At 32.6% G+C, this 144,179-nt stretch overlaps 1 protein-coding gene and 2 pseudogenes across 1 annotated transcript; all 3 read right to left on the bottom strand.

Annotated features, from left to right (window-relative positions):
• Positions 1-62,417: 62,417 nt before the first annotated feature.
• Positions 62,418-142,764, bottom strand: LOC107501320 (A disintegrin and metallopeptidase domain 3). The gene is made up of 21 exons (XM_036228315.1): positions 142,688-142,764; positions 142,055-142,137; positions 131,768-131,823; positions 129,515-129,593; positions 124,912-124,988; positions 124,263-124,440; positions 113,842-113,904; positions 112,311-112,382; positions 111,914-112,080; positions 110,868-110,949; positions 102,371-102,507; positions 99,218-99,404; positions 90,832-90,930; positions 87,904-88,099; positions 87,293-87,383; positions 86,830-87,022; positions 84,988-85,074; positions 82,678-82,795; positions 74,596-74,758; positions 72,138-72,192; positions 62,418-62,585 (listed from the first exon to the last, which is right to left on the bottom strand). Exons 1-21 carry the CDS (start codon positions 142,743-142,745, stop codon positions 62,418-62,420), a joined length of 2,409 nt encoding a protein of 802 aa, XP_036084208.1. The 5' UTR covers positions 142,746-142,764.
• LOC118609878 lies at positions 115,198-115,319 on the bottom strand (annotated as a pseudogene).
• Positions 137,917-140,935, bottom strand: LOC118609407 (annotated as a pseudogene).
• Positions 142,765-144,179: the final 1,415 nt, after the last annotated feature.

Genomic DNA, 144,179 nt, shown 5'->3' with positions numbered 1-144,179 from the left:
TCAGGTGGTTGTTATTTTTAATCAATAAAAAAATTTAAATTTTTTTGACGTTGTGTACTCAGATATACAGAGAGAGAAAGAGAGAAAGAGAGAGAGAGAATTTTGGAAATAACTTTTGAATAGAAATAATTTTAGGTCTACCAAAGTAATAATAAAGTTGAACTAAATATCAATTTTAATAATTACATAACATATAATATAAATTATTTTAGTACCTCCCCACTCCACATTATTCTAGTTTAAGAAATAATTCATATTATCACCATTGTTATAAGACTAGTAAGTGTTGAATAAGAGTTAAGAATATTTTCTTTTCTACAAAATTACACATAAGCATGTAGTCAGGCAGACAGACAGACAGCAGTGTGCATATAGAATGCAGGTATACTTTATTTTCCTATGGAAATATAAGCAAACATTTCAACATAAGCTCTACCCATAAACATAAGCTTGACCCAGTTTGTTTTCTTATTTGTATATGTTAACCTAGTGTATTTTATGACAGATCCAGTCTTCATACCCTCATTACTCTTATATTTAGTGATCAATATACTTAGATCAAGGAAGAAATTTTGGTTTCTTTGAAATTCTTATATATAAAATAGCATTTTAATGTATTAAAAATATAGCTCATATAAAAATTATTATTAAAGTGGTAAATGATGATGTAATATTGATGATTTATAGCTGAATGCTGGCATAATCAAGAATTATTATATCATATCAGATGGAACTCATGACATATGCCCTAGAGCTACAGAACTATTTTTGCCGTTTTGCATTTTGTTTGTTCCTATGGTTAATACTACAAGTCATACTGTTCATCTCAATTTCTATGTAGACTGTGAGTTCTCAAACATTTCCTATATTTTTTTCTGTTGAATGAATAAAAGATTTCCATTGTGGCACAGCTGGTGTTGCCATAGTCTTTAGGAGGACCATTTATGATGAATATTCAAGTATTTTCTAGTAATATAGATTTGTCATGAGAAGAAAACAATGGAACATGTGTATTTATATTCATTTTTTTTTCTATTTGGTATTAATATAGAATAGCAAGACTCCTACATTACTCTAGCAGACTCACTGGAATTCTTTTAAACCTGGAATATGTTTTCAAGTGAAATTTTTGATTTGAAATTAGTTTATTTTCTTTTATTTCATTCATTTCAAGTATATAGTACATTGGTTAGACATTTATACAGTTTACATACTGATCTCCTTAATTGCTCTTTCTCTCCTCTGGCTCTCCACCTAGCCATTATATTAATGCTAACTGTGCTGTGCTACCCATCCCATGGCCATCTATCAACTACTAATTTGTACTTCTTTAACACTTCACCCTATTCTCCCAGTCCCCAATCCCCCTCCTCTCTGACTGTCACCAGATTGTCCTCTATATTTGTGAGTCTGTTTTTGATTAGCTTGCTCTTTTTGTTCCTTAGAGTCTGCATATAAGTGAAATCATATGATATTTATATTTCTCTGTCTGACTTATTTCATTCAGCAAAATATCCTCTAGGTCTATCCATGTCATTGCAAATGGTATGATTTCATTTTTTTTTATGGCTGACTAATATTCCATTGTATATATAACTTCTTTATCTGTCGATGGCATTTAGGTTGCTGCCATATGTTGGCTGTTGTAAATTGTGCTGCCATGAATGTAAGGGTGCATAAATCTTTAAGAATTTCTGTTTTGGTTTGCAATTAATTTTTATATTTAAGTCTCATGAAGGTTTTGTATGCATTCTTTTACCTTCTTTAAATGTCACTTTTTGTGCTTAACAAATTTAATAAATGTTAACATTTTATTATCCCTTTTTCCCCAGGAAAACACTCTTTCAAAACTATTTCCCCAGTATCTAGAAATGCACATTATAGTGGAAAATGCTTTGGTAAGTCCAACTTTCCCCTCTTTCTTGTCTCCCTCCTTACATTCCTCCCTCCCTCCATCCTTTCTCTCTCTCTCTCTCTCTCTCTCTCTCTCTCTCTCTCTCTCTCTCTCTCTCTCTGCCTCTCTCTCTCTTTCTCTGTATCTGTATCTCTTGTTCTTTCTTTCTGTAAACTTAATGAACTTTTCTTAATTTGAAACCGCAATGGAATTTTTATTTTTCCCAAATAAAGATACTTTATTTTAGGTGTTAATTATGATTAAAAGCCCAACTATCCTAGAATGTCTTACTCCACCAGATCTACCCCACTTCTCATCCCCAGCTCAGCCCAGTATCTCTGTGACTGCATTTTTTAACTGCCTCACCTTGCCCTTTCCTTAACCTACTCTATCTTCTCTGGCCTCATTTTCTTTGAACATACCTAGTATTTACCATCTTAAAAATTCACTTAATAGTTTTTCCAACTTTATTGAAGAATAACCGTCAAATGTAATTTTATATGTTTAAAGTGTAAAACATGATGATTTGATATACATGTACATTATGGATTGATTACCAAGATCAAGTTAATAAACATACTCATCATTTCACATAATTAACTCTCTTTTCCTTTTTTTTTTTAGTATAATTATATGGGATCAGAAATGATAGCTGTAACACAAAAAATTATCCAAATTGTTGGCCTTGTCAACAGTGTAAGTTTTAACTTACTTATGTTTGTAATTTCGTGAAAAATCATTGAAAATATTTTTCATTCTACATAACAAATTAATGACTTAAAAGTCTTTAATTAATTTAACATCCAGAGTAATCAACTAAATTTTTTCTTTGTTCATGTTATTGTTTTAATATAATTTTGTTACTTGAATAAATATAACATAAATCTTATTTTTAGATGTTTAGTCAGTTCAAATTGACTGTGATACTGTCCTCTTTGGAATTGTGGTCAGATAAAAACCAAATTTCTACCAACGGAGATGCTGACGTTTTATTACAAAGATTTTTGGCATGGAAAAGAAGCTATCTCATTCTACGGCCCCATGACATAACATTCTTACTTATGTAAGCATAATGTTCTACTTAATAAAGATATGTACATAAATAATTCTATTAAGTTGATAATTTAACATATTTATTGTGATTTTTTCCAACTCTCTACGCCCTTTGAAAATGTTAAATAAAACACAGCTGTTGCCTTGGAGGTGATAGTGTAGTCAGAAAATGATTTAAAAATTTTAATAAATCAGTTATGTAATAAATATTTTGGAGTATATTTTATGTGAAAATATTTTCCTTTCCTAAACATTTTATGATATCAACTATACTGCAGAATACATGTGAGCCTTAGCTTGTTAATGATGAAAAAATTGACACTGTCTAGTTAACATTACCTATAATATGCTAATACAATTTGTGTGTAATGTTTGACTAAGATTTTTTTTATATTTGATATTTTTTAAAAAGTTATCTTTAATTTGTGAAAGCTTTCTTCTACCACAAATTAAAAATCCCTTTTGTTTTGATGATCAAAGTAGTGAGTGAAGAATAAGGGAAACCGAAGAGAATTTGAGATAATAAAATTATATCAAGTCTAGGATTTAAATGAGGAAAGAAAATTGGTATTAAAGTGTTTTGTAGTTGACAGTAATGTGAGTATTTTTTGTAATAGATATTATTCAGATCAAAATGTTGCATGTTTGAAAATCATTTTAAATTTTATGGAAGATTTAATTTAATATATAACTGGTAAATTATTCTGAATAACAATACTAATTTAAAAAGTAATGCTATAATAATGTAGTTACAGAAAACAGCCTAAATATATGGGAACAACATTACCTGGCACGATATGCAATAAAAGTTATGATGCAGATATTGCCATGGTATGTAATTTTGTCCTTCATATTACTATTTTTCTAAACTTTATATTTTATAAGTATTATTATATTTAGTTAAGTAGTGTGTAATAATGATTTCTCTATATATGTTTTTATTATTTTAATATCAGAAAGTTTATTTAATTATAAATTTCAAACATAAGAAAAATAATATTAAGAAATATTAATATATGCATTGACCAAATAAGCATAATGGAATACTAATATTTGCATCAGATTTCCTAAGGATATAATACATTAGAGCAAAATTAAAGCCTCTTTGTCTCCTTCAAATTCAAGAAATAGCAAAAATAATGAATTTGTGCTTGCCATTTTATGCATATTTTATACTAATACATACATATATATTCATTAGCTAGATATTATTATTCTGTATTGTTCTTATTTTATGTATTATTTCAGAACTATTTTAAATAGGTTTAAAAAGATGTATACATGTTGAAATATATAAATACAACAATTATTTATTCCTTTCAAATTTTTATTTTATCAAGTAATGCACATATACTTGTTATAAGTACAAAATGTTTTACAACATTAAAATTGAAAAAAATTAAATCAGTTTCTTTCATAATCTATACCCCTTGAATTCTCCTTCTCATTTTGTTTAACTTTAATCTTTTTTTTTTTAACTTCCACCTGGCACATACATTGGGTTCATTTTTTTTTAAGTTTTATTTTATGGTACATTATAGAGAGAACATTGCACAAATCATAAGTGTGTAGCACAATTAATTTTGGCCAAGTCAATACACAGCTATATAAATCACAGAGATCAAGAAACAGAATATTATCAACACTTCAGAAGGCTCCTATAAATCATGCCTTCTTTCACTTACAAACTACACCAAAGAAAACCACTACACTGACACCTTCTCAGCATTGATTACTTTGACCACTTTTGAGAGCTTTGTGTAAATAAAATAATACAGTATGTAGTCTTGTATCTGCCATTCATTTGTTCTAAATTTTGTTTATGAAAGTTGTCCATGTTTATATGTGTAGGAATAGTTTATTCACTCTTTTATTTTATATTTTTAAATAGTATGCCCATGCAATTTTTCCAGTTTTCAAATTTAGAGATTATCTATTTACTTCCTATTATTGAAGTCAGAATTTTACATCCTAATAGCTCATCATCGCTACATTCTGCTTCTTCCATTCTTCCTCTATAATTATATAGCTTATTAAAATTGTGTTTTATTTTCTGATGAGCCAAATAATAAACTAAGATTAAATTATTTTATTGCATATTTATTTTTTACAAAATTAGTAATTGCATCATATGGCTTTTGTCCAAACTTTTAATAAAATCATAACTTATCTATACTTTTCTACAAGTTTTGGAAATTCCTTTTTTTAACCCTTGAGACATATCTTTTTTATCAACCTATATTAGAATTTTTCATAGCTCTTGTTTAAGAATTTTCTATCTGGTGTCCTTTGGAATATATATATTCTTTTACAACTTTCTTACTCATTCTGGTAGAATACATGCTCCTATGATTTACTGAAAAAGTAGATAGGCAGTAAATTGGGTGTTGCATAATTAAAAATGAATTTAAGTCTTTAAAAAGATTGGTTAATTTAATTTAATTTTTAAATTATTTTTTACTTTTTAATTGCAGTTGGTATACAATATTATATTAGTTTCATATGTACAATCCCTATGTTGTAGAAGGATTAGACATTTATATAATTTATGAAGTGATCACCCCAATATATCTAGTACCCATCTGCCACCATACAATATTATTAATTATATTCCTTATGCTATCCTTTCCATACCCATAGCTATTGTGTAACTACCAATTTATACTTCTTAATCCCTTCCCCTTTTCAACCACCATCTATATTGTAACCATTCCCTCCCATATTGCAATCATCAAAATAGTCTTTTATAGTCATTATATGTAAGGGTCTTGTTTTCTTATCCATTCAGCCATCCTATCTTTTGACTGAAGCTTTTAATTTATTTCTATTTAAAGTAATTGTTAATAGATAAGTAGTTATTGACATTTTATTATTTATATTTTATCTTTTTTTTCTTTTTCTACTTAAAAAGGTGTCTTAAACATTTCTTGTAATACTGATTTTATGTTGATGAACTCCTTTAACTTATTCTTATCTTGGAAGTGCTTTATCTACCCTTTGATTCTAAGAGATAGCTGTGCTGGGTAGAGTAATCTTGGTTGGATGTCCCTGCTTTTTCACCACTTTGAATATTTTATGCCAATCCCTTCTGGTCTGTAAAGTTTCTGCTGAGAAATCAGCTGCCAGTCTTATTGGAACCCTCTTATAGGTAACCAATTGATTTTCTCTTTCTGCTTTTAATCTTCTTTCATTGTCTTTAACCTTTGGCATTTCAATTATGTTGTGTTTTGGTGCATGCCTGTTTGGGTTCTTTTTTTTTTTTTTTTTTTTGAGACTGTGTTTCTTGGGTTTGTATGTCTATTTTCTTCTCCAAGTTAAGGAAGTTTTCCATTATTTCTTCAAATAGGTTTTTAATACTTTGCTCTCTTTCTTTCTTTCTTTCTTTTTTTTTTTTTTTTTTTTTTTTTGGTAGTTTATGATGTGAATGTTGGTATGCTTGATGTTGTCCCAGAGGCCCCTTAAACTATTCTCTTTTGGGGGATTTTTTTTTGTTTCTGAGTGTTTTCTGGCTACTTTATCTTCTAAATTACTGATTTGATCTTTTGCTTCATCTAATCTACTGTTAATTCCTTTAATGTATTCTTCATTTTTGACTGGTTCTTTTTTCTTTTCTATCTCCATTTTTATGCTTTCTACATCTTTGTTAAAGTTTTTACTGAGTTCATTTACTCTTCCCCTGAGTTTGTTGAGCATCCTTATAACTGATGTTTCGAACTCTGCATGTGGTAGATTTCTTGTCTTCATTTTGTTTAGTTCTTTTTCTGAAGTTTTGTTCTATACTTTAATTAGAGATATTTTTCTTTGCCTCCTCATTTTGACTGTCTCACTGTTTTTGTTACTATGTATTAGGTATTGCTGCTACGTCTCCCAATCCTAGTAGAGTGGCCTTATATAGTAGGTGTCCTGTGAGTCCCAGTGGCACAATCTCTGTGGTCACTTAAGCTGGGAGCTTCAGATGTGTCCATATATGAGTTTTGTGTGCACTGCTGTTTTAGTCGAGACTTGGAGGTGCTTTGAGTGGGCTCTCAGGGACTCACCAGGGTGGAGCAAATGTTGTTAGGCAGGTTGATGGAGACTTAGATTTGGTGGCTGCCTGCCTCTACACACTGAGAGAGAGGAGGGCTCAACAACAACAAAAAATGGCTTCTGCCAGCACTTCTGTCTGGGAGAAAGCTGTCCCTCCAGTTCTGGCTCTGAAGTCAGACAAATCGGTTCCTAAGGGAAAAAAAAAGAAGACAGGAAAGTGCTTCAGGAGGGCATACAGTCACTGCTGCAGCCCTAAGTTTATTTAGTACAGCCTTTGTATAGGTTTTTTGGATACAATAACAAAGCATAACGTATATCAGTCGAATGCTGACATTTACACAAGATCATAAAACATCCAGCTCTCAGAGTACAAACATCCCTGCTTTCAGGGTTGTAAAAACATTCCATTACCTTAAAAAAGTTTCTTAATGGGGTGAATCTCCTCACCAGGGTCAGTAATGTTTAACTTAATGTCTTGCTTCCTTGAATCATTGATAGCATAGTCTCAGCAGCTGCTTTATGGCTCCAAGCAGTGTCAGCAACTGCTTTGTGTCTCCAAGCTACGTGACACCTTCAGTGCCTTGTAATGGTTCCCGACACTGCTTATACCCTGCTCTGATTTATCCTGGTTTTATGGTATAATTTGAAGTTAAGAGTATGATATTTCCAGCTTTGTTTTTCTTTCTCAAGTTTGCTTTGACCATTTGGGATATTTCGTGGTTACATAGAAATTTTAGAATTATTGTTCTAGTTTTGTGAAAAATGTCAACAGAATTTTGATAGAGATTACATTAAATCTATATATTTCTTCGGATTGTATGGACATTTTAAAAATAAGTCTTTCAATCTACATCATGGAATATCTTTCCATTTATTTGTGTCATCTTTAGTTTTTTCATCAGCATCTTACAGATTTCGGAGTACAGCTCTTTCACCTCCTTTGTTAAATTTAATCCTATTTATTTTGTTCTTTTTGATGCAGTTGTAAATGGGATCATTTTCTTAACTTCTCGTTTGGATAGTTTATTATTAGTATATAGACAAACCACAGATATCTAAATATTGACTTTGTATCTTATTTAATTGAATTCATTTATTAGTTCTAACAGTTGTTTTTTTTTTTTTTTTGGAGTCTAGGATTTTCTATATATAATATCATGTCATCTGCAAATAGTAACAGTTTTACTTCTTCCTTTTTGATTTGGGTGCCCTTTATTTCTTTTTCTTGTCTAATTGCTATGGCTGGAACTTCTAATGCTATGTTGCATAAAAGTAATGAGAATGGGCATCTTTGTCTTGTTCTTGATCTTAGAGAAAAAGCTTTTAGATTTTTACCATTGCATATGGTTATCTGTGAGTTTGTCCTTTATGGCCTTTATGATGTACATTTCCTCATTGAAAGTTTTTATCATGAAGAGATATTGAATTTTATCAAATGTTTTATCTGCACCTGTTTAGATGATAGTATGATTTTTATTCTTCATGTGTATTACATTAACTGATTTGTAGATGTTGAACCATCCTTGCATCCCTAGAATAAATCACATTTGATCATCGCATATGATCTTTCTTAATGTATTGTTAATTTCAATTTACTAATATCTTGTTGAAAAATTTTGTGTGTGCATTAATCAAGGATATTGGCCTATAATTTTCTTTCTTTTCTTTTTTCTTTCTTTCTTTCTTTCTTTCTTTCTTTCTTTCTTTCTTTCTTTCTTTCTTTCTTATTTCTATTTCTTTCTTTCTTCTTCCTTCCTTCCTTCCTTCATTACTTCCTTCCTTCCTTCCTTCCTTCCTTCCTTCCTTCCTTCTTTCTTTCTTTCTTTCTTTCTTTCTTTCTTTCTTTCTTTCTTTTGTGGTGCCTTATCTGGTTTTGACATCTGAATAATACTGGCCTGGCCTCATACAACATGTTTGAAGCATTTCTTCATATTCAATGTTTTTCTTATTTAGGTATTCTTTTTATTTTAACAACTTAGCAGGTTGGTAATTAGAGGTTTTCTTTTTATTTCCAAGTAGATGAAGATATAGTGCGTTTTTGTCCTCTTTTACCTGTGCTGCTTGTACCTCCCAGGTTGCTGGGTCCTTGCTCCTGCCACTGTCACTGGGGTGGGGGTGCCACTGTTGTTGTGGTCGTTGCTGACAGCATGATTGGGATGATGGGTATCTTCCTGTCTGGTTGCCTGGGTCTATGGTGGGGGAAGTCAGGGCCGAGGATGGAGGACCTAGGTGCACAAATCCACAACCTCTGCTACCTGGTTTGCTATGACTGCTGGTACCTCTGTTGCCAAACAACCAGACACATTTGTGCATCTCTTCTGCTGTTACAGGGCTCTCTGTTGGTGTGGACACAGCTGCAGCTGGAGGAGGGAGCCAGAGTATTGGGCACCAGTCTGCTACTGCGCTTCTTTCCATTTTCTGGGGCCGAGGTCTGAGGGTTGAGTTTGTGGTCTCTGTCTCCTCATGTGTGGTGGGGCTGTGGACTCAGCCAGAGTAGCCAAGGAATTGGGATTGTGGACATTATCCATGTTTTCCCCCCTGTTCCAACTCCCATATGCACTTCAATTCACACACCTTCAGATGCATTGATATGTTGATCTTTCAGGCATCCTAGTGTGTTGAGCAGAGGAACTTTTGTCAGGTTATAGATATCTCACTAGTTATAGATTAAAGGGGAGAAAAAAAGGGATCATTTCACTCTGAGATGATGCTTATGTCACTTATGCCACATTTTCTTTATCAGTTCATTCATCGATGAATACATAGATTGTTTTCATACCCTTGCTATTGTGAACATTGCTGCAATTAACACGGGAATGCAGATTGTTATTTCATTTCCTTTGTGTGTGTGTGTGTGTGTGTGTGTGTGTGTGTGTGTGTGTGTGTGTGATTGATAGATCATCCGATGGTTTTATTTTTAATTTTTTGAGGAACTTCCATAATGACTGTACCAATTCCTATCAACAGTATACCAGAGTTTACATTTTCTTTACATCCTCACCAACAGTTTTGATCTTTTGTCTTTTTTATAATAGCCATCCTACCTGGTGTAATATCTCATTGTAATTTTGATTTTCATTTCCCTAATAATCAGTGATGTTGAGCATCTTTTTATTTACCTCTATCCATTTGTATGTATTCAGGTCCTTTGCTCACATTTTAATAAAGTTATTTGCTTCTTGACTTTTGTTTTTATTGACATTGAGATCTAAGAGTTTCTTATATATTTTGAATATAAACTCTTATCAGATATATGCTTTTGCAAATATTTTCTCTCATTCCATTGGTTGCCTTGTTCTTTTCTGTGCAGAAATATTTCAGTTTGATGTGGTCTCACTTGTTTGTTTTGCTTTTGTTGCCTGTGTTTTGGTGCATAATAAAAAATTATCATAGCCAAGACCAATGTCAAGGAGCTTTTCCCCTGTTTTCTTTTAAAAATTTTACAGTTTAAGTCTTTAATCCATTTCAAGTTATTTTTCTGTGAGTAACATAAGGTAAGCATCCAGTTTCATTCTTCTGAACATAATAGCTCTTTTTAATCTGCAGGATCTGTAGTGATGTCTTCTTTTTTTATCGCTGTCATTAATTTTTTGGGTAATCTGTGTACCATTTCTATACAGTATAACTAGAATTTTTTTTCTGTTGCAAGACTTTATACAGGTTATTTACTTTTAACTGTATAATTATGGAAGTAAAAGACAGTCTAGCTTCTGGTTTTTACATCTTGCCCTGATACCTGATGGTCAACCAGATGTTGTCTCTAATATTCTGCTCTGGCTTTAACCTCCCTTTAAATTCTAATATTGAGATTTTCTTTGTTTCAAGCTTAGTTTAATAGAATAAGAGGAGATGATATCTATTAACTCATTTTTCCATGTTTCTAAATGATATTCCAAGTTTTCATTCACACACACGCATACACATATACACGATCTTTTATCTTTTAGGTGTGAATTTTACTCACTATAAATTTCAATTGACATAGAAAGATGAGAGGAGTTCTAAGAATTTTGTTTATAATGATTAAAGGGATCAGAAATGTATCACAGTTTATTTACCAAGGTAAAATAATATGAAATGTCACTCTGCACTGCTACCAACCTTTTTAAAATAACTTCTCATTTCTAATTTCATTACCAGGGTTTTCCTATATCTCTAACCTCTTTCTTGTCATTTTATCACTTTACTCATTAAACTACAACCTTTGAGCAGGTTCCCATATAAGCACCTTACTCCTATTCATATTTCTTGGTCATTTCCCAAATATTGTATCTCAGCCTAAATGTCAATTTTGCAAACTTTTTTTTCTAACTAACCTAAATAATAATACCTGTCCTCAAAATTCTCTATTGGAATACTTCAATTTCTTCAGAGTACTTTTCATGATTTCTTTATATTTTGGAAGTTTGTTGTGAATTTCCTGTATATTTTCCTGTTTATTTGGGAATGCCAAATTTAAAATGAGGGAATATTGGTAGTTGGATTATTTTTTACATAATTTTATGCATTTTAATCAATTAACTTGTTTGGATATTTATATCAATGACATATCAAAATAAGTATTGTAAAATATGCTGAAGAAAAAATATTAAAATATGAATTTTTAGAGAAACAAAAATGTTTTAATTTATTACTTGCTTTTGTATTCTTATATAATAGTTTTCTTTTAAATATTCTTTATTTTAGTATACAGATGCAATAACTTTGGAGGGATTTTCCGTTATTATAGCTCAACTACTTGGCCTTAAAATAGGACTAACATATGATGACATCAATAAGTGTTCTTGTTCAGGAGCTACGTGCATAATGAGTCATGAAGCAGTGTAAGGATTTTTTTCTTCTTAATTAATTTCATATGTATATGAAGCTGTTTACAAGATGTGATAATTCTTTTATTCTTTATATTCAACTCTGCATTAAAAATTGGAGAGGTATGTTGTACATGATGAGATACCACACTAACAAATTTATTTAAGTGATTCAAATTTCCAGAAAGTGGTAAATTCATGATTAAAAACTACCCACTCAAGGAAATTAGAGGAAATTTTTTAAGTTTTGTGAAGACTGTGAAGCATTATGTAAGCATGTGAAACTGTTGTTGTTTTGGTTGTTGTAGTATTTATTGCTCAATACAAAGATGTCTAAAATTACCCTTAACAAAATAACACCATATTGGTAGCTTTGGCTCGTATTTTGAGGAGCAGTAAAAGGTGGAAGCTATTTAAAGAGGAAAAAAATTATCTTATTTACAGATATTATGATTAAGTACATAATCAGTATATAGTTAGAACAATGTCATCAAAAATTTCATCAGGATGATTAATCTGAAAAAACATTAGTATGTATATGCCAACACAAAGAAAATAGATGACTTATTATAAAATTGCTAATTTTTTTGCAGAAAGGTTTTATAAATTCAGGACAAGTCCAATTAATACTTGAGATTATTTTTAAGGAACTTGATAAATTCTATGGGTGGTGATAAAGTAGAGATGGTAATTATAGACAATCTGTTTAAGAGTATGAGTTAAAATTTATGATCAAAGAGGGATTTTATTGATGAGACACACTACATATTATCTATAGGCTGATAAAAAGATAAGAGGGGCAAAGGATGATGATGTTGTCTACAGTGATGACTTAAAGTGAAATCGCTGAGTAAATTCTAGAGGACATGATCTAGTAAATAAGTAGAGAGAAAGCTGGCTCTTGTTAGAGCTGGGTATTTGCAATTATTAAGATAGAATGTTAGGAGAGTAAGTAGAGAAAGATGTAAGTAGTTTTGTTAATGGAGGTGGTAAAGATAAGGACAATTTCTTCTTATAGGAACCTGAGAGCAAGGAGCATAAGAGCTTTAATACAAGATGTGAAACACCTTGGAGATTGAATATTACAAATGATTTAGGAAATGTGATAGGATTGTTGGTCTTTTTGAAGATATATTTAGAATTTGTAATTGTGAATTTAATATGAATTAAAATATCATGTTTATTTTGATCCATTTAATTTCAGCTACCAGAATGCATATGTAAAGAAAATAGAGAGATAAGGTTTTGACAAGTTAATGTCCATGAATCCAGAATTAAGCTTGTAGGGGAAGCTGTATTCCCTTGAAACAATTATTTTCATTTTTTTCTGCCCCACATTTGGAGCTTTGGATAAGAAATTAAAATGCTTTGAGACAGTTACCTTAGTTCACTTTATAGTTGTCTTTAGGCCTGGATGGTAATCTTCCTCACCAAAAGACAATCCTTTAATATTTATTTTGAAATGTCTTGTGTCTATTAAAATTACGGGTATATAAAATAACATTCATTTACTCTTTACCATGACCATCTTTTAAGTAGAGATTTTAAAATATAAATTGCTTTATATCTGCCTTAAACAAAAGCTCCCAGTTCTAATTAATACTTTTAATTTTCACTTTAAAAAGCATGTGATCCAAATAGAAAATAATCTGAGTCTGTCTATTTTTAAAATAATTTTGTGTAAAAAGATATTAATGCTCAAAGTTTGTAGCTTTTTGCATGAACTTGTCTGCAAAATCATACTGACACTGATGCTTATTAAAACAAAGTACATAAAATAAAGAAATTTGCTTAAGTAATATTATTTCTTGTGATAGTCCTCCTACTTTCCTTTACTTATCCCATTACAAATGGCTAAGTCAGTAAAATAAAATTTCTCTTTTATCTCACATTCTCCCAAGTCTGAAACCTTAGCAGTTATATATTTCTTTCTTTGGAGGCTCGGCAGACAGCCCAGGACCTCTGTCATTTCAAATATAACTGTTTAGGTAATACTGTTTGAAACATGATTACTTACAGTGGCGCTGTGCAATAGAAATAAAATGTGAGCTACATATGTAATTTTAAATTTTCTATAACTGCATTAAAAAATTAAAAGAATCAGATGAAATTAATTTCAGTGATATATTATAAAATATATTTTATTTAACCCAATATATTCAAAATATAATTATTTTAACAAGCAGGCAACACAAAATTTGTTAATTTAATGTATTGTGTGTGTGTGTGTGTGTGTGTGTGTGTTGTGTGTATTTGTAAAGGGTATGAGAGATAAAAAAAAAACGTCAGGATCTCACCAATGTTATCAGTCCAAGCAAACATAGAATGGACTTGCCAGAAACTGAAGACAGTGGATGAGAAGGATTGATTGAGAAGATCAGTTGTTCAATATTGTAGATAGTATATTTGAAATGTCTATTGGACATCTATTAGTCATATCTATTAGATATTACACTGGAAATATAGCTTTGAACATGAAAATAAAGACCTCTCTAAAGCTTATATTTTAGTGCAAAATTTAGGTCAAATAAAATAAATTTTAAAATACTAATAAAAAATTCTGATGTTGAATAATAAATATTAAAAGTTGAAGTAGAATGCAGGAGGAGATACAATTTCAGATAATGTTATAAAGAAAGACTGTAGAAGGTGACATTTGAGCAGACATCCGACTGAAATGAAGGAAGAAAACTTCAGATATGTAAGAAAAGAGTATATCAGGAAGAAAGAAAGAAAAGAGAAAGAAAAAAGGAAGGAAGGAAGGAAGGAAGGAAGGAAGGAAGGAAGGAAGGAAGGAAGGGAGGGAGGGAGGGAGGGAGGGAGGGAGGGAGAAAAGTGGTGGTTGGGGGGAGGGAGGGAGAGGGGAAAGGGAGGAAGCGGGGAGAGAAGAAAGAAAAAAAGAAGAGAGAAATAAATTTAACCATTACAACTTCTGAAAAGATACACCTTCAGTGTCATTTTTTAAATATTAAAGATAAGCGATGATAAATTAAAATTTAATCTTGGTTTACTTTATCTCTGCTAAGATGCAAGTTTTTCATGTGAATTATCTTGCAATTTCTATCATTATATATGGAGCATTGTTTTATCTGGAGAATTTTATTTCATTTTAGGGGTTCCAGTGGTGTAAAGATTTTTAGCAACTGTAGCATACATGACTATAGATATTTTGTTTCAAAATTTGATGCTAAATGTCTTCAGAACTTTCCAAAACTACAACCATTATATCGAAAACAATCAGTGTGTGGTAATGGAATTTTGGAACTTAATGAAGAATGTGACTGTGGCAGTGAAAAGGTGAGTAATAAAAGGTGAAATTTGAGCACAATTTCTCATGTTTCAATTAAGGGGTTGTCATGGAATATATGGGATAATGTATGTAACTACATCTTCGGTATAGAATTAAGATATAAAAATGAGGATAAGATATACAAATCTCTTTCCCACACCTCTTCAATTGGGAAGACAAATAAGTCATAAAAACAGTTTGCACATACCATTCTCAATTATTCTAGCAGAGAGATTTTGAATATATAGGCTAAATGATTCCTTTTTATAGACAATGTATTTCCTAACTCATATAATCTTAGTCTCTATTTTCTTACCAACTTCTAAATATGGTTAATATTTTTCCTGTCTCTTGTTGCAAGACTGTTGAAATATTACAATTTTTTTATTAATTAAATTTATTGGGAGTAACATTAGTTAATAAAATTATATAGGTTTTAAGTGTATAATTCAATAACAAACAATTCAACAACAAAAACAGCAATCCAATCAAAAATGGGTGGAGGACCTGAACAGACACCTCTTCCAAGAAGACATACAAAGGCCAACAGACATATAAAAAGATGTTCAACTTCACTAGCTATTAGGGAAATGCAAATCAAAACCACAATAAGATACCACCTCATGCCTGTAAAAATGTCTATTATCAACAAGTAATAAGTGTTGGAGAGGTTGTGGGAAAAAAAGGAACCCTCATACATTGCTGGTGGGAATGTAAATTGGTACAACCACTATGGAATACAGTATGGGGGTTCCTCAAAAAATTAAGAATAGAGCTATATGACCTAGCAATCCCTCTTCTGAGTATCTACCCCCCAAATTTGAAAACATTTATTCGTAAAGGTATATAAACCCCAATGTTCATTGCAGTATTATTTGCAGTGCCCTTCAATAGATGATTGGATAAAAAAGATGTGGTACAAATATACAGTAGAATATTACTCAGCCATAAGAAGAGATGAGATACTGCCATTTGCAACAACATGGATGGATCTTGAGATAATCATGCTAAGTGAAATAAGCTAGACAGAAAGGGTTGAGCACCATGTGATTTGACTGTCAATTTTACCTTATAAAAAACATATGTAGACATATATTTTTTGTTTATTTTCATTATAGTAAAATATGACATGATCACTAAATATATTTTTTATTATATATTTTGTCTATTTCTAGTAAATTTATTCACAAAGGGAAACTTTAATAAACAAATCCCTAAAAAGACAATTAGGAAGTATTCTCTTGGAAACTCACACTCTTTTTTCCCAAGGATATTTTTTCATGTTGGTAATTTATGAGTTAACTAAATTAGTTACCCACTTAATTACAAATAATTATTTATAAATTTATTAATTGCCAAATATTATAGGTAAAAAGTGTTACTGATCAACTCCTATTTTAAATGTTACTCATTTAATTCTTATAGTTGGATGTGCCTTTGGATGTTCTAGAAATAGTAAAATAGTAAATTTTCATTAAATATAACTGTAGTGTATAAATGAACAGTTGAACACAAGAAAGTATGACAATGAAGTTGAGATTAAGAAACAGGAGCTGTTAAGTGGTTGAACTAGAATATTTCTCCTTATGAAATTTTAGGAATGTCAATTTAAGAAGTGCTGTGATTATAATACATGTAAACTGAAAGGCTCAGTAAAATGTGGTTCTGGACCATGCTGTACATCAGAATGTGAGGTAAGTTTCCAATATATAGGAAAAGGAAATTAAACAGTGATAATATAAAGCTATGTTGATTGAATTAAGATAGAATTGGTGAAAGGAATATAGAAATATTTTAATGAAACAAAATAGACGGTATGTAAACAACCATGAGCATGTAAAGATAATTACTAGGAAATAAAGAAGACATCTCAGATTGGTACTGATTATTCTATTGAAAACACAATTTATCGTCTTCTAAATTACTGGATAAATAATACAATAATCATATTCATTGCTATATCAAAAAATCAACTATGGAGGAAATTATAAAGTCAAAAAAATTGTGAATTACTAATTTTGAAAAATTGTGACATAAATCTCAGACAAATGTGTAGCAGACAAAATGTATAGGATGCAGACTATGATATTTAAAAGACAAATTAAACACATACACATACACACAGAGGCAAAAGGAGTGTACAAGTAATTTACAACAATAAAAGTAGACTTGTTCAATGTGTACACAACTCTAAAAATAATAATGCAGTATTATAGAGCAGTAATCCAAATAGCAATCTTAAAAACAAGAATGGAGATAGAGATATTTTTGGATATTGTTTGCGAAATTTTAAATTGTGATAATTCTTTTGGTGAGCAATATTTGCATATCTATGGATAGAGTATAAATTATCAAATTGATTGATTATCATTAGTATCCTTTTTATGTATATACCCTATAAACTTGCACATATGTAGAAAACTCAGGAAAGAATATTACAGAATTGTTTGCAATAGCAAATCACAAAGGCTAACAATAGTTATTGGCATTGGAATGGTTGTATAAATTATTGTATGTTATACAAGAATTAATAAATGAGGCTAAATGTATATGCTATAATATGATATTATCTTCAAGACATATGTTTGGATAAGAAAGCAAGTTCCATAATACAAAATATTTTATAATTCCAATTCTGATAAATTACATACACATAAATATTCTGTGTATTCTTTTTACCAAATTTTTAAATTTAGACAATGTTTTATAGTAAAATTCTTTTAGCAATTATTTCTGAGTATTATGACAAGCAGATTCAGTCTTGTAACTAGTGTCACAATCAAGGCATGGGTGATTTCATCACCACTCCCCAGAAATCTCCCTTTCCCCCTTTGTCATCAGTTCATACCTACACCCACAGGCTCTGATAACTGCAAATCTGTTTTCTGTATATCTAATTTTGATTTTCCAAAAATATAACATGAATTGAACCATACAATATGCAAACATTGTTATTAGGCATCTTAGTATACTGCATTTGAGATTCAATCAGGTTGTGATAAACAGTGGTTCATTTCGTTTTTGTTGCTTAATAGTATTGCAAGTACCTCCAAATGAGAGACATATGGGTTGTTTTCAGTTTGGGGTGATGAAATACAGTTGCTATAAGTAATATTCATAAGCATATTTCACGTGAACATAGAGCATTATTTCACTAAGTTATCTGCAAGTGAAATTGCTAGGTTATGCAGTAAATGCATACAGAACTTTATAGAAAACCAAAAACTGGGTTTTCAAAGTGGCTATACTGTTTTGAATTCCCACTAACCATTTATGAGACTTACAGTCGTTCTGCAAACTAACTGTAAACTCAAACTATATGATATATTGTTTTTTTTATCTTTGCTATTGGTTCATTATTTAAACTTTAAAAATCATTTTATTGTTGTCCTAGAGTTTACAAATCTTTGATTAATTAGTCTGATTTCATATAATATGCCACTTCATATGCAGTGAATGGATCTTATATAACATTCCCACATAGTATAAACACAAAATATATTGTTATTTTTGCTCTGCATGGTCATATCTTTTAAAACAAGTAAGGAAAAGAAGGATTTATAATTAACATCATTTATTCTCTTTCCAATTCTCTTTACTTCCTTTTGTAGATTTCTAGCTGGTATTCTATGCATTGTGTGTTAAGACCTACCTTTACTAGTTCTAATTTAGGTCTGCTGAAAATGAATTCTCTCAATTATTATTTGCTGAGGAAAGTCTTTATTTTTCATTCATGTTAGAAATTTATATTCCCCAGGTATGGAATTCTAGATTGAAAGTGTTCTTAATCACTTTTAAGATGCCCTTGCATTCATTATTCATCTTTGTCTCAATCTATTCAATATTAATAAATCAAACTGGATTGTAGTGTGTGTGTGTGTGTGTGTGTGTGTGTGTGTGTGTGTGTGTGTGTGTGTGTCTTACTTCAACATATGTAGAGAGTCAGCTCATGGTGAACTTCACTAGGGTAGGCAATAAATGAATGATTTAGTCAGCAATTGATAAAAATTTGACAATAACCGCACTATTTACCTGAGATATGCAATGAGGACTTTCTGCTCTCAGGTAATAATAAATAGTGATGATGATAATGATGATGATGATGATGATAGCTATTCTGTATAGTATGTATTGCTCTAAGCACATTTTACATTAATTCAGTTTAATACTAAAAGTTTGAGCAAGAGTTTTAAATCAGGTGATTTGGCTCCTGTGTCTCTTCAAGAACAAAAAGGTAAAGGAAATGTTCCTCCATTTTTAAGGAACAGGTATGTTTAAAATAGCATGTTTAGTCTCTCCAAATTCTGGTTGAGTCAGATTGCCTCTCAATGTAGAACACAAAATAGTTTGCAAAACCTGTGTCAGAAAGACTCCTTTTAAGACAATTACTTTTCTTCAAGCTTCATAGTGAATACCGTACCTGATTTTTTCCTTCAGAGATGTCACTGCCTTGGTAACTCTGGGACTCCCTTAAACATCAGTGATCAGGCATATTTAATTTGATAAAACTCTTCAGTAAGTAATTGAAGATATTCATTCACAGAACATGATTTTCTTTCTTTTTCCTTCTAGATATCAGTAGCAGGCACTCCATGTAGAAAGAGTATTGATCAAGAGTGTGATTTTACAGAGTATTGCAATGGAACTTCTAGTACTTGTGTTCCTGACACTTATGCATTGAATGGTCATTCGTGTAGGTTGGGAACTGCATATTGTTATAATGGACAATGCCAAACTACTGATAATCAGTGTGCCAACATATTTGGAAAAGGTATTGCTCTTTCTTATGTACTTTTACCTTAAATTTAGATCATTCTGTAGGATATAATATATATCATACATCTCAAGATGTGGCAAAACCTGAATCACAATCTTAATAAAGATTAAATTTGAATTAAAGAAGGTTAGTTTTTATAAAAGTGTTTGAGATTTTCCAGAATAGTACTGTACATTCTTTTTCTCATTGTTTGATTTTTGTTTTTGGTAACTAGCTGCCTGGGTAAAAACTATCTACACAGCTCATAATTTATATAGAGCTCAGAATGGCAAGTCAGTAAATTCTGAAACTTTGCTTAATCTCCTTTTAGCTCACCTATTCATAACTTAGTTTTAAAAACATAAAACTTTAGAAGTTTAGAAACTTGAATTTCATCCAAGTATAAAAATATTTCTTCACTGAAGAACGGCTAGGATAACAGTAGTCATAAGTTACTAATGAAATTTCACTTTTATATTTTGATTTTTAAGCAGTTTTTGAGAGTAATTCAGCTTGATTTTTAGGCAGTAATTATTTCTAATACTTCACTATGACTGTGTATTTTTAGAAGAATTAAGTTATATTTAATAGATTAAAATTACTCAATGAAATGCATTCAAATATAACTACTTGCTAATTGATTAAAGGTAGTATAACACCAAATGTCAGTTATTTGCCCAGTGGCAATGTGAGGAGTATAATTTGTTCCAAATGACATGCTATGTGGTTCAAATTGCCTTTCCAATTATTTGAAACTTTGAAATAACAAGTTTCAGATTAGGTGACTTAACCAAAAGTCAACCAGAGCTAGAAAACTATGATATCCTAAATCACAGATAAGTACTATTTTCTTTATGCTATGTTTTCAAGATGTTATTTTTTGTTTCTTTGTTTTTATTTTTAATGCTTATTTGTATTTGAAAATATTATTTGTCATTGTCACAGAAACTTTAGATCAGGGTTTAATATAGCAATTAAAAATAAAATGAAATAATATTCTTTAAGATCCATTAAAGAGAGTCTAGAACATACTTCTTATTTTATGATTTATCAAATTTATTTGAGTGACATTGATTGATAAAATTATATAGGTTTCAAGTATATAATTAAATAATATGTCATATGTATATTGCATTGTGTGTTCACCACCCAAAGCCAAATCTCCTTCCATTACCATATATTTGACCTTCATTACCCTTTTCTATCTTCCCTCTCCCCCTTTTGTCTTTGGTACCTGCTGAACAATGTCTGTGTCTGAGTTTTGTTCATCTTGTTCATTCGTTGCCTTCAGTTTTTCATCTTGCATATATGTGAAATCATGTGGTTCTCAACTTTTTCTGTCTAACTAATTTTGCTTAGCATGATAATTTCAAGATCCATCCATGTTGTCACAAATAGCAATATTTCATCTTTCCTTATGGCCGAGTAATATTGCATTATATATATGTACAACATCTTTAGCTAATCATCTATCGAAGGAACCTTCAGGTCTTCCATGTCCTGGCCACTGTGAATAATGCTACAATGAACATCGAGATGCATATATCTTTATGGATAAATGTTTTCAAGCTTTTTGGGTAGATACCAGAAAAGGGATTACTGGCTCACACGATATTTGTATTCTTAATTTTTTGAGAAACCTCCATGCTGTTTTTTATAGGGACTGTACCAATTTACACTCCTATTACCTTAGCAGTGTTTGAGGGTTATTTTTCATCCACAACCTCTGCAACATTTGTTATCACTTGTCTTCTTGATGATAACCATTTTTACAGGTGTGAGGTGGTATCTCATTGTGGTTTTGATTTGCATTTCCCTAATACCTAGTGAAATTGAGCATCTTTTTATATGTCTGTTGGCCATGCATATGTCTTCTTGAGAGAAGTGTCCATTTAGGTTCTCTGCCCATTTTTAGTCGGACTGGTGTTTGTTGTTGTTGTTGAGTTGTATTAGTTCTTTATATATTTGGATATTAGCTCCTTATCAGATGCGTTGTTTGCAACAGTTATTGATTTGGCAAATATATTCTTTTCTATTCCTATTTGAAAAGAGAATTATAAATTTGCTTAGAATAAATAATGGTATTAATTTTGGGTTTTACTCCAGGGCTATGTATAGTCTCCTGCCCTCAATCATAATGTAGCTGAAGAGATTTGGATATCCTAGAAAATATCACATTGATCTACTCCATCATTCGTTTTGTACTAACGTGGCTAAATAAGCAAAGTATAGCTAGTATGCTAGAGAGCTAAATAAAACACATGTGCTACAAAGGACAGGAAATAGACCTTGGAAATATTCAGGAACATGCCACATCAGTAAAATTTTTAGGAGTCCAGTGGTCAGAGGCATAACTTGACATCTCCTACAAAGTAAAAGAAAAACTGCATCTTGTTTATCCTATGACAAAGAATAAGTACAAGTTATAGTCCTACTTGCATTCTGGAGTCAGTATATTCCAAATAGGAATGTACTGCTCGATTCCTTTACTGGGTGACATGACATGTTTCTAATATTGAATAAAGGGAAAAGCAGGTTTTGCAGCATGTTCAGACTGCAATGCAAGCAGCCTTGAATTTTGAATCATAAAACACAGCAGACTCAGTAATATAAGAGGTATAGGTTGTGAGAAAAAAATGTCATGTGGGGCATATACCAAGCCTCTTTGGTAAAATCACAGTGCACTTCTCTGGATTCCTACAGCAAGGCTGTGCCATCAAAACTGGAGAATTATATCACTTTTACAAAACAACTCTGGGCAAACTGCTTGCCCTTATAGAAATTGATAATCTGACTTTCAGATATGTTCAGAGTGGTGTATCATAAGCTCAGGAATGTCAGAACCACTAAGTTAGACAGTTAAAATAGATGGAAGTCATTCATTCATCTGGTTCAAGCACATGCAAAAAGAGAAAGCAGAAGAAAAATCCATGAGCAGGAAATTCATTACAGTATTTCTTTACCTTACACCTTTGCTTCTCCCTCAGATCACATTTATGGCTACGTGGGATTTCATTACAACCTTGACATACAAGGAACAAGCCTATACCTGTTTCATAATTGTGTTAGCTCAATAACTGGTTAGAAACTGAAAAAGGACATTAGCCATACTGTGATATCACTTGGGAGTATGCCTTGAAAGATGACCACCTTGTCATCCATTTTCTAGAGAAGGAGAAATGGCCAGAGGTTAGATTATAGATGTACCCATGAACATTAACAAAGGGCTGAGCTGGTGGGGATCCTGGTTATGGTAAGAATAGAAAATTAGAGACAAGAGTTCTGGGATAGACATATGGATAGACACATAGAAATGAACAAGAAATGTGTGAATTTACCAGATTAACACCCACCCAAGGACACCCACCATGGAAGAGTCACCAAAAAAATAAATAAATAAACATAATGATGTAGCCAGTTTACATAAGCCAACATCTGTCTTCACCTCAGTGTTTGTAGGGTGGACACATTTCTGACTTTTTCTATTTTTTTAATTATTGCTTCTGAAATAACCAATTCTTTCCTGAGTTTAGGTTACACCTTTCCTGAGTATTTGTACCATCTAGTCAAATGCAACTGAGTAACCAAGACACATTCTTTATCCATACCTCTTTGCCTAAGGCAACAAATTTAAGGCCATCATCTCCCATTAAGTTATTGAGAAGATAATTTTTCTAAATATTTCACCATTACATATCATGCATTACTCTCTTTTTAGCCTCTGATAATTTTTTTTTTTTGGTTTGTTTGTTTGTTTGTTTACCATCTACTGGCTGGCTCTGAATACAATGCCACACATTTTAGGCAAATTTCATAATAAAACTCCACTTCTAGGTACCAATCCCTGTGTTTAATGAAATGAAAATAACCTTCAAATCTCTGTGATTTACATATCTAATACAGCTATTCTGCTACTCCACATTGTCTTCACAATGGCACCCAGACTGATAGATGAACCTCTTCTTAAAGCATTGTTTATCTTCCATCAGGGAAAAAAAGAATATGGCTCTCTATGTACTAGCTTCACAGGTTTTCGCCTATAAGCAACATGTTTCAAATCTCATTTTATTAAGCAGAGCAATTCATGGGATCAAGCCTAATACCCATTGGACTAGGAAGTATGCATTACTACAGGTAGCGGAAGCAAATTGTTTTTAACAGTACTATAATTTACTAAAATAGATATAATCCATTTCTGTTTTCTATTAGGTAAAACAATTATTTCAATTTGCATTGATAAGGTACAGGTAGGGGAAAAAAGTATGATCAAGATGATTTTTTCAATGATGCAATAGGCATTTTACTACCTTTTAATTGATAATAGTTTTAATTCAGATTAAAAATAATAATTTAATAGATCTGTTTGCATTTTAAGGTGCTCAAGGTGCTCCATTTGCCTGTTTTGAAGAAATTAATTCTGTTCGTGATAGATTTGGAAACTGTGGTTTTAAAAATTTACAACCATTACCCTGTGAACCAAAGTATGTATATAAAAATAATTGTTTCATTGAATTATATGTTTCTTGTCAAGAGATACTAAAAAGTAATGGATAGCAAATCATATGTCAGGAGAATATTTTGAAATGACATTATATATATTTTCTTTCTATACAATTCAATTGCCTTTTCCCTTATTTTTCCCTGATATTGATCTAATAATGAAACTAGACTAAAAGAAGCCTGATGCTTACTATCAGAGGTAGGAAGTGCACACAAACTGCCAAAAAGTCAGAAATTGGTGCTCTATATTGAGAATTAAAATTGAATTTTTAATTAAATCAACAGATAATAATTATCCTAAAGCAGGTGCTTTGATTTAAGACATATGATTGTTTTGAAGAATAGTTTTTTGTTTCTTTTTGTTGTTTGTCTCCAAAACACTGATATGTAAAATATAGCAGTTCTGAAATATAGTGTTCTTATAAGCCATAGAATAAAGGAATTCATGAAACCCAATAAAGAAAGTGCCTGTTCCATAATAAATACTCCCTGAATTTCATAAGAACACTGAAAATAAAAAAATCACAAAAATAGTAATAGATAAGAGGTTGACCAAGATGGTGATATAGGAAGCTCCTGAATTCTCTTTCCACAGACACTGAATGTTCAGGTAAACATGGAGGGATTACCTCTGAAAGAAATACTGAAACTAGCTGTATGACTTCTATGTATTGGCCAAATGAGAAAATAGCCACATAGAAACAGGTAGAGACATATTCTTACCATAAGCTCAGCCCCTGCTGCAGTACCATACAATTGAAAGGGAACATCCAACTCCCAGATTTTCCAAGGAGCAAAGTATTTGGACCTTGCATTTAGTGTGCCAACATTTAAGACTCTCACCTGAGGACAAGATCATAAAATATGTAGTTATGAGAGTCAAAGAGGTTTGTATTCAGGGGATCCGCAGGACTATAGTAAACAAATGAGTGGTTGTTAACAGGTCTATAAGCACTTGCCATAGATTTACTCCCCGGACACAATGCAGAAGGAGCAGACAAAATCACTCATCTCCCAGTCTTTTTCTGAAAAGGTCCATCTGCATACTTAGAAAGCTGTCATCTAAGAGTCAGTTTTATAGTTTAACATACTACTAGCGACTCAGGAGCTGATGAACACTTCCCCTGCCATCTCCTTATAGTCTGTTTCCAAGTTATCAGATTCTTCCTGCAAGAAGCTTGTACACATGCCTGCACCCCAGTTTTTGTTCTACTGACCAAGGAACAAGTCCTCAGATCACCTGGCTCTCACAGTCAAAGCGGCTTTCATTCACAAGTCCTACAGGACTATAGCAGGAAGAATAATGGACTGAAAGCAGAGGTCTGGAATCACCCAAGTGAATGATGACAAGGGGAGATCTCATGAAGAGACCTTATATAATCTCTAATAGACAAGGTATAATCGGTCACACCTTTTTAAATATCAATACAGAGCACTAGTGATCAAGCAGACTGTGCTACACCATAGTAGATGCCAATAAAGACAGGAGATGGTGGTAGACCATCCACACTTAATCTTTCTTCCCGATGGCCAGAAGTATATCTGCTGCTCTTGATCTAAGATAGATTCGTGAAAGGAAGGAGAAAAAAGGTGGAAGGTACCATGAAATTTAGTAATAATTCAGATGGACTTCATTTGAGCTGATGAGTACATATATTTTTCTGAAATAAAATCACTAGATAAGACTTGAATTTAATAATATAATTCATCTGCTCTACGTAGATTATGATTCCTTTGCAGAAAAAAAAAAATCCAGTACCAAGAATTCAACCATAAATGCAAAATTTGAGAGAATAGACTTTGGAGGAAGTTTGTACTCCAGAATAGAAAGATACCTACCATCCAAAGCTGGTTTAAGATATATTCCATAGAAACAGTAGAGCCAGAATCAAAATAAATATCTAGATCTGAGAAAATAAAAAAGTATGCTGTAGGAGAGAAAAGCTTGGAAAGAGATTTAGGTTTTGGCTCCAAACCTCATTTCAGTCTTTACTTAATGATGCCATTAAGCTAATCTCTGTGATATTAAAGAGCCGCATGGTCTTTTAGGACAAATGGACAAAATAGTAAGGACTTGCTCCACAGATTCACATCAGTAGCTACGAATGATTCCATTGAGGATGAGAGTTAGTGGAGAGATTTGAGTGATTCCCAGAGCAAGAAATGACATAGATTATTTTCCAGAACATAGACTAGCAATTCTGTAAGCCCCTTAAAGAAGCCAATATATTATAAATGGCTAAAGAAACTGTGGGATAACCTTTGGTATACTCATGGCATAAAGGGGATCTAAACATTTCTCAATTCTCAAGAAAGAAGTGCAGAACTATTGGAAGTATCAGCATGTTGGAAGAATCTTGGGATAAAAATGAAGAGTCTGTATACTACAGTAATGTACTGACTAAAGAGTGTGGCAGGGACCATGGGCACAATTAGAAGGGGCCCAAATGATACAAAAAGAGTAAATAAATGCAGTCACTCTCAGCAAATGTTGGGTAAAGGAATGACCAGACTGGCCAAGCTGTATCAAAGTTAGGAGAGGTGATGAATTTTCCCTAAAAATGTAATAAAATATGATCAGTGCTCTAATACAACTCAAGGCTAGGTGACAAGGTTGAACTCTGAAATAAAAAATTAAATATATTTGCACATTCGAGTTGTGTATAATTTTCAATTCTGCTACAGTGCTAGTTAATTGGATTGCGTTTGATTGTTGTATACCATAAGATAATGTTATTTTGGCATTTTTTCTGGTTTTATATCATCAGTTAAACAACATTTATGTTACTACCCATGTAACATTTATTTGGAACTTGGTATCATTAAAGAACAAAATGATAAGAAATTTTCTGCTTTCCATTTTCAGGGATGTTCTCTGTGGAAAATTAGCTTGTGTTTGGCCACATAAGAATACTTATCAAATTAATGCTCAATCTACAATTTATTCATATACTCAAGGGCATGTATGCCTATCCATAACTACTGGGTCATCAGTGAAATCAAATGGAAGAGATTATGCTTATGTAGCTGATGGTACTGTGTGTGGTGCACAAATGGTAACAAAATGTTCATTTATACTTAGCTGTGTTAAATTATGCAATCATCAGATACTATATTCCATATATTACATGGTGACTATCACAATTATACTGAGTATATTTCAACCTAGTGCTATCACTTATTTTCCATATGATATTAAAAAGATAATTAAACTAAGCCTCAGTTATCCAAAAACACTCTTTCAATTAACCTGTCATCAGTCCTTATGTAAGAAGATATGTGTAAGCATAGGATTCCACTAATAGGTGATTTTTTTTTTAGATTTAAAAATTCTAATAGCTTTAAATCATAAAATTCTAATTTTTAATTTTCCCTACTGCACAAAGAAACATAATTGAGCTTTCAAGACAAGAAATAACAAGTATTGGAGAGGTTGTGGGGGAAAAGAATCTCCATATACTGCTAGAGAAAATGTAAATTGGTACAGCCACTGTGGAAAACAGTATGGAGTTTCCTCAGTTAAAAATAGAATTACCATAGGAGCCAGCAATCCCTCTTCTGTGTGTCCACTCAAAAAATTTGAAAATATTTGTCTGTAAAGATATATGCACCTCAACATTCATGGCAGCATTATTCAATGTGCCAAGACATAGAAACAACCAGTGTCCCTCAATAGATGATTAGATAAAGATGTTGTACATATATACAATGGAATATTACTGAGCCATAAGAAAAGATGATTTCACTCATGTGGGATATGAAACTGAGGGCAACAAGCAAACAAGACAAACAAACATACAAAAACTCAAAGACACAGACAGCAGTTTAGTGGTTACCAGAAGAAAAGGGGGAAGGGAGGAGCTGGCTAAGGGTAAAGGGGGTCAAATATATGGTGACAAAAGAAAATCTGACATTCGGTGGTGAACACACAATGCAATATACATATTATTGAATTTTGTACTTAAAACCTATATAATTTTATTAACCAATATCACCCCAATAAATTTAATTAAAAATGCAAAAATATTAAATCATATGCTTATGTGTATGACTGAAATATAAATGTGTGAAGCTTCGAAGAAACAAACAAGAAGTCTGTTCTAGGAAACTATTGTTACAGTGATGTACATACTTATGTACATACATATGAACATTTATACTCAGTAGTCATAAAGAGAGAACAAAAATGGCTCAGAGGCTTAGCTAATCTGAAACTATGAGGGCTCACATTTCAGAAAATATAAGGCATCTGAGATTTAAAGCATTTCTAAATCATTGTGTTGCATAAAAAATGGCATTCATCACTTACTTGCTGAATTAAAAATAAAACAAAATCTTGACATGGTGAATCAATTAGCCAATTCTTATATCTGGTTTTGGCAATCCTATTCCATTGGGAAACTCGCTATCTGTGGTAGGTAGCTTCTAAAACAACTCCTCCACTAATCCCACTTCTGGGGATTCATTCTAAGGTTATTTCTAGGGAAGTCAAAACAAAACAAAACACAAAAAACCCATAAACTAGGAAGGCAATTAACAAAATAGGAAAAGATAAATGAAGCAAAGAGTCATATACCCAGATGATTAATTTTCACTGGGTTACTCACTTTTACATAACAAAGGTTTACTATGGATACAAATTAAGTTAAAATGTTTATCTTGCCAGATTATTCTGATCACTATTATAACAAACATATGTGATATTTTATAATCCAAAATATTATTTATATTTGAAGTCCAAACAAAGTGAATTATCTTCCCATTTTTGAGGGGCAAATCATTAACACTAATCTAACCAATTATTTATAATAGGACATTAACATAATATAGAAAATTCCTCTAATAGAGATTCTCAATTCAATTTCCAATTATTAAGTATCAAAATCAAAATTATATGACATTATTACATAAACTATGTTAAAGCAAATGCTTTCAGATATTTCTTCTTAAATTTATTATTATTTAGATTTTTGTATTGGTATGCCAGTGTCTTTGTACCAGAATGAGAGTAATATGGAATTAAATGTCTCTCCTTGAGCATCTGTTATGCACATATAACAAATGATTTTTTCTCATATTATAACAAATTTGTGAATGATTACAAAATACAATGCTTTCTTTTTTTTTTTAGTATTGTGAAAATAAAACCTGCAACAAAGTTCATTTAATGGGATATAACTGCAATGCCACTACAAAATGTAAAGGAAATGGGGTAAGTAACCTCTATTTTTGTGTTCTAAATTCTATGTTACTTTTGTGGCTAATTCAAAGTAAAAAATGTATCCCGTTTGGGAGACTTGATAATCTAGGTTGCCTTTAAACTGACCATGCCTGAACATAAAGAAAATCAGCTGAGCTAATCCAAACATTATTAAACAAATTGAACTATATGTGTATTGAATTTAGTGTGAGTACCCTCAATTTATGAATTAATAATATGTCTAAATAAAAAACATTTATTCTTATGCAAATAAATACATATTTTACTTATATTAATAACATATTTTGTTCTCCATTATACTCAAGAATTAAAATTTATACCTGTATAATACTTTACAGAGAGTATACTTAAAAAATGTGTTACCACATTATAGAATTTGGTTTGTTTTTATGAAGAGGTTTCTAATAGGAAATATATTCTCATGTAAAAAACTTTTTAGTTCTTCTCAATTGCTTATCTATTTTAATCTAATAATATAAATTTGTCATTATTCTTACATTTAATTTTCATTTCTTAATGTTTATAAATTTGGTCCTTCATAATTTTTCTAAAACAAAATCAATGTATGCAATCAACATTATATAAATGATCCCCAATTCACAAAATTCATCAGTACTCAACTTTATAATTTTAAAATGGATTAGTTTAGAAGATATAAAAGGCCACTACATTATCTTTAATTTTTTGTGGGCTATTAACAAAAAGGATGGCTACATTTTTATATTTTGTTTTTTATTTTCTATAGTTACAATTGTTGCTCTTTTGCTTTCCTTTGTTTAATTTTTTGTTTTAAACCTTCAACATTAATATTTTTTATAAAACCTCAAAGCAAAGTTAAAGATTGTAGATTATTGATATTTTGTTTTATTGGATACAAACTTTTCTTAATCAATTACTATTTAGATTCCATTTTTATATTACTTAGACTTTTTGGATGTGTTTTTCTTTTGATTAAACTTTTTACTGTGAAATATGACAAATAAAAGAATATTTCACAATAAAAATGTTTTTAAAATAAAACAATTTGAAAGTAATTAAAATGTCACATGAATCTAGGAGAAGCTGTGTTTACTTCCCAATGATATCTCAACAAATAAGTAACTCTATTATTTAAAATAGATGGAGTTGATTGGCAACTCTATCATTTACAATCCCAATTCAATTTTATGAGCGTGTAGTTGTTTAGAAATGTCATTAATTGCAAAATATTGACAGTTAATATATTGTTGTTCTTTTTTACTTCATGGCATACTTTTATCAGCTAGACTTTATTTTTCAGATCAGTTTTTAGGTTCACAGCAAAATCGAGAGGAAAGTAACAGAAATATTTTATATATTTCCTGCCCCCACACATGTATAGCCTCCCCTATTATTAACATTCTATATTTGTTGTAGTTAATGAACCTACACGGACACATAATCACCTAAAGTCCATAGTTTACATTAGAGTTCACTCTTGGTGTTGTACATTCTATGACTTTCAACTAATGTATAATGCCATGTATCCATCATTATGGTATCATAAGAGTATTTTCACTGAAACTAAAAATCCTCTGTGCTCTCCCTATTTATCCCTCCCCCTACCTCAATCTATGGCAATCACTAATCTTTTTACTGTCTCTATAATTTTGCCTTTTTTAGAATGTCATACAGTTGAAAACACAGTATGTAGCCTTCTATAGCGGTTTCTTTCACTTAGTAATACGAATTTCTGGTTTCTTCATATCTTTCCATGGCTTAATAACTTACTTCTTTTTAACACTAAATAATACTTCATTGTTTAGATTTACCACAGTTTATTCATTTACTTACTGAACAACATCTTGATTACTTTCAAGTTTTTTTTTTTTACAGAAATTATTTCATTTTATTTTAAATTTTATTAAATTTATCAGGGTGATGTTGGTTAATTAATTATATAAATTTCAAGTATACAATTCAATAATACATCATGTGCATATAGCATTATGTGTTCACCACCGAAAGTTAAAATTCCTTCCATAACCATATATTTTTTTGCACTTGTAAATAAAGCTGCTTAAATAAATTTTCAATGCCTTTGAGTATATACTTTTCTCTTGATCAATCTCCCTAGCAATTTATAATTTTATTACTCTGAAAATTAGTGATCTAAGTATTGATATCAAGAAGTTGAAAAAAAACAGCAGATTATATTGAAAATTTTAGTCCATGATTGACTGTTAAGTAGCGGAAATTACTGTCTGGTCCCCACTGTTTTAGACAAAGGCTTTACCACTTCACATTTTACTATAAAATTTGCAGAAGTTAATTTGATAAGGTGCTTCTGATTTGATTAAAGAAAATAATTTACAAGCCTAATTTGCTAAATGTTTTTAAAATAATGAATAAATGTTAAATTTTATCAGACTTCTCTGTTTAATCTGTTAATGTACAAATACATTTATTGATCTTAAAATTAAACTAATCATTAGCTCCCAGAATAAAATCAACCACAGCTTTTTTAAATTTAATTTTTAATACATCATTTATGTCATCATTTTTATTTTGAGATTGATCATATGTTTTATATCTTATACTTAATGTAAAATGATTTGGGGTAATGTTCTTATATTATATATTTTCCATAATAACTTTTTAAAGCAATTAATATACATTCTTAAAAGTAGTTTCAGGTTGCAGAAAAACAAGTGAAAAGTATAAAGAGCTACTACTATATGTTTCCTCACTCCCTCACTCCCTGCTTCAGTTTTCCCTATTATTAATGTCTTGCATTAGTGTGGTACATTGGTTATAATTTATAAATCAATATTTATACATTTTTATTAACTAGAATCCATAGTTTACATTGGAGTTAACTGTTTCATAAATTCTATGTGTTTTGAAAAATATGTAATGACACGGCTCTATAATTACTGTATCACACTGTTTTTACTGTTTTGTTATCCTAAAAATCCTCACATACTCAACCCTTTCTCCCTCCCCACAAGCCCCTAGCTACCAATAATCTTTTCACTATCTCCATTTTTTTGCCTTTCCAGATGTCATAGTGTTGGAATCATACTGTGTGTGTGTGTGTGTGTGTGTGTGTGTGCGTTTATTTTTAAGATTGGCTTCTTTCACTTAGCAATATTTATTTACATTTTCTCCATGTCTTCTCATGGCTTCATAGCTCATCTTTTTTCACCACTGTATAATATTCCATTGCATGATGTACCACAGTTTGTTTATTCACTTCTCTGTTAAAAAACTATTTATTTTCTTCCAAATTTTTGCAGTCATGAATAAAACTACTATAAAAATTTATGTGAAGTTTTTTGTGTGCACATAAGTTTTCAGCTTATTTGGGTAAATATGAAGGAGCACAATCACTAAGTCATATGGTAAGAATATACTTAGTTTTATAAGAAATTACCAAACTGTCTTCCAAAGTAGGTATACCATTTTTTGCCTTCTCAAACCACCTTAAATGAGAGCTTTTGGTGTTTTCAGTGTTTTGGATTTAAGCCACTCCAATTATTGTGTAGTGTAACTCATCATCATTTTAATTTGCAATTCCCTAATGACATATGATGTTGATTATCTTTTCTTATGCTTATTTGCCACCCATACATCTTTTTTGGTGAGGAGTTTCTTCATATCTTTTGTTCATTTAAAAAATTGGGTTGTTTTCTTATTGAGTTTTGAGACTTCTTTGTATATTTTAGACCAATTCTTTATTAGATTCGTCTTTTTAAAATATTTTCTCCAAGTCTGTGCCTGTTGCTGAACAGTGTCTTTAATAAAGCAAATGTATTTAATTTTAGGGAATTCCATGTCTTTTCTTCATTAAACATGCTTTTTTCTATTGTATCTGAAAAGTTTTTTCTAAACCTAACATCACCAACATTTCTTCCTATTTTATATTCTACGAATTTTACAGTTTTGCATTTTCTGTCTAGGTCTATGATACATTTTGAGCTAACTTTTATGAAAAGCATAAGTATTAATTTTTTTGCTTGTGGTTCTCCAGTACCATTTGGTAAAAACCTCCATTAACAAAGATCAGTTGACTAATTTTATGTGGGTCTTATTCTGGTCTCTCTATTCTATTCATTTGCCAATACCACATTGTTTTGATTGCTGTAGCTTTATAGTAAGAATTAATGTTAAGTAGTCCAATTGATCCTACTTTGTTCTTCAGTATTGAGTTGGCTATTCTAAGTCTATTGCCCTTCCATATAAACACCAGTTTGCCAAATCATTGTCAATATCCACAAAATAACTAACTTCGATTTTGCTTGAGGTAGTGTTGAATCTAAATATAATAATATTGAGTCTTAATATCCATGTATATGGAATAACTCTCCATTGATATAGATCTTTACATTTGTTTCATCAGCCTTTTACTGTTTGCTTAATATAGATCTCATACATATTTTGATTAATTTATAACTCGGTAGTTCCTTTTTTGGTGCTAATGTAAATGATACTGTGTTTTCAATTTTGAATTTCAATTATTTATTGTTCTAATCAGGTAATCATTTTATTTTTTATATTAAACTTTTATCATGCAACTTTGGATAATTATTCATCAGTAGTAGTAGCTTTTTGTTGATTCTTTGGGATTATTTATATAGACAATCATATCATTTGAGAACAAAGACAATTTTATTTTTTACCCATTTTTATATATTTTATGTCCTGTTCTAATCTTATTGCATTAGCTAGGTTTTCTAGTATTCTGTTAAAAAGGAATAGTAACAGGAAATACCCTTGCCTTGTTCCTGATCTTACCAGGGAAACTCCTAGCTACAAATTTTAATATTTGTATCTTTATATCATCCAGTACAAAATATATTTTAATTTGGGGGTGAATTTCTTTTTTGAATTATGCCATGTATTATCTGAAGGCGTGCTGCTTAGTTTCTGGAATGTATGGCTTTTCCAGTTTTATTTTATAATAAAATACCAATTCAATTGTGATCACAGAAAATACTCTAAATTATGTTATCCTGTGAGATATATTGAGACATATATATATATTTTTTACTTTAAATCTTTGTTTTTATCATATCAAAAGAATTATATTAGCTTACTTGTGGTAGTGTTTGCCTGGAATACACATTTTTTTCATTGCATTGCTTCGAACTTTTCTCTGTTCTTACAATAACTGTCTCTTACAAGTAACATATAATTGTTTGTTAAACTGTACTGGTGATCTTAGCATCTTTATTGGTTTAGTTAATTTATCTACATATAATGCATTCACTCAAATACTTTGTCTTATACACATGAAAATATTTTATTCTACATTCCTTCTTCTTTATATCGAAGGTTGACTCTTTAAGAGTATATAAAAATTGTAATATACATGCATCCAAATTGGAACGCTTAAATATATAAAGCAAATACTAACAGAACTAAAAGAAATAAACAATACAGTAATTTGTAGGAGACTTTAATACCTACTTTCAACAATGAATATATCATCTAAACAGGAAATAAATAAGGAAACAATGGACTTCAAAAACACTATACTTCAAATGGACCTAACAGACTTATACAGACTATTTCATCTAATAGCAACAGAGTACATGTTCTTTTCATGTGTGCTTGGAACATTCTCACAAAACAAGTCTTCAAAGTTTTAAGAAGATTGAAATCATACCATATATCCTTCTGTGCCGGGTCCGGCAAGTAATAAATACTGCCATGTCCAGTGTGGCCCTGGAAAATAATCCTGAATGGGAACAGTGAGAGTTGAGAAAACAAAGAAGACAGAAAGCTGGATCGGGAGGCCCTGTATCCACTGATGATGGAGTAGAGAGCAATTTTATTTTTGCAAGTTGCTTTTATACAAGAACATACATTTGCTGGCTAAAATGAGATTATCCCCACTCAGCCTCCACATCCTACTATAATCATTTGCATTTCCATAGAGTAACCCTCGCCCTACACAGCCTGCTAAAACCATTTGCATTTCAACACCCGCATCCGTCAGTTCCTACTTTCCATTCTTCGGAGGATTTGTGGAGATAGGCAACCCTTGGTTGACCTCAAAGATTTTCAGCTTGCACCCTGCTCTTCACACTTCTAATCATAATAATATGAAACTATAAATCAATAACAGGAGGAAAATTAGAAAATTTACCAATATGTGGAAATTAAAGAACATATTTATTAATAATCAAGTAAAGAAATCAAAGTATATTAGAGACAAATAAAAAATAGAAACACGAAATATTAAAACTTTTGAGATACATTGAAAGAGGAAAGTTTGTAGCAATAAATGCCAACATTAAGGAAAAAATGAATCAAACAAGCAACTTCACAAAACAAACTAGGAGAAAGAAGAAACTAAATTTAAAGCTAAAGGAAGGAAAGAAGTAATAAAGAGCAGAGCAGAAAGAAATGAAATAGAAACTAGAAGAACAGTAAAAAAATAAATGAAAGATAGAGTTGATTTTTTGAAAAGATAAAATTGACAAATCTTTCAGTAGACAAAAGAAAATAGGAGAATTAAATAAACAAGTTATAAATGATAGAGAAAACATTACAACTTATACCACAGAAATACAAAAGATCATAAGAGATTACTGTGAACATTTGTATGCCCAAAATTGAACAACCTAGAAGAAACAGATATATTCCTATAAAACCATGTAACCTACCAAGACTGAATCATAACGGTTGAAGGGGTCAAATATATGGTGACGAAAGATTTGACTTTGGGTGGTGAACATACAATGCAATATATTGATGATGTATTATTGAATTGTACACTTGAAACATACAATTTTACTAACCAATGTCACCTCAAATAAAAAATAATAATCTAAACAAATCAGTAACAAGCAATAGTGAGTAAAAGAATTAAAGCAGTACTCAAAAACTTATCAATGAAGAAAAACCCAGGACCTGATGGATTCACTGGTGATTTTTAGCAAACATGTAAACAAAAATTAATGACAGTTTTTTTCAAACTCTTCCAAAAAATTGAAGAGGAAGGAACACTTCTAAACTCATTTTGAGGTCAGCATTACCATCATACCAAAGGCAGACGAGGACACTAAAAAAAAAGAAAATTACAGGCCACTATTTTAAATGAACATAGTCTAATAAACTGAATTCAACAAGACATTAAAAGGATTATACATCATGATCAAGTGGGGTTTATTTCAGGCATGTAAGGGTAGTTCAAAGTACGTAAATCAATAAATGTCATACACCACATTAACTGAATGAAGAATAAAACTCATATAATCCTCTCAATAGATGCAAACAAGCATGTGACAAAATTCAACATACTTTCATGATAAAATCTCTCAACAAGCCAGGTATAGATGGAACAAGCTCAATATACTAAAGACTATATGTGACAAACCCACAGTTAACATCATACTCAATGGCAAAAGCTAAAAGTTTTTTTCTAATTTCTCTAAAAGCAACAGGGGAAAGGTGACTTCTCCTGAAATTTCCATTCACCCTAGTACTGGAAGTCCTGGCCAGAACAATTACCAAAGAAAAAGAAATAAAAGCATCTAAATTGGAAAGGAATAAGTAAAATTATCTTTGTTGAAGATAATATGATCTTTTATGTAGAAAACCCTAAAGACTCCCAAAAATCTGTTAAACAAATTTAGTAAATTTATAGGATACAGAATCAATGTAAAAATCAGTTATGTTTTTATACACTAACAGCAAAGTATCTGAAAAAGAAATTAAGAAAACTGTCCTGTATATAGTGACATCAGAAATATTAATAAATTTAGCCAAGGAGATGAAAAAGATCAAACATTGAATGAAAGAATTTGAAGACATATGGGAATATATCCCTTGTTCGTGGATTGGAAGAATTAATATTGTTAAAATGTTCGTATGACGCAAAATGATTTCATGCTATCCCCACTGAAAGCTAATGGCATTTTTCAAAGAAATAGGAAAGAAATCCTAAAATTCACTTAGAACCACAAAGGACTCTGAATAGCCAAAGCAATCTTGAGGAAGAATAACAAAGCTGAACAACAACAAAAACTCAGACACAGACAGTAGTGTGGAGATACCCCAAAAATAAATATAGAACTGCCATATGATCCATCAATCCCACTTTTGGTTATATTCCCAAAGGAAATAAAATCAAGATCTTGAAGAGATATCTGCACTCTGACATTCACTGTTACGTTATGTACGATAGCCAAATTTTGGAAACAACCTAAGTGTTCACCGATGAATGAATGGAAAAAGATGTGTTCTATATATATGCAGTAGAATAGTATTCAGCAATGAAGAAGATCTTGCCATTGGGGACAACATAGATGAACCTGTAAGATACTCTAAGTGAAATAAACCAGACAAGGATAAATAAATACTATGATCTCATTTTTATGTGGAATCTAAAAAAAAAAGTCAAACTCATAGAAAGAGAGGGTAGAATGATAGTTATCAGGGACTGAGGTTGTGGGTGAAATGAGGAGATGCTAGTCAAAAGGGTACAAAGTTGAGTTTATAGGAGGAATAAATCTAGAGATCTAATGTACAGGTATAATCACTATATTAATGATATTGTATTAAACCCTGAAAATATGCTAACAGATTTCAAGTATACTCATCCTGTGCAGAAGAAAAATAATTATGTGAGGTGATGATATGTTTATTAGCTTGACTGTGATAATCATTTCACTATGAAAATGTATATCAAATAATAATGTTGTACACATTCAATACAATTTTTGTTAAAAATATAAAAATAAAAAGAATACCGGTTAAACTTTAAAATATAATTCCAATTATATTTGAATTTTAATTTGCAAATTTTAAATGGATATACGGTAATTCCATTTTTAATTGCTTACTTATATAACCAAAGATTCTTCTCTAAATACATTAAAAATTTTCCAGAGATTATTGTTAATATTTTTGGATCAAGAGATGTATATGTAAATTAAGCACAAAATCTTATATAACAATATTATGTTCACAAAACCTCTCACTGAAAAATTTTGAAAATTATATTTAGTTTTTTAATAAATGTGATATTTAATATACTCCCTAATATTTTGCATTTAAAAATTTTCACACAATTATGTAATCTAAAAGAAAAGTTAAATAGAATTAAATTCTCCTGCTCTATCCCATTTAACAAATGGAGAGTCTAATGTGACATGGAAAAATCTGAGAATACTAGAGTATGTAATATGATATAAATATAGTTTCAGGTTGTTATAAAATAATTTGGGCAAAAAGGTTTAAAAATTTTAATGAACTTTTAAACACAAACAATTTAGCACTATCGCTGTCAATGAATAGGATGCAATATCTGTAGAATTATTGGAAATATCCACACAATTAAATATTATGAGTCTATTTTCTAAAATGTATCAGCCCTATATTTATTCATACAGATATAAAAGTAAGTTCATGGTATAACATTAGTGATACTAGTTTGACAAAAACCCACGGACGTCTGTTTATGTGTGTTTGTGAATGTGAGTGTATATTTTTATATATGCATATATATATATATATGAATGAAATACAGGACATGCTTAGCAGTGGAAAGTAGAATTTAATTAGTAAGTAAGAACTATTTTAGTTGTGTGTATTTTAATGTTTGAACTTCACAAAATTTTAGTTTTATTTAAAATGAAAATTAATACTAAACTATTGAAATGTAAAAGCACAAATAACATGTAAACTGCATAGAATGCTAGTGATACAAGCTTATCATAAAGTTTTATTTTATTGTCCATTTAAAAAATATTTTTGCATGTTATTTTATTTTGAAAAATATAGTCACTAAAAATTAAATATAAATGGTTGATCAATAAGGTCAAATATTTTTTTATTAACTCTATTCCAGTGACATTGGTTAATAAAATTATATAGATTTCAAACATACAATTAAATAATACATCATATGTATATCGTATTGTGTGTTCACCACACAATGTCAGATTTCCTTCTGTCACCATATATTTGACCTTCTATACCCTTATCTACCTCTCCTAACCCCCAGCTCCTCTGGTAATGACCACGCTGTTGTTTGTATCTGAATTTGCTTGTTTGTTTTATTTGTTCATTTGTTGCTTTCTGTTTTATATCCCATACGAGTGAAATTGTGGTTTTTGTCCTTTTCTGTCTGACTTATTTCTCTTAGCATCATAATCTCGAAATCTATCCACGTTGTCACAAAAGGCAGTATTTCATCTTTCCCTATGACTGAATAATATTCCATTTGACATATGTACCACATCTTCCACATCTTCTTTATCTAATCATACATTGAAGGACACAGGTGGTTTTCATGTCTTGGCCACTGTGAATAATGATACAATGAACATCAAGGTGCATATTATCTTTATGAATAAATTTTTTCAAATTTCTTGAGTACATACCCAGAAGAGGGATCATTGGGTCATATAGTAATTCTATTCTTAATTTTTTGAGGAACCTCCATACTGTTTTCTTTAGTGGCTGTATCAATTTTCATTCACTCCAGCAGTGTATGAGGGTTCTTTTTTCCCCCACAAACTCTCCAACACTTGTTATTACTTGTTTTGTTGATAATAGCCATTCTAACAGGTGTGAGGTGGTTTTATCTCACTGTGGTTTTGATTTGCATTTCCCTAATAGCTAGTGAAATTGAGCATCTTTTCATATGTCTGATGGCTATTTATATGTCTTTGGGGAGAAGGGTCTGTTCAGGTCCTCTGTCTATTTTTAGTTGGATTGTTTTGTTGTTGTTGAGTTGTATGAGTTCTTTATATATTTTGGATATCAGCCCCTTATCAGAGGCGTTGCTTGCAACTAACTTCTTCCATTCAGTTGGCTGCCACTTTGTTTGCTTTTTAGTTTGATATAGTCTCATTCATTTATTTCACTTTTACTTCCCTTGACTTTGAAGTCAAATTTGTAAAATCTTCTCTAAATCTAAGGTCCATGAGTTTGGTACTTATGTTTTCTTCTATTCAATTTATCATTTCAAGTTTTATATTTAGGTCTTTGATCCATTTTGAGTTAATTTCAGTTTAGGTGATAGCAGTCTATTTCATTCTTTTGCATTTGACTTTCCAATTTTCCTACCACCATTTGTTGAAGAGGCTTTCTTTTCTTCATTGTATGTTTTTGGTTCCTTTGTCAAAAATTATTTGCTCATATATACATGGGTCAAATTTCTAAAACGGGACTTGAAGAATTAAAATGGCTAGGTCAACTGAGGGTAACATTGTCACAATATTTTGTATAGAAATTAGAATGCATGAATAGAAACAGAAAAAATGCTAACAGCAAATGTTTTGAAAATAAATAAATGATACAATATTTGCGGAAAATTCTAAATTCACCTAATGATGTGCTCTTATTTGTGAATACAATAGCCATAATTTTATTAAAATATCATTGGGGATGACAAAGTGCTTATTAAAAGCAGCCAATCAAATATACTATCATATAGGTAGTAATTTTGCCATTGACTATTAAGTTGTCAAAATTTTCACTACTTTTTTTAACCTATTCTCCATATTAAAGTCAAGCACCACATAATGATGTTTCAGTCAATGACTGCATATGAGATGGTGGTTCATAGGATTACAATAAAACTGAAAAATTTCTGACACCGCATGATGTTGTAGCTATCTCAGCTATTGCAACTTCATAACACAATGCATTACTTTCTTGTTGTGATGCTGGCCTAAACAAACTTATTGTGCTATAAAAATGTAGTACATATAGTTATGCATAGTATGTAATACTTGATAATGACAACTATGTTATTGGTTTATGCATTGATTGTATTACACTTTCATCAGTTTTTTAGAGTGTACTCGTTTTACTTATAAAAAAAGTTTGCTATAAAAAAATGTGTTGTGTTATACTGGCAGCAGCCTCATATATCTCGAGTTTACCGCGTCTCTTGATTGCATCATTTTCTCTTGTACTTGATTTAATCTTTGTGTTTTTTGGTACAGTAACATGCTGTATAGGCTTGTAGCCTAGGAGCAGTAGGCTGTACCATATAGCCTAGGTGTGTAGTTAACTATACTATGTGGAATTGAGTAGGCGCACTCTATGATGTCCACACAATGACAAAATCGTCTAACCAGCAGATCTCAGAAAGTGTCCTTGTTGTTAAATGACACATGACTATTTATAGTCTTGATAAACTTTGAAAAATCATTTTTTTATATTTCTAAATTTAGGTATTTATATATAGTGAATGACGACTAACATTATTTATAGTGATTATAAGTTTCTATTTCAGATATGTAATAATTTGGGCAATTGTCACTGCTTTCCTGGCTATCGCCCTCCAGACTGCAAATTCCAGATCGGTTCACCAGGGGGAAGTATTGATGATGGAAATGTTAAAAAGTCTGGTGAGTAGAAATCAAACTTTTAAAACAAAACAGAATGTTATTTTATGAAATACTTCAAGAAATGTACTGCTGAGTCGAATCTTTCTTTATCTCCTAAGGAAGAGTTATCATGAAGTGGCTTTGATTAAAAGAATTAAATAAAATTTGTAATGAGAATTTTTTTAGAGACACTCAGTTTTAAGCAATTTGGTTAAGTTTCAATAAATGTCATAGTATGAATTCGAAACAAATATGAAAGAATAAATACCACACAAATGATTTGCATTCCATGTTATGAAAAACTTCATAAATTATTAAAAAACAATCATAGATAAGGTGTTCATTATGAATGAAATTTGGAAAAACCATATGGCAAAATATAAATATATATATTTATTAGAAAATAATAAATCACATTTTGAATGATGAAGTACATGTTTATACTAGCTCTTGTTTCTGTGAATGAAGGCAAGTGTCATAGGCTATTTATTGATGCAACCATTCATTCATTCAGTAGTACATTTCTTTCACAAACATGTTATTAAGTGTCTGATAAGGCATTAAAATTGAGAATCACATTTTAGAAAGTTTATACACACAGTAATGTGGAGAATGGGTTTGATTTCATAAGTCTGAATGAAGGTAAATTACTTGGGAAGCAATTGCCTGAATTATAAAGGTCCGAAGTAAACAATGAAACAGAAGATAAATAAGTTGCTATATAATATCAAATATTTGTGATTAACAATGAATAAGGCATGATGATCAGTTGTATTTGGCACATAGAGAAGAATTTGTAATGATGATATGTCCAAGTGTGCATATAAAAATCAGAGGATGGACTAAGTATAAGATAATGAATTTAATTGTGAATAGCTACACTTTGGGTTACTTATGGAAGAATTCATGTGAAGATATCTAGGAATCTGAGTGAATTTGATAATAATGTTTTCAACTCAATAGGGATATCAGGGATTGATATTCCTTAGTTAATTTGTAAAGTAATTCGTGGGATGGTAAAAATATGTACATTTTTATGCGAGATGAGATAAGAGATTTGGACATAACTAAAGGAAGTAACAATATTTCAGAGACATAATGTCTGAGATTATTGAAAATTCTTAAAAGAAAGATAATAAAAAGGCGTAGATTTATAGTGATTATAAGTCTTTTTGCCATGATACAATAAATTACATGAGGTTTTTTTCACAAGATAATAGAAGGTTATGATTCTTGAGATAAGAAAAACACATGATACTCATTATTGCATGTTTGTGAGACAATATCAATCATTCTTGCATATGTGTAACAGAAGTTTCAGATGAAAAGGAAAAAGAGAGAAATAACGTGTACAGAAAAGGCATTTGAAAAAATAGTACCCCAAGTTTCCTAAACAAGATTAAAAAATTCAAAAGCCAACTCAAAGACACAAGAAACTAAGTGAACCTCAAGCAAGATAAATATTTTAAAAAATTATACCTAAGAAAATCATAATCAATTTCTGAAAGCCAATGGTAAAGAAAAAATTTTAAAGCTGTTGGAGCTAGACTTCTGATATCCTGCAATATGGAGAAAGAAAGTAAACAAAACGACTTCCCCAAAAGCAACTAAAAGATGGACTAAGATTATCAAAACCAATTATTTCAGTACCTTGTAAATCAATAGAAGGCAACCTAAAAAGTATTCAACAGAAGTGTGAATTTCCATCCCTAAGGTCGCTCCTGTCTCTTCTGCTCCAGCTTTGTCCATAGGGTAGTTCAGTCAGGCCACAGCAAAATGTGAAAACCATTAGCTTTGTTGCCACAGTTTCAGGGTGGATTGGGGGGAAAGGGGTTACTTAATTTGTTGGAGTATTGTTCATTACAGTGGCAATCTTTGGGCAGGAGAACATGGAGAACTAACTTCTTTACTGTACTGAGATAGCAGGCCTTTTATGAAAAACATACCAGGAAATAACTATGAACTTAACAGGAAGTGTCAGGAGATGACATCCAGGGCCGATATATTGCATTGTGTGTTCGCTACCGAAAGTTGAATTTCTTTCTGTCACCATATATTTGACCTTGTTTACTCTTATCTTTCCCCCTCCCTCCTTTCCCTCTGGTAACCACTAAACTGTTGTCTATGTCTACGAGTTTTTGTTTGTTTGTCTTGTTCATTTGTTGTTTTCAGTTTTATATCCCACATGTAAGTGAATATTACTCAGCTATAAGAAAAGGTGAAATACTGCCATTTGTGACAACGTGGATGGATCTTGAGATTATCATGCTAGGCAAAATGTCAGACAGAAAAAGTTGAGAACCATATGATTTCACTTATATGTGGGATCTTTCACTTCCTTGTTTAAATTTATTCCTAGGCATTTAATATTTTGATGCTATTGTGAATGTGATGATTGTTTATTTTTTCAGATATTTCATTGTTAGGGTATAGAAATGCAACTAATATATCTGTATGGTGACTTTATATCCTGCTATTTTACTGAATTTGTTGATTAATTCCAACAATTTTTTGGTGGCATTCTGGGGTTTTCTGTATTTAAGCCTGTGTTGTCTGCAATAATGACAATTATACTTCATTTATGGTTTGTATGCCTCTTGTTTCTTTGTCTTGTCTAATTTTGCTAATTAGGACTCCCAGTACATATAAATAAGTGGTAGTGGACATACTTCTCTTCTTTGTGATCTTTAGAGGAAAAGTTTTCAGTATATCACCATTGAGTATAATGTTAGCTGTGTATTTGTCATATATGGCCTTTATTATGTTTAGCTACATTGCTTCAATACCCAATCTGTTGAGAGTTTTTTATTATAAAAGGATATATTTTGTCAAATGCTTTTTCTGCATCTGTTGAGAAAATCATGTGATTTTTATATTTTATTATATTAATGTGGTATATTACGTTTATGGATTTACATATTACATTTGCATTTCAGGGATAAATTCTACTTGGTCATGGTGTATAATTCTTTTATGTGTTTTTGAATTTAGTTTGCTGAAATTTTGTTGATAATTTTTGCATCTATATTTATTAGTGATATTGGCCTTTACTACCCTTTTCTTGTATTTTCTTTGTCTTTGGTATTTGGATAATTTTGATGTCATGGAATGAGTTGGGGAGCGTTCCCTACTCTTTGAATTTTTTGAAGAGTTTAAAATTTATTGGCTTAAATTCTTTAAATGTTTGATAGAACTCAGCAGTGAAACTATCTGATCCTCAGCTTTTCTATTTGGGAGTTTTTGATTACTGGTTCAATCTCTTTACTCATTATTTGTCTTGGATTTTCTATTTCTTCATGATTCAGTCTTCTTATGTTATATTTCTAGGAATTTACCAATTTCTCCTAGGTTATCTTATTTGTTGACATATAAATGTTCATAGTACTCTCTTATGATCTTATGTATTTTTTAGTAATGATTGTAATATTTCCTCTTTTATTTCTGTTTTTACTTATTTGAGTCTTCTCTCTTTTTTTCTTAGTCCAGTTAAAGATTTGTCAATTCTGTTCATCTTTTTAGAAAACCAGCTCTTAGTTTTATTGATCTTTTCTATTGTTTTACTAGTCTGTATATCATTTACTTCCACTCTCATCTTGTCTATATTATTTCCTTTCTTCTGATAGCTTTGGGCTTAATTTTTCTTTTTCTAGTTCCATGAGGCATTAAATTAGTCTATTTGAGATCTTTCTGATTTCTTAATGTATACATTTATTGATGTAAACTTACCTCTTAGAACTGTTTTTGTGGCATCTCATTATTTATGGAATGTTGTGTTCCCATTTTCTTTTGATTTCTTTTTGATTTCTTCTTTGACCCACTGATTTTTGGAAGTGTGTCATTTAGTTTCCACATATTAGAAGATTTTCTAGCTTTCTCCTTTTGTTGTTAATTTCTAGTTTTATGCCATCATAGTCAGAAATGGTTGTTGATATGATTTTAATCTTAAATTTGTGAAGACTTGTTTTGTGTCCTACCCCAGAAAATGTTCTGTGTTCACATGAGAATGTGTATTCTGCTGCTGTTAATGAAAAGTTCTATAAAGGTCTGTTAGGCTCACTTGGTCTTCTTTGGTTTTTCTTTCTAAATGATCTATCCATTGCTGAAAACAGGGTATTGAGTTTTCCTACTGTTACTGTATATTGTCTATTTCTTCTTTCATATTTCAAGTAGTTGCTTAATGTATTTAGGTGCTCTGATGCTGAGTACATATTTAATTACAATTGTTATATCTTCTTGATTAATTGACCCCTTTCACATTATATAATGACCTTCTTTATCTCTTGTTACAAACTTTGGCTTAAAGTTTATTTTGTTTGATATTAGATTAGTATAGCTACTCTCGCTTTCTTTTGGTTTCTGCTTGCATGGAATATCTCTTTCCATCCCTTTATTTTGAGCCTATATGCATCCTTAAAGCTGAAGTGAGCCGCTTGTAGGCAGTATAGGTGGATCTTGTTTTTGATCCATCCAGCTGCTCTGTGCCATTTGATTGGTGAATTCAATTTGGATTTAGAGTAATACCATTTTATTGACTGATTTCTTGTTTTGTATTTCCGTTGTTTTTTTTCCTCCATCTACTTCTGCCTACATCGGTAAATTGGTGATTTCTCATAATAATATTTGTTTCCCTTCTTCAATCTTTTGTGACTCTACTTTAGATTTTATATTTTGTGGTTACCATGAGGATTACATAAAACATCTCATATAAAACAGTCTATTTTTATGCTGATATTTATTTTCAATTGTCTACACAGACTCTTCCCCTTTACTTATTAGGTTTGATATTTTCGATGCCATAATTTACCTCTTCTTATGTTATGTATTTGTGAACAAAATGTAGTAGCTGTAGTATTTTCAATACTTTTTTTCTTTAACCTTTATACTATAATTAATTAACACAAGACCCTATATATTAAATTAGAATTTTCTAAATCTGACTATATATTTTTTATCATTAACAACGTATTGTTAATGTTTTCATGTCACTAATTATTGTCTTTTCATTATAGCTCGAACAACTTTTTTCAATATTTCTTGTAAGGCAGGTCTACTGGTAATGAATTCTTTCAGCTTGTTTGTCTGGAAAATCTTTATTTCTCCTTTATATCTGAAGGATAACTGTGCCAGATAGAGTATTCTTAGCTGGAAACTTTGTTTTTCAACACATTGAATATATCATTCCTGGTCTATAAGAGGTTTCAGCTGAAAAATCCACTGATGGACTAATGTGAGTTTCTTTATAGGTTATATTTTTCTTGTTCCCAATTGTCTTTAGGGTTCTTTCTATATGTTTGATTTTTTTGACAGTTTCATTTTGTGTCTCAGAGAAAGTGTTTTGGCATTGAGATAAGAGGGTAACTCTTTTAGCTTCATAAACTTGGATGTCTAATCTTTCAACAGACTTGGGAAGTTTAGTTATTTCTTTAAGTAAATGTTATGCCTCTATCCTTCTCCTTCTGCAATTCTAATTATTCCAATATTTGGTTTTTTGATAGTATTCCACAGATCATAAATTTTTTTTGTTTTTTTAATTCTTTTTTCTCTTCTATATTATTTCAAATTTTCTATTCTTCTAACTCATTCCTCTCACTCATTCTGTCTTTCTGTCTTCCAACTTATCTACTCTACTATAGATGTTCTCTATTGCATTCTTCATCTCATTATTGAATTCTTCAGCTCCCTTATCTGAGAGAATTTTTTTCTCTTGCTGTTTTTAAAATTCTTTTTGCCTTTGTTTTTAAACAGTTTTGCTACTATTTGTCTTAGAGAATAACACTTTGGATTGAAATTTTGAGGTGACATATCCAAGTTCTCAGCCATTATTTCTTTAAATAAACTTTGTATTCCTTTCTCTCTCTCTTCTTCTGGGAGTCCATTAATGCATACATCATATTTTTTCATCTGGTTCCATAATCCCATAGGCTTTCTTCATTATTTTTTTCTTTTTTTAACTTTTTGCATTTATGATTGTGTAATTGTAATTAATACATCTTCTAGATCATTGATGTTCTCTTTTGCTGGTCAAGTCTGTTGTAGATGCTCTCTATTGAATTTTTCATTTCGGTCATTATGTACTTCAGCTCCAACATTTGTTTTGTTTGTTTGTTTGTTTGTTTGTTTGTTTTGTTGTTTTCTCTCTCTCGCCACTGAGCTTCTCACTTTGTTCTTATATTTTTTCTGATATCATTAAATTGTTTATCTATATCCTCTTCTAGCTGTCTGAGCATCTGTAGAGCAATTACTTTTAATTCTTTGTTGGGCAATTCCTAGACCACCATTTTTGTATCCAATTACTGGAAGTTTACTGTCTCTCTTTGGTGTTTTTTTTTTTTTTTTTTTTATTCTTCATGATTCCTTTATCTTATAAAAGTGTTTGTACATTTGAAGATGCAGTCACTTCTTTTGGATTTTATGGAATGATTTCCTAAGGGTAGTCTTTCACCTGTGGATGGTGGTACACTTGATCATTCTGTGACCCTGGGTCTAGTAGTGCAGGGATCTAAGTGCAGGAGCGCATGGTGGCACCAGGTTCAAGGGGATGTATGTCTCTTCATTTCATCCATTGGAGTTCATATTGTCAATAAATGTGTGGCCCTTGTGAGTAGTTTGTTGGTCCATAGTGGCTGCAAGGACACTTGGAGTCCTAAGTGGCACCTCCAGAACCAGTAAATAGGGACAAGGTCAGGCAGCAGTAGTGGCCGCAAACAGTGGTATGCCCACACTTGGCTGAGGGGTCCAACTGCAGATGCCAGACCTCTTTAGTGTCAGAGGTTGCAGACACAGTCATAGTAATCAGGGTCGGGATAGGTAACAAGTGCCTGGGCCAACTTTAGGCTCACTGGCAGTTCCAGTGTTTCAGTGTGTCAGCATGCTTTCCTACGGTTTCACATTCTACCTTTATGTATGCATACATAATGCAATGGAGGTGGAGGTCAGGCTATGGAGCATACAGGTACACACCTATAGGGGCTATCTGTGGGTGAACCCTGTGATATGAACTGGTGCCAAAAGGCAGAGCATGATCTGACCTGACAAGTAGCAACATCGGCCCTGGATGTCATTGTGCTCTCCTGTGGCTGTACTGAGCTACGAAAAATAAGCAGATCAAAAAAGAATAAATACATTACTGTCTGACTTTATTTATATTAAATTGTAGAACACTCAAACTAATTTATAATGAGAGAATGTAGATCAAATCAGTGGTTGCTTGTGAGAGGGAGTGGCAGGATGCCAGGATCATAAAGTAGCAAGAGAAAACTTTGGATAGTGGACATATTTATTATTTTGATTGATATAATGGTTTTGTGGATGTATACATGTAATAAAACCTATCAAATTGTATATTTTAAATAGGTAAATTTGTTATGTGTCAAAATACCTCAATAAAGGTGCTAAAACAACAAAACAACATGCAAGAGGATATTCACACTATTTTGTTGTCAAATCTGAGGCACTAGTTAAACCCATTGAATTTATTTATCAAAAAAAAATTGTAAGAATTTTATAGTAAATGGAGAAAACCCAAAGATGTCAAAACAAACAAAAAAATCTTTTAGTTTGCCTCATTGAGGTATACATTTGTGAAATCTTATTCATCAGTGCAGTTAAAATGTTTGTATTTTCTTATGTATAGACAATAACATTAATAAAAGAAGAGAAATATAAAAAAATGCAACAGCCAAGACTTTGATGTACTAATGAAAATATAATTGTTACAACCATTAAGAAAATCAATGGACAATGTACTGATGTTGAATATAGGCATATGCTATGAGTTAGCATTGCCACTCTCAAGGGCATATATCTGAGAGATATATGTACATATGTCAATTAATGGACATGTAGTAGAATATTCATAGCAGCACAATTTATAATACATTAGGATGGAATACATTAATGGCCATTATAATTGTGCAATAATATAGTATGTAGAGCTGAGAAAACATTTTGCAACTGTAAGTAACAATATAGATAAATCGCAAAATTAGGTAATAGTCAGTAAAAAAAAAAAAAACAAGCAGAAAAAAGACATACAATATAATTCTATTTATATGAAGTTTAATATCTGTCAAAAGTGATTTATGCTCCAAGAGACCAAAGTAGTGATTATATTTGGAAAGAATAAGTGGAAGAAAGCAGACAGTTTTCTGAAGTGCTGGTGACATGTATCTTGGATTTGGTGCCAGTTCAATTTAAAAAATTCTTTGAGCTGTATAATGATGGCATGCACAGATTTCTGTTAGCATGTTATACTTCAGTAAAAATTTACTATATGAAAATAATGAAAAGAATCAAGATACTCAGAAACTTTGAAGAAGAAAGATGATTAGAATTGTCCATTCCAATATACATATGACATATTATCGAATTGTACACTTGAAACTTATATAATTTTATTAACCAATGTCACCCCAATACATTTCATTTAAAAAAAAGAAAATGATATGAGGATGTTTTTGAGATTCTAGCAGGTTATATTTTGAGGTCTGAGTAGTTTTGCTAATTCATTCTTAATATATTTATATATGGTGTACTTTTCTGAATTATGTAATACTTAAATTTTTTAGTGTAAGAAATAAAGAAGTCTAATATGTTATAGAATAAGGGGAACTATACACACTTTACATGTAGGTATATAGATACAGATACAAGTATAGGTACAAGTAAGGATTTTATTTATGTGCAAAAAATATAAATACTAGATGGAGAAACATGAGTCATTTAAAAATGGTTTTCTCCAAGGAGAGAACCTTCAAGGAGTTTGGGGTTTTTTACAGTATATTTCTTTCCAAATTTTTAACTGAAGCCCTACTAATATATAACTTTTTAAAATGTTGATGTTACAAATAAGATAGTAAGCAGAACTTAAAACATGTATATAGTACCATAATAATTACACAAATATGCCTAAAATACAAATAGGAAGTTTATGAAAAAAGTACTGTTGTTGTTTTGGGTAATAACTTAATTCTTCTTTTACTTTCCCTATAAGAGTTTGAAATGTATTAAAATTTCAACAATCTTTTATATATATGTGTGTATATATATGTACATATATGATTAAAGTCAAAGTATAAATTTATTTAAATATTCAGTGAATATCCACTGATCTCTATGTTTCATTTCTAGATAATATAGTTTTTATTAAAAAAGGCTACAATATACAACAGAACAACTGGCTTATTCTGAGTTTCTACATTGCTTTGCCCTTTTTCATAATTTTCATCATTATGATTATAAAACGAAATGAAATGAGAAAATCATGCAACAGAGAGAACACAGAATATGAGGGGTAAATATGGTTATACAAATAATTTACCATAAATTGTACTGGTCATTGAACAGTGTCATAAATTTATATTATAATACAGAATATTTATTATATTTATTCTTAAATATGTTATTTTTAATCTTATATAAATGGCATTTTACAACTTCGTTTTCCAATAGTTTATTGTTAACATACATATATTTTTTCAAATAAAGAATAAGGAATATCTTTCAAATAAAGAATATCTTGAACCCAAATGAGGGTCTAACAGAACATTTTATGTACAAAGCAAATTAATTGTATTTCTCAGAAATTTGTTTCAATAATAATGTATTTATATATTTATATATTTACGTATATCTTCCTACCTTTTTATTTGTTAGCAACATTTTCTCAGTCTTGAGTCCTTGATAATGACATAGCCTTTAATTTTAAATGACACTGGGCATAGAATAATTTACTATGTTAAAATAACTGTGTAAGAAAGCAATTGTAAATTTACAATCTTTTAATCTGAAATCATTAAAACCATCTCACACACATCTACATGCTTTAAGATAAAACCATAAACAGTCTCAGTTATTCACCTAGATTACTAATTTTGGATATTTCAAAGAACTCACAAGATTCCATACAGCATACCCACATAAGGATTCTATTCAAATACAATACGATATTGGTGAAACAAGTTTCAGATGTGTAGTTCACTTCACATATAAAACATTCAGTTGGTTCTTCACACAGATTCAAGAAAGTTACTTGTTATAACTGTATATCCTATAAATTGTCATTATTTTTTAAACAATCAATTATATTTTTAAATGGCTTTATTAAAATATAATTTTATATACCATACAATTCACTCATTTAAGTGTACAATTCAACAATTTTACTTTATTCACAGAATTATGTTATTATCATCACAAATAATTTTAGAAGTTTTTAAGAACATTTTCATCACCCCAAAAAGAAGTTCCATTATTAGAAGTTATTTCCAATGGTTGTCAGTGGCTGAGGACTGGGGGAAATGGGGAGATGTAGGTCTAAGGGTACAAACTTCCAGTTATAAAATAAATAAGTTCTGGGGACCTAATGTACAGCATAATGATTATTGTTAGTAAAAGTTTAAATTATGCAACTTTTAGGAAAAACCATGGAAAATTTTTTGGATCTAGGACTATACCAAGAATTCATTCACATGAGAACAAATCATGAACCATAAGGAAAATTTGAATTTAGTCAAAATGAATAATATTTGATCTGAAAAACACTTTGTTAAGAGGACAGAGAGACGAACTGCAGTCAGGTAGAATGTATTTGCAAATCGTATATTTGGCAATGATTTTTTACCTACAAAATATTTTTTAAAAATTTAAATTCAACAGTTAAAAATATTCAGTTAGAAAATGGGCAAAGATGTTAACAGAGAATTGACTGGATGGCAAACAAGCACAGTAAGACATGCTTAACATAAATCATTTGGGAAATACAAATTAAAATCACAATGAGATATCACATTTCCCCCAACAAAATGACTAACGTAAAAAAATATTGTTATAATAGCAAATACTGATAAGGATGCAGAAAACTGGATCATTCATACCTTGCTGGAAGAAATGCAAAATAGTATAGCTACTGTGGCAATCAACTTGTCAGCTATTATCATACAACCCCAAAATTTTACTCTTGGGTACTTATCCTAAAGACAAGAAATTTTGCATTCACATAAAAACCTGTACATGAATATTCATAGCAATGTTATTTGTAATAATTACAAGCTGGAAATACCCAAGTACTCTTTTGGTGGATGAATGGTGAAGCAAACTGTAGAACTGTTTCCAGTCATCATTCCTATCTCATCATTCCCAAACTATTAGAAGTTATCTTTCTAAGATACAAAATATCATCACCCATTTACACTTAAAACTCTTGGATGATTTAATATTACTTTTAGGAGAAAATATGCTGACTTCATACAAGTCATTCATGTGCCTAATTATTGTCCAAATTTTAAATGTCATATCCTTTCTGTAGCTACACTTGATATAGAAAAAAATTAATAATTTAGCTATTTGCCCAGAGAAGTTTGTACATCATGCCAATAATAAATTTATAATTTCTAGCTATGTCATCTCTTATACATTTCTTATATCCTTCTAGCCCTGATCTATTTGGATACAGGCATGATATCCTTCATATTTTGATAACCCAGGCCTACTACTTGGCTTATAGTGAGCATTCCAACAATAAATGTTGAATTGAATTTAAAGGATTTTAATGTCTATTATCATGAGCATTAAAAAAATTATAAAAAGAGCCATTCCAGTCAGATAAAGATAAGTAATTGTGTGTATGTATGTATGTATGTATGTATGTATGCATGTATAATTTTTATTTTTCAATTATAATTGACATTCATTATTATATTAGTTTCAGGTGCACAGCATAGTGGTTAGACATTTATATAATTTACAAAATGACCCCTCCAAGTAGTCTAGTATCCTCTTGGCGCTCTACCTAGTTATTATAATATTATTAGCCATAGCCCTTATACTGTACTTTGCATCTCTGTGACTATTTTGTAACTACAGATTAGTACTTTCTTTTTCTTTTTCAACATTCACATCATAGGAGTACCAGAGGAGTCAATTTGCAGCCCTTAATTCCTTTACCTTTTTCACCCAGCTCCACAACCCCAGTCCCATCTGGCAATCACCACTTTGTTCTCCGTATCTACAAGCTGATTTCTGTTTTTGCTCATTTATTTTGTTCTTTAGATTCCACAAATCATATGATATTTGTCTTTCTCTGTATGACTTATTTCACTTAGCCTAATGTCAGCAAGGTCTGTCCACATCATTGCAAATGGTAAGATTTAATTTTTTTATGGCTGAGTAATATTCCATTGTATATGTGTATCACATCTTCTTTGTCCAAATATATACCAATGGACATTTAGGTTCCTTTCATATCTTGGCTATTGTAGATAGTGCTGCAGTGAACATAGGGGTGCATAAATCTTTTGAATTGGTGTTTTGATTTTCTTTGGATAAATACCCAAGAGGGCAACTGCTGGGTCATGAGGTAGTTCTATTTTTAATATTTTTAGGAACCTCCAAACTGTTTTCCATAATGGCTGCACCAATTTGCAATCCCACCAATAGTGTGCAAGGGCTCCTTTTCCCCCACACCCTCGCAAATGTTTGTTGGTTTTTGATTTATTGGTAATAGCTATTCTGACGGGTGTGTTTTAATTTGCATTTCTCTGATGATTAATAATGTTTAGCGTCTTTTTATATGTCTATTGGCCACCTGTGTGTCCTCTTTGGAGAAATGTAATTCAGGTCCTCTGCCCATTTTTTATTCGGATGGTTTGTGGGGGTTTTGTTTGTTTTTTTTATTTGTTTGTTTGTTTTTTTGGTCATTGTTGAGTTGTATGAGTTCTTTATAAATTTGGGATATTAACCCCTTATCAGATGTATCATTAGCAAATATCTTCTCCCATTCAGTAGGTTGTTTTTTTGCTTTGTTGATGGTTTCCTTTGCTGTGCAAAAACTTTTTAGTTCAATGTAGTCCTATTTGTTTATTTTTCTTTTGTTTCCCTTGTCTGAGGAGATGTATCAGAAAAAAAACATATTACAAAGAGTAATGTCAGAGAGTTTACTGCCTGTTTTCTTCCAGGAGTTTTATGGTTTGAGAAAGTACATTTAAGTCTTTAATCCATTTTGAGTTTATTCTTGTATATGGTGTAAAAAGGTGATTCAGTTTTATTTTTTTGCACGTATATGTCCAGTTTTCCCAACACCATTTATTGAAGAGACTGTCTTTACCCCATTGTGTATTCTTGCCCCCTTTGTCATAGATGAAATGACCATATAGGCATGGATTTATGTTCCATCATCTATGTGTCTTGTTTTGGGGTCAGTACCATGATGTTTTGATTACCATACTCTTGTAGAACAGTTTGATATTAGATAGTGTGATACCTCTAACTTTGTTCTTTCTCAAGATTGCTGTGGCTGTTGGGGGTCTTTTATAGTTCCATGTAAAGTTTAGGATCATTTGTTTTAGTTCTGTGAAAAATGTCATTGGTATTTTGATAAGGATTGTATTGAATCTGTATCTTTCTAAACTTTTTTTCAATGCTACAATTTTCAGAATAGAAGTCTTTTACTTCTTTGGTTAAATTTATTCTAAGTTGTTGTTTTGTTTTGTTTTGTTTTGTTTTGTTTGGATACAATTGTAAATGGGATTGTTTTCTTAATTTCTATTTCTGATAGTTCATTATCGATGTATACAAATTCAATTGATTTCTAAATATTATTTTGTATCTTGCTACTTTACTGAATTTATTTTTCAGTTCTAATAGTTTTTATGTGGATTCTTTACGGTTCCCTATGTATTGCATCATGTCATCTGCAAATAAAGATAGTTTTACTTCTTCCTTTCCAATTTGGATGACTTTTATTTCTTTTTCTTGTCTGATTGCTCTGCTTTGTTGAGTAAAGCAGTGAAAGTGGATATCCTAGTCCTGTCCTGATCATGAAGAAAACACTCTTTGTTTCCCATTGAATATGATGTTAGCTGTGGGTTTGTCACACATGGCCTTTATTATGTTGAGGTATGCTCACTCTATTCTCAGTTTGTGAGAGTTTTTATCATAAATGAATGCTGGATTTTGTCAAATGTTTTTTCTTCACTATTGATATGATCATATGATTTTTATCTTTCAATTTGTTAATGTGGTATATATATCACATAATTAATTTGAATATCTATTGAACCAACCTTGCATCCCAGGATAAATCCCACTTGACCATAGTGTAAGATCTTTTTAATTTCTGAATCCAGTTTGGTAACATTTTGTTAAGATTTTTTTCATCTCTGTTCATTAGAGATGGCCTATAATTTTCTTTTATTGTAATGTCTTTGTCTGATTTTGGAATCGGGGTAATGGTGGCCTTGTAAAATGATCTTGCAAGCCTTTCCTCCTCTTGAATTTTCTGGAATAGTTTTAGAAGAACAGGCGTTAATTCTTTTTTGCATGTTTGATAAAATTCACCTGTGAAGCCATCTTGTCCAGGATTTTTGTTGGTTGGGAGTTTTGGGATTATTGATTCGATTTCATTAGTAGTAATGGCCCAGTTCAGATTTTCTGTTTCTTCTTGACCCAGTCTTAAAGATTGCATGTTTCTAGAAATGTATCCATTTCTTCTAGATTATCCAGTTTGTAGGAATGTAATTGCTTGTAGTATTTTTTAATAATTTTTTGTATTTCTGTGGTGTCAGTTGTCGTATCTCCTCTTTCATTTGATTTTATTTATTTGGGTTCTCTTCTTTTTTTTCTTGATGAGTCTGGTTAAAGGTTTATTAATGTTGTTTATCTTTTCAAAGAATCAGCTCTTGGTTTCATTGACATTTGTTACTGTTCTTTTTTTTTTTAGACTCTATTTTATTTATGTTCTGATCTTTATTTTTTTTTTCTTCTACTCACTATAAGGTAGGCCTACATTGTTGTGAATTTCCCTCAGCACTATTTTCACTGTGTCCCATAGATTTGGGGTTGTTGTGTTTTTGTTTTCATTTGTCTCAAGGTATCTTTTGATTTCCTCCTTGACCTAATTGTTAACCCATTTATTATTTACTAGCATGTTATTTAGCTTCCATATCTTTGTATATTTTTCAGTTTTTATTCTTGTAATTGATTTCTAGTTTCACACAATTGCAGTTCAAGAAGATGCTTGATATTTCAGTCTTCTTCAATTTATCGAGACTTGTTATGTGATCTAACGTGTTGTATCTTGAAAAATGTTCCTTATGCACTTAAGAAGAATGTATATTCTGCTGCTTTGAGGTGAGATGCTATAAAAATATCAATTAAATCTATTTGGACTAGTGCGTCATTTAAGGCTGTTGTTTCCCTGTTGATTTTCTCTGGAAGATCTGTCCATCGGTTGTCGATCTTTTCCTTTATGTAAGTCAATATTTGCTTTATATATTTAGGTGTGCCCATGTTGGGTGCATAAATGTTTGCTAAGGTTATATCCTCTTGTTGGATTGGTCCCTTTATTATGATGTAATGTCCTTTTTTGTCTTTCATCATAGCCTTTGTTTTAAAGTCTATTTTGTCTGTTATAAGTATTGCTACCCCGGGTTTTTGGGTTTTTTTTTTTTTTCATTTCCATTTGTATGAAATATTTTTAACCATCCATTTACTTTCAGGCTGTGTGTGTGTTTTGATCTGAAGTGGGTCTCTTGTAGACAGCATATGTACGGATCTTGCTTTTTTTAATTTATTCAGCTACCCTATGTCTTTTGATTGGAGTTTTTAATCTATTTACACTTAAAGCAATTATTAAGAGGTATAAGTTATTGCCATTTTGTTATTCATATTTATGTGAACATAGAAGCCCTTTAACTTTTCTTGTAATACTGGCTTGGTGGTGATGAGTTTTTTTAGATTTTTCCTGTTTGGGAAGCTCTTTATCTTATCTTCAATTTTAACTGATAGCCTTGCTGGGTAGAGATGTCTCCTTTTATTTCTTCAAGTAGGTTCTCTATCCCTTGCTTTCTCGCTTCTCCTTCTGGTGCCCCTATGATGTGAATCTTGGTACACTTGATGTTGTCACAGAGGCCTCTTAAACTTTCTTTTTTTTTAATTCTTTTTTTTTTTTTTTTTTTTGCCATTCTGATTGGGTGTTTTCTGCTCCCTTGTCTTCCAACTCATTGATTCGATCCTCTGTTTCATCTAATTTACTGTCGATTCCTTCTAGTGTATTCTTCGTTTCAGTTATTATATTCTTCATTTCTGACTGGTTCTTTTTTTTTTTATGGTTACTAAGTTGTTTGTTGTTGTTTTTTGTTTTTGTTTTTGTTTTTAATGCTTACTATCTCTTTGTTGAAGTTCTGACTGAGATCACCTGTTCTTCCCCCGAGTTCATTGAGCATTCTTATAACCAGTGTTTTGAACTCGGTATCTGGTGGGTTGCTTGCTTTTTTCATTTAGTTCTTTTTTTGGCATTTTCTCCTGTTATTTCATTTGGGATATGTTTCTTTGTTTTCTGATTTTTGCTGCCTCTTTGTGTTCATTTCTATGTATTAGGTAGATCTGCTACATCTCCCAGTTTTAACCGGGTAGCCTCATGTAGTAGGTGCTCTGTGTGGCCCAGTGGCATAGTCTCCCTGTTCACCTGTGCCAGGTGCTCCAGGAGTGTTCCTTGTGTGGGTTGTGTGTGCCCTCCTGTTGCAGTTGAGCCTCGATTGTTGTTGACATGTCAATGTGTAGGGCTGACTTTCATGCTGACTGGCTATGAGGATTGGCCATGCCCACAGCATACAAGCTGCTATGTGGCGATTAACCCAATAGAGTGGGACTCACTCCAGTGGCCTAGTATGTGTGTTGCGATCACCCTTTGGGGGTACTGCTTGTAGGACTAGTCAGGTGGTGCTCTGTTGTGGTCTGATGCCAGCTACTGAGTAGTTGGTTTGGGGCCCCTTGGGAAGGGCTCCCATGCAGACCAAGGTCAGCAGCTGCCTGTGACCAGCCTAGGGTTACCTAGTAGGAGCTATAAAGCTATCTGAAGTTGATCACTGCCTATTCTGGATCTAGAGGTACATGAGAGAGGACACACTGCCAACTGAGACTGGCTGCCAGTAGTACCAGCCCCAGAGCCACTTAGCAAAAGGCTAGAGGCACCCTAAGACTTGAGGCTGCCTGAGGACTGCTCATAAGACTCAGCAGCTGAAAGAGCTTCAGGTGGTACATGAGTTGGGTGAGGCAGAGTCCCAGGGACTCAATAGGGTGAAGCAAGTAGTCTTCTTAAGGTTAGTGCACATTCAGTTTTGGTGCCAGTACTGATACTATGGCTACTTGCAAAAGTCTCAGATCACACCAAGGCTAGCTGCCACTTGCCTCAGGACTGGCAGACCTGAGATTTGTTCAAGAAATACTGCAGCTCTGATCAAGACTTATTTGATTATCACCAAAAGTGCCTCTGGAGGCTAGCACAGCCTGTTGATTGTCCTGAAGGAGCCTTCTGCCTGAGTGTGAAGTGGGGCTGGTTGTGCAGCCATGAAACTGCTTCTGGCATTGTTTCATGGGAGGATCTCAAAGAGTCACCAGAGTGGAGCAAAGGGGGTTCAGCAGGCCAATGAAGATTAAGATTTGGCAGTGTAGGAAGAAGGCTCAACACAGGCAAGGTGGCACTCACCTGTAGGCTACACAGGGTGAGGCCTCAATGTAGGGATAATGGTGGCTGTTTCTCCAGCTCTTGCCCTGAAACCACACAACTGAGTCTTTCCCTAGAAGTCTCTGCTGCTTCCTGAGCTGCTGTCCCTCCACTGGAATGAGTGTGTGTAAGCAAGTAAGTTTGCTCATGTGCCCTTAAAGAGGACATCTGAGTTTCGCGGTTTTTCATCTCAGGAGGATGGTCAAAATCCCTGCTGATTTTCATGGCCAGATTTTTTTGGGATACCTCTTCCCAGCACTGGCAACGTGGGGTGGGGAGTCCAGTATCAGGCTGGGGCCACTTGACCCGCTGGAGGTACCTCCACAGCCAAAATATCCTTCCCGATGCTCAACCACCACACGTGGATGCGGGGGCAGTCCATTTAGCATCTCCACCTCTCCAACCCATCTCAATATGGCCTCTTTATATACTTAATTATAGGAATTCTTGTCAGTTAGTCTTCAGATGGTTTTTCAGGTAGATTGTCTTATTATTTAGTTGTAATTTGATGTGGTCATGGGAGGAGGCAAGCACATTGTTTACCCACTTCACCATCTTGACCATCACCAGTAAAGAATTTAAAAAATATTTTCCCTTTTGGTGAACTGATAGAACACCAGAGATTTAGTAAGATCATGAATAACTAATACTTATCATGCCTTCTATATATATATATATATATATATATGTATATATATATATATATATATACATATATATATATATATATATCACAACATCAAAAGAGGGGGAAAAAACCACATGGTTAAGAAGGAAATAATTTAGTAAAATAGGAAAAGCAGTCAATTTTTTTTTTTGATAATATCGATTGTAAAGTATACAAGCACAAGTTCCAGAGATGGAAAATTTAAGAATGTCTTGCAGAAAAATTCCTTGAAAAATTGAAATTAGGTGATTCTCTTTTGAATTTTTTGAAGAATTGCCACACCGTGTTCCACAGAGGTTGTATCATTTTACAACCCACCAACAGTGACCAAAGGTTCTGATTTCTTTACACCCTGACAAACTTGTTATTTCCTGTTTGTTTGTTTTAATAGTAGCCATCCTAATGGGTGTAAAATGGTAGCTCACTGTGGTTTTTAATTTCCTTAATGATTAATGATGTTGAGCATCTATTCGTGTGCTTGTAGTCCATTTGTATATCTTCTTTGGAGAAATATCTATTTAAATCCTTTGGCCACTATTAAATCAGGTTATTTCATTTTTTTGATGTTGAGTTTTAGGAGTTCTTTATACATTCTGGATATTAATCCCTTATGAGATATATGATTTGCAAATGTTTCCTGTATTTTTTTAGTTGCATTTTTACTGTGTTAATATTCTGAGTATATATCCAAAATAATTGAAAGCAGGGTCTTGAAGAAATATTTGTACCCTAATGCTCATCACAGCATTATTCAAAATTGGCTAAAGGATAGAATCAATTTACTATCAACAGTTGTGTCCATCAACTGATGAATGTATAAACAAAATGATATATTCAGATGAAAGAATACTATTCAGGAAATTCTGACACATGCTACAACATAGATAAATCTTTAGGACATTATGCTAAATGAAATAAACCAGTCAGTCACAAAAGGCAAATACTATATGTCCACTTGTAGGAGGTGTCTTGACTGGTCAAATTCGTAGAGATAAAAAGTAGAATGGTAGGTGTCAGGGTCTGGCAGAAAGAGAAATGTGTACAGTGTTTCAGTTTTGCAAGAAGAGCTCTGCAGATAGCTGGTGGTGATGTTTGCACAACCATGTGAATATACTTAATAGCAATGAACTGTACACTTAAAAATGGTTAAGATAGTAAATCTTATGTTCTATGTATTTTAACACAATAAAATTATACAAAATAAATTTTGAAAAAACAAAAGTCACCATCCTGTATATTAAAACATGAAATAAAAGTTCTTTCCAAATTATCTCTGTTGACTTTCAATGTGTGAACTCTGTATTAATTGGGAAATTTTTCTATTTACCCTTTCACTTAGTTTCCCCTAGCCATACATTTCTCTAAGAATCAAACATGTACAATACTGAACAAATAGATTTCAGTTGTTTTCAAGAATCACTTCATAGCTGTAAATTTTTTGCTTCATATTTGTTATAAAATCAATACTAAAGTAATAAAACATATATGCACATTTAATACTTAGCTATTAAGACACCTTAGTTTTCTAAGGAAAAAACTCATTTATAATAAAAATTAATTTTTGAGTTTTTAGTGTGTATGTGTGTTTTGAAATTTAAAGTAGATATTCAACAGTAGATATGGTTAAAATAAGCAATCGTATGCTACTAAACATGTTGTAAATTCCTATTTTCTTCTCCTTTTCCTACAGTAAATCAACCATTGCACCAGAAAGCTATGACCTGGACACTTAACATTGCCAAGAACTTCACAAGCAAGGTGAAGTTCCAGAAGAGAAACCATGTTTTATAACCCTGAAGGCCTTTAAAAATGTCAAATTTGGGGAAAATAAATTCGTGGGCAGGAGGCAGGTTCTAGTGAGCTCCAGTGTTTAGCAGGCCTGGGTGGGCGGCCAGCTGGGTTGGGAGGGGCTGAGCAGCCGGGCCCTGCACCTTGGGCCACCACCCTTTCACTCAGCTGCCCCACTCCCTACATCCCCCACCCCCGCCCCCATTGGCGCTGCAGAGCAACTGCACCTGCACAGTGAGGAGTCCTGTATGCCATGCAATGCTGTCTCTCTTGCTGATCCTCTCAGGCCTGGGAAAGCTGACCGCTGCAGGCATAGTATGTGGAGGACCTGCGCCATGGGGACGGTGGCCCAGAGCAGTGCCCTCATGGGCATGCCAAGCAGCACCTTCTTTGTTCCAGAACCCGGGCAGGCCAGGGAGTGCCCAGCACCCTCTCAGAGCCTTCCTACTTTCAAGATCCTGCTGCACTTGGTGGTTGGAGGGCCACGAGCAGGCCTTCACTTACCTGACTCTGACTCTGCACTGGCAAAAGAGGGTGCCCTGCTTCTGGAGAGGGAGGGGAAAGGAAAGAGCCTGGATAAAGTTCTCAGATGAGCACTTCTTCACTTAGGCAGGGCTGAGGTCGCAGAGTCCCAAGTATCTCTGGGCCCGGTGGTGTGCAATACTCCCAAGTTCAGAAGAGACTCCTCCTGGAATCGTGCAACATATTTTGTGTGTTGAGAATCTTCACACATTTTCTTTGCTGTAGATCTGAAATGCAGATGTGATATCTGCAGATTACAATGCCACAGAAGACTGCAGCAAATACTAATGATGGCAATGTTTCAGAAATGTTTGCAGTTAAGAAATCAGTCTTCTTATATTTGGGGTATTTTATTCTTATTGGACTGCATGACCCTAATCAATTGCTACATACATATTCATTTTAAAACTATGTCTGTGTTCATATTTACTTTGTTAAAGAGCTATTTTATCTGAATGACAGTGTTTTGATATTATTTTTCCATGATTTTTTCAAGTAATATACAGTATAAACATCAGAAAATATTTTTAAATTTTTTAAAAGTATAAATAAACTCAGAGGGAAAAAGCGACCAAATTTCTAACTCACAAAAGGCTATAAATCCACTGGTCCTTTTGTCTGTAGAAAATTTGCAATTTTAATATTTATTCTTATATAAGTGAGATTAGACTAATGTATTTGATTCTCGTAGCTGTGTCCTATAAAGTCCCACAACACTAATTAGTTAATACTGAATCATTGCTTCTAGGGAAAATATGTATCTACCTCTTTAGATTATAATCTTAAATCCAAAAAGCAACTCATTCTGAGAGAGTCTCTTTTCTCTAGTTTGCAGAAGAGCAAGAGAGGTTTAGAAATGCAAAGTGACTTGCCTGGAGCCACCCCACTAACAGGTGCCAGGGTTGATTTTCAACTAGCCCTGGAACCTAAGTCAACCTGCTATTTGAGGCTGTGAAGCCAGGCATTAACTTCTCCTCTAGAGCAATGACGATCCTAGATGGCATCTTTTTCCAATATCAGTTTGTTTTGCCTACATTGAAAAATCTGTTATTATAACCACCTTAATTAATTATCTTAGCCAGACCTTCTGGGTAATTTGCTGTGTAGCTTCTATAAACACTGTTGCTTCGCCTTGTTATGGAGCTGGCATCTTTCCTTAAACCTCTGTTCTTCCTTCTGCACCTCTCTCATAGTATTAAAGAGAGTTAAGGCATTGCTCTGAATTGGAATTTGACTTCATATCAGCAGTAAAGCTGTTGTGCTTTCTTATCATTCATGTGTTCACTGGAGTAGCACTTTTAATTTCCTTCAAAAAGTTTTCCTTTGCACTGACAGTTTGGCTCACCGTTTGGCACAAGAGGCCTAGCTTTTGGCCTGATTTGGCTTTGGACATGTCTTCCTCACTAAGCCTAATCATTTCTAGCTTCTAATTTAAAGTGAGAAACATGAAATACATCCAAAATGGCAGCATTTCATCTTTTTTTATCTAATCATGCTAAGTGAAATAAAACAGAAAAAGTTGAGAACCATATGATCACCATCATATATATGTGGGATATAAAACCAAAGGCATCAAATGAACAAGACAAAAATTCATAGACACACAACAGTTTAGTGATTACCAGAGAGAAAGGGGGGAAGAGGGGAAGATAGATAAAAGTAAAGGGGGTCAAATATATGGTGATTGAGAATTGACTTTGGTGGTGAACACACAATACAATATACAGATGATGTATTATTGAATTATACACTTGAACATATAATTTTATTAACCAATGTCACCTCAATAAATTTAATAAAAAATATTTTATTGCCTTGTTTTCTATAGAGTTTGTAGCAAATACAATTATAAAATTCATTGTGGAGATAACCTACAAAATTGGTCAATGTCATACACCACATTAACTGAATGAAAGGAAAGAACCACATGATCATCTCATTAATGCAAAAGAAGCATTTAATAAAATTCAATATCCTTTCATGACAAAAAAAAAAAAAAAAAAACTCAAGCTAGGAACAGAAGGAAATTACCTTATAATTATAAAAGACCTACAAACAAACCTATAGCTAACATTATTCTTGATGATGAAATTGACAAGATTTTCTCTAAAATCAGGGAGGAAAAGATACCAATTTTACACTTCTATTCAACAGAATACTAGAAATTCTAGGCATTGCAAATCGTAAATAATAGGTGAGGCATCCAAATTGAAAAGAAGTAAAATTATCTTCGTTCGCAGATATCATCTTATATGTAGAAAACCCTAATGGTTATACACACACACAATCAAAAATTATATTTCTATAAATTTTAACAATGAACAACCAAATAGAAATTAAGAAAATGATTATATTTACAATGGCATAAAAAATACCTATAAACAACCAAGAAGGTGAAAGAAGTACCACAAAAACTACAGACATTACTTATGGAAATTAAAGGAATGAAATTAAAGGAAGAAAATACATTGTTAAGATGCACTATCACCCTCAGCAATATATAGATTTAATGTATCAAAATAGAAATGAGTTTTTTCAGAAATAGAAAAATCCATCCTAAAATTCGTGTGGAATCTCAAGTAGTCCTAAATAGCCAAAACAATCTTGAAAAGGGCAAAGATGGAGGACTCACCCTTCATGATTTCAAATCTAATTACAAATCTACAGAAATCAAAAGAGAATGGTATTGACATGAAGACAGACATATAAACCAACAGGTAAGATTAGAGGATCCAAAAAAGAAACTATCATATATGTAGTCTTGAACAGTCTAGAAGGGTGGCAAGATCATTCAATGAGAAAAAAACAATCTTTTCAACAAATGGTGCTATAAAAGCTAATATGCATAAGCAAAAGAATGATAATTAGATCTTTTCCTAACACATGTACAAAAATTAGTTTAAAATCAATTGAAGATTAAAATGTAAAAACAAACTATAAAAGTCTTCTAAGAAAATAGGGCAAAATCTCCACAATATTGGTTTTGGAAATGATTCCTTGGATATGATGCCAAAGGTACAGGTAATAAAAAAAAAAAAATTGCACTCCATGAGAATTAAAAAATTTGTGCATCAAAAGACACTACAAAAAGAAAAAGGCAACCCACACAATGGGAGAATATATTTTGAAATCCCATATCTGTTTGCAAATCATATATCTGATAAGGGATTAAAATACAGAATATATAGAATCACAACAATAATTCAAAAATGACCGAAAAACTTGAATAGAAATTTCTCAGAGCTATACAAATGGCCACTAACTACATGAAAAGATACTCATTAATCATTAAGGAAATGCAAATCAAAACCCACAATGACAGACCACCTCACACTTATTAGGAAGGGTACTGTCAAAACCTTCAGAAAATAAGTGTTGGTGTGTATGTGTAAGAATTAGAACCCTTCTTGTGCACTGTTGGTAGGAATGTAAATCGTGCAGCCACTGTGAAAAAATTACCAAAAATATTAAAAAGAGAATTACCATATGGTTCAGCAATCCCATTTCCAGGTATCTACACGAAAGAATTGAAAGCACAGTCTCAAAGAGAGATTTTTGTATAGTAATGTTTACAGTAGCATTGTTAACCATAGCTAAAGGTGGAAGCAGCCCAAGACTGCTAAGGACACACATTGGGAAAAGGATAGTCTTTTGAAAAAACGGTGGTGGGAAAACTGTATATTCACATTCAGAAGAATGAAATTAGATTCTAATCTCACATTTTATTCAAAAAAGAAACTCAAAATAGATTAAAGACTTACACATAAGACCTCAAATTCTAAAACTTCTAGGAAAAATGTAGGGAATAGCTTCTTGATTTTGGTCTAGACAATGGTATTTCAGATATAATCCCAAAACGCAGGCAGCAAAAGCAAAAATAGACAATGGGGTTGCATCAATCTAAAAAGCTTCTGTACAATGAAGAAAACAATTACCAAGTTAAGAGAATATTTGTTAATTACACACTGATAAGGGCATAATAGTCAAAACATATAAGAAACAATTTAATAGCAAGAAAAAGAAATAACCCCATTATAAATGGGCAAATGACATGAATAGACATTTCTCAGAAGACACAAATGGCCAACATATATATGAAAAGGTGTTTAACATCACTAATCATTAGAATAATGCAATCAAACCACAATGAGTTATCACCTACACCTGTTAGAATAGTTAATATCAAACAGACAAAAGATACAAATTGTTGGCAAGAATGTGTAGGAAAGGGGAGCCTTGTGCACTTTGATAAGAATGTAAATTGGTGCAACCATGATGGAAAATTGTGTTGATGCTCCTTAAAAACTTTCTAAAAACCTATGTAATCCAGCAACATTACTTCTGGGTGTTAATCTGAAGAAAATAAAAACACTAACTCAAAAAATATGTGCTATCTCATGTTCATTGCAGCATTATTCATAATAGATAAGACATGAAAACAATGTAAGTATCCATCAACAGATGAATGGATAATATAGAAAATATGATATCTATATCTATACCTATATCTGTATCTATACCTGTATATATACAGGTACATCTCAGAGTATAGAATATAGACCATGTAATTAGAAGGAGGAGAAGAAGAAACAGTATTCTATCTGCCAAAATAAAATCAGGGGCAAGTTGTGGTACAGACTATGAACTGTTAATATACAACATTAGAATTAAGCTGAAGAAGAGCGCTGAAATAATTGCAGTGCCAAAATATAATATAAACATTTCTAGTGGATTCAAAGTCCACATAAAAAAAATAGATTTGCACTGTTAAACTTAATTGACTGAGAAGCAAAAGAACAACAGACTGAAATTATAAATATTATCAGGTAAGAATGTGAAAAGGTAAGGCCAGAAGTAAAAAGGAAAGATGGATGACAGAAGAAACATTGAAAATTGTTAAAAACAGTTGAGAGGCACAAGTTAAAGGTGACAAAAGCAGAATTAGAATCGTGAATGCAGTTTTTTAATAACTATCACGTAGAGATAAAGAGAACTATCATTATAGCCAATGTGAGACTAGAAAACAACAGGAAAACCAAGAGAACTCTACCAGAAGATTCATAAAATAAAAGGGAAATTCAAAGCTAGACTGGGAATGCTGAACAACCAATAAGTAAGCACATTATTTGAGCAGGACAAAATAAAGAGAAAGTGAAAGAATATACTAAAAATCTATACAGAGTAGACAAAAGAATGGCAGATACCTTTGAAAAGGATTCCTGAGGAAGAACCTGTAATTTTAGAAAGTGAAGTGAAAGCTGTTCTGAAAGTATGGGAAAGAAATAAATCACCACGAGTACGTGGGTTATCAATGGAATTATCTTAATCCACAGAGACTTGGTCCATCAATTATATAGATATATGGAATCTTTATTTAATAATAGATACAAGTTTTCAGAAATCAAAATGTAAAACCATTTCTCATTGCCTAGTGCAGTCAGGCTTTGATCCCTGACTGTTTTCTGAAACTACTCTGGCAAAACCATCACCTACCTCTATAGTTTGTGGGCATCTGGAAAAGGAAACTCTTGGCCTCTGAGGTGAGCTAATCCCACCCATTATCCAGGAGCATCTTTGTTTATTGATGAGGATCATTAGGTCCTAATTAGACTCCAGGTAGGCTGATGGTTCCATAATCCATGTATAATGCTTTAAGACATATAGAAGTGTACCTATTGCAGTGAGTGGGAGACAGGGAGATGGGACACTGAACAAGAAAATCTTACCTAGGAAAGCTCAGCTTCAGGTAAAGAAAGAGCAACAAGTCTGGGTTCCCCCAAAGGACAAAGTTATATTCTATATTGCAATTCACATGAGGCCATAGAAATGTCACCTGGAGACAGAACAGTTATCTATGACCAGAAACTCAGTTTGGGCAATTCCGTGAGTACAGAATGGATGTTAGCGACTACTTGGGGGCTTGAGGCTGGCCTTACGTAGCAACTCTTCCTCTCAATATCTAAATCCTGGAATAGATACAGAGGTCATGAGCTATTGGAGAGGTGCGAACTATAGGTATCCTCTCTTGAGACTGGAGCTATAGGCATCTGAGCGTGAACAGTAGCAGCAGGCAATGGAATGTTTTCACCTTGAGATTTATGAGCCTCCCGGGTTCAAAAGAGGCAAAAACTGCTTATTTCCTACTAAAGGATCACAGTGGGTAGAGAAGTCAACAGACACAAGCCTACGTATTTTCACTCACAGGATTTATTTTGGTTTGTGAAACTGAAAGCTTTAAGCCATAACAAAAGGAGAGAAAAGCAGATTTTTTTTCACTCTTGAAATAGGCCATTTAATGGTGAGTTTCTTGGTAATATCCTTTTTCCAACCTATGGCTTTTTGACATTATTGTTTAGTCACTGTTGTAAAAGAAATATGGAAAAATAGAAATGTTAAATTTTAATAAAAGCTGTCTAATAATACTATGCAACTACAGGTATAGCAAGAAATTAGTATAATAAGACACTGATTATACTGTCGCAATCTATGCCTGTACTCCACAAAATTTGTAAACCCATTTATTTTTCCAAGAACCTTTTGTGATAGCCATATTAAAAGGCAATATTATAAATTGTATTTATATATATTTCATTTACACAGTCTATGTGTTATGTGGGTAAAAGAAAATCACCAACAAGGAAACAGAGAGGAAAAGAACAATAATCTGTGAAGAAATAAATAATAATTATTATGAATCAGTCTATTTTTATCTACAGAGGAATACTTCCAAGGGATTTCTGTGCATATCCAACAGGTGTCCCACACACATATATTCGAATCCAAACTAAATCTTCACTCCCCTCCGTGTCCTCATTACAACATCAAAATTGTTCTTACCCTACTATACAATATGTCATTAGTAAAAGGTGTCATTATCCACTGTGTCAAAAATAAACATTTCTGTAGTTATTTTTCATTCTAGCACAAATACATTCATCAGTTAGTCACTACTTCAATGAAATCTACCTCTGTTATATATCACAAGGTTTTTAAAATTTTTTTTCCTCTAATCCAATCCTACCTGCATCATGCCCTTCCTGTGAATTCCATATTCTCATAGTTGTTTTACTCCTCTCTAGTTCTGGCTGAATCTGATTGAATTTTCCCCTATTTATCACTGTGAAATTTAAAAAGCAAACCATTGATTGCTAAATCCCTCCCTTACTACTTAAAAATACTTTAGGTATGTTCCTATTCATATGAGAAAATTTAACCACGTCATGACACACCAAACAGTTCTCTTGGCTCAGATTACCTATGTAGAGTTTATCTCTCAACGTTCATACATTTTAAAATGTATTAAGAGCATAAAGTTAGAAACCAGCCTGGGTTTACATTTTAGTCTTGCTATTCCTGCTATGTATCAATGAAGGCCATTTAAGCAGTTTTTCATACCCTTTACACAGAAACTGTCAATTCATTCTGTTGGTTCAGCTTCAAATTTTATTTCTAAAACCATTTTTTATATCATTGGTCAGAGGTACTATCCCTTCTCTCCTGGATTGTTGCAGTAGCATTGCAGTTACTGGTTTCTACACTTTTACTCCTGCCATTGTTACAGAATACTTCCAACAAAACGGCCGTCAAAATTTAAGTCATGTGACCTCCTGCTAACTGTGCTTCAGATGAACTGACATTACTGTTATTTATCAAACATTCCTAACTTTTTTCATTGGATCCTTCTTGTGTTTGAAAAGCTTCTGCCCAGATATATGCATGGAAAGCTCTGCCAGCTGTATGCCTGTGTTAAAACAGCATCGATTTACATACAGTTGGAACAGAAAAGCTCTATCTTTATCTATAGGAAAGGCTGGACGTCTGGTTTCACTTTTTACCAAGATAAGGGCAGTGAGATTTATGATGCGCTGTTTAAAATTTAAAATAAGAAACCCTGAGACCTTGTATCTGAGGTGTTTATCTGATCAGCATTGCTTTCTTGCACTCTCTCTTGCTGTGTAGTGTATCCTGTGCATTTAAATAAATGACTTGTGTGAGTTGACCTTGTGTGTCCAGGTTACGTATTTTAAATATCTAAACTGGGCAAATATTTGCACTTCTTCCAATTCTTTGCTTACATATCACTTGTTCAATAGGGCCTATTGAGTAATTCAAAATTTCAAACTGCTATCAATTTAAAATTTAAAATTACTATCAATTTCTCCTTCAACATCAACCCTCCCAATTACCCTACTGCACAAATCTTTTCCATATTATCAATCACTTCCAATACACTATATAATCCACTTAAAAAATATGTGTATTGCTTATGGACTGACTGCTTAACCCACTATTTCAAATTCTTGAGGTGAGATCTTAATGTAACCATAAAGTACTGGTGAAAAGAGAAGACTGTGAAAAAAATAAAATGGTAAAAACAAACAAACAAACTATAAAAACAGCATATTGAATTTATGACTTAAGTGTTGGAAGAAATCAAGAAAATAACAAGACCAGTATATCGCTTTAGGAGGAAGTGACTGAAGTTGGGTGGCAGTGAAAAGTTCAGGTGAAGATGCCCGGTGTGATGCTGAGACTTCAACTGAAGGACATGAGAAGAAGACCGAGCCAAGTGCCACAATCTTTCCCAAGATATGGGTTTTAATAGAGTAATTAAAGAAGTAGTAGAGATTGGTCTAGGTAAAAAGAAGACTAATTTATATTGACAGTAGAGTTATAAATGTTTTCTCTGATGGCATATAAAGAAACAGAAATCCATTCACTTAAATCTCAATCAAAGTTAGATATAGAGCAGAGGTCTCCAATCTCTGGGCAGCAGATCAGTACCAGTCGGTGGTCTGTTGGGAACTGGGAGGTAGGTGGTGGGCTAGCAAGTGAAGATTCATCTGTATTTGCAGCCGCTCCCCAGCACTAGCCTCACCGCCTCAGCTCCATTTCAGATCATCAGGCATTAGATTCTCACAGGAGCACCAGTCCCTGGTGCCAAAAAGGTTGGGGACTGCTAATATGGAGGGGGACCGCTAATGTCAGGAAAGTAATTAGGAGAACTCTGACGTTACTCTTGGTTGAAGATTTTGAACTTTTCCATTTACTCCTAGTGATAGGTCTTATATGTCAAATATCTTGATTTCTTTAAACATATAAGTTATAAGACTGAATGATATATACATATGCCTACTTTATCTCATCTTAGAGTAAATTATTGAAGACATATTAGATGCCGAGGAAATTGCATTTAGCACTTTCCTCGGCATCTAATATGTCTTCAATAAATGTAAATTTCATTCCCCATCCCCATTCATATATCAGGCTGTAAGTCTTAAAATGGTGGAGTTATTCAGAGTTTAAACCCTGGAACCTGATCGCCTAAAATTATATTCCAACTCCAAAACTTTTATACACATGGGGAATTGTTTATATACTTATGTCTGTTACCTATTGTAAGATAAAGATAGCATTAACTATGGAATCTTAGTGAGGAAGAAATATAAATGCCAAGAAATAGTATAAATCTACCAATTACAACCTTAAATAACAAAGCAGGATGAATGATAGCTCATAGCTATTTTAAGAACATATTTAAATCTCTTCAAAGTCACTACTTTTTACAAAAAGTCAGTTAATAAATCCCAATATTGGTTAACATTAAATATTTCTAAAAAGTATAAAACAAAATTTTAATGTCTTATTTTAGTATATGAAAATTATCTTGATGAATAAAAGTGAAGATGACGAATTAGGGAAACAACCAGTCTCTATTACTGAGGTATTGTAAAAAATAAAAAAAAAATCGTTTCATAAATTACATCATTTTGTCAATAGATTGATTCTTTCAATTCACCTTTAACTCTGTGTATGATGTGTTGCTGTCGCTACTGCCATCTTCTGATACAGATCTGTATAAAAGAAATAGCATTAGTTTTAGGGTTAGGAAACATTATCATTCAAAACAAAATCAAGAAAAATAAAAAAGCTAGATTAGTACTAATTATTCAATTAATATGTACTGACATTCACTTTGCTTCCCATATTCCACTCAGTAAATCTATATTTTACTATTTGGTCTTTCTAATGTTGATCTAGCTATTAAAGATTTTAAGTATTTTTAAATTTCAAACAAAAATCTGATTATTATTTTTCTCTATCTTGTCTACATGGAAGAGGAATATTAATATATCTATGATAGTGCTCCTCCAACATTAAAAAAGGTAATTTACATGCAAATTGCCAAATTCTTATTGTCTGTCCAATTATAATATTTCTATCGAAAACTATGTATATCTTTTCTCTTGTTAATGAGATCCTTATTGAGGTCTCTGTCTTTTAGCTATGTTTAGTTATATTTTGTACTATTTATACAGTCTCCAAAATTTCCTTTGGCAAACTCCTAAACATCACAGTTTCTATTGAGGAGGAGTGTCTTGGTGACCAGATTCCTGTACATGGCTACAATTCCTTGGCCACAGGTGATAAGATCAGGTTTGAATACCTAATTTAGGGTTATAATCCAGACAAAACACTGGCTGAATTTAGATATACTTCCACAGCTATGTCCTTCTGACTCTTGACAATATAAACTAAGAGGCATTGCTGTTGTGGGTGCCAGGCCTGGCTGAATCCAAGGTCTGGCTGGTCCAAGGTCTGGCTGGTCCTAATTCTGGCTGTGATCCAGGCTCCTGGCTAGAAATAGGACCCTAGACTAGAAGGTTACATGAGTGTAGTAGGGCACCTGCACCTGAAATATGTAAACATAGTTCAGCTTATTGTATCACCCATGTGTGGCCGAATGCCACTATTATATTCTGCTAAGTGTGGAGCCATGCAGTCTTCTGGGGAGCAGAAGGGGAGCACAAGAAAGGGGAGCAGAAGAAGTGTATGCGATACCGTGTCCCTCACAGTAGACTGCACTTCCCCCAATAGAACTGCGCCCCGCACATTAAAGTTGGTGCCTGCCGTTTCATTCTCATGTCTGCCTCTTGCGCATTCTTCCAACTGGGTATCTCACCATCGAACCTTCCCTTCTCAATTAGCTCAGCGCTGACACTTGGCATAGTCTGCAGGATGAGTTTACCGCTGACAGCTATGGACAGATTATAGGTATTTTGTTTGGAAATGAATCCAGAAAGGGTTGAGATAAATATTCTGGGCCATGTGCAAGCAGAACATCGTTTTGCAGAGAATGGCCATACATAAGAAGAGATAATGTCAATTATAAGGACTTTGAGAATGACCTAGTTCTTGACCGAATAGTCAGTACCACCCATTGCTGCTTCAGTTCCGTGTCATTTCTCACCCTTGCAACCCTGAAGATATTAGTGTTGCTCTAAAACTTAGGCTGTCACTTCCAGTTATTTATGATTAGTTATTCCCTGCTACAACATCTCTTTCAACATTCAGGTTTACTTCTATCAACTTCTTTATAAGAGGTCTTAACTAAGAACACAAGAAGACATGCCAGATTATCATTCATTCAAGTCAATTTATAATAATTGGATGATTATGTAAATGTATATATACATCATGCAGAATACTACCCTGAATTTAACTAGTTGCTGCTAGCTTTTTAATAAATAAAATTAACTAACTTTGGAAATAGAGGTGTTGATGCTAATTTTCTACTATTGTTTTCTCTCTCCATCAGAAGAAACAGAGAACCATTTTCCTTTAGCATGAAATAAATGGGACCCATTTATTTATCTTCACTTCTGCATTCTCATTTTTCTAAACATTCACTAAGCAAATTGTGCCTGGTATTGATCAGTGTTAGAGTTAAAGAAAAAACTGTCCAAGTACCTAAACTCTAATTTTAGAAACACATGAGTGATGTTAGTGATGTGTAAAATGGGCAGTATCCTATCTGTGTCCTCTCCCTTATTCTTTGCTATCACACATTTTTCTCAGCTTCTACATATTCTGTTCACAAAATTTGCTTCTCTATCTCTATTAATCTCCTTGGAACATCTGACTGTCAATGAAAGGAACATGAGGTTGCTTGAAATAGACAAAACCTCCTAGAGAAATTATAGCCTACATGGCTTTCTATTTTAAAGGCACTGAGGATTTATTATTTTCAGTTGTTCCTGGGCCTATAAACTCATGAAAATACCACCTACCTGAAACCTGAAAAAAAAATAAGTCATATAATAAGATTCAGTATTTCCAAATGGTTGATCCATCCTATAATCCCTCCTTGTAATACTCTGAATTACATTTTAATTCTTCTCGTGATACATTTTTATATATATATAAATATGTATATATGTATGTATGTATATATATGAGGTAATACATTTACTTACCCTTCACTTACTGTTCCCTCTCTTTTCCAAAACCTCATTTTATTCCATTTAAAAGCAATGATGGCAATTAAAATAAGGAAAGGTAGAAAAATGCAGAAACTGATCAAGAGGCCCTTTTTTTGATGAGTACCAGGTCGTTTTACAGGCATGTGTACAATTTTTCCTGAAAATGTGAAACTAACTTTTAACTTTTTAAAAGAGGATATTCAAAGCATATTAGTCATTTGTACTATAAAAATTTTGAATTCAAATAATACAGTCATGAAACAAATAAACTTAAAAGTGTTTCCCACTATTCTGTGACTATGCCACAAGGCACATTTTATATTTTGCCAACTCAATATACATGTATATCATTGACATAAGTTGATTTTTAATCATTATATATATAAAACCTTTACTTAAGTGCTATATTCTAAAGTATTTTATTGTATCATATTACCATCTGTGAACTGTTACTTAGACCACATTAAACAGTTATTACTATCTAGTACTAAGTTCTTCATTTAAAAAATAGAGCAAAAAAAAAGAGAACTGGTTTAAAAATGATTTAATGAAAAGTGATTGACATAACTGAAGTCTAATCTTAAAGAACAATTAATAATAGCATACTAGGTTAAATTTCCATCTTATCTGTATAAGATGATATTGTCCTAATTCCAATTATATTAATTAGAGAAATGGATATTCTTCTAGATGTTATAAAGGTATTACATAAACTTAGAAAAATCTATGGAAAACTGGTCCAATTTAACAAAAGAAATAATCCAGAAAACTTAAGTACAAGAAACTAAATTAAGCAGTCAAAATTACCACCAACATAACTGTGATGGTATTAAATATAAATGAAATTAAAAACCAAAAAAGACTAAAGTCCAACTCTAAAGCACAGACCCAATCCAATTACACATTGACAAGAAATGATTCACCTAAGTTAAAAAGATTCAGAATTTTTTATGTATCATAGGAAATAAATTGGCATATATGAAAAAATACTGAAATCAAGCAAATATGCAGCAGTCTTACATTGTGGTAGAACTCAACACTTTCAAAGCTCTCCATTGTCTGCCTCTTCCATCAAAGGAGGTCAACAATCCATTAGTCCATCCTCACCCAAAATATTATATTGGAAGTGGATCTTCCTTCTTATATGCTTAATTACTCCAAAGGCTGATTAAAAAAATTGCACTTACTTATTAGATTAATTGAGAGATCCTATTACTCTAAGGAAGAAAGGTAAGGCTTCCACTTTGGCCATGATAAAATTTCTCCATTAAATGGTGCCAAACTGGCCCTCTTATAATAAAAATATAAAATATGACAATAATCATGAGGGAAATGATTTCTGGAAGTCAATGGAAAATTCAAAACTATAATATCAGAAGGAAGGAGAATATGGCATTGATTTTATGAAAATTCAGTTCTACCTATGGACAACTTGTCGATCTCAGCACAGAGGACTGAGGTCCTAGTCTAAGTACAGCATTGCCACTGAGTTAAGGAGACAGAGGACAGAGTTCACAGCAGCAGAGATGTCTGGATCTGCAGGGCGCAGCATTAGAAAGAAAACTGCTCTGTAGATTAGGGCCCTCAGATGTGTTTAGGGGGAGCCTCCCAGGTGTTCTTTATTGGTAGAAAGATAACATGAAGCTAACTAGATCATTCTTACTGGCATGATAGTAGAAACAAGATATAAGAGTTTGAGCAGTGCTGGAAAAAGAGCACCAAGCTCTTCTCCACATTCTCACTAACACATGTTGCCTGTATTTTTCTTATGAGCCATTTTTATCTCTTCTATGGAAATGTGTTTAAATTCCTTCCCATTTTTAATTGTTATTTTTCTTTTTATTACAGACTTGTTAAATGTTCCTTATATATTCTGGATACACAAGTCCCATATCAGATATAAGATTCGTAAATATTTTCTCCCGTTCTGTAGTTTGTCTTTCACTTTCTTGGTTGTAACATTCACAGCACGAAGGTTCTTAATTTTGATGAAATTCAATCAATGTGTTGTTTCTTTGCTTGTGCTTTGGTGTCTTTTATAACATAGCCTGTGGATTCATGACCCTTCATCAGTTTTGGGAAATTCTAACCCTTTAATTCTTCAAATACTGCCTTTTCGATATTTTTCTTCAACTCTAATTATATGTGTTATGCTTATTATATCCTCCATGTAGCTTTACTTTTCTTTCATATTTACCACCTTGTCTCTATGTATTATAGTCTGAGTATTTCCTTCGGATTTAATTCTCTCTCCACTTGCATATATTCTGCTGTTTCATTCATCTACTGAGTTATTAATTTCAATAATTATATTTTATTTGTAAATGTTCAAATTGGTTCTTTTTTCAAATATGCCTGGTACTTTTATTAGATTTATTTTTGATTCTTTTTCAGCTTTTAGTCTATCTTTACTTTCTTAAAACAGTTGAACAATAATTATTTTATACTCTTTATCTGATAATTTCAATACCTAAATTCTCAAGAATTTAAATTTGCTGTTATTATTTTCTCTTGACATTCATTTATGGTATGTTTGTTAATTTCTTATTATATTTGATTGCATTTAATCTTTGTAAATCAGAGGCCTCAAGTGGGGATTCCTATTTGTTTCTCCATAGACCCAGGGACACCACTGATTTGGAACCTCTATAGTTCCCTTAAAAGACCCTGGCTTAATGAAAGTGTCTCGCTCTCCACTTTGCAGAAAGCCTACGGCGTAGTCTTCTAATTCCCCCCAAGACAATCCTAGCCTTTGCATTTATTTAAATGACGCATTCTAGTTTCAGCTGTTTTCATTTTTCCATTTTTTCAAATGAGAATACCCTTTTTATTTCTTGTATGTCAGCAATGTATGAATGTTTTATTTAAAATTTATCTAGGTTCTAGTTCATCATAATCCTAGCAATGAAAAGCATGCGAAATATTTTAACCTATATTAGTTAAGGTTGTGACTTTGGAAGAAAAAAGAGGAGGTGAGAAGTAAAAATAAGCCACGTAGAAGTGTTAAACAATGAGATTTGGTTTCTTGTACCATGATTATACCACACTTCTTTTCCTGAGGGCTCACATTTCCAAGACTCTGCCGACACTTCTCTACATCGGCAGGTATCTCACTTATAATGTGAAATGTTTTTTAGCATCTTGGTCATTTAAGAATCCCCAGGCCTGAGGTGTTTTCATTGTGGGAACTATGTTCACAGCCAGTGTATATTATTTCATTAACATTATTTCTAAATAGTACATTCTTTTTTGTGATATCATAGTGGAATTTTTCCTTATTTAATTTCTTATTGTGGTAAAATGCACATGTAAAATTTATCATTTTAAACATTTTTAAGTGTACAGTCAGTGGCATTAAGCACATTAATATTATTGTGAATCCATTACCACCAATAAATTCCAGAGTCTTTTCATTCTCTCAAACTGAAACTCTCCACTCCTTAAATATTAACTTGCCATTTCCACTCCCCACAGCTCTTGACAACTACCAATCTGTTTTCTATGAATTTCGCTACTCTAAGTACTTCAAACACACAGAATCACTTAGTATTTGTCCCAATGTGACTGGCTATCAGTTAACATAAGGTCTTCAAGTTCCATCTATGTTGTAGTATATGCCAGAATCTCATACCTTTTTAAAGCTAACTAATACTCAATTATATGTACATACCACATTTTGTTTTTTCATTTATCTGTCAATGAGCATTTGAGTTTCCACTTTTTGTCTATTGTGAATAATGCTGCTATGAACATGAGGGAGTATCTGTTTGACTCCATCCTTTCCATACATTTGGGTATATACCTAGACGTGTGAAACTGAAGGATAATATGGTAATTCTATGATTAATTTTTTGAAGAACCACCATATTATTTTCCACATCAGCTGTATCATTTCGCATTCTACCAGTAATGCACAGAGGTTCCAATTTCTCCACTTCCTCATCAACACTTGAAATTTTCTGAATTTTTTGATAAAAGTCATTCTACTAGGTGTTGATTAGTATCTTGTAGTCTCAACTTGCAAATACCTAGCAATTAGTGTTGTTGAGCATCTTTTCATGTGCTTACTGTCCATTTGTGTATCTTTTATAGGGAAATGTTTACTCAAGTCCTTTGCTCACTTGTTAATTGGATAATTTGTTTCCTTGTTGTTGAGTTGCAGTTCTTTGCATATTCGGATATTAATTCTTCATCAGATATATCATTCACAAACATTTTCTCATATTCCATAGGTTTTTACTTTGTTGATAGTACTCTTAGATAGAAAATGTTTTTTAATTATTGTTAATTTGAATTTATCTATTTTTTTCTTCTGTTGCCTGTACTTTTGGTGCCATAGCCAAGAAATCATTGGCAAATCCAATATTATGATACTTCTCCTTCTGTTTTTTTCTACAAATTTATAATTTTCACTCTTACATTTAAATTTATGATCCATTTGTAGCTCATTTTTGAGTCTGGTTTAAGTAAAGATGCTACCTTTTTCTTTTGCTTGTTGATATCAACTTATCCCGATACTGTTTGCTGAAAAAACTGTCTTTTCCTTCACTGAATGGTCATTGCATCCATATAAAAATTTTTATAAATTCGACCTCAAAAATAAGGGAAGTAAAAGCGGAAATAAATGAATGGGACTATATCAAATTAAAAAGCTTCTACACAGCAAAAGAAACCATCAACAAGGCAAAGAAGCAATCATCCAAATGGGAGAATATATTTGCAAACAATGCCCCTGATAAGAACCCAATTTCCAAAATATACAAAGAACTCATAAAACTTAATAACAACAACAAAAAAACAAATGTTGGAATCCCAAAATAAGCAGATGACCTGAACAGACACTTCTCTCTAGAGGACATACAAATGGCCAACAAATATATGAAAAGATGCTCAATATTGCTAACTATTAGGGAAAAACAAGTCAAAACCACAATGAGATACCATCTCGCCTGTTAGAATGGCTATCATCAACAGGCTAGCAATAACAAGGGTTGAAGAGGTTGTAGGGAGAAAGGAACCCTTATACACTGCTGGCAAAAATGCAAATTGGTGCAATTCCTATGAAAAACAGTATTAAAATTTTTTAAAACTAAGAATTGAATTACCATATGACCTAGCAATTCCTCTCTTGAGTATTTACCCAAAAAACCTGAAAACTTGTATCTGCAAGATATATGCACACTGATGTTCACAGCAGCATTATTCATGGTGGCCAGGACATGGAAGCAACCAGTTTCTTACAATAGATGAATGGATAAAGAAGATGTGGAACATATATACAATGTAATATTACTCAGTCATAAGAAAAGATGAAATACTGCCATTTGCGACAACCTGGGTGGATACTGAGACAATCATGCTAAGCAAAACAAGTCAGACAGAAAAAGTTGAAAACCACATATCACTCATGTGTGGGATATAAAACTGAAGGAAACAAACAAATACAGCAAAGAGGGCCTGATGGACATGGACAATGGATTACTGGTTACCAGAGGGAAGGGGTAAAGGAAGGAAGAAGTTAGGTGCAAATGAGTCAAATATTTGGTGATGGAAGGAAATCTAACTCTGGGTGGTGACCACACAATGCAACATATGTACAACCTACTGTTGAATAATACATTTGAAACTTATTTGATTTTGTTAATAATATTGTCCAAATTTTTTTTATTAAAAATAAATAATAATCTTTAGTCCACATATGTGATGATTTATTTCTGTGCTCCCAATTTCATTCTGTCCAAAAATTTCAGTTTTCTTATTTCGTTGCCAAAAATAATATATCAACTTCCAAGAAGGTACAATAGAGCCCCAGGGTCAACTTCCATCTTTTCGTTTTAGCATTTCTTGAACACAATTGAGAATTCAGAAATTTGTTTTAATGCCCATAGTGATAAAGAATAGAATATTAATAGAAGAAGACATTTGTGTAATTTATAATCAGACAAATGTAAAGAAACAAAGAGCAGAACTTAGTCTCTAATGAATGGCAATGTTGAAATTGATCATACAAATGAAATCTCATACTTTGAGTCTTTAGATACTGATATCATAATTTTCCTCCAACTCGAAAATCAAGGGGTCAACACAGCATTTCTCAAGACAAGGAAATATGGTATTCTCATCCAGTTAGTCAGACTTCAGCAAGCAATATTATGTCATAAATATCTGGAACATTCTACATTGTAAAGAAGATCTAGAATAGTATGCTTTCATCTTTTACAGCATTTGGACATGAATGTTAATTTGATATGGTTCACAAGTGTACAAATATGTATGCAAAACTGATAGAAGGAGTTAGTACAAGAGTGATAAACATTAAGATTAATCATTTGAATTGTTTTTTTTAAATATAAAATAAAAATATGTTCAATTACAGTATAACATCATTTATAATTGCTTCAAAAAATGAAATAACACATATGAAAAAAGAAAATATTATATAAGAATACATGCACTATCTGCTGAAAATTTAAAAATTCTGTGAAAGAAATAAAATAAGATCTAAATCAATAGAGAGGAAAACTGCACTCATAAATTGAAAGATTCAATAATACATAGTAAAGAAATAAAACCTTCTTAAACTTATCCACAGGTTTGCACAATTTGTATTACAATCACAAGACATTTTATAAATATAGACAAACTTATTTTAAAATGTATAAGGAAAGGAGAGACCCTAGGATAGCCAAAACAATTCTGAAAAAGAAAAATAAAATGGGAGGAATCACTCTTCCCAATGTTAAAAACTACTGTACAGCTACAATAGTCAAATCAATGTAGCACTGGTGGAAAGAATGAGACATAGAAAAATGAACAGGATATAGAACTGAGAAATACACCAATACAAAAACATCCAATTAAATTTTGAATAAGGTGCAAAAACAATTCAATGAATGAGAAATTGCTTTTTCAAAGAAATGTGCTGGAGCAAATGGACATTCATTAATCAAAAAGTTAATTTCCCATTCTTTATTAAAAAAATAGTTCAAAATGGATCACAGACTTAAATGTAAAACATAAAACTACACCTTTTAGAAATATAGCAGAATGTTTTCAGGACTTAAGGTGGAAAAAAGAGTTCATACACTTGACACCAAAGCATGATCCATAAATGAAAAATATAGGCGTTATCAAAATAAGAATTATAAAATTTAAGCTCTGAGAAAAAATTAGTTACAGGCTTAGAGAGAATATGTTCAAATCACATATCCAACAAAATATACGTATCTAGAAGACAAAACAGCTCTGAAAACACTGAAAACCACAAAATCCAAAAGGAAAATGAGCAGAAGATATGAACAGACTTTTCACTGAAGAGAATACAGAGATACCAAATTAAACACATTAAAGATATTGGACATTATTACCCATTAGGGAAATAACGTTCTATTGGCTATTTAAGGCACATAATATGTTTTCAGATTTACATTTATATAATTAAAATATATAACAACAAAAGTGCCAATGATGAAAAGACATTAAGGGAATTATACTGTTATGAGATTTTTACACTGTGAAGTTAGAAAAATCAAATATGCTCCATTTGGTCATGAATGTTCACCAAATAAATTAAAAAATGTTTTGTACTATTTACTATTTGATTGCTATAGTTATGGAAGGTTCTGCTATGTTTGCCTTTCTACAGTTTGATTAATTAAGATGCACCTTATGAACCAGGACATCACAATAGTTAATGCCCTTGAATATAGACTATATAATGAAATTATCAGCTATAATTTTTTAATATCAATCTAGAAATCTCTGCTGGGTAAAGGGAAATGTTCGGGGAACCACAATTAAAATTAACAAGAGGCCTATTAAAATCTTCACTCTAAATTTGAATTAAGAGTGTATACAAAGTTTTATTGACAATATGATCAATCAATAGTTGCACTGTCTAATATAGTTACCACTAGCAACAAGTGACTATTTAAATTTAAATTAAATAAAGAGAAATAAAATGGAAATTTTAGTTCCTTAATGCTAGGTGCTCAAGAGCCACATAAATAGTGGATATGTAGAACATTTCTTTAAGTGCAGAACGGTCTATTAGAGCACAATGATTTAGATACTAACCTCTGATTACAGACCAATACCCATCATCGATACTTCCTCCTGGTGATGATGGCATTAGATCACAATTTGGAGGACCATATCCAACATCACAATGACAATTGTTTTGACTGTTACACATCTAAAACCAAAACCAAAAAAATAATGAAAACATTATATAAAAAATAAATGCATTATTTAAGATCATTAGTCAATTTAAATTATTAAAGGATTCTAATTTAATATATTATAGATAATTTTTATTTTAATAGGAAAATAACTTTTTAAATAAAATTTAATAAAATAAATGTCCTTGCAATATCTCTTCAAATATCATAGACATTTTCTATTTGTCTCTTGTATTTTTAAGATTACATTCTTGATACAACTGAAATGCCTTATTCTAGAAAGACAGAGAAATTATGAGAGTAGAAATTATAAAATAGTGGGAGTCAAAATTTATTATGAAATGTGCTAGATTAAAAAAAAAAAACAGCTATGAGAAGAGCCAACTTTTACCAAAAAACAAACAAACAAAAAAAAAACCTAAAGGGATAAGCTTGCTTAAATAGCTACAGACAACAAAGTTTATTTTGCTAAAAAAATAGGAAGGCTAGAAAATATCTATAAAAGTGATCTGGTGGATGAGACGAAAGAAGGGTCAGAAGCAGATAGAGAACCCAGAAACAAATTTATAAAAAATTTCATTAAAATTAAACAAGGAAAGAAAGAAACAAAAAATAAACTGTAAATAATAGGACTTGTGAGTGATTTCGGAGAAAATGTTGAATCAAGACACACAGACATGTCATTTTGTTCCTGGATTACTATGTAATATTTGAAACGTCAATATGGTAGAGGCACTAGCCACAAATTTAAGCCAAAGGCATGGTTGGAAGACTTTCCAAAGTTTACAAAATTTCTATAACACATTTGATAATTTCACAAAGAATGGACAAATAGAAATGCAAATGGCAAATATAAACATACATGCTTACTTAAGAACTGTTTCATTAATTATTCAATAAATGCAAATTAACAATAGATTTAACATGTCGGATTTTTTAAAAACTGAGAAAGTGGTCAGAATTTGAGGAAATGCATCTTTTCACATATGATAAGTTGGAGCACAAACCGGTATACTGTTTCTTGAAAACGATATAATATTACTGACAATTTTAATGGTGCATATATTTGGCCCATCAGATTTCATTGCTAAAAGTTTAAGAAATCACATAAATATGCAAAGGTGAATGCACAAAAATGTCCATTGCACCACTATTTACAATAATTAAGTAAAAACTTAACATTATACAAAATTCCATTAGTGAATAACTTTTCAAATATAGTATGGAAGAGGATACAGGAAAACAAATTGATGCCATTGAAGAGTAAAAAATATCTGAATAGACAAGAAACTCTGTTCTTACAAAAAATATTAGACTATGCAGCATTATCCACCATGGCCAAGACAGGGAAACAGCCAAAGTGCTCTTCTACAGATGACTGGATAAAGAAAATGTGGTACATATATACAATGGAATACTACTCAGTTACAGTAAAAGATGAAATAATGCCATTTGAGACAAATGGATAGATCTTGAGATTACCATGCTAAGTAAAACAGTCAGACAGAAAGAGTTGAGAACCCTATGATTTTACTTATATGTGGAATATAAGACTGGAAGCAACAAATAAGAAAAACAAACAAAACCTTATAGACACAGATAACAGTTTAGTGGTTAGAGAGAAAGAGGGGAGGAAGGAGGTAGATAAGAGTAAAAGGGGTCAAATATACGGTGACAGAAGGAAATTTAATTTTGGGTGCTGAACACACAATTCAATATATATATGATATATTATCAAATTATACACTTGAAACCTATATAATTTCATTAACCAATGTCACCCCAATAAATTTAAAAAAAGAATAACCAATACAAAAATATTAAACTATAAATATTATGTGTAAAATATGTTGTTCATGAGTGTTTAACTATATATTAATATATTTATTCTAAATTAGACAATGTTTATATATGTATAAACGTATATTTATAATCTCTAATAAACCCATTTCCAAAACTCTACAATCTTGCTCTAACATTATAATAATAGATGTTTTGTACCAAGTTCAAAGGTTATTGGCTCATGAGGCCTATAACCATCGTGTACATATGTACAAATAATGTAATCTGCTTTCCTTATTTAACTGCAATTTTCCCTAACAAATTTTCATATAGATTAATTCTGAACCTTATTATTATCCTAGAAATGTTATTGACATGGATTATAAAAATATATATATATATAAATAGAGTGATCATTCCATACCCCATGTCCATTGCATTTTGTTTCTGAACTACAGTTTCCTTCTCTCGGGAATTCAGAAAGGAATTTGCAAAGTCCGTCTAGACAAATCTAAAAGGTTAAAACAATCAAAAACAACAAAAAACATGAAATATAAAATATAAAAAGATGAGCAATTGTACTTGATACAAAACTAGATTCACAAAATATGTATATATATGTATGTGCGTGATATCTATTTATCAGATGTATCTGGATTTTATGATATCTGTTCCTTCTAATAAAATAACTTATTACTTTATCAATTATAAAATATCCTGAGTCAGATACTATTTTTCTCCTGAGGGAGCATAACTGTGTGTTTATTAACACAGAGTGGCACAAGAACAAAAAGAGCCAACTTGTACTGATAACTTGTAATGAGTTATGATCTGCCTTAGCACTTTCTATGCATCTTTATAACATATATTCATATTGATACCATAAAACAGATGTTTTTAATCTTATTTTATACTTGATGAGAATTAAATTTACATGTTTAAGGCCACACCATAAGTGGCCAATATTCAGTACAAGAACTATTTTACTCACAGAGCACATTGATCAATGCTAAATACAAGTGTTTCTGTAATCTTTACATTTTTTCCAACTTTAATAATAACATCGTTTGTCTTTCACTTTATGTTAATATTACTCTACCCAAATTTTAATTTAATTTGAATATATTTGGGGGAATGCTGTAAGATTATCTGCTGGCTTTTATCATCTGATAGAATATATAATATATGATAAAGAGTCTAAATCATTCATTATTGACTACCCGCATGGTAAATAAGGGTGAAAATAGTATTAGCTTGTTCATAACTTAAAATGCTCTGCTGAGCATTTTAAGCCAGCAAGATAATAAAATGTTGAGCAAACCAGCATTACCTGTCCAAAAAGCTATTTTTATTCTAGTGCACCTTAAACATTGTCATTAAGAAAGTAATAAATTAGTCACACTTCATTGGGTTGTTTTCAGGGAAAATATAAGCCACAAATGTTAAGACCTATGCTTGTGACATACTCCCCTTAAATAGATCATTTTTTAGGTAGCTCTTTTGTAATGACAAAAAAAGCAAAGACGTGGCTGGGATGATGTTCTCAATATGAACTAGATTATAAGATTTCCTTCTTTGAACAAGAGACGTAAATAGGGTTCAAGAAATGGTCACATCACAGTTCAAAAAAAATCCCTAACATAATTAAAAATATATTTCCTATGGGGAAATGCCAGAATTATGTAAGCATGTTTTCTTATAGGCTTGTGTATAAGAACAGGTGATAATTAATTTTATTTATTCATTGATTAGCTTACCAATTTTTAGACAATTACATACTCCAAATATATTCTTTTCCAAATTTGAAATGATTGTGCTGAGATATGTTTATCTCCCCTAGCATATCCATGTGTGCTAGAATCAGTTTAATAAACTATTCTCCTGTTCTGTCTTATAAATAAAAAATTCAAAGACATTTTCTGTCACAACCAATATTAAGCAAACTAGCATTACTGGAATAATGCCTATCTCCGTGTAGAATATTGTCCATTTTGTATTATAGTATTAAATTTATGAGTGTTTTATTTAGAATTATTATTATATAATAAGGGAGACATATTTTCCTTCATGGTGATAAATAAGAAATAAACTCTCTCTGACTCTACTTCATTCTCTCTCTCTCTCTGTCTCTCTCCCTGTCTGTCTGTCTCTCTGTTTCTCTGTCTTCGTCTGTCTCTGTCTGTCTCTCTCTCTCCCTCTTCCATGCATACACACACATACACAGACATATGTGCCACATATAGAATAAAGTGAAATTTGTATTTACCTTATTTTCACCACATACAGTGCCATCATATACATTTGTTTTATCTTCTCTTGCAGGTACTAGTGATTGATTTCTTAAATGTCCTGACATACATACATGTCCTCCAAGGTAGGTATATTGAATATTAAATTCTGTACTTGGTACTATACGTGAATGTGTCCAGTGACAAACAATCTTTCCACAAAGAATATTCCTGGCAATATGAGGCAGAAAAGTTTTCCCACATATCACATAGGGGCACCATGTATTAAATAAACAACAATTCAAAATATGAGGATATTTTAAAAGGTACTCAGACTGTAACACCAAAGCTATTCAGAACACATACCATCTTATGAATTGCAACATATAAATTCGTCCATATATATATATTATATTCATCTCTCATTTGTATTAAGTGACTCTCTGAGGCACACACACATACATACACATTTGGAAAAAGTATAATTTTCTAAATACATACTTAAAATGACACTTGTTCTTATGACAGTTCCCAAAGTTATCTGATAGAAAATTCACTTCTTCCGTACATAGGTAAGTAGAACCTTTAGCAACTGAAAATATTAATAAAGTTCCAATTACTCATCTTAAAATAAAACATCAAAAAAGTAAAAGTGTAGCAAATTAATATAGAGATACTTAGACAGCTGCAATGCCCAGTCAAAGTAATCTTCTGCAAATTTCTGATATCATCCATTGGCTGACATCAGAAGTATTAGTAAGTGTTTCTAAAGAGAAACAATTACTAAAAACTACCTGCTTTAAAATTAGTACCGTAGTACAGGAATGATTAAGAAATCAAACAGCCATTTGCTCTCTTATCTACAATTCTAATCATCTATTATTTTCTTTGTACCAAACACCTGGAATTTAACAAATGTTCTATTCTCTTTGCCCTGTACTTATTTGGTCTGTTTTACCTTGACATAATTCAAAGTTGCTTTGATCTGCAATTTAAATTCAAATTTGGGTGTAAACAAAAAAATACTTTTTATTGTGGCACACTTTTTATAGTGTGGACTACTAATTTTAGAAAAATACCATTTAAAAATAAAGCCCAGAAAAAAGATATACATTTTCCAAACAACTCCACACACTGTCGATCTGGATCTCGGCATTTTCCCTGATAGCAAAAGGCAGTTTTATTATTACATGTTTCAAAATCAGCAGATGTTATATCATTTAAACAAAATTCAGAAATTCCATCACAAAATTCTGTAAAATCACATGGATTAGTGCTTATTCGACATATACGTCCTCTTTCAGATATCTGTGAGACAAAGAAAAACAAATATTTTTTAAAGCACTAAACCAAAAATGTAAAAAATTTAAATAGGAGCATTTTGTTTGTAACTGTTATTTCCATTATTATTGCATTTTGAACTACTTAAAGATAATTATAAATTGACTTTAAAGTTCTAGAAAAATAGATTGGGAAGAACCCAAATGGCCATGGATAAATGAATAGATAAACTGTAGTATGTACATACAATAGAATATTTTCAGCCATATATAAGAATGGAAGATTGATATATGCTAAAGGTGAATGAACTTTGAAAACACTATATTAAATGAAGAAAACCTGACACCGATAGTCACATATCGTTTAGTTGTACTTATATGAAATATCCAGAGTAAGTAACTCCATAAAGAAAAAATGCAGATTGGTGGTTGACAGACACTGAGGGGAGGGGAGAAAAAAGAACAAGTGCTTAATGTGTCAGGGGTTTTCTGTTTGGGTAATGAACATGTTTAGGAACTAGACAGAGGAAGTGGTTGTACAACACTGTGAATATACTAAGTCGCTGACTTGTTCACTTAAAAATGGTTAATTTTATGTTATGTGATTTTTACCACAATTTTTAAAAAAGGCTTTAGAGAAAGCTTTTATAAGGCCATGGTTGTCCTGAATATTTATTCAGGATAAATAGAAATAAGTGATACAAAGCTATGCATACTTATTTTTCAACTTTCAATCCTTGGGAACTAACTGTACTCCCAAAATGCTGTAAAAGAGCAGATGCTATCTTTTCGATATTGTAAAAACATTGCTTAATGGACATCTCTTTCATTTTTGTCATTTCAAGTAATTTTCCTTTCAGGGCCTACTAAACTTCTACCATGAGGGAGTTATAAGTCATGAACCCGTTTCTGACTCAGGATGATACTCAGAACACTTCTCCCTAGATAAAGTGATTGGTACGGTGGTGGGAATTTAGGATTAACCATGGTTTCCTCCAGAACCAAAGACTAAAGCACATGTAGAAAAAAGAATTCCCCTACTCTTCTGAAATACTGTTCTATGACCTGGAAAGGCCAGGAGGTGGGCACAATGAGCTATCTATATCACTTACAAAGAAATTTTTTTGAGGACTGTCAACACAAAAGCAAGTATACACAATAGAGGTACAGAATAAGAATTCTGCTGTTCCTGTTTGAAACAAAGATTCATCTGAGCATGAGCTAGACTCATCTTTTACTTAAGCTTCATAAGTGTTTGTTTTTCTTTGCTTGGCCATTCATCAAGATACAACTGACCAAAACATAATTGGTATTATACAGTACTAATTACATTTTTAAAAATTACATATACAAATGTCTGAGTACTGATTAGAAACATGTTATTTACTGTGATGTTTCAGCAAAACGATTGGTTAAACTATTGTCTTCCATATCTTCACACTTGGATTTGTGTCCACGTAAATTTAAATTTTATTTTTAAAAAATTGGATCAGATCACTAAATTTCAGAAAAGCACCAGTGGAAACTAGGCTACTTGAAAGTAGAGAAGAAAATAGGAGGCCTTTTATGTTTATGACCAATAATGAAAGAAAGCAGAGTGTAACACACCTCTGATCATTTAAATGACGGCAGAAACCAAACTGATGTTATAACACATAATAAAATCAATGTACACTAATGTAGTACACTTAGCTGTTTCCCTAAAGCCCTCCATAGCACCTCATACTGTGAATTCTCACTAGACTAAATGTAGCGATTACCTCCACTTTAAAGAACTATCCTTTGGGATCTAGGTAAAGGGGAATATACTGTTTAGAAAAGCCTTATTACTCAGTAACACTTATTTGGAGACAGAGGTCAAGATGAGGGCTCTGGAAAATGGAAAAGTAACAAGGTTCAGTGCTAGGAAGTAGAAAGCCTATGCAGGTCTCTACAGTCGTGCACCTTGAAAATAAATACCCATTGGCTTTAATTAGTAGACAATAGGTTTTTAAAAAGAACAATGTAAAATGAAGTATAATAATGTTAGGAGAGATTTCATTGGCAGAAGAAAAAATAGATCTGGTAAGCAAAATATCTCTTTAATTAGCTTGTGTATTTATCCATCTGAAAGTGACTCAAAATAGATGAGATGCTACAATGAAGCAATCCATAGAAGACAAATATTACCTTACCCCATGTCTTCTCAGATATGGTTATAGAAAAAAACTGAATGGAAAACTTTCAAAGGGAAGTCAAAGATTCAGTTCACTTCTAGGCTAGAGGTCCTTGCCGAAGCTAGACTTCCTGATTTTATATGATACATACTGCTAACTATTCTACATGGATTCCTTCTGTCTATTTTCAAAATGAGATTTTTAAAGAAATGACTATCTTTTATTTGAATATTGCATGTCAAGTGCGTATTAAGTGGCTCATTCACAGTTTTGTCATAAGTTGCTGGATGATGAAGAGCTTCATTCGGATGTGACCAAAAGGAATTCATAACATCTAAATAATTTAGAATTTGTATTGAATGCAACAACTGGATGGATCTTGAATAGAGACTGGAACAATAGAGCAAAAGGTGGAGCTAAATAGCCTGGAAAAAATTTAAGAACATTCTCCGAATTCTGAAATCAACTGTATATGAATTGGGTACACAAAGTAACATATTTGAAATATGTGTACAAATAAATTTTTTGAAAGCTAAAAAAATGAATGCATTAGAAAACAAAAAAAAATCATGAAACAAATTAATGTAATATTTTAAATGTTTACCTGACAACTGTTTTTATCACAGCATGGTCCACTGCCACATGCCGACTGGCCAATCAGAGTACAATTTTCAGGATGACAGCATTTTTTATGACTACAATGCTAAAAGCAAATATAATCAAGTTAAATAATTAGAATTTTTAATCAAATAAATAATTTTGTTAAAAACATACAAAAGTTTGTCTCTAAGTTAATTCAATCACAGTATAGTTGTTACTTCTTTATTTATTTATTTATTTTTAACACTACTTCATTCTAACTTAATATATTTTCAGTACAGGGAAAAAAATGGTAATGAAATTATTCATGATTCCATGCCCCCAAAATTGAAATGTTAAAATTTAATACAATTCCTTTCAATCTTCTTTGGCTTTGTAAACATATGGAAAATACATTTTTAGATTTTTTTTTTTTCATTTAATACATCATAAGGACTTTTCCATAACATCGAGTCTTCTCAAGGTATCATTTGGGGAAGAAGGATGGTAGTGTGAGGGGTCCCTTTGATCTCTCCCCTTGAAACTACAGCAAGTTGAAAAGCTATAATCTAACAGAAGATTCCCAGCCTAACAAACAAACACTTCTGAGAGAGCCGCACATCAAAGCATCTGAAAGTGAGCAGATAAGATGAACAAAGGAGGATGAAAGCAAGAAGAATGGAGACAGGTGAAGAGTGGAGACAGGTGTCATGGATAGCCTGGATCCCCTGGGGAACTTGGGGAGGGAGAAAGAATCAGGCCGAGGTGTGCACTCTCTCCAGCCTAGAGCATTCCTGTCTGAGTGATCAGTACATATTACTGCAGAACACAGTGATCGGGGCAGAGATGGAATATAGAGGTATGGCAGCTATGTTCTAGCAGCCACCATTGCCAAGCAGAAAACAATCACGGAGCCTGGTTACCTCCCCCTACCCTTCCAAGGCTCAGGACCCCACACTCTCCCAGAGCTAGCAGTGGGCACCAGAAGTAAATGTAGCAGCAAGTGTCTGGGAGACAGCTCATGAATGGCAGATGCACACTGAAGCTAATCCCTGCTACATAGGTGAAGATACAGAGGTGAAGCAGCTGAGGTCTGGTAGTCGCCATTACTGGAAGAAAGCAAAACCACAAACACACCAGCGCCTCACCCCCACCCCACCCCTCTTCACCCCCATCCACTGAGGCTGATCCTCGAGGGTGCCCAGGCAGCACAACACTGCATCTAGCTGCTGTGGCAGCACCAGGAGTTCAGGAGCTCCTCGGGTTCTTAGAATGTCATTGCCTACCACATTCTCCTATGGGGTGGAGCCCTGGTATTCAAGTAACCTGGTAAAAAGGAGAAACCCATCTCCCTAGGGAATAAAGGGAATATTTTGTCCAGCAGAGATCCTGGATGCCCAGGCAGAACAAGAGGCTTGTGAGACACATACTGGGGGGAGGGGGGGGGGCGGACGACTCTTCTTCAACTTGCTAAAGTAGCACCACACTAAATAATAAAATTTGTTCAAGTGTAATTCATTCCCATAAATGCCTAGTAGAGAAATAATCCATCAAATACCATGAACAACCAAGGTAACAAGGTAACTCAGAAAAATAATAATCTCCCAAAAATAAACTTAAGGACATAAAAATATGTGATTTAAATGATAGAGAAATCAAGATTGCAGTTCTCAAAAAACTCAATGACATGCAATAAAACTCAGATAGGCAGTTTAATTAACCAGAAATAAAACCATGAACAAAAGGAATACTTTCCAAAGAGACTGAAACTTTAATAAAAAAGAACCAAATAGAAATTCTGGACCTAAAGAAATCCATAAAAGAGATAAAGAATGAAACAGCAAGCTTAGGAAATAGAGCTGACTAGATAAGAATTAGTGATAGCGAAGACATAATCTGATAATGATGTAGATGGAAGGAGAGACTTGAGAGTAATAAAAAAAAAGAAGAAGAATTTTACATCATCAAAAAAAGCAGTATAAGAATAATGAATATGCCAGAGGAGAAATGAAGGAGAAGGGAACACAAAGATTATTCACACAGTTGACGAGAATATCTCAAACCTATGGAAAGATCTGAATCCAAAAACCAAAAAGAACACTTAATTTCCTCAACCCAAAAAAATCCTTCTCCAAGGACATTATATTAAAATTGTCAAAATTAATATCAAAAAAATTCTCAAAACAGCCAGGAATAAAAAGACAGTAACCTATAAATATAAACCCATTAGAATATCATCAGATTTTTCAGCAGAAATTCTATGAACTAGGAGGGAGTGGGATCAAATATTCAAACGATTGAAAGAGAGAAATTGCCAGCCAGGAATAATATATCCAGAAAAGTTCTCCTTTAGATGTGAAGAAATAAAGATCTTTTCAAACGTACAGAAGCTGAAGAAATTTTCCACCACAAGGCCTGAATTAAAAAAAAAAATACTAAATGGTATTATTCTCCCTAAAACGAAGAGGCGAAAAAGATGCAAAATGATGATAAAGAAGACTAACATAGAGACAGAAACAGGAAATTGCAACCCTTATTCAGAAAAGGGATTTGTATACTTTAATATTACATAATAATTAAAGGAGTAAAAACATTTTAACCCATTTCCGGTTTACCCTGAGAATATTCAATGGCAGAAAGTAACCCAACATGATAAAGGCCATATACAACAAACTCGAAGCTAATATCATACTTAATCATGAAAAACAAAATCAATGTACAAAAATCCATTGTGTTCCTATATACTAACAATAAAATTTCAGAAAAAGAAATGAAAAAAATAAACAATTCATTTTGCAATTACAATGAAAAGAATAAAATACTTAGAAATAAACTTAACAAAGATGTGAAGAAGCTATACACTAAAAACTATAAGACATGATTAAAAGAAATTGAAGAAGACACAAAGAAATGGAAAGATATTCCATGAAAATGGATTGGAAGAATCAATATAGTTAAAATGGCTATATTACACTAAGCAACATACAGATTTAATGCAATCCCCGTCAGAATCCCAATGACATGTTTTAAAGAAATAAAACAAAAAAGTCATCAGATTTGTATGGAATCACAAAAGCCCCCAAATGATCAAAGCAATCCTGAGGAAAAAGAATAAGACAGAAGTATCACATTGCCTGATTTCAAATTATACTACAAAGCGACAATAATCAAAAACGCATGGTTCTGGCAAAAAAAAATAAAATAAAATAAATAAAAACAAAAACAAAAACAAAAAAACAAACACACAGACGAATGGATAGAATTAAGAGCCCAGAAATAAACCTAAATATATATGGGTGAATAATTTTCAACAAATGAGCCAAAAACATACAATGGAGAAAAGAAAATCTCTTCAAAAATGGTGCTAGGAAAACAGGAAAGCTACATGCGAAAGAATAAAATTAGACTGCTATCTATTACCATACGCCAAAATTAATTCAAAATGAATCAAGGCCTAAATATGAGACCTGAAACAATGAATTGAACAGAAGAAAACATAGGTACTAAATTCATAGACCATGAGTTTAGAAAGGATTTTATGAATTTGACCTCAAAGCCAGAGGAAGCAAAAGCAAAAATAAATGAATGGGACTATATCAAACTAAAAAGCTTCTGCACAGCAAATGAAAAAAAAAATCAACAAGGCAAAGACGCAACCAACTGAATGAAGATATTTGCAAACAACACCTCTGATAAGCAGCTAAAATTCTAAATATACAAAGAACTCATACAACTTAACAACAACAACAACAACAAAAGCAATCCAGTTAAAAAATGGGCAAATGACCTGAACAGACACCTCTTTCAAGAAGACATACCAACCACTAACAGACATATGAAAAGATGCAGAACTTTACTATTAGAAAAATGCAAATCAAAACCACAATGAGATATCACTCACACCTGTTAGAATGGCTATCATCAACAGAACTAGTGAAAACCAAGTGTTGGAGAGATAGTGGGGAAAAAGGAATTCTTACACACTGCTTGTGGTAATGTAAATTGGTAGAGCAACAATGTAAAACAATATAAAGTTTCCTCAAAAAACTAAGACTAGAATTACCTATGACCTAGCAATCCTTCTTTTGGCTATCTATCCAAAAAATTTGAAAACCTTTATCTGTAAAAGTATATACACCCTGATGTTCAAAGCAGCATTATTAACAGTGGTCAGGACATGGAAGCAATCAAAGTGTCCTACAACAGATGAATGGATAAAGAAGATGTGGTACATATATACAATGGAATATTACTCAACCATAAAAATGATGAAATACAGCCATTTGTGACATGAATCGATCTTGAGACAATCATGCTAAGCAAAATAAGTCAAACAGAAAAAGCTGAAAGCTATATGATTATCATCATATGTGGGATATAAAAATAAAAGTAACAAACAAGACAAGACAAACATATAAAAACTCATAGATACATACATTAGTGGTTAGCAGATGGAAAAAACAGGAGGGAAGGTAGAAAGGATAAAGAGGATGAAAGGAGATTTGACTTTGGGTGGTGAACACATAATGTATAACATATATGATATATTATTGTATTATACACTTGAAACCTATACAATTTTATTAACCAATGTCAGCCTAATAAATTTAATTTAAGACATCATTTGAGGAATTTACAAGTTATGATTGTGACAAAATAGAGGTTTCTAAATTGTAGTATTTTATTATTGTAGAACATGTTTCAAAAGAAAATTTTTGTCATTATTATTTTTATAGCTCCAGGAGTTTATGCGAAAGTTTAATTCAAAAAGTTGTTAGGTCGTGGAGTACAAAAATAGTAAGTGCCCTTAATAATGCATTCTGATTTCTTTCTTTCTATACAGTTATCTATTTAGTTCAAGAATGATGTTTTACTAGACTGACAATAATATTTTAAAATTAGGTAACAGGCAAAGATAATAAGCATTTATATGGTTCGATTTTATAATTTTTATTATTAACATGTTGAAAATTTTACATATATGTGCATTCTGGTTTATGCTGTGTTTCTATGCATATAATTCTGCTGAGGCATTTTGTTTATTTACCCTGCCTGTAAGCACTTATACATTAACAATATACAGTTCAAGAAACTCGGCAAGTCAGAAGGAAAACAATATAAATGAATACAGCTCAGAATGCTTTGGCGATCTTGATCTGGACTATCACCACTTCCCTTACCCTAAGGTTGAATACCCATTCTACCACGGTAAGACATGTTGACTTTAGAGGTAGACAGTATTTGCCCAAGATAAACTTTTGAAAATGGATATGGTTTCCTTTAGCCACATTTTATTAAATCTAGAGGTCTGCCTTTACTACCTAAGAAAAAATAAAAGAAGTCTACTGTAAACTTTCCTCAGACCCATAGCATCTACTCTGGTTGGGAATCTATCACATCACTGACTCACTTGATGAAGATCACTAGGTGTTCCTTTGAACACTTCAGAATACTGATTCCCTCCTACAGGGTTCCTACCTGTACTTACCTCTTTCTCACATTAATAATACCTACTTTCAGCTTCTTAAGAATTGGATCCTTACCTCATGTCAGCAAAATGCTACTGCTGAGGTTGCTAAATGTCTTGGAAGAAATTATTATGCCCAATGTATTGGATCTATGTGTGCTATATTAGAGCCAAACTGCTGTTCTCAGAAAAACTGCAGTCAGTTTGGCAGGAAATATTTAAATCCATTCAAGGAGTTTGTTCATTACAAGTAACACAAAATTGGTTCAATCTTATATTAATTTCCTACATCTGCTGTAAAATGTTACCATGAACTTAGCAGCTTAAATCTACATATATGTATTATTTTATAGTTCTGGAGGTTAAAAGTCCAAAAGGAGTCTTATTGGAATAAAACCAAGATTTTGGAAGTTCTGCATTCCTCCTGGAAGCTCCAGGGAAAGTCCATTTTGCTGTCTTATCCAGCTGCTAGAGGCTATCTGCATTTCTTGGCTCAGGGGCTCTTTCTCCATCTTCAAAACCAGCAATATAGCACTTATATATAACAAAGTCACATATCCTTTGACTCTGACCTGCCTGCCTCCCTCTAATAAGAACCTTTGTGTTTACATTGGACCCACACACATGATATAAGGCTTTCTCTCTCTCTCTCTTCAGATCCTTAACTTGATCATAACTTCAAAGTTCTTTTTGCCAGGTAAGCCAACACATTCACAAGTTATGGGGATTAGGATATGGGAAACTTTGGGGGTTACCATATCACATTTTACCTTATGGTCTCCAAAGATTCACCTCATAAGCAAAATACATGTACTCCATTCCCAAAATCACAAAAGCCAAAACTCATACAGCATTAACTTAAAGAAGCTCTGCTGACTCATCTCAATGAAGTGAAGGACAGTTGGGTCTGCAATTGCTCTCCCTTCCTCCTAAATCTTCCTTCAGTTTGTCTGACTCCTGGGCTTGGTAAGTGTGAGTTCAGCTCCTTGACAAACCCTCCATTATTGTTGAGCCATTTCCTGTAATCTCTCTCTCTCTGTGTCCTTATTCATATGTTATAAATATATATGTGTACATATATGTATTATATTTATGTCATATTAACAAATAAATATTAAAAAGAAATAAAAATTCCTCAATAATAATTTTTATGTGGATGACACGTTGAAATGATGCTATAATGGATATATATAATAATCAAAATATATTATTATAGATTCACCTCACCTATTTCTTTTTACTTTTTAAAAATGTGGCTACTAGAAAATATAAAATACATAGTGGCTTGCATTATATTCCTATTGAATAACACTGGTCTAAAAAAAATTAATAAAATTAATGATTGATTTCAGCAAGATTGCTATAAAAAAGTCAAAATACAAATCTAGTGCATTTTTATATATTAGTAATAGAGAAGATAAAACTTTTCAATGTTGATTTACAATACCATGAAAAAATATAGCAATAAAAATGTTAAAGTTTATCAGTGAAAGATCTTTATATTGAATACTAGAAAATACAATTGAGAAAAATTAAACAAATAAAAAATGGAGAAATATACATCCATTTTACTGAACCTTAAGTTTATCTAAAGGTTCAACGCAATGTCTTCTATCTTTTTTTTGGCAAAAAGATAAAAAAACAAATCAGATATTCATACTAAAATGCAAAGGGCCACATCACCCAAGATAATCATTAACTTGAATAACAATTCTGGGGGATATATAATATCATATTCCATGAAGTAATAGAAATCTATAATAATTAAAATAGTAGAATATTAGCACAAGTGTAGAAAAAAACAGAAAAACTCATAAATGTTTACTTGACTGATGACCAATATTATGATTCAGCACAGGATGGGAATAACAATCTTTAAATAAATTGTGATTTTCGATTTGATGTCCTTATTACAAAAAAATTGTGGAATATTGCATATCTAAATGTAAATTATAGAAATATTTCCAAATATCTTTAAAGGAAAACATGTAACTTTTTTATGACATGCAAAGAAATACATATAAAATGGTGTGTGTTATCTGCTACTTTATAACAAATACTTAGTGGCTTAAAACAACAGCAGTCGTTAATTATTTTATGGTTTCTTTGGATCAGGGATTTTACAGTCACTCAGATTAATATTTATGGATTTGGTTCTCCCACAGACTAATATGGCTGCAATCATCTAACCACATGTGTTGGTCTGGAGGATCTGCTTCTTCAAATGCTGAGAGGTTGGACAATCAAAATTAGTAAAAATACAGATTCGGGTCATTCATTTATAATTGGGATGCAATCAAGTTATATATAAGTTTGTTCCTAATAATTAGACAGTTTTCATATACTCTAGGAAATACAGATTATCAAAAAAAAAAAAATCACCATACGTATGTATATAAAAGGCAGGTACAACAAAATTCAATAATTAGTCATTTTACCAAGCACAACTGAAAAATAAAGAAAATAGCAAAAAGCCAAATAAAGCAATAACAAACCAAGGATTATGATTGATTCTATTCTGTGAAAACAAGTTAAAATAAATGAATTCCCCCTGATGCAAGGACTGAAATTAGGAGATGAGGAGGTAAACAATTATACACATTTGATAATTTAGAGAACAAACGCAGTCACTTGGGAGGAATTCAGGAGATGGTACTGATATCTGTGCTACAGAAAGGTGGATGCTGCTCTTCATGGTTACATAATGATGAAAATCTTATTTAATCCATGCTATACTTGCTCCATACTTACACTCTTCAAATTCAGAATGAGTCAGTTACCATATGCCCTATATCTCCTCATCTTAGATATCTGATAAAATAGCTCAACATCAAAAAATAAAAAATAAAAATCCCTCCTCTTTGATATCACATCTATATTTATAAGACTATACGAGAAACACAAAAACAAATATTTAGATGAAATATTAATGATTGTCACGAACCTCTGGAGGGCCACAATCACATTCCTCATGACTTTCCTTAAAGCTATTGCCACAACTTGCTTCTTTTCCTTGGATGTTCGCTTTTGAAACTGTTTGATTCTGAAGACATTTAAATTCAGGCTGTGAAACTATATGTTTAAATTCATTCATGCTGCAACTGCTAAAAAACTTTACACCACGGGAACGTCTAAAATTAAATTATATTCCTTAGGTAAATAAAATAAAATTAGTTCCAAAGTTACATTCTTCAATATAGCACTATTAATTCTGTACAACTTCAGTTTCAAAAAAGCCAAAAGGGCTTTTTTTGCTTTTATTTATGACTTAACACAAGTCATAAATAAAAGCAATGAGTCCCTTTCTATGGTAACTGAATATAATAGAAATCTAGAAAGTAGAGGAAGTGAAGATGAAATGAGCTGGAATATATTAAAATACAACAGTATTTGGCACACAAAAAGCTCTATTTAAGTACAACCTATTATTTATTATTTTTGTTATTATTTCCAAAATCATAATTATAATCATTTTAAGAATATGAAATATATTAGGAAATTTAAATGAAAACTGAAGGAATAGAAGATAGTTGATTGTGTTAATAAAAAAATCAGAAATATTTGTTCTTTGATAACAAAATTAATCAATAAAATATCTACATATTAAGTATATAAAATACATAAGCCCTAGATTCTTTTTTCTTTTTTAATTTCTATTCATCTAAATGTACGGTTTATTAAGTTTTTGTTTAATTTTGTAACAATCTCCAAGTTAGAGAAACAATACAAATGGAGTCCAAAGAATAAATTTTGTTTCCTGAAAAAGTTAACTGTAAGTTGTCAACAAGATGTTTTGGTAACTCTAAATATTTTAATGTATAATTCTTACATAGAAATAAAGTCTCCTTAAACAGATATGTAAAATCAGAAAATAATGAGACATTACTAACACCTAATCATCAAATTTCTTTCAGAATTCCACTTCATCACAATACTGCCACTTTACAGCAAAAAGTCCAGTTCGGAGTCAACCATTGCACTTAATCTTCATGCCTCCTTAAACTAGTCATCTATATTTTTGTTGAATTTCATAACCTCAAAATTTTATGATTATAGGCTGATTATTTGGTAAAATGTCCCTCAATTTTGATTTATGAAATATTTCCTCATAATTAGACTGAGGTTATGCATCTTGGCAACATATCACGAAAGTTTATTTCACTACGTCCTATGATTTTAATTTATTATATTAATAATAAAATTCCCTAAGATCAGATGATTAAAGGTATGTCTGTCAAACTTTTTTTCTTATTAGTTAATAATTATTTAGAGAGAAGTACTTTGGTTTTATGGAAATCTCCCATTTCTAACTCCAATTTATTCTTTTATGTATTTATATAAATATGGGATCATGTCTTCCTATTTGACTATTTTACATTACTATCATTATTACTTATGACATTCAAATCATCATATATTTAGCTATAAGGAAGCCCTTCAAACTGGCTTTTGTGTCCCTTTGACAAACCCACTATTCTTTGAACACCGCCTATATTCTGACACAGGATGTTCCAGGCTCACTTGCACTTTCTCTTCCTTAACCCCCGAATTAATCATTTCTCCAAGGTGCCCCCATTCCTCTTAATAAAGAATGGTATTTTAAAAATATTATCCGAGTGCTATATGTCCTCATTGTTATTAGATTTTATAGACTAAAATACCATGCCGATACTTTTACCATTTGACTTCCATCTTCCCCCATATTCTTTAAATACAGTCCTCTCTAGGTAAGATTCCATCCTAGCCTGGTTTTTATCCCAATATTTCTTCTTTTCTATTCCTACTCCTCCATGTCACTGCTTTTTCCTCAATTAGCCTTTAAATATGAGAAGTATGCAAAGCTATACCTTAAGGCATTTATTTTCACCTTTTTTTTCACCTTTTCTAAATGGTCTGTTGAAAGTTGTAATCCCATCAGTATGCTGATGGCTCACACATTTGAGATCCCTTGTTCTCTGAGATCCTGACCCATATAATTGTGTACTTAACTCTAATGAATGACTCAGCACCCCCAAAGTAACATATACAGACTGCCTCAAGATTAACCTCCTTTTTGTCTATCTCTAAAATATTTGCCTTTTTTTCAATATCTGTAAATAAATCATGAAATCCAAAATCATACAAATCATTCTGGACATTTCCCTTTCTCTCAGTCTTAATTAATTGTTATAATTATTATGAGAATCATCTCCCAAATATTGCTATATTGTTGTTCCCTCTGATATACATTCATTTTAATTTTTATTATCCACACTTCATAATTAAGTAAAAATGTGTTTTGTTACATTGATCATAAAAATTCCAACTCCTGCATCACTATTACAGGATCAGGCTCATTTCTACATATCCTATGTTACCTCCTGTTTCTTCCCCTGAGACTCATTCCTCTTTAGCCTCATTGTATTTTACTTTCTTTTCCTTATGCCTGATATGTTCTTTTTTATAGTCCCAGCTATTTCTTTTGTTTTTCATGTTTATCTCTGCCCCACCCTCCAATCTCCTATTCCACTTTGTTGAGCTCCTCAAGCTTCTTGCTATCCAAATATCACTCACTTGCTTACCCGAAAAGTTTTCAACAAGTTCTTTACATAACCAGATTCATTCCTTCCCTTTCAGGTCCCTAATAATTATTTCTTCAGAGAAACTTTTGTAGACCGCGTTATTAGAAATTTTCCTCTCCCCATGTATTTTCTATTTATTTCCTTCTTGTGCCTATCATAACCTGTTTATATTTTGTTTATTCTTCTCAGCACTTTTTAATTTTCTATCCGTGATGGACTGATATATTTAGGACATATCTATCATGTTAACCACTGGTAAGACAAACATACAATCAGTCACACAGTAAATGCTTATTACATATTTTTAGACTGAATAAATAAATTTAACCTCAAGACTATACTATACTGTACCATTGAATATAAACTATTAAGCACATTGTCTGCAATATGAAATACGCATTTTCTTTAATAAACTTTAAGCACATAAATATTTATTAAAAATATACTTACTCAAGTTATATTGCAAGAGATTTTAATCAAGGACTACTACAAACACTTCCCAAGAGAATATAGATTTGTTAAAAATAACACCTTACATTGCTTGAGGATTCATAATGCATGTAGTTCCTGGACAGTAACAATTATAGATGTCATCATATGTCAATCCCAGATTAATTCCAAGCAACTGCATCATAACAACTGAAAATGCCTCTAAAGTTATCCTCTTTGGATACTAAATTCAAAAACAAAAAAAGGTTGCCTAAGTTAATTCTTCACTCTTTTGATCTTTTCAGTAATTTGTTGACATATTATCTAAATGCAAATACAAATTTAAGAAACTGGTACACCAAAGCTCATTATTTCTTAAAATGAGCTTATGAGAAAAAAATTAGATAAGTTTTGTTTTTTGAGATAGTATCTTTAACCCAAATGACAATGACATGTTCAAAATAAAATTAATGCTATTATATGCTTTTATTCCCTATTACGGATTTAAATTCCAATAATTTTAAAAATGTTTTGAGAAAAATAAGTATTGTTTTGTAACTATACTACTTTCCAAGTGAATACTTAAAAAATACATAAATTTTTGAGTTGATTTGGTAGTTCTGACATCAGAAATAGTTTTAGGAGAGAAAGTCAAACTAGTTTTTTTTGTTTTTTGGTTTGTTTTTAAGGCAGAATACAATGCTGTTCAAGCAGCATTTCTTTAAAAAAAAAAAAATTGATGAGTACTGATGTGAGCAAGACACAAACCCCTGACAATCAATAATCTTTTTACTCTCTGTATAGTTTTTCCTTTTCCATAATATGATGGAGTTGAAATCATACAAAATTTAGCCTTTGAGACTGGCATCTTACACTAATCACTTAAGTTTCTCCATGTCATTAAGGGCTTGATAGCTCATCTTTTCAATCATTGAACAATAATCTTTTATGTGAATTTACCCAAGTTTGTTTATCCATTCATTTAATAAATAATATTTTAGTTGCTTCCAATTTTTGGCAATTTTGAATAAAGCACCTCTAATCATTCATGTGCAGGTTTTTGTGTGGATATGTTTTCATCTCTTTTGGGTAAATGCTAAAGAGAATAATATCTATATCATATGATAACAGTATGTTGAGTTTTGTAAGAAATTGCCAAACTGTTTTCTCTAGCAGCTATACCATCTTACATTCCCATCAACAATGAAAGCGAGCTCCTGCTGCTCTGCATCCTCACAGCATTTGGTGTTATGTTTTGCACTTCCAGTACAATGCTGAATAGGAGTAGTGAGCTGCATTCCTGTCTTATTCCTGATCTTAGAGGGAAAGCATTCCAGTTCTCACCACTAGTGGTGATATTAACTATAGGTATTTTATAGATGTTTTTTCTCAAGTTTAGGAAGTTTCCTTCTATTTTTAGTTTGTTATATTTCTTTAAAATCATAAATGGTGTTGGATATTGTCAAGTGCCACTTCTGAATCTATTGATATGATTATATGATTTTTTTTTAGTCTATTGATGAGGTAGACTAAATTAATTGATTTCCAAGTACTGAAACAACCTTACAAATCTGAAATAAATTTCAGGTATAAGTATCAACAAAAAGATATAAACTATTTTTTTAAATATCTAGCACTGAAATATATAAAATATGAAATAAGAGATCAAGAGATACATAAAAAAATAAGAATGAAAATACAACAGATCAAAACTTTTTGGAGGAGTTTGAAGAAACATGGTGGAGTGAGAGATGTTACCATATCTCTCCCCTTGAAACAACAATAAACTGATCATCTAAAACTCAACAAAATACACACAAAATGCACACCAGCACATCTGAGCATGAAATCTGCATATAAGAGCTACCACAGTTTAGAACCCCAAGTGTCCAGTGGTAGACAAGGAGAAATAAAGAAGCTGCCTCTCACACATGCCAGAGCTCCTTGTAGGAGGAGGGAGAAGAGAGAAGGTGTGGCATCTTCCCTGAACAGCACTGCCTGAGAGTGCTGTGAGCTCCACACGGCCAGCCACAGGGTCCAGTCATCAGGGCAGAAAGCAGAGAAGCAGGACAGCAGAGGAACAACAGTTGATTTTTACTGGCTGCTATTGCAAAACCGAGGCTGAGTTACAGCTGCCAATTGCCAATCCAGAGGGCCTCTCCCCCCATATCCTCTGAGATCAAACACAGTGGAGCCCAGGGAAATCTGAGCAAATGCCACCAAAACTGTCACTAACACTGACAGGGAATGACACTGAGAGTAGAGAGTGTGATTAAACATCTATAAGGAAAAAAAAAGACATTCTTAAGGTTTTATATAAAGCAGGGATCCAAGAGGCTTAGACACCACCTACTGGAAACCAAAAGAAAAGTGCCTTCTTTGCAACAGGCTAAAGAGAGACATTTATATAATAAATCTTCTTTCTGGAAAAACAGCAGAATACACTTATATTAATGCCCAGAAGGAGAAATAGTCCATTAAACACCATAAACAACCAAGGTGACAAGGCATCTTAGAAAGAAAGAGAAAAATCTCCAGAAAATAACCTTACAGACATAGAAATATGCAACTTAAATGACAGAAAATTCAGGATGGTACTTCTGAAAAAATGCAGTGAGTTCAGAAACGAGTCATATCAACAATTTCAGGAATTGAAAAAACAACTAGATGAGCAGAGCTGGGGAATTGAAATCCTCAAAAAGAACAGAATAGGTCTTCTGGAGGTCAAAAACACACTGCAAGAGTTGAAAAATGAAATAGCAAGCTTGGGAAATAGAGTCAAGCAAATGGAGGAAAGTATCAGTGATATCGAAGACAGAAAGCTAGAAATAAATCAAAAGGAAGAAGAGAGAAAACCGAAGAATGAACAATAATGAAAGAGAAATACAAGAACTAGCTGATACCCTTAGGAGAATAAACATAAGAATAATAGGCATCATCAAAGACGAGAAAAAGCAACAGGGACTAGAAAGCATTTTCAGACAAATAGTGGACGAGAATTTCCCAAATCTAAGGAATAAGCTGGAGTTTGGAATTCAAGAAATCAATACAACACCCAATGATCTTAACCCAAAAAGGCCTTCACCAAGACACATTGTATTAAAATTATCAAAAATCAACAACAAAGAGAAAAGAAGATGATAACTTATAAAAGAAAACCTATTAGATTATCGTCGGAATTCTCGGCACAAACCTTACAAGCCAGAAAGGAGTGAAATTAAATGTTCAAATTATTAAGAGAAAAAAAATCTACCAGCCTAGAATAATGTATCCAGCTAAGCTCTCCTTTAGATGTAAAGGAGAAATAAAGACCTTTTCAGACATATAAAAATTGAGGGACTTCTTCACTATGAGGCCTTCACTACAGAAAAAACTAAAAGGGGTCAGCTCTCCTAAAACAAAATGACAAAAAAAAAAAAAGTACATAATTAGGAGTAAGGCAACTATCAGGCAAATAGAATCAGAGGAGTGCAACCCTTACTAAGAACAGGGTATTATAAGCTGAAACAATAAGAAGAGAATTGCTATAGCAAGATAGTAATGAACATTCAGCATACACAGGAATAAATTGAGACAACAATGATTGAAAGGAGGAGAATACAAAGATCCAAATTCACAAAGGGGAATGGAGATAAGGCACATGAAGAAGAAAATGGACAACTGTATACATATTTGTAATGGTACCCACACACCAATGATTCAGAACTGAAGTATGCAGCATAAAACAAGAAGAACCAGAGGGAAATCAACAAAAGCCAACCTAAATAAATAAAACAGACACACAAAAATAAGGAAACAATGGAAACACCAAGCTACCAGAAAGCAAAAGATAAAATGGCTGTAAGAAGACCTCAATAATCACCCTAACTGTAAAAGGACTGAACTCAAGGATATAAAGGCACAGAGTTGCACGATGGATCAAAAAACAAAGCCTAACCATATGCTGCCTCCAGGAGACACATCTCAGTTCCAAAGACAAATACGGATGCAAAGTGAAAGGGTGGAAAATGATAATTCAAGCAAATGGCATTCAGAGAAAAGTGGGAGTAGTGGTGTTAATATCGGATGAAATAGACTTCAAAATAAAAAAGGTGAAGAAAGATACTGAGGGACACTTCATAATGATAAAGAGAATCGTGCACCAAGAAGACATAACACTTATTAATATCTATGCTCCCAATCAGTGAGCCCCGAAATATATAAAGCAATTACTAACAGAACTAAAGAGAGAAACAGACCAAAACACTATCATCGTAGGGGACCTAGATATCCCACTGTTGGATATGGATAGATCATCCAAACATAAAATCAATTAGAAAATAACATCCTTAAATGACACATTAGACCATCTGGATATAAATGACATTATAGAATCTTCCATCCCAAAACAGCTGCTTATACATTCTTCTCTAGTTCACATAAAACATTCTCAAGGATCGACCGCATACTGGGACACAGAGATAGCCTCAACAAATATCTCTGATCATAACGCTTTGAAACTAGAGATCAACTGCAAAAAGAAATCAGGAAGAACGACAAATACATGGAGATTAAACAACAAATTACTGAAGAATAACTGAGTCAGAGAAGAAATAAAAAGGGAGACCAAGAGATACATAGAAACGAATGATAATGATAGTACAACATATCAAAACTTTTGGGACACGGCAAAAGTGGTCATTAATGAAAGTTCATGTCATTACAGCCCTATCTCTCAAAACAAGATCGAGCCCAAATACACAACCCAATGCTTCATCTTAAAACAACAGAAAAGGAGGAACAAATGAAGCCTAACGTCAGCAGAAGGAAAGAAATAATCAAAATTAGAGTAGAAATAAATTAAACTGAAAACAAAAAAATAGAAAAAATAAATGCAACAAAAGTTTGTTCTTTGAAATGAGCAAGAAAATCGACAGCTCTCTGGCTAGACTCACAAAGGAAAAAAGAGAAAAGGCACAAATAAAATCAGAAATGAAAGAGAACTTATGACAGATACCACAGAAATACAAAGGAATGTATAAGAATATTATAAAAGATTACAAGCCACCAAATTCAATATCCTAGAAGAAATGAGCAACTTCTTAGAAATATACAACCTTCCTAGACTGAATCATGAAAAACTGGAAAATTGAAACAAGCTGCTCAATAGCAAGGTAAATGAAATAATCATCAAAAACGCCCAAAAAGTAAAAAGTCCAGGACAGGATGGCTTTACTAGTAAATTCTACCAAATGTTCAAAGGTGATTTAATACTTGTACTTCTCAAACTCTTTCAAAATTCTGAAGAAGAGGTGCTACTTCCTAACTCATTTTATGAGGACAACATTACTCTAATACAAAAACCTGGTAAAGATAACAACAACAAAAAAAGTCAACTACAGACCAATATCTCTGATGAATACAGATGCAAAATACCTAAACAAAATACTAGTAAATTGAATACAATACATCACAAAGATTACACATCACTATCAAGTGGGGTTCACTGCAGGAGCACAAGGATGATTCGACATATGCAAATTGATCAATGTGATGCACTACATAAACAAAATAAAAGATAAAAATCATATGATCATATTGATAGAGGCAGAAAAGCAAGTGAAAATATACAGCATCCACTTAATAAAATAGGTATAGGACAAAAGTACCTCAACAATATAAAGCCCATATACAATAAACCCTCATTGAATATCATACTTAGTGGTGAAAAACTGAAAGCCTTTTTCTAAGATAAACAATAAAATTTCAGAAAAAAAATTCTTTTTGCAATTGCAAGAATAAAATAATTAGGAATAAACTTAATAAAGGATGAGAAGTATCTATATGCCGAAAAGTACAGGCATTACTAAAAGAAATTGAGGAAGGCACATAGAGATGGAAAGATAGTGCATGTAAATGGATTAGAAGAATCAACATAGTAAAAATGATCATATTACCTGGAGCAATATGCAGATTTAATATAATTTTCACCAAAATTACAATGATACGTTCTAAAGAAACAGAACAAAAAATCATCAGATTTGCATGGAATCACAAAAGCCCCCAAATAATCAAAGCAATCCTGAGAGAGAACAAGGCCAGAGATATCACACTGCCTGACTTCAAACTATACTACAAAGTGACAATAATCAAAAAAGTTTGTTTTTTGCAGAAAAACAGACACACAGACCAATGGACAGAATTGAGAGCCCAGAAATAAACTCACACATATTCGGGCAAATAATTTTCAACAAAGGAACCAAAAACATACAAAGGAGAAAAAAAAGCCTCTTCAACAAATGGTGCTGGGGAAATTGGAAAGCCATATGCAAAACAATGAAACTAAACAGTTATTTGTCATCATACACTAAAATTAACTAAAAATGGATCAAAGACCTGACCATAAGACCTGAAACAATAAATCGCATAAAAGAAAACATAGGTACTAAATTCATAGACCATAGATTTAAGACAGGATTTTATGAATTTGACCTCAAAAAAAAGAATGGTAAAAGCAAAAATAAATCAATGGAACTATATCAAACTGAAAAGCTTTTGGACAACAAAAGAAACCATCAACAAAATAAAGAGGTGACCAACTGAAAGGGAAATATGTGTGCAAACAACACCTCCTATAGGGGCCTAATATCCAAAATATACGAAAAACACATACAACTCAACAACAAAAAAACAATCTAATTAAAAAATAGGCAGAGGACCTGAACAGACATTTCTCTCAAGAAGACATGGACAGACATTGAAATAATCATGCTAAGCAAAATTAGCCAGAATGAAAAAGTTAAAAACCACATGATATCATCTATATGTGAGATATAAACCTAAATGCAACAAACAAACAGGACAAACAAGCAGAGACTCATGGACATGGACAATAGACTAGTGGTTACCAGAGGATGAGGGGGAGGGGGAAGTATATGTAGTAAACAGGGTCAAATATGTGGTGACAGAAAGAAATCTAACTATGGGAGGAGAACACACAATATAATATATATATGCCTTACTGTTAAATTGTATACCTGAAACTTATTGGATTTCATTAACCAATGTCACCAAAAATGAATAAATTAATTTAAGAATCATAGAATGTAGTTTCAAAATATAATTAATGTAATCAACTGCATAAATGATTAAACTTTTATTGATAAAAAAGACATGCATAGCCTACAGACATATGAAAAGATGCTCGACTTTACTAGCTTTTAGGGGAATGCAAATCAAAACCATAATGAGATACCATCTCACACCTGTTAGAATGGCTCTTATCAACAAGGCAAGTAATAACGAGTGATGAAGAGGTCGTGGGGAAAAAGGAACCCTCATACATTGGTGATGGGAATGCATATTGTACAGACACTGTGGAAAACAGCATGGACGTTCTTAAAAGAATTGAGAATAGAATTACCATATGACCCAGATTTCCCTCTCTGGGTATCTACCCCAAAATTTTGAATACATGTATTCATAAAGATATATGCACCCTGACGTTCATTTCGACATTATTGATGGTGGCCGAGACATGGAAACAACTAAAGTGTCTTTCAGTAGATGACTGGATAAAGATGATATGGTACATTTATACAATGGAATATTACTCAGCCATAAGAAAAGATCAAATACTGCCATTGACAACAACAAAAATGGATTTTGAGATTATCATGCTAAGCAAAATAAATCAGATAGGAAAAGTAGAGAAACATCTGATTTCATTTTCATGTAGGATATAAAGTTGAATGCAACAAATAAGCAAAACAGAAAAACTCAGACACAGAAACAGTTTAGTGATTACCAGAGGACAAGGGAGTAGTGCGGAGGGTAGATAAGTGTAAAGGGTATCAGATATACAGTGACATAGGGAGATTTGACTTTGGGTTGTCAACACACAACACAATACACAGATCATGTATTATCAAATTGTATACTTCAAACCTATATAATTTTATTAACCAATGTCACCCCAATAAATTTAATTTCAAAAAAATCGACATTGGTATCTCAAGGAGATGTCCGCATTTCCATATTCATTGCAACATTATTCACAATAGCCAAGATATGAAAACAACCTAAGTGTCCACTGACAGATGAATAAAAAAATACATATGTAATACATACTGGAATATCATTCACCCATAAAAATAATGAAAATTACATGAATGTACCTGGATGGTACTATGCTAAATGAAACAAGCCAGACAGAGAAAGACAAATATTGCATCTAAAAATGTCATACTCACTGTAGCAGAAAGTGAAATGATGGTGGCTTGCCAGGGGCTAGAGGATTTGGAAAATGCTCAAAGGCTATAAAAATTCAGTTATGCAAGATGAAAAGCTCTGGAGATATGTTTCATTCCAATGTAAAGAAACTTAACACAACTAAACTGTACACGTAAAAATAATTAAGAGAGTATATTTTATGTGATATGTATTTTACCATTATAAAAATCTTTTAAAACCTGTGATATTTTAGTTTCAAAATCCATAAAAAAAGCATTTTCTAAAATTCTGTCAAAATAGCATGGTAGATACACTATATATACTTTTGTTTCTCAAAGTATATATTAATTTTTGAAATGTATAAGTACTGAAAGATGGGAATAAAATGCATACCAGAGCAATCCCTGCAGCAAGCTTTGGATCACATGCCATTCCATGATATGTTGCTCCCACATAATTAGGAGAGTTCCTATAACTAAATAATACATTTTTTGTTGATAAATGCATTTCAAATCATTAATGACTTATTGAGCATTTAAGAATTAAATTCTTCATTAAAGCTTAGTTGTCTTTAAAATGTGAATAATACATATCTTGCCCAACACTTTCACTACTTTTGTATTTAGATTCAAAAAATTAATCAATGCCGCTGTCACCACTGGACCTAAATAATTCTAAGATGTTAAAGTCAGGATAGCTTACTGTCATGATGTGCACATAGTGAACCCTTAAATTGTGTAAGAGCATTGGATTGGAGGGCAAGCAGAGAAAGAGACAGAATATGCAGTAGATTCACCAAGAAAAAGACACAAAGAGGATATACGAGCATCCTCACTCGTTTAAGTTCTTAGTGTTGTTCCCCAAACTTGACCTTAGATTCCATAGGAGATACCAAGAGATTTATAAATGTATTCCATAATGCTTAAACACTTCGGAATTGTGTTTTTGGGTTTCTCCATCTAAAATAATCAAATTATTAAAACAAAAATCTATATAAAGACTCTTGAAAGATATGGTGCATGTAATTAAATAGCTACACCTTAGGTTATATAAAAATACCAAAAGGTAGTCACATTACCATTTTAATGTTTTGTTCTAACCAGCTTCATATGTTATTACATTCCATTAACTTACTTATATTTTATTTAATATTAAAATGATGGTTTCAATTATTTCCCTCTGAGAAAACTTTTAAAAACACAGACGCCTCATGTTTATCCTAAGGCTTTCTATATTTTCCAGTTCATTACACTTCCATAGGTAAACAGTCCACTCAGAATAATGGCCTACCATGATATTGTGTCTTACCTTGTTATCTGACTTTTATATTTTGCACTCTTTTTTTTTCAGGTGTCTTATTATACATAATAAATTTTGCATATAATTTTGATAGTTAACATCAAATGATTTGTTATACCCTATATCAATAAGATACTTACATTAATAAGAATGCCATATCATGGGACCTTTGAATTAAAATTTTTTCTTTCCATGACACAAATTTTTGTAGTACTTCATTAGCATCCCCATCAGATGGAATTTTATTTTGATCTGACCAGAGCTCCAAAGATGTTAACTTAACAGTCAATTTAAGCTGGGAAAACATCTGAAAATAGAAGATACACAATATACAGTTTAGGTAATCATAAACGTAGCATTACATTTCTTACATAATGCTAATATATTCAATTTACTGTTAATTGTATATAAATCCATTGGTGGGTGAAACTGCTTGGCAGGACTATACATTTTATAACAATGTAAATGCTATTTATATAAATAATGTTATGGCGTTAATAAAGTGTTTCTTATTTAAATATAAAAATAAGTACTTACAGTGTTGATAAGACCGAAGATATAGACAACTTTCTCAGCTGCAACTGCCACTTCTGAGCCCATATAATCATACTAAAAGACAAAGTTGGTTTCTTAATCACTAGTGAAAATCACTAAACTACCATATTTTAAATGCACATAAAATGTTACAATAATGTAGTGCTCAACTGAAAGGACACAAGCAGAATTAAATTTACCAAATGCTTAATAATTTGTAGACATAAAATAAACCTAGGGCCTTTATGTATTAATCAATAGTATTAAAGTGATATGGTTGTGATTACCTTTCTCTTTACACATATGAAAACTAAGGGTAAAAAGTTAAGGTTCCAAGATTACATAATGCTAAGGGTGAGAACAAGTACTCAAATCTCTAACTAAATACTAAGTCTTTAGTTAACAGTAGTGAACAATTTCAAGAATATTTTCTCAGTTAAAAGAACAAAAGTCATAAGATTTTCTCAAACATTTCAAATTGTGTATGTGTACACCTATTTCAAAATATTTGCAGAAAGCATAAAAAGTGGCAGCTAGGATCTTTAATAATCTCCAACAAGTTTGCATAAGACTACTGGCAGAAAATAAAATGAAATGGATAGAGTTCTCTGACACACACACAAAAAAAGAGAGAGATGCTATCCTACTAGCTCTTTAAAGACGGCTTGCACTTTGCAATTTCTCTATATGTAACTTATTCCAAAAAACCATGTTGTCTGTTTACAAAATACAGCATGTGTGGTATAAATGAAAGTGATCCTTTGCAAGGCTAAACATATGAAAAGCAAGAAAAAGAAATTAAAATATAATTATTGAAATGAATTTTCATATGTTGATAATCACAAATTATCAATAGCCCAAACACCAGGTTAATAACAAAGACTGTAAAACAACCCAGTATATACAGATTAAAATTCTTTTTTAAAAACCCTACCTTCTTAAAAGGACATCGAAATATGAATCGAAGCATGAAAATATATACCAGGAAAAGCTGCCCAGGTAGCTTTGCTAAATATTTCCATATCTAAATGAATATTCTTATGAATAATTCTTCCCATTATTAAAATATAGGATGCTCACTAGGGAACCCATATGATTACAAAGCATAAAATATTTTTATAAAAGATAATATTTAATAACAAGGATCACCAATTGAATAATAAATAAAATAGCTTGTTTTAAAATGGAAATCAACTTAAGGAAGAGAATTTCACCCAAATCTGGGGTGGATTCAGAAATATCTGCAACTAGTTATAATCCTATAGATTATAGTGTAGTAGAAGCCTTCCCTGTATATAAAGTTATACATTGTTTCTAGAATTCCATACTGATTTAGAAATCAATACCATAAACTCTGGTCCCCCTATTTCAGTATAGAGGCAATTGACATTTCCTTATGTCCTGCTATATGGAGATACATATTTTGAAAAGAATAAAATATATCTATATTACAAAAAAGAAAATTTAGTTTTCTTATTTCCTTTGAATTTAAATACAAAACAAAGATACCATGAAATATATCAATAATGCATACCAAGGCTTTATCCATAATAATTTGTATTTTCAGAGTTCTTTTCAGTTGCACATCTGAATTTTCCTGTGAAATAGAGGACGTGAATTAAATACATTTAAAAATTTTTTGATATTGTTTGTAATTATCATATACATTACATATGTATATAAGGAGAAAGTATAGATACACAAATTAATAGATATGGATAGATAATAGATGATAGATAGATAGATAGATAGATAGATAGATAGATAGATAGATAGTAGTGATAGGTAGATGACAGATAGATGATAGACAGACACAGAGACAGACAGACACAGACATACAGAGAGACACATAGATTCATAAAGATATATAGATAATATGAAAATATTTTAGGATCAAATCAAAAGCTTGTACTTTATATTCTTGATAATTAGAATCCTCGAAAAAAGTGACTTAATTGAGAGAGAATTCATAATTCCTCTCAAAACTTTTCTCTAAGATCCTCCCCCAATCTTCAATCTAAACTCCTATCAACTTTGTCCCAAACATTGCCTCTATTTTCTCATTATTTTTATACCTTTAATTATTTATACTAACTTCACTGTGGCTTATATTCAATTAAGTGCATCCACTTTGAGCATATGGTTATATGAACTGGTATTTACGGTAAACCCATGGAACCATTTCAATAAGTAAGACAAAGAATATTTCAAACACCCTCTTCTAAGTCAATAGTCCACATGGATCAAGGCAACCAATGAGCTGCTTTTTTTCAACATAGGTTATAATATTTGATTCTAGAATTTCATACAACTGGAATCAGATGACATTTCTACTTGGCTTCTTTCACTTGGCATTCATCTGTTATTGTAATTATTAGTAATTCACTAGTTTTTATTGCTAAGTAGTGTACTATTGTAGAAATACATCAAAATTGTTTATACATTTACCTGTTGATCATTTGGCTTATGTAGACATTTTAAATTATAATAAAAGCTGCTATAAATATATACAGGTCTTTGTGTAGTTATAGTCTTTCATTGTTCCTGGTAAATACTTAGGAAAAGAATACATCAGCATATGGTAAGTGTGCATGTGTAAAGTAGTACAAAAGTACCAGGCTATTTTTTGAAGTAGTTTGATTATTCTGCATTTTCACCAAGATTTAATGAGTGCCCATTGCTCCACATTCTTGGGTATATTTGGTATTGTCAGTCTTTTTCATTGTACCCATTCTTGTTAGCCTGTATTGATATCACACTAAAATTTTTATTATTTATTTATACTATTTTTTTATTTTTAGGCAAGGCAACTTTTGGTTGACCTCACAGATTGCAAAGACCTTGTCAATTTACAATCCCTTATATTTTTATTTTTATTTTTTATTTTTTACACCTATAGCACCTAGTCTTCCTAGGTGAAGGTCTCCCATCCAAGTACTAACCAGGCCCGACCCTGCTTAGCTTCTGAAATCAGACAAGATCGAGCACGTTCAGGGTAGCATGGCCATAGACTCATTGAGATTTTAATGTGCAGTTCTGTTATTCACATGCTATGGATCATGAATTTCAATTCTCCTAAGTTTCCTATTAGAAAGTTTATGTTTAGCTTTGGCACTGAAGTCTAGGCTCTAGCTTACTTTTTTGAATAAGGGCTGAGACTCATTTTACTCCATATCGATACCCAGTTACTTAGCATCATTTATTGAAGAGATCATTCTTTAACCTTCCAAACTCTGTAGCCAATAACATGTGGGTCTACTTCTGATCTATTCTGTTGCACTGTTCTGTATGTCTATATTTATATTAATAGCAAAATATGTATTTCCAAAGTGGTATACAGTTATACGAATTGTAGGGGTTATAGCAGGGGTCAACAAACTATAGCCCACAATATGGCTGCCTGTTTTGTAAAAAATATTTTATTGGAACATAGCCACACCCATTTATTTACATATTTATTTATATATTGTCTATGCCACCTTTATGCTATGAAGGCTGAGTGAAGTAGCTGTAACAGACCATATGCCCACAAGCCTAAAATATTTACTATCTGGTCTTTAAAGAGAAAAACACTTTAAGTCCTCCATCTTGATCTTTTTAAAGCTATTTGAATATTCTAAGATATTTAAATCTTCTTATGAATTTGAGAACCAATGCTACAAAATGTTTTCTGGAATTTCTGGAACATTGAATCCATGTCAATTTAGAAAGATGAACATCTTAACTTTGTGAATTTCTTTTTTTACACTGTCTCTTCTTAGTCCTGATAGCTTTGGTGGAAATTTTCTATTACGGAGTTAAGTGACTAAAACCATAGGGCTAATTTTACTTTTAAAAATGTGTGCCCTTTATTACTATTCTTACTCCTATTGCACTACCTAAAATATTTAGTAAAATGTTGACTCTAGTGAGGGCAGGGAGCCTTGTATTATTCTTAAACATAAGGACTGTTTTAGTCATTTCAGTCCATAACAGATATACCATAGACTAGGCGGCTCAAACTCCTATCTATTTCTCACAGTTCTGGAGGCTGGGAAGTTCAAGATCAAGAAACTACAAATGTGTCTGGTGAGAGAACTCTTCTCAGTTGAAAGATGGTCATCTTCTCTTTGTATGCTCACATGACAGAGCAGAGAGATCCTGTGTCTCTTCATTTTTTTTTTAATAAGAGCATTAATCCCATCACAAGAGCCACATCTTCATGCCTTAATCTAACTGTATTACATTCCAAAGTCCTAACCTCCTAATTACATCTTATTAAGAGAGTTTCAACATATGAATTTTGAGAGGACACAAGTACGCATGCAGTCCATAATAGGGGCAAAATATTCAGTCATTACCATTCATTAGGTTAGCTGTAGGTGTTCTTTTTTCATTAGGAAGTTTTCTATTCCTAGGGGTTTTTTTTGTTTTTGGTTGTTTTTGTTAGTTTGTTTGTTTGTTTTGTCGTTTTTTTTTTTTATCATGAATGGGTACTGAATTTGGCTCAGTGATATTTCTGGAACTACTGACATTATCCTGTGGTTTTCTACATAAATCTGTTAAATTGTTTGATTCAATCCCTACTTTGTGGTACTGGATTAAGTAATATAACTTCAGTGTATTATAGATGCTATAAACTCAGAATATTTGTGAGTAGAAATGCTTCTATAATAGCAAATTGACTTGGTAAAAATTGTTAGGATATGGTATATCCCCTAGGAAAGCCATACTTTATGTATCGCCTAGATAGACATTCTTGACTGTCTTGTAAGCACTTCATTTTGGCAAAGGCTAAAGTCAGTTTGAGTTCTTCTACCTTTGTGGATGATGTTCCTTGAGGCCAGGATGCTTATTTATCTATAAAGTCCAATATATTCAATTTTTATTTATGAAGTCCAACATATTAACCACATTATACCTTAGTGTTGCCAGTTTTCGTCAGGGTTTCTTGGGAAAATTTTCAATTTAGGCCTCATTTACAAAAAATTTTATTCCTAATAACTTGAAATATTTTTTATTATGTTTACTGGGATAACATTGGTTAATACAATTATATAATTTTCAGGTGTATATTATAATTTAACATCTGTATATTCTATTGTGTGTTTACCACCCAAAGTGCAGTTTCCTTCAGCTATCATATATTTGATCCCCTTTATTCACTTCATCCTTCCCCTCTCCCGCTATGTTTGACCCCGTTTTTGCCGTCTACCTCCCCCCCTCTCCTCTCCCGACACCTACTCTCTGGTAACCACTGATCCATTGTTTATGCCCATAAGTCTCTGCTCATCCTGTTCATTTGTTGCTTTTAGGTTTATATCCCACATATAAGTGATACCATGTGATTTTCAACTTTTTCTGTCTGGCTTATTTCGCTTAGCATGATTATCTCGAGTTGTATCTATGTTGCTGCAAATGGCAGTATTTCATCTCTTCTTATAGCTGTGTAATATTCCATTGTATATATGTACCACTGTTTCATTAGCCAATCCTCTATCGTAGGACATTTCAGTTGCTTCCATATCCTGGTCACTGTTAATAATGCTGCTATGAACATAGATGTATGAATATATTTTCAGATATGGGTTTTCAAGTCCTTGGGGTAAATACCCAGTAGAGGGCTTGCTGGATTATATGGTAGATCAGTTCTTAGTTTATTGAGGAACCTTCATACTGTTTTCCATAGTGGCTGTACCAATTTGCAGTCCCACCAGCAGTGGATGAGGGTCCGTATTTCTCCACATTCTCTCCAGCATTTGTTATTACTTATCCTGTTAATTATAGCTATTCTAACAGGCGTGAGATGGTATCTCATTGTGATTTTAATTTGCATTTCCCTAATAGCTAGTGATGTTGAGCATTTTTTCATATATTTGTTGGCCATTTGTATGACCTCAAGGGAGAAGTGTCTGTTCAAGTCCTCTGCCTATTTTTTGATTGGATCATTTGTTTTTAGTTGTTATTGAGTTGTATAAATTCTTCGTATATTTTGGATATTAGGCCCTTATCAGAGGTGTTGCTTGAAAATATATTTTCTCATTCATATGGTTGTCTCTTTACCTTGTTGACAATTTCTTTTGCTGAGCAGAGCTTTTTAGTTTGATGTTGTCCCATTCATTTATTTTAGCTTTTACTTCCCTTGCTTTTTAGGTCAAATTCATAAAATTCTCTTTAAGTCCAAGGTCCTTGAATTTAGTTCCTATGTTTTCTTCCATGTATTTCATTGTTTCAGATCTTAAATTCAGGTCCTTAATCCATTTTGAATTAATTTTGGTGTGTGTTGGTAGACAATAGTCTAGTTTTATTCTTTTGCAGTGACTTTCTAGTTTTCCCAGCACCATTTGTTGAAGAGGCTTTCCTTTCTCCATTGTATGTTTTTGGCTTTTTTGTCGAAAATTATTTGCCCATATAAATATTGGTTTACTTCTGGACTCTAGATTCTGTTCCATTGGTTATGTGTCTGTTTTACTGCCAATACCATGCCATTTTGATTACTGTTGCTTTGTAGTATCATTTGAAGCCAGGCAGAGTGATGTCTCCAGCCTTGTTCTTTTTTCTCAGGATGGCTTTGGCAATTCGGATCTTTTGTGCTTCCATACCAATCAGATAATTTTTTGTTCTATTTCTTTAAAAAATGCCAATGGGATTTTGATGGGGATTGCATTTTATCTGTATAATGCTTTAGATAATACGGTCATTTATATGTTGATTTTTCCAATCCATAACTTAGAATATTTTGGGTGCTTTTTTATTCATGAGTGACAATTTCGACTACCTTGAATTTCCATAATCTGTCTTTCATACTCAATTAGGCAGAGTTCCCAGAGAAACAAAACAGATAAGGTGCGTGTATATACATTTATTATCATTTATTATTGTTAGATTTATTGTAAGGAATTCACTTACATGATTATGGAGGTTGGCAACTTCACAATTTCTAGGGTGAGACTTCATACTGGAGACCAGGGCAAGATGATGCTGCAGTACCAGTCCCAACACTGTCAGCTGGAGAATTCTGTCTTACTCAGGGCAGGGTCACTTCTTTTGTCCTATTCAAGGCTTCAATTCATAGATGAGGTCCCTCTACATTTTGGAGGGCAGTCCGCTTTAGTCAAAGGCCACTAATTTATATTTTACTCTTATTCAAAAACACCCTTACAGTAACACCCAGGAAATTAGACCTATCTGGGCACAGTGGCTCAGCAATGTTAACACATAAAGTTGGTGACACATAAAAAATCAACGATCATACATTTATAGGTTTTATCTAACATCTTTTTTATACTGCTGCTTTCTCTATTTCTTTTAACCTAAATTTAATATTACAAATTGGGTTTTAGCCAGTAATAGTCTGTTATTCACTAGTTCTATTATCAATGTTTTTTTGATTTTAAAAAAGCTTTATTTTTCTCACATTTATTTACTAAGTACTTCTTGTGTTCTTTTAATAGACTATATAGAGGAAGATTAATAGAGTACTGAAGAACATATCTCTGGTTTTGAATTTTAATGCTGCAACTTACAAGAGGGTGTCCTAGAGTGATAATTTAAACTCTCTAAATCTCTGTTCCCTGATCTCAAAAGCAGAAAAGGGGAATTAACTCAAGAATTGTTGAAAGAAAGGAAAGACAGGCTATATGCAAAGCTCTTAGTGTAATATGTGGCACTTATGAGCCAGTAAATGAATAAAAAAATATCGACATTGTTTCTCATTCTCTTTGGATTTTGTATTTTCCTATACTAATTTATATTTATATTCATTCATATACTCCAGATGTATTTTTTTATTATTCTTTTTATTTTGGAAAACATGCAGTTCTTTTGAGTCAAAACTTTCTTGAACAAAGGGTAGAGATTAGTGACTTATACTATTCTTTGCTTATAGTATAAGAAATGTCTGATTATCCCGGAATGATGTTCACTCCTTCTCCAAGAGACGTCAAAGAAAGGCAATATGTATCAATATGGGGACATACATGCTCTTTTCCCTTTACTCATGACTAGATTCAAATAATCTAGCAGGGGATTCTTAGGGTCCCTGAGTCAAAGCCAGGAAATGAATCAAGCAGGAGAAGTTCATCCGCTTTAGTTTTTGCATGAGCAAGACATAAAGCTATGATAAGCCACTGAGAGCTGGACATTGTTCACTTCAGAATCTAGTGGTATTTGACCTAACAGTGATTCTCATGAAAAATACAGTTTGAAGACAGCTGCTTACCCAGTTGTTGTATCTTTTCAGTTGGTTGAAAGTTCACTATATTTGGCAACTATTCTTTTTATCTGTTTAACTGTGGTTTGTTTGTTTTGTACATTAGGAAGGACATTTCAAATTAGGGAGGAAAGAATGGTTTCAATTTAAAAAATCAATGATATAGTTCTGGCTGAGTAGAGAATTATAGATTGGAAATTACTTTCTTCATTTTAAGTAACTGTGTTAATGACTTTCAATGTCCAGTATGGCTGCTGAGAAATTTCATGCCATTCTGTACCGTTATACATGTATAAGAAACAAGATTTTTTTTCTATCAGTTAAGAAACTCAACTTAAATAATTCTGAAAATGTTTCCTGGATCTTTTTTTGTGATTTATTCAACTCAATTTTCTCTTTATTCATACTGGAACTCTTATTGTATCACCTATGTTTATATATTAAAATCTCATCTATAAAATTTCTCTGTCATTTGTCTTTGTACTTTCCCTTTTATGTGATTTCTGCAATTTGCATCTTGTGAATTTTTTATTCATTTTTTACATTTTTATTATTACACTTTTGATTTCCAAGAACTGTTATCTGCTGAATGTTATTTTTTAAATATGAATCTCTTCTTATTTTGTTGATGATATTTTCTCTCACCTCTCCAAGGACATGGTCATTTTTTTCACCCTCTATAGTTTTTGGTGTCTCAATCTTTAAAACTTTGAAGTTTTCATGTCTCTGTCTTCCACATTATATTGTTTCATCATATGTCTACTGCCCCTTCATATTAGGAATTGAGCATTTAACAGCTTATTCCAACACCTATGACCACATGTGACGTTTAGGGGCTTTTGCCTTCGTGAAGGGTAATTCGTCTGGCTTGTCGGTCAAAAAACCCTGCTGCCATATGATTAATTTTGATTCTTCTGGCTGATCTGATTCCCTCCTGGAGAGGCATCCATATACTTCTTAGAATGTGTAAGCCTGATTCCCCAAATCCAGTGCGCTAAGTATATTTTAGTCCCACTATTTTCAGTATGGTATTCTTCCTCTATTGTGACATACAATAGAACATGGGTGCCTGCTGTCTTCTATCACAGACTCCCAAAGGAAATGGCCTCAATTATCTGTCAGTTTACAACAAAGTTAATTGAATAGGAGAGGAAATCAGGATTTCTAAATACCTGAATAAGTGATGTTCAACCAATTCTCTTTGTAAGTCCACCGTTCAAATCACTTCCTAAGGTATTTGGACATGCAATTCCAGAAACATCTAAGTACTACTGCAGTTTCCTATAGTTCATCCCAATTGCCAGTTTAGGAATCAGCATTTTAGGGGCTAAGTCAGTTATCTATCTATATGCTATTCAGCTTTCATTGTTATAACACCTCTTCTGTTCAGTTTGTATTTGTACGTTTATGCCATTTTAAAAATTCCTTGTCACTTTAGTGAAGTTTAAAGAAAGGTTGAGGTAAATGCATGTGTCCAATATGCTTTTAAGAGATAAGTCTTTTCTCATTTTGTGTCTGGTTTCTAGGCTACTATTCAACTCTGGTTATGATGAATGTGTTCACTCTATTTATAAATTTACTTTCATAAATGTAAACCTGTGCCAAAAATATGTTTATATTATCTTTTTCTGTTCCTTTCTAAAATCTGTCATATTGAAGATGCTCACTTTGTTTAATCTGGGCTAGTTAAAACACTAGTGCATGTGAAAACATGTTTGACTAAACCTATAGATTTGAGCCTATCATATTCGGGATGCAAAGCAATTGTCAAGTTCCTCTACGAAAGTGCAAAATTCACTAACACATACCAATAGCCACTTATCTCCATTCCTGCAGTGATAGCCTTGGTTTTCCTTAGGTTCTGACATTTTAGTCTCCATTTTATTTCATTATTGAATTTTGTTTTGTATCCAAACTTTCCGTAATTACTTCCTGTTACCTGACTCCACTACATTAGAAAATCTGGTGAGCAAATATTAATAGTACTAGTAGCAATCTTTATTGATCACTTATATTTCTCCACACACTGTGCTAAGTAATTTCCATGTATAAACTTTTTTGATCTGAAATAATATAATAATTGGGTATTACTTTTATTATTGGCTTTTTTACAGATGAGAAAAGTTAAACACAAAAAGGTCATATTAGTTGTCAAAGTTCTTTTGGTTATACTGACAGACTTGGATTGCAAACCGAGGTGCTGAGACTGTATGTTATGTCTCTCTCATTCAATCTCCTTCTTACGGCTGATTGATTCACTGGAGGCGAATGGCTGCAAATGCAGTGTTATTTGTCTTTCCCAAAGCAGGCTTATCCCTTCTGTTTTTCCCAATGATACAGAAGAGTAGTCACGAAATTCTTTGAAATTTGTCAATTTACTTTATGAAGTAGTGCTCTATTTCATTTGCGAAAATTGTCTTCAATTGTGTCCCATGTCTCATATTGTATTGCTACATGCTGCTGTTTTCCAGAGCTGGCATTAAAAGTTGAGGTCACATCTTAGTTTCATTAGAAATGAAATTTTTGTCTCTATATATGATTATATTTTATCATTTTAAAGGTTTTCTAAAACGGCAGTTTTATTAATTTGTACTTGGACAAGTATCTTTGCCAAAATAATTAAAAGCAAATTAGAGCAACAGTTAGATGAAATTCATCATAAGTTAAATTCCAGTTTCATTCAGTACTATTTTGTTTTGCTTCTCTTTCACACGTTGTTCAATTTTGATGAGAATATGTTGACAGAGATTTATCTACTTAACCACTGATGACAAAAGAGTAAAATTGTACAAATATTCTTAAGGAAAAAGCAAAAAAACATTTGAAAATATGTCTACCCTTAGAAGCAAGTACTTATAAAGCAAAGTGTGATTGCCTCAAAATTTGGCACATTCGTAAAATTCATTTCTTGATTAAAGTAAAATTACACATATGTCAATATGACATAATTCTACAAAATACATGCAATTTAAATTTATGCTGAATATATGGAAAAGTGCTAAAGAGTATACATCAAAATGGTTATGGTGGATTTTGTCACAGCATTTACTTCTAAAAATGCATTATGGCATATTCTTATTTTCCTTATCTATGCATATATTTAATATTTTAATCAATGTTAAACAATGTTATTCATTTTAAAGTAATAAGTGTAATATAATAAATATAAATATGAATTATCCTCTTGAAAGCAAAAAGGAAATTGCAAAGAAACATATATAGTTAAATCATTTTTTAGTTAAAAAATCTATAAAGTTATAAATTATATTTATAAATAAATTGTTAAAATAATTGGACCACGTATTCCAAAATTTAAAGGGCATTATCTCCAGACAATGATATTTGGGATGCTTGCCTTTTCGACTTTTACATGTTCTGTCAAAATAATACATTTATACAAAGAAAAATATGTATTAGTAAGAAAAATACTGATTAAATAATAATCAGCAAATTTTGGTATCATTATATTAGTAAGAAGCAAATTCAGTAACAATAGAACCATATATATACATAAAAATATTTGCAATTAGAAAAATGAGAGAATTTTCATGTTTGAAGTATGTGTGTTTACATCTATATTTTCTAAATATTATATGAACTAACATAAAAGCATATGTTCATATAACATTTAAATAATTATCTTAAAAGAGGTTTTAATATAATCAATATCAGTTTAAATTAGTGTACTAAGTCTAACACATTTCAATATGAATACGTGTATCAAATTAAGCAAAAATGAAGATCTGAGAAAATTGGTTACTTACTTCTTGCTTCACAAGAATCCTGTAGGACTGATCTACCAACTGGGTCATAGGATAATTTTCTTCTATGGGGAGAAAATCAATTTTATTATTCTTTATTTGATAAAGCATATGCTCATATGTAGCTGCAGATTCCAGTGGTTCAATTCCATAACTGACTTTATCCAACTGCAATAATCCCCTGAATATTTAAAGACATAAATAGAAAACAGGGCAATTAATATAGATTTCCCACTGAGAAATATAAATCAACATTAAATAAAAACATTTTATAGAAATTTAAGAGTAGTCTTTATGGTCAAATTTAATCTAAGAATCATCCCATCTTAAATTAACTTTCAACCTAATATCATACTTTCTATTACAGCATTTGAGAGTCACTGTGGTTCTAGTGTGGCCAATAAATAGTGTGGCTAGTAGATATTCTTCATACTACTGGTCTCTTTCTACATAAATCTTATGAGTGCAAGCCTAGGATAGAGACAGCAAGAATAAGAAAAATAAGAGGAGGCTGAGGAAAATAAAGTATGTGAGGAGAAACACAATCGATGCCTATATTTTCTTGGCTTTCACTCTATAATTCAGGAATTTCTAAAAATTAAAGGTTTACAGAAGATTTTCAATCATGCATATCTATGGAATGTGCCATTACCTCAGTCCAGAACAGATACTAAGTGTCACAGCTGATTTTGGGACCTCTGCCGCATGTCCTTGATAAAAGCAATGTCCCTAAATGGGAATATATAAAGGTACATTCGTGAATGATTTATAAATAAAGTTTTAGGTTTTATCCTTACTGACTAGACATCATGATCATTCATATATGGCCATTAGCATAACAGTATGTAGCAGATATCCCATTTCCTTGTTATCTACCTGCAATCTCTTCTTCTTAACCCTCTTCTGTCCATGAATAATCATGACTCCTATTCTCCCGCCAACAATTCCTGCTGTAATTCTATATTGTAAAATTCTGACCAGCAGCTTTCTTATCTTTTCTTTCTCAGCCACGTTTCTTAAAGGTATAATCTATACCTGCTAATTTGATGTAATTAACAGCGCTAATTTGACTTCAACTGTGAACATTCCACTTGCTCTTTTTAAGTAAACAGAAAGTATCTTAAATGACATTTTCTCATATTTTCCTCTTTAATATTTCAACATTTTGATTATTCTTAGTTAAAACTCTCAGCCCTATGGACTTTCAAAGCATTACTCTTCCCAGTTTCTCCTCCGATATTTTCTTTCAGTAATTATTTCCTTCACTTCCCTTAAAAGTCTAGTGATGTCTAGAATCTGTCTTGTTCCTTTGTTAATTTCATGCTATTAAAACTTTAGCATTGTCCCGTTCTCCCCTATGAATTTGGTTATACATGTTTAGCTAATAGACATACATCTCCATCAGTAACCATTTGCTTTTTCTCAAAACTAGGCTTAACCACTATCTTCCACCCACTGACAATGGCTGAGTACACCCTGCTCCATTCCAAGCAATAGCTGCAGCTACCTCCAGCTGCACTGGTGCCAGCAGACATTGCAGCTACAAGCCTTTCACAAAGTAGAATGCAGAGCGGCAGACTCTACGGAGTCGCAGAAAGCAAGATATATTCTGCATCTCTTAGCCTTGCATCCAATCAGAGAAAATAATCCCATGAGATGCTTCCCAACACCTCCAACTCCAAGAGTGAAAGGTGGCTCAGGTAGGATCTTTCTTCACCGAGCGAAACTAGCCGAGATCGAATGGGAAGCACAGTGACATCTAGTGGCTGGAGGACAGCCAGAGAAAATGTTCTCCATTCCATGGGTACTTCATCGCCCAACCCCACCTAGCAACACAAGTTGGGACCAGCAAAGTACCTTTTACCATTATAGGCTGTACCAGCAAGATACAGCAGTATCCCCAGCAGAGCCAGACAAATGGAGTACAACAAAATAATACCAGAACACCCAAGAAAACTAAATTGTCATTGGAACAACAGACCACACCAAATCTAAACTTACACTGAGTGATTGCTTTCAAAAATAGAAGATTTAAATGTCAAGCAGACAATTGAAAATCATACTATACTAAGAACAAAGAAAATCACAGCAAAGTGAGAAAAGACAACCAACTGATGCCAGTATTGAGATGAGTCACATGGTGAAACTATCAAAGATTTTAAAACAGCTGTAAAAAATGCTTTAATTTAACAATGAAATTAAATTCTGGTCAGGAAAAATGGTGGAGTAGGAAGCCCTGGCTCCTCCATGCCCCAACAAACTTACCAATTCAGCCACAATTCACTGACAAATTTCCTTTGTGAAAAATCAAGAGCCAATTGAAAGGTTCCTGCACACCCCTAAAGAATGAAAAATCAGACTCACGAAGAGCAATAGGGAGTTTTGGGATACCTTTCACCAGACATTCTGCCCCAGAGCACTGCCATATGATCAGAAAGAAACACTCTAGCTCCCAGCTCGACCTGGGGAGTAAAGAGGTCGGTTTACATGTCCACTGTCCTAGTGTTTCTGAGGGGCCTACCCAAAGAATGCATATAGGTGTGACCAGTCCTGGAGCTCTGATGGGTTCAGGATAGTTGAGCTACCCAGGCAACGATGGACATGGTGGCTAGTAGACAGCATTGATTTATCCCCACCCCATTTGGCACACAGTGAGTAGATGAAAAATCCCAGCTCTCTGCTTCCCCCATGGGGAAGGAAAGAATTGATCCATACATGTAGTGCACTCACTTCAACCAAATTGCCCAAATACCTGCCCTCTGTCCCACCAATCCTGGAGTACTGATGGGTCCAGCATAATCTAGCTGCCTGAGAAAGAACACTGGAGGCAGCCTGGCGTGGTAGATGCCACTGATCCTCCCTCATGTCCAGCACAGAGAAAGCGGGGAGGAAAAAATGCCTGCTTTGCCCTGACGAGGGAAAGAGTTAGTAGAAGTCTCCAAAATCACTTTCCAGGATGATTTGTAGGGGTACTCTGCTGTACAAGGCCAGTCAGTGAAGACTGTGGGAGTCTTTTCATAAGTTGACACCAAAACAAAGAATTAAATAAGATGAAGAATTAGGAAAATATGTCTCAAACAAACAAGCAAAATAAATCTCCAAAACTAACCAAATGAAATGAAGTTAAATGATTTACCTGACAGAGAATTAAAAATAACTTTCATAAACATGTTCAGAGGTCAAGAGAACAATGCATAAACTTCTGATCAATGAGAGACTTCATGAAACGATGGAAAGACAAATTACAGCATGAGAGAAAATATTTGCCTACCACGTATCTGGCAAAGGACCTGTATTTAGAATATATCGATTGCTCAAATCCAACTAATCAAACTAGAAAATGGATAAAAGATATTTAATAGACATTACACAAAGAGTAACAAGTAAGCACATACATATGTTCAACTTCATAAACATATATTGAAAATATGATCAACATCATTAGTCATAAGGGAAATGCAAATCAAAATTACATGAGCTATTACTACACATCTATCAGAATGAGTAATTTTTTTTGTAAATATTAAAAAGGGATAAAACAGTAGCAAGAATGCAGACACTCTCTCATACTTTGCCAGTGGAAATGTAAAATGGTACAGCCAATCTGGTAAATAGTTTGATAGTTTCTTTGAAAAATATAAACATACAACTTACAATATGACTGGGCGATTATATATCTGGGGATGTATTCCAGAGAAATTAAAATTTACATTTCATCAAAATTATCAAATTTATGATCATAAAGCTTTAATGATGCTCCAAGATATTTATTTTCTCTATGACTAATACTATCTCCTTTCAGCCCTAATATTGATGGAATTATTTTTTATTCTGTATATGTCTTTTTATTAATTTTTATTCCTTTTACAGAACTAAATTCAAGGCTTTAACTTTTTCTATTCTTTTTCCTTTTTCTATCTCATTGATTTCTGCCCTCATCTGGATTCTTGGCTTACTCTACTACCTTGTAATCCTTTACAGAGTATGGCCTTTTTTCCTGGAAGGCAATTAATTTAGTGGTATTCCTCCTTGATCCTCTCACTGCTGGGCTTTAGGCTATGGAAGGAGGAATGGGGATGATAAATATATCTCTTAATCTAGAGTATGATCCTTTTTCCTAAGGATTAGTCTTTCAGGTCTCATCTGAATGCCTGGTCTCACTACTCCGCGTGAGTTGAAAATCTAACATCTCCCAGCAATATTTGATCTATATAGTATTACCTCTGTTTTACTCTCTACCCTTCAGTAAAATGTGGCACAGCACATGTGCAGCCTGATCCTCAGTCTAGGACTTAAGGAAAACTCCCTTCTCCCAAAAAAACATACATCTGATAGGTCCTCTTCATCTCTGGTCCTGGCTCGTGCAAGTCTCAGCTACTTCAGCAGTCTTGAACTCTAACTTTTAAGAGATCTGTTTGGTTCTAACTCCCTAGGCTGCGGTTAAGACATTACCCCCAGAGGGCCAAGTTCAATGTGAGACTCACCTTCTATACCTCCTTTCTCTCTGAGAGAAAATTCCTGATTTTCCTATTGCCAAATATCAGAAAACATACAGGTACATCATATACAGAATTTTGTTCTGCTTTCTACTTATAGGTGGTAAGACGTTGTACCACTTACCATGTATTTTAAGTTTATTATCTTTCAGTTGTAATATGGCAATTGAATCTGACCAATCACTTGTAAATAATTTGTTTCTTCCAAATATATTCTGGCATTATATAGATCACAGACTGAAGTTAACTTTCTCAAACACTTTGAAAAATTTCTTGACTCTCACCTGCATTTTGGGGAAAAATTTTAAATTCCTATGTTTCGCATATAAACATATTCCGGTTCTGTATCCAATATGCTTTTGCATCCTCACTTTCCCTGTGGTCATTCTATAAAATAATTTCCATTATTATGTCTACCACTCAGATCCTATGACATCTCAATTTAAACGTTCAGTGTTATTTAGGGTTTTTTTAGCTCCTTCGCCCATTTGTTGTTGTTGTTGGCTTCCTCACAAACTCCTAATAATAATTCTAGACAGTTAAAATGAACTTCTTGGATAAGTGATTCTTGAGTCCCAAATTCAAGAAATATTTGTTCTATTCAACACACTTTTATTGAAATTGCCACATTACGTTTGGATTTCTGATCTGTTTATCCAATAATTCTGGGGAATATAAAACATTCCTTTTTTCCTATCAAGGGACCTTAACTACATAAAAAATACATGTATAATTTACACAGCATAAATCAAAATTTACCTTTATCAATGAAGAATCTGGATACAATGTTCCTGATTTGTCGTATGCATATACAAGGAAATGAGGGTCTAAAAATGACCTAATTCAACCAAAATAATGACACTTCATTATAATAACATCATTAATAAAAGTAACTTCAAGAATCATAAAATTAAACAAAATTTACTTTCAATTATAAAAGCTCAAATATCCAAAATTAAATGGACCCATCTCATCATTATCTATCTTGCTTTCTGAAAGCATCTCATGAATATAAGAAAAAATTATAACCATTATAACCAAATACAAGTACAGATGCTATGATAAAGCAGATTTATCTGTATTAAAAATTGAGGCTACCAGATTCTCACCATAGAATTTCATGCCATCCTCATATTCTATCTTAGGAAAATAATCTCAAAGCTTTCTAACTAAATAATACCTGAGTCAGCATAAAATTGCAACAAAAGGAAAAATAAAAAGACTGTAGTGATAAAACTTGAAAAATGCAAAACAGTTGTTTAGAAAGGTAGCTGAAAGCACTGGAAAATGGAGATAGAATACATTAAAAAAGAATCAGTCAGAAATGAAGACAGTACCTGAAATGAAGAATACATTGAATCAACAGAAGATTAGATATAGCAGAGGATCAAAAGCAATTGGAAAGATAAGGTAGCAGAAAACACCCAATCAGAACGATAACAAAAAAGAATCTAAAAAATTAATTATAATCAAGGGTGTCCACGTTCATATCATACCAGTACCAGAGGAAAAGAGAGAGAGTAAGAAATTGATAAACCCATTTGAGGAAGTAATGATGGAAAACTTCCCTAACCTGGTGAAGAAAATGGACATACAAGTCCCGCAAGCTCAAAGAGGACCAAACAAGGTGAACTCAGAGAGGCCCATACCAAGACACATCATAATTAAAATGCCAAAGGTTAAAGACAAAGAGAGAATCTTAAAAAGTAACTACAGAAAGGTGAACTCAGAGAGGCCCATACCAAGACACATCATAATTAAAATGCCAAAGGTTAAAGACAAAGAGAGAATCTTAAAAAGTAACTACAGAAAGAGACCTCCCATAAGACTGTCAGCTAATTTCTCAACAGAAACTTTGCAGGAGACAAGGAATGGAAAAGGCGTATTCAAAGTGATGAAAAGCAAGGACTTACAGCCAAGATTACTATGCCTATTAAGGCTATCTTTTAGAATTGAAGGACAGATAGACCTTCCTTTAAGGAGTTCATCACCACCAAACCAGTATTACAAGAAAATGTAAAGGATCTTCTTGAAAAAGATCAAAAATATGTATTAAATGGCAATATCTACATACCCACCAAAAATTACTTTAAATGTACATGGATTAAATGCTCCAAACAAAAGACATAAGGTAGCTGTATATATAAGAAAATAAGACCCATACTTATTCTGTCTACAGGAGACCTCTCCAGGTCAAAAGACACACACAGACTGAAAGTAAAGGGATGGAAAAACATATTTTATACAAATGAAAACAAACAAAAAAGCTAGAGGTAGCAATAATTATATCCGACAAAATAGATTTTAAAACAAAGCCTATAACAAGAGACAAAGAAAGACCCAGCAATTCCACTTCTGGGTATCTATAAGAAACCCAAATACTCTTGTGAAAAGACATATGCATCCCTGAGTTCACTGCAGCGTTATTTACAGTAGCTAAGAATGGAAGTTACCTAGTGTCTATCAGTAGACAAATGGATAAAGAAGAGATGTTACGTGTATGTAATGGAATCCTACTCAGCCATGACAGAGAAAGAAATCTTGTCATCTGCAATAATGTAGATGGACCTAGAGGATATTATGGTAAGTGAAATAAGTCCGACAGAGAAGGACAAATATCATATGATTCCACTTATATGTGGAATCTGAAAAACAGATGAACTGACAAAGCAGAAACAAACTCATAGATACAGAGAACAGTTTAGTGGTTGCTAGATGGGAAGGAGGGGGTTGGAGGATGTGTGAAAAAGGCCAACCGTGAGGATGTAGAGCCCAACATAGGGTGTATAGCCTCTAATCCTGTAATAACTATGTATGGTTTCAGATGGGTACTAGGCTTATTGGGTGATTATTTTGTAAGGTATATAAATGTCCAATCACTATATTGTATACCTAAAGCTAATATAATGCTGTATGTCAACTGTCACTGAAAACTAAAAAAAAAAAATTTTTAAAGACCAAGAAAAAATAACAACAGAAAACAACTATATGAAAAGAAAAATGTTCACTTACTGTCTTTTAAGATGGAGAGTATATGTTTGTCGGTCAATTTTGATGGCATAAGTGACCTACAGCAACATGTTCAGAGATAAAGTAATTATTAGAAATATGAAACTCTTAAAGTCAAAAGTCACCTACTTTTTAAATGTACTTTGTAGTAGAAACAGATTGTATCAAACACACCTCAAAATTATACATATATAGTTCTATTTCTTTCTTTCTTCAATCTTGGTAAGTAAGATAGAAAATCAAGGAGTCTAAATCTATTTCAATATTAGAAGCATTAGTCATTAGCTTGTATTAAGTATCATAATTAATTTTAATTTAAAAATAATTTCCAATAGAAATGCTGTGTAACCTTTGAAGAAACTTGAATTTTATTATCTTTTTTTCTAGTTTGCGGTTTCTAGCACAAATAAATTTAGAATTAAATAATGCAATGCAAGTCCCGTTTTAAAATTAAAGGAAGTGTCCCATAGCTGTCAGAAGCCCTACCTACAGACAGACTTTGTCTTGCTATTCTCCTTAGGAATTGCCTCACAACTTTTGGGAACAGCTCACATTTAGCAAGAAGCTCCCTCATCCCACCTCCCGATATTATGATGGGGCATGCCAGCTCCCCACTTGTTGAGACTCAGTTGAGTCTCCCTCTCCCCATTCCTGCTTTTTTCCCTCTCTTCCCACAGGACTCATCACAAGGGCATACCCTAATAAACTTCCTTCATGCAAATCCTCTCAGCGACTGTATCCCAAAGAATCCTCTCTGGGACATCATGATTAAACATATGCAATCTTTTGGGGTTGCACATAGTTAATTTTGGTAAATGTTCCATATTTGCAAAGGACACAAATTTTTCATTGGGTGTAGTTCTCTGTAAATGTCATTTTCAACTTTTTCTGTTCAGTCTTCTGTAGACTTACTGGTACTGAAAAAGGTATGTTGTTGGCATTTCCCAAAATTACTCTGCATTGCTTTTTTCTCCTTTTAACTTATAGGGGTTTTCTTTGCTTACATTTTTGGAACTTTGTTGTTGGGTGTTAACAGGTTTAGTATGGTGTTATTTCAGGATAAATTGGTCACTTTATCCATAATAAGGTATCTTTTATCTCTAGAAGTGCTTCTTGAAATTCTATTTTGTCTGATATTAGCATAGTTGTACCAACTTACTTTCAATGTTTTCACTATTTTATTTTAAATTTTTATTTATTTTGATCTCGTAGGTAGTTTTTTTTTTAATTTTCATATTCACCTAAAATTTAGTGATGCATTCTAAAGGATAAAAGCAAGTATCAATTTCCAGAGCTTTGCCAGTATGAAAAATGCCTCCCAAATGTGATTTCATGATGGGTTTTATAAGTATATTTGTGTGCATATGCATACAATAAAAAAAAAAAAAACAGATTTCAGTAGTATTTCTTTTAGCATTCCATCTTTATTTTTTTGTTTTGGCATAAATCTGTATAATCTGCTTTCTACACTCTGGACATTAGATAATGGCATCACCATATGCCCAGATAGTTAAGACAAAACCTGGTCTATGTAATAACTAGACTATGTCTTGTCTTCAAAACCATATTTGTTTTATATTTCTTTTCCTTGATTTTTATATTGTAAATGGTCTGTAGTCTGGCCCTAAAACAAGATGCTGCACTGATTAAGCAAAAAGCATTATATCTGTTATAATCTACTTTTGTTGATGCTGCCTTTTGCTTAGATTTACTAAAATCACATTGAGTTTGTTCTCTTCTAAAGTGAGATATTGTGTGAGTAGGTGGTGAGCATGTGTGTGGACACGTGTGATTAATTTCTAAAATTCTCTTTCTGGATGTATTAATTAATTTTTTTAACAATATATTAGTGTGGTGAGTTAGTTTAATGCATTTTTTTAGTAATGACATATTTCCACAGAGAGAACATCTACTCAGTCATAATGTTTTGCAATTATTTGCGAATTTTGCTTTTTAATTATTTTTGTAAGTAAAAGAACCTAGAACTCCCTTTGTCATACTTTATTTGTCCTCTATATAACAACATTACATTTTAAAATGATATTGCATAATCTGAAGGATTAGCTAATTTATCTTCTATTCTCCGAAAAAGATACCTTTCTTTCCTTGAATATTGTGTAAAGCCATAAAACCATTGGACTAGTAGGATTTTGAATTATGAATTCAAATACTTTCATGATTATAAGTACAACCTACAATGAGATATCATATTTCTACCTGAGTCAAAAGAAACATGAGTTTTGTATCCCACGTATGAGCAAAATCATATGATTCACATTTTTGATGTCACTCATGAAAGATATAAATCTGAAAGCAACAAAAGAACAAGACAAACAGACTCATGGACATTGACAACAAGTTAATGGTTCCCAGAGGAAGGGGGGAGGGGGAGGTACTTAAGGGTAAAGAGGGTCAAAGATATGGTGATGAAAGGAAATTTAGTTTTGAGTAGTGAACCCACAATGCAATATATATATGACATATTACTCAATTGTACACTTGAAACCTATATTATTTACCAATTAAATTTAATAAAATAAAACAAAATTATGGGCAGAAAAACAAATTTCAACATGGCAGACTTAACAAACCATATCGATAACCATAGAAAAAAAATTTTGATAAAATTTCTCTACCCACGTCCTATGTTCTATACATGCCAATTAAAGTCAAGGTGACTATTAGTATTTTAAGGCTTCTAGATCCCTGTTGATTGTCAATCTGATTTTTTTATCATTTACTGAGTTTTTAAATCACTAATATAATTATGGATTTGTCTACTTTACTCACATCTATAGGTTTTTAATTCACATTCTTGATACATTCTTAGTAGATGCAAATATTTTTAGTTTTATTATGCCATCATGATAAAGTAATTTGTTTATCATTATGAGATGCCACTACTCATCCTGGTAATATCCTTGTTCTTCAGTCCACCTTCCTGATATCAATTATTAACTCGTGCTTCCTTCTGATTTGGATTTTAGTAAAATATGTTTCTATTCCTTTATTTTAATCTATTCATCTCTTACACTTAAAGAGCATTTCTTGTAGAAAACTTTCAATTTTTTCACCCATCATTATAATCTCTGACTTTAATTGCAAAGTTTACACCAATTACTTTTAATAAAATTCATGTATCAGAGTAGAAGCCAACTCTCTTGCTGTTCCTTTACAGCATACCTTATCTGTTCTTTCTCCCATTTTCTTTCTTCTATAGTTTTCGATGGGATTAGATATATCAATATAAACATATTGATAAACTTATAAACATGATCTATCAATATAAACTTTAATATTTACACATGTGCATATTTATACACATCTACACACATGTGCACACACATCTCATATCTGTATTTCTGGGAGTATGCACACATATTTTCTGGCTTGGGCCACTGAGTTATATATAAGCAATGAAACCTCAGTAGCAGTTAGCATACCAAGCATACAGAGATCGGATTCTAAACACCATTTTCCACTCCCCACTAAGAGCACATAGTTTCTTTAATTATAAATTAGCTAAAGTCCAATTAATGAGATATACTGAACAGTAAAGAAGAAAACAGGGTAAGAACTGAAAAATTTAATAGAAAAAAGGGCTTACAGAGATAATAAAAATTGATAGGTTTAAACCCAACTATATTAAGAATTTGAATTTGTAATTAAAAATTTTCTCAAAGAAGAATCTCCAGGTCCAGAGACATTCATTCAATTTGTGATCTCTACCAAACATTCGAATAAGGAAAAAAATGCTAATCTTACAGAAATTCACGGAATATAGGCAGAACCCTTCCCACCTAATTTTATGAGGCAGTGTAATCCAGATACTGCAACAAGGCAACTATATTCCAAGGAAGTGAAACACTTCTCAAGTTCATAATTAAAAAATCTTGAACAAAATACTCACAAATTATATCCAACACACTTCAAATTTATCATGACAAAATGGCTCTTATTTCAGAAATGAAAAGCTGATTCACTACACTGACAGAAATGTATATATAAATGCACACAAAGTTATGTATACTAATATGCAATTGCAGATAAATCGATCTATCAAAAAAATAAAGCTTCCTGAAAACTAATAAAAGACATTTGAGAAATCTAGAGCCAACACCATAATCATTTTTGAAATATTGTTTCCTCCTCCAGTAAAAAAGAACAAACACAAAAGCATCAATAAACTAGATGAACTATTACCTGCTATTTAATATCATATGGGATTCCAGCACAAAAGAAGACTGAAATATCAGGGGAAAAAGAACAAAATTGTCCTCATCGGGAAATGATATGAATTCAATACATAGACAAGAAAGGGGAACAAAAAATTATTATTAATGACAGTGATTATTTGCAAAATTAATATACTTAAATATACAAAAGTCAGTTTTATTTCTATAAAATGAGACAGAAAGAGTTATAAATAACACTTACCAAAGCATCAGAAAGCATAAAAAGATATCCAGACTCTACATAAAAAATACAAAGCATGCCAGAGAAAATTAAATAAGACCTAAATAAATGAAAAAGATGTACCAATTTCATGCATTGGATGTACTGATATTAAGATTTTATTTCAATCAAAATTGACTTGTAGTTTGAATGTTTGCTTAATGGTAAAATTCGGCAAGGTAATTTTAAGTTTATATGTAAATGCAAATGATCTAAATGACCTATAATACATAAAATAATTCTGAAGAAAAGCAAAAAGTAGAAAGACTTAAAACATTAAATTTCAAGACTTACTCAAAAGTTATAGTAATTAATATAGGGCATAACTTATGTTAAGACTATTATAACACCTAAAAAGAATTAGGCTAGAATAATCTACAAAAGAAATATATTTTTGACAGAGGTACCTATTTAAATTAATGGGAAATGGCTGATATTTTCAATAAATAGAGGTAAGTCAATAACCACTCATATGGGAAAAAATGACCCTTGACCCCTGTACCATATCATTAAAATTAATTTAGACATAATCACCCCAAATGTGAATATCTAAACTATAATTATAAAGTTTCTGGAAGAAAATATAGGAGACTATTTCCACAATCCATATTGGCCAATAATTATTAAGTACAAGACAAAAGGAACAGCCATAGAATGGTTATTACTTGGACACTATCAAAATTAAAAACTTGTTCATCTAAAGATATGATTAAGAATGTTAACACACAATCCCCAGACTGAAGAATGGTATTTGCAATTCACATCCAATTGGACCAATAACGCTCTATAAGTCACTCATCATCATTATTCATCATAGGATGCCAAATAAACCAGAAGCATAAAGAAAAAGGAATAAAAGGAATAAAATTAACAAAATTGCAAACAACAAGAAAAGAGTGAGAATGCCAAGTGTCGGTGCAGATATGGAACAATCAAAACTCTCGTACACTGCTAATGGAAATGAAAAATATTATAACCATTAAAGTAAATGATCTACCACATTCGTATCAATTTAAATGTGTGCATACTCTATAAATCAGCATTTTACCACTAGAAATATACACATGAACGCATACATCAACAAAACACATCTTTCTGTAGAGCAGAGTTATTCATAACGGCTACAAACTGGAAACAGTCCCCACTTCCAGGTTAATATTTCAATTTTTAGCATGCTATGCAGCTGAAAAATTTATGAACTAATTCATATATGCATCTATGTAAATGAATCCCCAAAATAGAACGTTCGATGAAAGAATTCGGACACAAAAAATAGTACTACTAAATAATTCCTTTCATGTGACGTTCAAGACAACAAAATAGTGAAGGTGGTAGTTATGTCTGAAAAAAACACAAGGGAACTTTCTGTTCTGGGTGAGAGTACACAGGAGTTTAGATGTACAAATAAATTTCAGATTTGTGTATTTTGATATAATTATGCACATTTATTTCACCGGGGTTTAGGACTTTTAATTTGTCCCAAATTTACTGAAGGAAAAATACAATAAAACATTCTGCTTTCCTTTACAACCCAACCAGAAACAAAACAAAACAAAACAAAATTATGTGTAAGTAAAAAAATGGTTTGGTACAAAGGAAGTAACAATATAAATTTAAAACTTATGGATGAAGGTTAGCACTAACACTCACCTCTTTAAGAAGTTTATATGAATATATAAATATGCAGCCAAACCAACAGGGGATCTCCCTTGAAGTGGTATCTATATGGAGTTCCAAGTAAACCACAGGGCCCTATATTTTCTTGGAATGTCCTTAGAAGGCTCTGTCATTGATCAAGTAACAGAGTAAAAACTTCCTTTCAAATGGAAGAGGTAAAGACAGGGATTGAAAAAACTATTCAAAATTCTTTTCCTTTCCTTTAGGCTCGAAGTCTCCTCCTCCTCCTCTGCCTCCTCAGAAGCCTCCTCACCCTCCGAAGCCACCCCGGCCTCTGCCACCAAATCCACCATGGCCTTTTTTGCCACAGCCTTTGCCTCCAAAGCCGCCTCTGCCTCCGCCAGGACTCCCGAAGGCATCTTCCTCCTGAGGATTGGCCCAGTCCTAAGTAACTGTTTCCATCCATTTCACCATCTTCCATGGCCTCTTTGGCGGCTTCGTTATCTTCCTCACAATTGAAGGCTGCAAAACCAAACCCTTTGAAAGATCCAGCCTCCTAGCTGGTGATTACTCTTGTCCAAACAGACCTTTAACAGAGTTTTGGATGGCTGGCTTCTTGCTTTTAGATGATCCCCCAGGTCCTTGCAACTCTAGCATGATTGCTCTACCCTCAATTCCTCTTTTATTACAGGAATTTAAAGCTTCTTTACAACTTCAAATGAAGCATATTCTATAAATGTACACCCTTTATATTTGCCCTTTTTGTTCTGGGGCACTTAGATAAAGTCGCCTACTCAAATACTTACTGAAGAGTTTCTTCTGTTGCACTGCAGCAGAGGTTGCTTGATGTGATTCACCACATCAAGTTCTATTCTCTCCACTGCTATACTCTTGACCTCAACCTTTTTCTCTGACATAGTACAAGGAAAAGGATTGCCCATTTCTCTGCTCCTTGCTTGTCTTCCAATGTTTTCTCTCCCATCAACTTCTGTCTTAAATTCGATGTAAGCAATATCTTTACTCTTTCCATCCTTGCTGACTAATCTGATCTCCATAGTATCTTCAAACACTTCTTTTAAGCCAGTGAGTTCCAATGCTTTTTTCAGGTCTTCAGCAGATTGAAAATCCACCTAGGCAAACTTCCTAGACACACCAATTCTGACATCCACACAGCAAGATCATTTTTAGCAAAAATGAAACTGATACCAGTTTTCAAATCAGAAGCAGATTAGTTGACGTTCAGGTTTCCAACAAAGAGACTGAAAGATGGAGTGATTCTGTGGCTTCTGCTTTCTGTTTCTTGGCTTCAGGAGCTGCTTCTTCTTTGGACATTTCCTTCTTATCTTTTCCAGGTGCTTCTTTGACAGGCTCTTTCTCTTCTTCCTCCTTCTCATCTTCTCCTCAATGGTATCCACTTCATCTTCATCCAATGCCGTACTCTTCACCTTCATGGGAACAGCTTTTGCAGGAGCTTTCTTGCCTTTGGCTTGCTACAATCCCCACAGCTTCTTCTTCAGAGACATCTTCTTCCTCTGCATCCTCCTCACTGTTCTTCTTGCCATTCTTTGCTCCCTTGGCTGCTGTGGCTGCTCCCTTCTTGCCAGGTATTGCTACTGTTCTAGCTGGTGTAACTGCTGCCTTTTTGTCAGGGTGACAACTGCTTTCTTTGCTGGTGTAGTGACTGCAAACTTTTTAACTGAGGAAACCATCATCCTCTTATCTGGAGTTGTGGTAGCTTTCTTGCCTTTATTCTGAGGAATGATAACCTCTCCTCCGAGGCTCTCATCTTCTTTATCTTCTTACTCTTCCATTGGGGGGAAGAGACATTTTCTTGGGGTCACCTTGGTTTGACTAGCCTTTTGTGCACCCTCCTTGCCTGAGTGGAGATCCTATAGGCCGCTGGCCTTCAAACAAAATAATCTGGCCACTTCCCACCTCGTGGCCAGGTCCCCTCTAGAGAGACACCCTAATTATACAGAATCAGTATAGCCTGTAATTAGAGGCAGGGAAGAGAGTATCAGTGCTGTTATTTCCTTGTAGGTCAGTACTATTTTTCTGCGTTTAACTATTTTGCTTAAATAATTTATTAACATATATTTTGGGGATTTTTATTACTACTTTGCATTAATCTCATTTCTGATATAACATATTTTTTCCTTCTCCTTTACATTTTCCTTAGTCTATCTCATCAAAATATCTGTTTTATATTCTTTGCAAAAATCAACTTTTGACATTGTGAATCTGGGATATTTTAGCTTAACTTTCTATCATTAATTCTACTTCTTAATTTTAGTTACATCTTAACATTTTTAAGGTTATATTTTTTGACTTCTAATTTTCATATTTTTTGGTTTACTTAAGCATTTGAAGTTATAAATTATACCCCTATACCATCTTAAGAGCATAACTCAAATTTTGGTTTGTAATTTCTTTATTCTTGTCCATTATTTATTATTTAATATCCATTATAATTTATGATTTCTTCAACCCATGAATTATGTACGAGTGTATTTTTAAATTACCACATACATTTTCCAGTCTCTTCGTTAAGTTTTAAATTAAATTGTTACCACAGTTCTGTACGATTTTATTTTTCACTTTTTTAACTTGCTATTGTAAATTTTGTTAAATGACCTATATATTCTAGAGAAGAATACAAATTACTCTGTAGACAGAGCTGATTTGCTGCTGGATTAGAAAAGCTCTAGCCTGATTTCTGTGATGCCTACAAGCCTGAATGTTTCTGACTCTTAGTTAAAAAAAAGGCGATGAGATTTATAATGCACCATTTAGGTTTCAAGAGTCCCCTGGCCAAGGTTAGCTTCCTTAGTTTTCCCTACCTACTTTGACAAGGCTGAGAACTCCTTACAAAGCTTTCAGTGACTTTGGCTAGAGTCACTGAAAGCTTTGTAAGGAGTTCTCTCAAGGCCCAAATTCTTTCCATTGGTCTTGTTATTTCAAGTCACAGACTCAGCATGTTCCAGGAGCAGAAATTGGATTCATGGAGAGCTGACTGTTGGATGTTTCTTCGATCCTGATATTTACCTGAATTCTTTCTCTTGCTGCATCATATACTTTGCCATTAAAGGAAAGCCTCATGTGTGATACCTTGTGGCAGGGGTCCCCTGTCCCTAGGCTCTAGATAGGTTTGGGTCCGTGGCCTAGCAGTAACCCAGCCTCACAGCAAGAGGTGAGTGGTGAGCTACCCAGCCACATTTCATCTATATTTGCAGCACCTCCTCAATTTTAGCTAGCATCACCGCCTCAACTTCACCTCAGACCACCAGGCATTAGATTCTCATAGGAGCACTGGTCCCTGGTGCCAAAACAGTTGAGGACTGCTGCCCTGTTGGGTCTAGTCAGTTCTAACAAAGAGCGGAAAGAGGAAAACAGTACATTCACTCCATGGGTTCACTTTTATAAACATATATCCATGAAATAAAATGGTTATTTTTGTTGTCCAAATTGCCTTTATATTTTTATGATATGTCAACCAACATTGGAGAAAAATATTTTAAGATCTCACTATGAAAATGGATCTGAAAATTTCTCCCTCCAGTGCTATCAGTTTTTGTTTTATATGTGCTGAGAGCATTTTATTAAATTCATATAAATTTAGAATTGTTATACATTCTCACTGAACTATTTTAAGTAATGATGCTTATCACTCATAACATTTGCATGAAAATGTGTGTATTAAGTGTTTGTGCATTCAATGCTTTTGTTTTTTCCCTGCTATTATCATGGATATTCACGTTTTCTTTTTGTTAGCATTTTCCAAGTATACATTATACTCTCCTAAACAATTAAACCTCTCTAGATATTTATATTTTTGGTGTAATAGCTTTTACAAACACATTCTCACTGGATTTTTTTGGTGAGCAAAAGGAGATAGTCAGATAGACCATACAATTTATAAAACTTGCCTTGTGTAATAGTTTTTTCAGTTGCCAATTCAATGTTCTTCTCAGACTTGCTACTGAGATGCCAACCTTGGATTCCTATCAGATCACTGTGTAACTTTATAATTTCATAATGTTCATATATTATTTGGGAAATGGAAAACAAATCAAAAAACTTGCTCTCATTCAGACAAAATAGTTCTTTAACAGTAATAGAACAAGAAAGATGTGTGGATTCATGTGGGTCATGTAATCCAGGAAATAGAAAACACTCATTAAAGCAAACAAACAAACAAAAAAGCTATTTCTTAATTACTTGCGTTTCTGACATATCGCCATCCTTGGTGTTGGTCCCAATTTTCTCTGGCACTGTAATTTGCAGAAGTGATGCTTCAGAGTCTACAGTAAGGAAAACGTGTGTGAGCATTCCCAGAATATAGAGCATTCTTATTCTTCACATACTTGTCCTCTCCTATCGCAGTACTCTCTGAACTTCCCAGACCCAACACACACACACACACACACACACACACACGCACGCACGCACACGCACACACGCACACACGCAAACACACACGCAAACACACACAGGCAAAACCATATGTTGTACGATTCCAGGAGTCGTCTCCGCTAGAGTATTACACCCTACTGCTCTCCAGAGACGCTTGGGACTCGGTGACCTCAGCCCTCCCTACATAAGTTAGTGCTGGTCTGAGAACCTCATCTAGGCTCTCTCCTTCACCCTCCTCCCCAGAAGCAGGGCGCCCTCTCCTGCCGGTACAGGGTCAGGTAAGTGAGGGACAACTATTCCAGGAGTGCTCTCAGCCCTCCAATCATCAGGACTAGCAGGACCCTGAAACTAAGAGAGCTCCAACGGAAGACTGGGCTCTCCCCGGCCGGGCCCAGGATTCTGCAGCAAGGAGGGCACCGCTCGGCAGCCCCAGCTTACGATGGTCAGTGGAGGTCAGCCGGCCCAAACTTAAGAGGATCAGTAAGAGAGACAGCATGGCGTGGCCGGCGGGCCTCTTCGCGGTGATGGCAGTTGGCAGCGGATTGGAGTCAGCTCGAGCGCAGGCGCGGTCGCTTGCCCCACGGGGCGGCTGGAGGGCTCAGCTGCTCAACCCCGCCCAACCCAGCTGGCCGCGCATCCAGGCCTATTTCTCAGGGAACTGGATTCCTACCCACGCGTTTATTTTCCCGAAATTTAACGTTTTATAAAAAGCACTTTCTCCTCCGGAAGTAGAACATTAATTTGCTTTTGAAGTTCTTGGCAATAGTAAGGGTCCATGTCATAGCTTTCTGGTTCAATGGCACCAGAAATGGTGCAAAGGATTTAGAAATTCACAGCATGCTTAACCACAATTGCCGATTTTAACCGCATGTAATGGGGGATTTCTGCTTAAGTTGCAGATAAAAAAGTACACACAGAGAGAGATTGTGAAAAAAATGTAAATCAATTCTTCAATTGCCGATGAGTTTGTTTCTTAGAAAAGTCTTTGGTTAAAGAATCTGAATTAATCTATATATTTTTGAAGATAATATAGCTATTTTTACTATGATGATTCTCCCAGTCCATGAACACGAACATCTTTCTACTTCTCTGTCTCTTCTTCAATTTCTTTTTATAACATCTTATAGTTTTCAGGGTATAAATCCTTCACATCCTTTAAGTTTATTCCTAAGTAATTTACTCTGTTTCTTCCAATTCCAAAAAAAATTTTTTTCATTTTTTTCTAAAATTTCATTGTATATAGGAACACATTGGATTTTTGTGCATTGATTTTGTATCCTGCAACAATATTGTATTTGTTTATTGTTTCTAAGGGTTTTGGTACCGTCTTTAGGGTTTTCTATATAAAGAATCACGTCGTCTGGAAAAAGTGACAATTTGACTTCTTCGTTTCCAGTATGGATGGCTTTCATTTCTCTCTCTTGCCCGATTGTTCCAGCTAGGACTTCCAATACCATATAGAATAAGAGTGGTGAGAGTGGGCATCCTTGTCTTAGTTCTGATCTTAGGAGGAAAAGGTAGCCAAGACATAGAAACACCAGAAGTGTTTTTCTATAGATGATTAGATGAAGAAGGTGTGGTACCTGTAATGAAGGACAGGGCAAATTTCTCTGGGTGGGTGGGGGAGGGTGGTGCTCAAGCCCTGTAGAGAGAGAGAGAGAGAGAGAGAGAGAGAGAGAGAGAGTTAGTTCTTGACTAAGGACAAAAAAGAAATTCAAGCATACACCACAGTTGAGTGAAAAAGAAAGTTGATTAGAGAAGGAGTAATGCTCCATAGACAGCGTTGTCTCCTTTCAGAGGCAAGAAGTGAATGAGACTAAGAAAGACTCAGAGGGACACAGAGAGAGATATTAAGAGGGACCGAGAAAAAGTCAGTGAGAGAGACTCCAAGGGTTCAGGAAATTCAGCTTATAAAGCATTCTTACTTTCT

This window comes from Rousettus aegyptiacus, unplaced genomic scaffold (genome assembly GCF_014176215.1).
Source record: "Rousettus aegyptiacus isolate mRouAeg1 unplaced genomic scaffold, mRouAeg1.p scaffold_m13_p_11, whole genome shotgun sequence".
Lineage (NCBI taxonomy): Eukaryota > Metazoa > Chordata > Mammalia > Chiroptera > Pteropodidae > Rousettus > Rousettus aegyptiacus.
This window is presented reverse-complemented; position numbering and strand designations above follow the sequence as displayed.

Excerpts from the sequence above, each read along its gene's own strand:
- LOC107501320 (XM_036228315.1), bottom strand. The coding sequence starts at position 142,745 with ATGCTGTCTCTCTTACTGATCCTCTTAAGTTTGGGCCGGCTGACCTCC. Across the intron at positions 131,824-142,054 it reads GCGATATGTCAGAAACGCAA|GTCACTTATGCCATCAAAAT; the intron begins GTAATTAAGAAA and ends ATGTTGCTGTAG. Across the intron at positions 82,796-84,987 it reads CAAAATGCAATGGACATGGG|ATGTGTAACAGTCAAAACAA; the intron begins GTATGGAATGAT and ends TTTTGGTTTTAG.